We start from the raw sequence: 135,621 nt of genomic DNA, 5'->3' as shown, positions 1-135,621 counted from the left end.
CAGAATAAAAAGACAAACTACACAATGGGAGAACATATTTGACAATACGTCTGATAAGGGGTTAATAACCAAAATTTATAAAGAACTTGTAAATCTCAACACCAGGAAGACAAACAATACAATCAAAAAATGGGAAAAAGAAACGAAGTGAAATAAGTAAATCAGAAAAAAACAGGAACTGCATTATTCCATACGTAGCTGGGACATAAAAGTGAAACTAAGAGACATTGATAAGAGTGTGGTGGTTACGGGGGGAGGGGGGAAAAGGGAGAGGGAAAGGGGCACAAAGAAAACTAGATAGAAGGTGACAGAGGACAATCTGACTTTGGGTGATGGGTATGCAACATAATTGAACGACAAGATAACCTGGACTTGTTATCTTTGAATATATGTATCCTGATTTATTGATGTCACCCTATTAAAAAAATAAAATTATTTTTAAAAATTAAAAATAAAAGTACCATATGGCCTGAAAAAAAAAAAAGAAATGAATAGACACTTCTCCAAAGAGGACATACAGATGGCTAATAGGCATATGAAAAAATGCTCAACATCACTAATCATTAGAGAAATGCAAATTAAAACCACAATGAGATATCACCTCACACCAGCCAGAATGACGCTCATCAACAAAACAACACAGAATAAGTGCTGGCGAGGATGTGGAGGAAAGGGAACCCTCCTGCACTGCTGGTGGGAATGCAGACTGGTGCCGACACTGTGGAAAACAGTATGGAGATTCCTCAAAAAACTGAAAATCGAACTGCCTTTTGACCCAGCTATCCCACTTTTAGGAATATACCCCAAGAACACCATAGAACGGCTCCAAAAGGAGAAATGCACCCCCATGTTTGTGGCAGCATTGTTCACAGTAGCGAAGATCTGGAAACAGCCTAAGTGTCCGTCAGAGGACGAGTGGATTAAAAAGCTTTGGTACATATATACTATGGAATACTACTTAGCCATAAGAAATGATGACATTGGATCATTTACAATAACATGGATGGACCTTGATAACATTATATGGAATGAAATAAGTAAATCAGAAAAAACTAAGAACTATATGAATCCATACATAGATGGGACATAAAAATGAGACTCAGAGACATGAACAAGAATGTGATGGCACATGCAAAAAAATGAAACTCGACTACAGCCTGTCCCCGTGTACTAAAATTAATTCAAAATGGATCAAAGACCTAAATATAAGACCTGAAACAATAAAGTTCATTGCAGCACTGTTCACAGTGGCCAAGACATGGAAACAACCAAAAAGCCCTTCAATAGAAGACTGGATAAAGAAGATGTGGCACATATACACTATGGAATACTACTCAGCCATAAGAAATGATGACATCAGATCATTTACAGCAAAATGGTGGGATCTTGATAACATTATAAGGAGTGAAATAAGTAAATCAGAAAAAACCAAGAACTACATGATTCCATACATTGGTGGAACATAAAAATGAGACTAAGAGACATGGACAAGAGTGTGGTGGTTACCAAGGGTGGGGGGGGAGGGAGGACATGGGAGGGAGGGAGGGAGAGAGTTAGGGGGAGGGGGAGGGGCACAGAGAACTAGATAGAGGGTGACGGAGGACAATCTGACTTTGGGCGAGGGGTTTGCAACATAATTTGATGACAAAATAACCTAGACATGTTTTCTTTGAATATATGTACCCTGATTTATTAATGTCATCCCATTACCATTAATAAAAATTTATTAAAAAAAAAAAAGAATGTGATGGCAATGGGGGTGGGAGGGTAAGGGGTGGGGGGATGGGGAGAGGAAGGAGAGAGGGTGTGGGGGAGGGGAGGGGCACAAAGAAAACCAAATAGAAGGGGACAGAAGACAATTTGACTTTGGGGGAGGGGTATACAGCACAATCAAATGTCAAAATAATCTGGAAATGTTTTCTCTCAACATAAGTACCCTGATTTATCAATGTCACTGCATTAAATTTAATAATAAAAAATTTTAAAAAAGCATCTGAGTCTTCTATTCATTCTCAAATTCTAATAACTGCTGCAAACTGGCAGCCTAGACTAATTACACTGAGCTATGGGCTGTGAAAAGCCTCCATCTCAACCCCAGACAGGTAGCAGATTTAGTTTACCGGGGCGGGGAAGGCTCTGCTGTCCTCAGCCTCCCTGCTCCCGCCCTTTGCAGCTGCCGCCTGTGGGGGGTCCATCCCAGCCGCCCCATTGGAAACAAGATTCACTGGCAGAAGCATTTCCCTGACCTTCCTTCTTTTGTTTGTCCTGCCTTTTATCAAAAAATCCTGGAATCTTTGCTTTAAGGGCTGTGGCAAAAGCAAGACCTTGCATGTATGAAGTCCCAACATTGGCGCATATTCTGATATAGTCCTCTACATTTCCCTCCTTGCTGTGAGGCCGAAGTACAGCCTGACAAGCCAAATTAGCATTCTCATATGCTAACTTTTTGACTAAACCCTTTCCTACTTCTTTGTCTACTACTATCAGCCATAAAACAAATTCTTGAAATGGCTTATCAGCACCTTGCCTAATTTTGCTGAATTCCTCCGTTTTTGCCCCTATATCTCGGGCCTGATCCAAAGCTCACTGGAGCGAGGATCTCCAAGGGTCTAAGACAAAGAACTTGGGAGCAGCCCCATCAGAGGGCTGCGGAGCCACAAAGTTTAAAATGGCCACGGCTGTGATATTCTCATCTCCCGAGTTATTCTCCGACTCCAAGTTCTTCTCATATTTACATTCCTCTATTTCTGGCTCACCCTGATACTGTTCTGACAATGATTCGTCCTCATATGGAAACATTTCTACAAAAAGTTCCCTTATTTTTTATTCTATTCTAACTGTGCCATAATATTTTACTCCTGAATTATACTATTATACTTTCCCCCCAAACTCTATTTTTTAGCTTTACTTCTCAAATGTTTTATTTACTTTGCATGCACACCTTTGGGGAGAGTTTTGTTGCCTTCATTTCTTTTGTTTTCCCTTTCTCAAGCCCCACGTTGGGCACCAACTGCCGTGACCCACACGATGAGTCTATTCCAGGGTCTTGTGAGGGAAATGGTACGAAATTGAATGAAAAATAGACAGAGACTTAAAGACATATACAGGATGGGTTCGGGAGGATGCCATAGCTCCTTGCCAACAGTCAGTCCTGTCCTGGCTGAGCCGCAAAAATATAGCTGCCCCCCGAAAGACATCCTTCTTTATTCTCTGGGCAAGGTGGGCCATTAGCAATTCAATGATGTTTACAAGGCAACCCAAGAAAACCACCAGGTGCAGAAACCCCCCCACCATCTTAACTTTAAACAAGGAAGCAACTAGCTTCCAGTCCTTCCAGGGAACAAGAGTGGGCAGGACGAGTACTGAAGCACAGCCCTTTGTAACTTAATCAGGCAGGTGAGGTGGGAGGTTGGGCAGACTGTCAGCTTACAGTCAACACCCAGCACCTCTGTCTCCAAAATCCAGACTGCAAAATACCCTGTTTATTTTTCGGTCCTCAACACTCCCTCTCCCCCTTCTCTCTTTCTCTCTTTCCTTCTTTCCCTCTTGCAGCCAGTGGCTCCGTTGGTTTGAGTTGAGGGGAGCTTGGTTGATTTGAGGCCCCAGATGGAGGTAGCCAGATGGATACTTGTTAGAGTGCATGTGGGAGTCTGTCTATCTCCTTTCCTCTCACTTAAAAAAAAGATAATCAAAAAGCAAGGTAAAGACTGGGAGAAATAGTCACAATGAATATATCCTGAAAGGATGTATATCCACATTATATAAAGAACCAAAATAACACAAAAACACTGCCAATATTTTTTTGAATGGGCAAAATGTTTGAATAGTCACTTCACACAGAAGAGAATTTTTATGTGGTCAATAAATATGAGAAAAGAGACTCAATTTTATTAGTTATGTGAGAAGTAAAATGTAAAACCAAAATGAATTACTAATATGTACCCACCATCCACTAAAATACATGTTCCACATGAGCAAGGATCTTTGTTTTGTTCACTAATAAATAGCAGTTACCTGGAGTGGCACCTGGCACATATTGGCTCAATAAATATTTGACAAATGAATGACCACTTGATTGAATAATGAATGAATGAATGAACGAATGAATGAATGGTTTGTGAGTGTGTGAATCAGTGCATTCTCTCTGAAGGGACAGTGTGACCCCATCTATTCAGATGTAAATAAATGCACATTCCCATCTTTCAAAAAGTTCCACTTCTTAGGCATATTTCCCATGGATATTCTTGAAGTGTACCTTAGTCACATGTATGTGGATGTTCATGTCATGATTATTCATAACGGATTTGAAAACAAGAACAGTGCTAGTGGAGGTGGTGAGTCCATTGTGGTGCATCTTTACGATGGACGAATATGCAATAGATAAAAAAAGATTTTCACAATGATATAATTTTGAAGTATTCATGATGTGAAAGGCTCTAGTCTCATATAAAAACAATTTACTCAGTCCTTAGAATTCAGTGAAATAGATACAGTTGAATTAACTGCCATGTAACTGATAAGGACACTGAGGCACAAATATGTTTCTTTTTTATGTCTTTTTGTTTTTTTACATGTTTCTTAACATATCCAAAATCACAAGGCCAGTAAGTGACAGAGCTGGAGTGTGAACAGAAGGTGCTACTCCAAAGTTCAGGCTCTCAAACTCTCCAGTGTGCTGGGCTTATTTCCTTGGAGTGTCCTCTGTGCAGCCCTGCTGGGCAGTGGTCTGAGAGGCACGGCCTCCCTCCCTGCTTCTTAAACCATCCTGATGTCTGTGCCCCTTTGCATCTTTCTTCTCTGCTATTTTAGAATTGAGCAGGAAAGCCCTAGCCTCTCAGTACTCAATATTATGGACTCAATCCTAACATTAAAGTGACCAATCGTCCTTCTTTATTTTTTTTTTTTTGTATTTTTCTGAAGCTGAAAACGGGGAGAGACAGTCAGACAGACTCCCGCATGCGCCCGACCGGGATCCACCCGGCACGCCCACCAGGGGCAACGCTCTGCCCACCAGGGGGGATGCTCTGCCCCTCTGGGGCGTCGCTCTGCCGCGACCAGAGCCACTCTAGTGCCTGGGGCAGAGGCCAAGGAGCCATCCCCAGCGCCCGGGCCATCTTTGCTCCAATGGAGCCTCGGCTGCGGGAGGGGAAGAGAGAGACAGAGAGGAAGGAGGGGGGGTGGAGAAGCAAATGGGCGCTTCTCCTATGTGCCCTGGCCGGGAATCGAACCCGGGTCCCCCACACGCCAGGCCAACGCTCTACCGCTGGGCCAACCAGCCAGGGCCCCAATCGTCCTTCTTTAAGGAGGACAGTCCTTCTGTAAGTTCCGTCCTCCCTCAAAAAGTGTCCTCCTTCATATACTCCTTTTTGATATTGGAAGACTAATCTTTAAATATTCATATTCGATCGATGCAGAGTCAATCCATTGCGTGTGATGTGATGTATTTGTATCTAAATGAGTACTTTTTCTTACAATTATTATTAAAAATTAATAGGCATGTAAGCACAATTACAATATAAAATAATACAAATGTTTTTATTATGCATTTATCATATTATAGTATATTATTGTTGCAATGAATAAAATGTTTCTTTTATTTACAATATTGTTTTCTTCAACTTATTTTTGTCCTCCTTTTCACTGAAAAAAATTGGTTACCTTACTAATATGGACTTTCGATGTCAAAATAAACACATTTTCCTCCCAGGAGCCCTGGAAAGAAGAGGTATTGGGGATTTTAGGTTAACTTTTCCACAACTCCTGTGGTTTTCTGTCCATGTCATCGAAGATGGGACCTCTCCATCCCTTTCAAGCTAATGGTAATCTTGGAATCCTTTCAGCTTTTTTATTTATTTATTTACACATTTCTTTTTTTTTAATTTTTTTTTTATTTATTCATTTTTAGAGAGGAGAGAGACAGAGGAGAGAGAGACAGAGAGAGAGAAGGGGGGAGGAGCTGGAAGCATCAACTCCCATATGTGCGTTGACCAGGCAAGCCCAGGGTTTCGAACCGGCGACCTCAGCATTTCCAGGTCGACGCTTTATCCACTGCGCCACCACAGGTCCCTTTCAGCTTTTTAGACAGTAAAGTTCTTTGCTGTCTGTTGTTGTTGTCTGTTCTTTTCTGTTTTCATTTTCTCAAGATATTTTTTATGGGTTTTGGATCTTTCTTTTCCAATGCAGTTATAGATTTTAGAGCAAATACAGGTACATCTGTTCTTTTTTTAAATTCTTATTAATTTAATGCGGTGACATTGATAAATCAGGGTACATATGTTCAGAGAAAACATCTCCAGATTATTTTGACATTTGATTATGTTGCATACCCCTCACCCAAAGTCAAATTGTCTTCTGTCACCTTCTGTCTGGTTTTCTTTGTGCCCCTCCCCTCCCCCACCCCCTCTCTCTCCTTCCTCGCCCCCTCCCCACCCCCATTACCATCACATTCTTGTCCATGTGGTGCATCTGTTCTTGTGCGTGGCTATACATTTATTTCAGTGTATATTGTGTCAGGTCTAGAAACCCTTGGCAAGGAAAGGAAGCTTTGGTCTTTAGTCCACCACAACTGACATAAATTTAGAAGTGATATCAAAAAAAGAACTTAGAAATTATGAGGATTATAATGTCAAGAGTTGAACATGTCATTCTACTACATTTAGAAAGAAGCCTAAAAAAGAAAACTTTTTCTTCATACATTAGAAAGTTCCAGCCTGACCAGGCAGTGGTGCACTGGATAGAGCATCAGTCTGGGATACTGAGGACTCAGGTCCCTAAGGTCTCTGGCTTGAGTGTGGGCTCACCAGCTTGAGCACAGGGTTGCCAGCTTGAGTGTACGATCACAGACATGACACCATGATGCCTGGCTTGAGCCCAAGGTCAGTGGCTTGAGCAAGGGGTCACTGACTCAGCTGGAGCCCCGTGTTCAAGGCACATATGAGAAGCAATTAATGAACAACTAAGATGACACAACAAAGAATTGATGCTTCTCATCTCTCTCTCTCTCCTTCCTGTATATCTGTCCTGTCTGTTCCCTCACTTCCTCACTCTCTCCCTAAAAAAAAGAAAGCTCCACTGGAAGAATCAAAGCCAATTCCTAACAGGCAAAGTCAAGAGCAACCTCAGGACTTTAACTTCTTCCATGTCCTCACATCTGAAGACAGCCATCCGTCAGCATTTCCACCACTGTTCTTTTCTTACGTTATGCAAGGTTAAAAACCCTCCAATTCTTGGCTTGACCTATGGTGGAACAGTGGGTAAAGTGTTGACCTGGAACAATGAGGTCACCAGTTCAAAACCCTGGGCTTGCTGGTCAAGAAACATATGGGAGTTGATGCTTCCTGTCCCTCCTCCCTTCTCTCTCGCTCTTTCTCTCTCTCTCTCTCTATACTATTTCTAAAAATAAATAAAATAATTTTTTAATTAAAAATTTTTTTTAATTATACAATTCTACTGTGCAAGTGGCACACCCAAGGGCATAAGGCAAAGAGTAAGAAAAATGAGTCTCATCCTGCAGAAGAGGTAATTTCTGAAATGAATGTCATGGTTCATGGAGAGGGCCGGCTGTATGGAGGATGTCAGTGCATTTCTGTGTCTTGTGTGTCACATAATACATAGAGAGCAGACTCCTCTTTTTTATTATTATTATTATTATTATTATTATTATTATTATTATATAAGAGGCAGGGAGGCCAAGTCAGTCTCCTGCATGTGCCCCAACTGGGATCCACTCAGTAAGCCCACTACGAGGCGATGCTCTGCCCATATGTGCTATTGTTCTGTTTCCTTTTTTTTTTTTTTTTTTTCTGAAGCTGGAAACGGGGAGAGACAGTCAGACTCCCACATGCGTCCGACCGGGATCCACCCGGCACGCCCACCAGGGGCGATGCTCTGCCCACCAGGGGGCGATGCTCTGCCCCTCCGGGGAGTCACTCTGCTGCAACCAGAGCCACTCTAGCGCCTGGGGCAGAGGCCAAGGAGCCATCCCCAGCGCCCGGGCCATCTTTGCTCCAATGGAGCCCTGGCTGCGGGAGGGGAAGAGAGAGACAGAGAGGAAGGAGGGGTGAGGGTGGAGAAGCAAATGGGCGCTTCTCCTATGTGCCCTGGCCGGGAATCGAACCTGGGTCCCCCGCACGCCAGGCCGATGCGCTACCGCTAAGCCAACCGGCCAGGGCCTGTTCTGTTTCTTGGCAACTGAGCCATTAGTGCCTGAGGTGAAGGCCATGGAACCATCCTCAGCGTCTGGGGCCAACTAACTCCAATTGAGCCATGACTGCAGGAGGGGAGAGAGAGAGAAGGGGGAAAGGTGGAGAAGCAGATAGATGCTTCTCCTGTATGCCCTGACCAGGAATTGAACCTGGGACTTCCACATGCTGGGCCAATGCTCTACCACTGAGCCAACTGGCCAGGGTGACCAGAGGCAGATTTAATGGCAGGCACACTGGGCACTCACCCTGGGCCCCAACTTCTAAAGGGTCCTGCTAAACCCAAACTTTACACTTTTTTCTAATGACACCAAGTTTGGTTGCATGTGTGCAATTTTAACATTAATAGTACATAATATTTTTTATTTATTTTATTTATTTATTTTTTTGTATTTTGTTTCTGAAGTGTGAAGTGGGGAGGCAGAAAGACAGACTCCCATATGTGCCTGACTAGGATCCACCCAGGGGGTAATGCTCTGCCCATCTAGGGCATTGCTCCATTGCAACCACAGCCATTCTAGCACCTGAGGCAGTGTGTTCTAGTGCTTGAAGCAGAGGCCATGGAGCCATCCTCAGCACCTGGGCCAACCCCACTCCAATGGAGCCTTGGCTGTGTAAGGAGAAGAGTGAGATAGAGAGAAAGGAGAAGAGAAGGGGTGGAGAAGCATATGGGCGCTTCTCCTGTGTGCCCTGGCCGGGAATTGAACCTGGGACTTCAACAAGCCTGGTCAATGCTATACCACTAAGACAACTGGCTAGGGCCTATTTTTTATTTATTTAAAAATATGGTTAACATGTACTTTTATTTTCCTTGTCTCTCTCTTTTTTAAGGGGCCCAATATTTTCTTCTGCATCCGGTCCCTCAACTGACCTTAATCTGCTTCTAGGGTGACTGCTCCTCTTATGAATGTAGGAACTCCAGTGCTGGCCAATCACATGTGCAATCCCTTCATGAACATTAGGCAGAATGGATCTAACTATTTATATTAACAAAAATCAATACAAGTGACACCCTTTTTATCAAGTTAGTGCACTCAGGGATAAAAGCAGAAATAAAGAGCGGTAGAAAGGCGACTACAAAGAGTTTATTTTTAGGTTTTGACTATAAAGGAAAAACATCTCCAAATGAATAGTTGAAAAGAAATTTGGCCCTGGCCAGTTTGCTCAGTGTATATAGAGCATTAGCCTGGTATATGAACGTCCTGGGTTCAATTCTTGGTCACGCACACCAGAGAAGCAACCATCTCTCTCCCCGCTCTCTCCCTCCTCTCTCTCTTCCACTCCTGCAGCCATTGGCTCGATTGGTTTGAGCAATCCCCAGACAGGGATTGCTGAGTGATCCCAGTCTGGGCACATGCAGGAGTCTCTCCCACTATCTTTCCTCCTTTCACTTAAAAGAAAAGAAAAGAAAAAAATTTGTCATCTTGAATAAAAATTTTGTTTAGAAGTGACTTTTTTGAAAGAGACAATTGCCTGACCTGTGGTGGCACAGTGGATAAAGCGTCGACCTGGAAATGCTGAGGTGCCGGTTCGAAACCTGGGCTTGCCTGGTCAAGGCACATATGGGAGTTGATGCTTCCAGCTCCTCCCCACCTTCTCTCTCTCCTCTCTCTCCCTCTCTGTCTTTCTCTCTCCTCTCTAAAAATGAATTTTAAAAAAAAATTTAAAAAAAGAAAAAAGAAAGAGACAATTGTGGCCCTGGCCAGTTGGCCCATGTAAAGACCAAGAAAAGATCAGAATGTTTAAAATAACAGGATATAGGCAAGGCACTAACAGAACAGGGAACTTAAGTGTACAGGCAGGTCCTGTCCCTGACTGTTAGGAATGCCATGACCAAGGTTGTTCAAGATACTGACTCACTGACCACACAATAACAGTATACGTGTTTAGACTTGCAGAATTTTGAAAAATTCCATTCCATATTTGGGTTGTTATGCTACATAATTATGAATTAGCCAATAGCTAACCACTACATTTGCTTCTATGAACTGCTTGCTTGCTGAGCTTATAAAAAGACTTAGCTGTAAGCGCTAGGTGCGATTCCCATTGCAGCTCCTTGTGAGTACGGTGTCTCTGGACATCAGGGAATTCGCCCCTGCACAGGTTAAACTGGCCAATAAAGAAACATCTATACTCCTGAAAGTCTCCGACGTTTGTTCTTGTACCCGGTGGATGTTACAGCCCAGAGGATAGAATATCAGCCTGGTGTGCGAAAGGCCCAAGTTCCACCCCCAGTCAGGTCACGCTAGAGAAGCAACCATCTGCTTCTCTTCCCCTCCCTCTCGCCCTTCTCTCCCATTTCTTCTCTCATAGCCAGTAGTTCAGTTGATTTGAGCATTGGCCCCAGATGTGGGTCACTGGGGGGATCCCAGTTGGGTGCATTCGGGAGTCTATCTCTCTATCTCCCTTTATATCACATAAAAAAAAAAAAACTAAACTAGCCTGACCAGGCGATGGCACAGTGGATAGAGCGTCAAACTGGGAGCCAGGTTCAAAACTTCAAGGTTGCTGGCTTGAATGCAGGCTCATCTAGTTTGAGCGCAGGCTCACCAGCTTGAGTGTGGGGTCGCTGGCTTGAGTGTGGGATCATAGACATGACCCCATGGTCACTGGTTTGAGCTCAAAGGTCGCTGGCTTAAAGTCCAAGGTCGCTGGCTTGAGCAAAGGGTCACTCACTCTGCTGTATGGAGCCCCCCAGTCAAGGCACATGTGAGAAAGCAATCAATGAACAACTAAGGTGCTGCAACAAAGAATTGATGTTTCTCATCTCTCTTCTTTCCTGTCTGTCTGTCCCTATCTGTTCCTCACTCTCTGACTCTATCTCTGTCTGTCAAAAGAAGCAAACTAGAAAAGGACAATTGCAAACTAGTAATAGAAGATATTTCTTTTGTAAATATGTAAATATGGTTTTACTATTATAAAAAATGATTTACTATTTTCTTGAGAAGTTATTAACCCTCATATTGTTCAAAACATTTAGTCTGAAATGTCATATCAGGCAGGGTTTTCTTAGAGACAAAATACTACAGTCTGAGTTTAAATCTCTACTCTAGTTTCCAGGAAACATGGAATAATTACATTATGGGACCACAATTACCCTCCTACCTGAAACAACTATAAAACCTACAAAATATATGAAACCATTTTCAAACATTGGACATCAGCTAGCAAGGGGCAGTGGTCCCTGAGAGAGAAGAAACACACAAGATGCAACCATGCTTAGCCTAACTTATAGCCCAGAGCAAGTTTCCAAGCTGCATGTGAGGTGTGCAAACTCGGACGGAACCTGGTGGTTTTCCTGAGTTGAGGAAATCAAGGAGCTGGTAATCTGGGGAGGTTCAGGCAGCTAGAGTTCACAGGGAAGATTGCAGGAGGGCAAAGAATTGCACAGAGAGAACTCCCGAGTTCTTCAGAAATGGTCCTCAAGTCCATGGCTATATTGGTCAGCTTGTGGGTGTGAGGAAACAATCTGAAATCAAAGAAATAATCACCAAAGGAGAATAGGGAACAAACCTGGGGCTCATACAGCACTAATGCTTGTCCCTGTAACCGTCATCAGAGTGAAATTCTCAAGTACACTTGACATCAGGTAGGACACTCAGAAGGGCACTGCCTCGGTATCAGGGCAAAAGAAGGCTGGCAGCTGCTCTGGTCTTCCCCAGTAAAGCTTAGACACCACCCTCAGAAGGATCGCAGTGTTCCTGAGAAACCTAACTATATTTTAGTAAGCACAGAAAGATTTATTAGAATATACAAATATTCTGTAGCCTTAAGCTAAAACTGCAATGTTTGGCATCTAAAAAAAGTTGCCCAGCCTGTCAATAAGCATAAAGTAAAACTCATAATGAAGAAAAAGAATAATCTATACAAACAAACTTTTAAACTCCACACATGATTGAATTCATAACAAGAACAATAAAAGAGATGCAACTTGTTATAGTGACGGACTTCTACTCAGCGATAGCCACATGATTAGCCAAGGTTAGCTTTCTGCCATGATCACCCATTAAAATTCTTTGTGAATGACCCATGCAAACCTCCATTTTTGCCTTTTAAAAACCTCTGACTTTGGCCTGACCAGGCGGTGGCGCAGTGGATGGAGCGTCAAACTGGGATGCAGAGGACCCAGGTTCGAGACCCCGAGGTCGCCGGCTTGAGCGCAGGCTCATCTGGTTTGAGCAAAAGCTCACCAGCTTGAGCCCAAGGTCACTGGCTCAAGCAAGGGGTTACTCAGTCTGCTGAAGGCCCGCGGTCAAGGCACATATGAGAAAGCAATCAATGAACAATTAAGGTGTTGCAATGTGAAATGAAAAACTAATGATTGATGCTTCTCATCTCTCCGTTCCTGTCTGTCTGTCCCTGTCTATCCCTCTCTCTGTCTCTGTAAAAAAAATAAATAAAATAAAAATAAAAACCTCTGACTTTGGCTCCCTAACAGGACACTACCCAAATCTGCATTTTTAGATTTGCAATTCTTTGATCCCAAAAAAATGCTTTTCTTTTTTCTTTCCTAAAGAAGCTCACAGGACATATCCAGGAATTAGTGATGAGAATGCTCAGAATTTGCTTCACGTGATCTACTTTGCTCCATTTCCACCTGGAAACCACTGAAACTTTGCCAGAAAGCTTCACAAGGTCATTTCCATGAATAAACAGAGGGCTGCAAGGTAAGACTCAGAGGGACCAGTTGTGGCTGGCCTCTCTTAGCAGCCTCTAGGGGGCAGGTGTCTGTTGAGCCAGGGAAGTTGACTGTGGGCAGTGAAGCTTCTTGTGGGGTCTAATTGTCCTTTTTTCTGAGCATCAGGCTCTAGGACCTTCGGACCCACACACAGAGCAGAATTTTGTTTTGTTTTGTTTTTTAAGTGAGAAGAGGGGAGATAGAGAGACAGACCCCCACATCTCCCACATGCACCCCAACTGGGACCCACCCAACAACTCCTGTCTGGGGCTGATGCTTGGACCAACCAAACTATCCTCAGTGCCTGAGGCCAACACTTGAACCAATCGAGCCACTAGCAGCAGGACAGGAAGAGGGAGAGAAGGAGAAGAGAGAAGGGGGAGAGAGAAGGGAAGAAAAGCAGATGGTCATTTCTCTGTGTGCCCTGACTGGGAATCAAACCCAGGATATCCTCATGCCAGGCTGATGATCTATCCACTGAGCTGACTGCCCAAGGCCCAGAGCAGAGTTTATGGTCTAATAACTTATGGAACTAGAACTTATACAATGACGGGGGAAGATGGGAAAGTAAAGTCCAGACTGAGAAGAATAAGGAGCAGAGGAGGGTTCTGGTCCGTGGAAGGCTGTTGCCTTTGCACCTGATAATGGGCTGGGGGTTGCTTGTGGGTCAGCAGGGCAGGAGGAAAAAGAGATGGTGGCAAAGCACAGGAGAGCAAGGACAAGGTAGACCCCCTAGCACATCTGTATCTGCCGCTCATTGCAACTAACCACCACCTGCAGAAAATAAGGGCTGCTGCTTCTCTTTCATCTGCCAGAGCTTGCACAGGTAGCTCGTGGCCAACTCGAACATGAAACTGTGAAGGAAATGTAGTTCCAGCTTAGACCAGTCTACACCATACAAAACCAGCCCTGCCCCACTCCTTGGCAAATTGGTATCCTATCCACCCCATTCAGCCATATTTAACTTCTAATAGCAAAATAGCACTTCCATCTAACATGCCTCAACTGTTCCTGATACGACCCAAAACACCCTAAAGCTCCCTCCCAAAGAAAAAGTAAAGTTCCATATTCCCCAGATATACCTTTGGGGAATACTTAACCCTTTTCTAGCTGAGTCAAACTTTCCTTTTAATACCCTGAGATACATGCTTAATTATTATTAATACATTTTATACTTCCTATCAATAGTAGGGAAAAAAATAAAAGAGTTGATATTATATAACATATACAAATAAATTCATATCAAATTAAAGAAAAATACTTATAACTACTACAGGTCTCATTTCTGTGGCTGGTTACATGGTTGTAGGTATTATGTATGACTTCCTTCTTCTACTACCCATTCTTCTTTGGACATCATGGCTTTTTACCTGGGGCAGTGGCCCCGGTCTTTATTCTTGCAGGGTCAACACCGTTAGCAGCCCTGCTAACACTGTTTTGTTCTAGCAGCCCCAAGGTGTCTAGAGTATGCCGAGTATTGTCAGTACTCCAATACAAGCAATAGAGAAGCTGGTTCCTCATGCAACTGCCCCCCCAGCTTGTGAAAGTTTGGAATGCCAGATGTGCTGTCCAATTCCTGCAGTCCCCAGGGAGAAGCTGGGTGCTGCTGGGTTCCTGCCCAATTCTATGACACTTCACCAGGGTTAGCAGTATGGCAAGAGCAGGGGTCCCCAAACTTTTTACACAGAGGGCCAGTTCACTGTCCCTCAGACCATTGGAGGGCCGGATTATAAAAAAAAAAACTATGAACAAATCCCTATGCACACTGCACATATCTTATTTTAAAGTAAAAAAAAAAAAAAAAAAAAAGACGGGAACAAATACAATATTTAAAATAAAGAACAAGTAAATTTAAATCAACAAACTGACCAGTGTTTCAATGGGAACTATGAGCCTGCTTTTGGCTAATGAGATGGTCAATGTCCGGTTCCATATTTGTCACTGCTAGCCGTAACAAGTGATATGACGCGCTTCCGGAGCCGTGCCGCGTGCATCCTGCATCACCGGAAGTAGTACTGTACGTGAGCGACGCCCTGCTTTGCAGTGCCGCCACATACAGTACTCCAGGAGCTCCTCTCACTGACCACCAATGAAACAGGTGCCCCTTCCGGAAGTGCGGCGGGGGCCGGATAAATGGCCTCAGGGGGCCGCATGCGGCCCGCAGGCCGTAGTTTGGGGACCCCTGGGCAAGAGTGTGTTTGCACTTTTCTTTCTAGATTTGATGAGGCTAGATTCACATTCACTAGTTTCTGGATTTTTTACAAAGGTTAGTGGATTCACGCATTACTGTGAATCTGTGTGTCCACTGGGAGGAAGGAAGTTCATGGTTTCCTTTTATGGTGTGTTGCTTTCACTCCCTCTTGTGGTCAGTTTTGACAGATTGTGAACTTAAGGAAATGACCCATTTCTTCTAAGTTATCAAGTTTGTGGGCACGGAGTTGTTCATAATATTTCTTTATTATCCTTTCAATGTCCGTGGCATCAAAGCAATGGCCCCTCTTTTAACTTGAACAATAGCAATTTCTGTCTTCTCCCTTCTCAGGGGGCACTGGCTATGGGTTTATCAATTCTATTAAACCTTCCAAAAAATCAACTTTGTTTTCATTGCTTTTCTCTGCTGATTTCCTGTTTACAATTCTTTTTATTTGTTTTCATTTCTATTTTTACTTTTCTGAGGCTTACTTTATACTTAATTCCTATTACTGATCTCTATATTTCCTTACATGAAGCTGCTCTTGTTTTTTTGTTTGTTTGTTTTTTGTTTTTCTTATTTATTTATTCATTTTACAGAGGAGAGAGAGCGAAAGGGGGGAGGAGCAGGAAGCATCAACTCCCTGAAGCTGCTCTTGAACACAATTTTTCTCTCTTTTAAATCCAAACCGCCCAGGTAGCTCTAAGTGGTCACAGCCAAGAGAGCTTTTCTGTGCTTGTGCCCTTTCCCCTTCTCTGTGCTGATCATCATGAGGACCAGCCTGCCTCTTTGTATTATTTTCTTTCATTTCTTACCTGCAATATGCACAAAGGAAGGAAAGTCTGAGAACGGGCTTGGAAAATTATGCTTTTTATTTAGAACATGCAGAAGAGAAGAGATTCTGCCTTGGCCCACACCAATCAGCTCACTCTATTTCATGTCGGCTACATGGTACCATTCAATATGATGTTAGCATATTTTGGCCAATTCAGTTGTTTCAGAGTATGGAGAATAGCAGATCCATTTTGCAGTGAAACTCAGGAAATTCTCCTTTAATTGAGGTTGGATGTTCCTGGCTCTTGAGAGAACGGAACGATGAAGAGAGGAAAGGTCAGAGAAGAGACTCCCAGAAAGAGGATGCCGAGGAAAGGAGGTGAATGATGTCCCGGATGAGGGGCAACGGCACAGAACATCCCAGGAGCAGACGGAAGCTCTGCTCTTCTTCACACAGGAATGAAGCAGAGCTGGAAAGGAGGCGGCAAAGAAGCAAACCCTCTCAAAACTGGGGTGATGGAGATGTCCTTTGGGTCGACCACAGATTTCAAGGTAAAGTTCTGTAAAATGGCAGTCAGGAATAGAAACAGCTCCATGTGGGCCAGGCTCTCTCCGGCACAGATCCGTTTTCCTGAAAATAACACACACACACAGAGTAAACACTCTTTGAACACTGATTGGCTGGACGCCAGAACGAGAACGTGCAGTAATTATTTGATTAATGGTTGAATGGATGGATGGAAAGCAGAATGGTTTGATAAAGAGATAGAAAAAGGGTGGACCTACATCCTATCCACCTAACATCTTACCCTAACAAGTATTCTTCTTCCAGCAAATAGTTATTGAGGATCACCACTATGCCAAGTATTTCATTAAGTGTTCTCACGTTCTAACTTCTCTCTCAAGTTTCCATCAATCTCTTTCTAGAAACACACATACATTGGTTGTACTTTCTGTTCCTCATCTGATGTTTCATGATCTTTCATCCCATTCTTCACAGCCTCTGCCTTGGTTCTGATTATACCTACTCTTCATCAATCTCCAACACACCCTGACGTTTCAAGTTTTATACCACACCATTATTTTTGGCTGGAAGGAAGGCACTTCTCTTATATTTTCAGTACCAAGTCCAGATTTAATTTCTGAATCTGGTAGAACTGAGTCAGTTCTCCAAAGCAGTGACCTGGCCTAACAATGAGGATGTGCCACGAGGAGGGAAAGTGCATGGGCGTTGGGAGTGGTGCCTCTGGTCGTGGACAAAGAGCAATTCTATCAGTCCCACTACGTGTGTTCCAGCTGATCCCACAAGATGCCCTGTCTTTGAAGTACTGAAAAAAAATATTTTTGTATTACCTGCTGAGAAAGCCATGAAGTAGTCACTCTTCTTAAAGTTGCCTCTCTCATCCAGGAAGTGGCCGGGGTCAAACTTCTCCGGGTTGGGGAATTCTTTGTCATCATGCAGCACGGAAGTCAGAGATGGTATTACAGTCGTGCCCTGGGAAGCACAGAGGTAAACTGAGTTATAAAGAAGTCATGGGGCTGGAAGAAAGGTGCAAGTCATTTAGTCCAATTTTAGGATGTATAGATGAGGAGGAATGTTAGGTCCAAAGAAGAGGAGGGACAGTTTAGCCCAGTGATTGACAATCTTTTGAGCTTGGTGTGTCAAAATTTGCCAAAAAAACGAGCATAACTCGTGTGGTGTGTCACTTCAAGAAAAAAACCCATAATTTTGCAATATTTATAGTTTAAATAACAAAAATGTATAATTGTAATATATAACTATTTAATAAACCAAAAACTATTATAATTATTTAACTTACCTGCTTAGTGACTTCTTTGTTCATCTGTCAGTCAGTTTCTTTTGTTGGTCTAGATATTATTTAACTTCTGTGGGGTGCCGTGAACTAAGATAAGTGAGAGGAGGGGGAATTCTTTAACTAACCTGCCTATTAGTGACTTTATTGTTGCTAAATTTCATTGGCTAAATCTTCAATTGAAGGTTGGTATTTTGTACACTACAAGCCCAAGCAAGCGCTACTAACTTCATCTGTCAATCTGTTTCTTTTGTTGGTTTTGATATTATTTAACGCTGAGAATAAGGTCTCACAAAAGTATGTAGAAGGAAAAATTGTGAGTAAAGCCATTGCTATATTTTTCAGGGTGCTAAAAGCGTCTGGTAATTGGTTCCAGGCACTCTAAATTTCCTGTTCATAGTGGCACTCCTCTTGATTCTCCAAGCGGCACCTTTCCAGATTCTCAAGCTTTGACCTCAAGTAAACAAACACCTGAGTCCAGATGCTGTCTTGAAATTCTGCAAGTTGCATCTTTTTCTTTTATAAATTTTTATTAATTTTAATAGGGTGACATCAATAAACCAGCGTACATATGTTCAAAGAAAACATGTCCAGGTTATCTTGTCATTCAATTATGTTGCATACCCATCACCCAAAGTCAGATTGTCCTCCATTACCTTCTATCTAGTTTTCTTTGTGCTTCCCCTCTCCTTCCCTCCCCCCCCGTAACCACCACACTCTTGTCCATGTCTCTTAGTCTCATTTTTATGTTCCACCTATGTATGAAATCATGCAGTTCTTGTTTTTTTCTGATTTACTTATTTCACTCCGTATAATGTTATCAATATCCACCCATTTTGTTGTAAATGATCCCATGTCATCATTTCTTATGGTTGAGTAGTATTCCATAGTGTATATGTGCCACATCTTCTTTATCCAGCCGTCTATTGAAGGGCTTTTTGGTTTTTTCCATGTCTTGGCCACTGTGAACAATGCTGCAATGAACATGGGGCTACATGTGTCTTTACATATCAATGTTTCTGAGTTTTGGGGGTATATATCCAGTAGAGGGATTGCTGGGTCATAAGGTAGTTCTATTTTCAGTTTTTTAAGGAACTACCATACTTTCTTCCATAATGGTTGTACTACTTTACATTCCCACCAACAGTGAATGAGGGTTCCTTTTTCTCCACAGCCTCTCCAACATTTGCTATTACCTGTCTTGTTAATAATAGCTGATCTAACAGGTGTGAGGTGGTATCTCATTGTAGTTTTGATTTGCATTTCTCTAATAACTAATGAAGATAAGCATCTTTTCATATATCTGTTGGCCATTTGTATTTCTTCCTGGGAGAAGTGTCTGTTCATGTCCTCTTCCCATTTTTTTTTTTTTCTGAAGTTGGAAACGGGGAGGCAGTCAGACAGACTCCCACATGAGCCCAACCGGGATCCACCCGGCATGCCCACCAAGGGGCGATGCTCTGCCCATCTGGGGCATTGCTCTGTTGCAACCAGAGCCATTCTAGCACCTGAGGCAGAGGCCATAGAGCCACCCCCAGTGCCTGGGCCACCTTTGCTCCAGTGGAGCCCTGGCTGCGGGAGGGGAAGAGAGAGACAGAGAGGAAGGAGAGGGAGAGGGGTGGAGAAGCAGATGGGTGCTTCTCATGTGTGCCCTGGCTGGGAATCGAACCTGAGACTCCTGCACGCCAGGCCGACGCTCTACCACTGAGCCAACTGGCCAGGGCCCTCTTCCCATTTTTCTATTGGATTGTTTGTTTGTTGTTGAATTTTATGAGTTCTTTGTATATTTTGAATATTAGGCTCTTATCTGAGCTGTTGTTTGAAAATATCATTTCCCATTTAGTTGGCTGTCTGTTTATTTTGTTGTCAGTTTCTCCTCCTGAGCAAAAACTTCTTAGTCTGATGTAGTCCCATTCATTTATCTTTGCCTTCACTTCCTTTGCCTTTGGAGTCAAATTCATAAAATGCTCTTTAAAACCAAGGTCCATGAGTTTAGAACCTATGTCTTCTTCTATGTACTTTATTGTTTCAGGTCTTATATTTAGATCTTTGATCCATTTTGAATTAATTTTAGTACAAGGGGACAAACTGTAGTCGAGTTTCATTCTTTTGCATGTGGCTTTCCAGTTTTCCCAGCACCATTTGTTGAAGAGGCTTTCTTTGCAAGTTGCATCTTATGTAAATTAAGATGGCTGACACTATTTCTAATGGCGGGAAATGGCACCCATAACACAGGCCCTCGCCTCTCCCAGCCTCCCCCCTCACTTATCTCAGTAATGATGGTCAATTAGAAATCCACGACACCCCAGAACAGTAGATTGGATGATGGTTGCTGTGGTTATGTGGTTGCTGGTAATGGCGATCACAGGGCCCCCAGAGATGCGTCCCCATGGCATTCCGCTGCTCCCTGCTCCACTGGCCGGAAGTGAGGTCAAAGATCCCCTAAAGGCCTAACCAGAAGTCCCAGAACTAGACGCTCTGTGCCAGAGTTCTGTTGTTTTGGCCTACAGCACAGAGTGTCTACACTACAGCAAATGTTTTATCCTTGGCTCCTGCACCTGGCCGTGCAGGAGCCGAGGATGGAACGTCCTTCTCAGCATGTGACCCCATACTTCTCTGGTATGCGGCCGCATGCAGCCACGTGTCGTCGAAAATGGCTACATGTGTCAGTGCTGACACGTGTGTCATAGGTTCACCATCACGGGTTTAGCCCGAGAGAACAAGCAGTAAACAATGATCAGTTTAAGATCAGTGGCAGTGATGTTGCCAAAGTGAATTCCAATAACATTTGAAGTACTGAGTACATGAGTCCTAGGGTGCCAGACCTTCTGAATCCATTCTGCTGATCGCCATGTTTGGACACTGGTATATGTCCCCACCACCCATTTTATTTTATCACTTCAATCTTTCCTCATTTCATATGTAGATTATGATTTTAAAAAGAAGTCTCTGTTGGAGCTTGAAATGTCTGAATTTATCTGTTGCTAGAGCTTTTCTAAATAGACAGCTGATCTAGTTAAAAATAATCTCTTCTGTGATAATAACAATAAGTATCAGGTTAATGTTTCTGTTTCTGTCTCTCTCCTTTTCTTCTCTCTTTAAAATCAATAAATTAAAATTTTTTAAATAAACAATAAATATAGTAACAAATATTAGTGTTACCACTGTCATGTAGATTGTCTTAATTTAAAAACATAGAAACAAAGAACAAACTGATAGATGCCAGAGAAGAGAAGGGTGGAAGGAGGGATAAGAAAGATGAAGAGCGCCTGACCAGGCGGTGGCGCAGTGGATAGAGTGTCAGACCGGGATGCAGAGGACCCAGGTCACCAGCTTGGATGGGCTCATCTGGTTTGAGCAAAGCTCACCAGTTTGAGCCCAAGGTCGCGGGCTTGAGCAAGGGGTCACTCGGTCTGCTGTAGGCCCGCGGTCAAGGCACATATGAGAAAGCAATCAATGAACAACTAAGGTGTCTCAACAAAAAACTGATCATTGATGCTTCTCATCTCTCTCTGTTCCTGCCTGTCTGTTCCTATCTATCCCTCTCTCTGACTCTCTCTCTGTCTCTATAAAAAATAATAATAATAAAAAAAAAGATGAAGAGCAATATAATCAATAATAGTGTGATGGCTTTGCATTGTGACAGATGGTTACTAGACTTGGTGTGCTGAGCACATCACATGATTAATAAATGTTGAATAGTCACAGGGATGTAAAGTACAGCATGGGGAAAATAGTCAATAATATTGTAGTAACTATATATGGTGCCAGGGGAGTACTGGAAATATTGGGGGGCCACTTTGTAAAATATATGACTATGTAACTACTATGCTATGTTCCTGAAACTAATACAAAATAGTATAGAATGTAAACTATAATTGAAAAATAAAATTTTAAAAAATGTTGGATCACAATGTTATGTCCTGAAACTAATATAACTATCTGCCAACTATAATAAAAATTTCTTCTTAATAAATAAATAAATAAAATATAGGGTAGAGTTCATTACAGATTAATCCTATTTGACAAACCCAGAAAGAATGTTAAAATTAGAAAAAAAAATCATCACTTTGCAACTATTCAGTTAAGTTATATCAATTAATGCTAAAACTGTTGGGTAAATAATTGGGAAGTATGATATTCACAGAGTCCTAAAGTACATGCAGTAGGTTTTTAATAATTAAATGTAAAAATCAAAACCTCTGCTATGGAGAGTTCTGGCAGATGCCACTTGATTAGGTGAAGAACATAATGTAGCCAATAATGGGATTAGTAACTTTCTGTGCCCCACCTCCCCAATAAATTTCAGTGGAACATATAAAACACTCATGTTGGTCTCTTGCCAAAACTGTAACTGGAATCTAATCTCTAGAAAACAACCACACAAAACCAGCCTGGGGAATATTTTACATGACTATTGGCCTGGATCTTCACAAAAATAAAGGTACTGAAAGAAAAGAACAGAGAAAAGGGAATAGATAACAGAGACTAAAGGGGAAAGATAACCAAAATATATGCTTGTTGCTTGCTTTGATCCTTAATTGCAAAGAAAGAAAAATTATAAAAGATATTTTAGCCATGGCTGGATAGCTCAGTTGGTTAGAGCATTGTCCCAAAGCACAGAGGTTGCCAGTTCTATCCCCGATCAGGACACATACAGGAACAGATTGATGTTCCTGTCTCTCTCTACCTACTTCCCTCTCTCAGTAAAATTAAAAAAAAAATTAAATAAAAGATATTCTAGGAAAATTGGGGAAATTTAAATATAGGCTGTACGTTAGATAATGTTTTAGCAGTGATAACTCTTAAGTGCGAATGCTATTTTCCATATACAAAAATCAATGTTACTGGGAAAAATGCATTGAAATGTTGAGGTGTTGATGGGTAAATAGATAAATATAAAAGTAAATAGAATACAAGTTTATATATTATTTATATATGCATATGTTTTTAGATTTAAAATGTTTTTATGCAAATGTGGGGGGAAATTCCACCCTCTTAATTTATCATATAAAAGGTCTGTAACTCTAGTTTTAAAATTATTCCCTTGTATATTTTTAAACAAATAATATATAAAATATTTTCTTTAAGATACAAAAAGAAATGCAAAAGCCAGTATGTTTTCATCAAGTATTGCTCAAATGTCTGGATATTCATAAAGATATAAAGGAAGCATGACCATTATTTCACAACATAAGTAAAAATATACCAGAATGGATCAGTGATATAAATGTATTCGCTAAAAGTATAAAATAAGTTTTAAAAATAAATAAAGGTATTAATGTCACCTCATTAAAATTAATTAAAAATTAACAGCAAAAAATAAAATAAAATAGATAAAGGTAAATCTTTGAGACCCTGTTGTGGCAAATATTCTTTAGAAAGGACCAAATATATATATATATATATATATATATATATATATATATATATATATATATATATGTATGTATCACAAATCAATCTTACATTTTTGCAAAGTGTTCTATTGATAGTCTTAGACATTGACAAATAATAAGCCATGCACTGATTTCAAAGATATGAATGGCTAAGTGACCACAAGAAGAAGAAGGGAAGACAATCAAAATATGCCTGGCCTGATAGGGCAGTGGGGCAGAGGATAGAGTGTCAACCTGGGACACTGAGCGCAGGGTCATCCGGCTTGACATGGGCTCATCAGCTTGAATGTGGGGTCACTAGCTTGAGCGTAGAATCATAGGCATGACCCCATGGTCACTGGCTTGAAGCCCAAGGTCACTGGCTTGAGCAAGGGATCACTTGCTCTGCTGTAGCCCCAGGTCAAGGCACATATGAGAAAGCAATCAATGAACAACTAAGGTGGCACAACTATGAATTGATGCTTCTCATCTCTCTCCCTTCCTGTCCGTCTGTCTCTCTCACTCTGTCTCTCTCTCTCTAAAAAATAAATAAATAAATAAACCCACATTAGGGTACATTTTCTATCTATTTTTATGAGGTCAGCATTGCCTTGATATCAGAAATATGACAATAAAATATTAAAAAAGAAAAATTGTAGACCAAAATTTTTTTTTATTTAAATACAGACGTTCTTAACAAAATTTACCACATTAAATCCAGCTGTGTATGTATACCTAAAATGTGTACTTTGCCTGACCAGGCAGTAGCGCAGTGGATAGAGCGTTGGACTGGGATGCAGAGGACCCAGGTTTGAGACACCGAGGTTGCCAGCTTGAGCGCAGGCTCATCTGATTTGAGCAAAAAGCTCACCAGCTTGGACCCGGGGTTGCTGGCTCCAGCAAGGGGTTACTCAATCTGCTGAAGGCCCGTGGTCAAGGCACATATGAGAAAGCAATCAATGAACAACTAAGGTGTTGCAACGCGCAATAAAAAACTAATGATTGATGCTTCTCATCTCTCTCCGTTCCTGTCTGTTTGTCCCTGTCTATCCCTCTCTCTGACTCATTCTCTGTCTCTGTAAAAAATAAAAAATAAATTTTAAAAATTAAATGTGTACTTTGAGTGGAAAAAGTGAGGTCAATATACAACCATACCAATAGATGCAGAAAGTTGATATGAAAATATTACATACACATTCATGACAACAAATCATAAAAAATAAGAGGGTAAACTTCTTAATCTATAAAGAACATCTACCAAAATGTACATACAACATTATTCTCAATAGTCAGATGTTAAACCTCCACTTTCTTGAAAATCAGAAATAAAGGTAGAATGAAACAAGAATATTAACCCAACCCTGGCCAGATGGCTCAATAAACAGAGTGTGGTCCCTTCACGTCATAGTGAGGGGTTTGATACCTGGTCAGGAGACGTAGAAAAAGCAATCAATGAGTGCAGAATTAAATAGAAAAACTAAATGGAATATCAAGTTGATTCCTCTGTCTCTCTCTCTCTCTCTATTCTTCTTCTCAGAAAAAAAAAAAAGAATATTAACCCAGATAGCACGATAATGTATGTAGAAGTTGAAGATTAATCTATAAATTATCAGCAATGATTTTTAAATTTTGCAAGGTTGTAACATATAAAGTCATCAAAAAAATAAAATCAATTATGTTTACATGTATCAGATTTTAAAAATGAAAAAGGCATTTAAAAATGTATAATAACAAGAGTAGTATTAAGTAGCTATGAAAAAGCACACAAAATATTTGCAAGCCGCCTGACCAGGCCGTGGCGCAGTGGATAGAGCGTCGAACTGGGATACAGAGGACCCAGGTTCGATACCCCAAGGTCGCCAGCTTGAGCGCGGGCTCATCTGGTTAGAGCAAAAAGCCCACCAGCTTGAACCCAAGGTCACTGGCTCCAGCAAGGGGTTACTCTGTCTGCTGAAGGCCCGCGGTCAACGCACATATGAGAAAGCAATCAATGAACAACTAAGGTGTCACAATGTGCAACGAAAAACTAATGATTGATGCTTTTCATCTCTCTCCGTTCCTGTCTGTCTGTCCCTGTCTATCCCTCTCTCTGACTCACTCTCTGTCTCTGTAAAAAAATAAACAAATTTAAAAAATTTAAAAAAAATAGGGACAGACAGACAGAAAGGGAGAGAGATAAGCATCAATTCTTCGTTGCAGCTCCTTAGTCTCTTTAGTTATTCATTGACTGCTTTCTCATATGTGCCTTAACCAGGAGGCTCCAGCTGAGCCAGTGACCCCTTGCTCAAGCCAGAGACCATGGGCTCAAGCCACCCACCTTGGGCTTCAATCCACTGACCTTGGGCTTCAAGCCAGCGACCATGGGGTCATGTCTATGATCCCACGCTCAAGCCGGATGAGCCCACGCTCAAGCCAGCAACCTCGGAGTTTCGAACCTGAATCCTCTGCATCCCAATCCAACACTCTATCCACTGTGTCACCACCTGGTCAGGCTAAAAAAATTTATTAAGAAAATTAAAGAACGCCTCTTCCCTCACACCAACTGGGAGCGTAATTGAAAGAGTCCAAGTGTCATGAGGTTAAGACTTTCAAAATTGATCTAATGTCACCCTGATAAAAATCCCAGCAGATTGTTTGGTAAATTGACAAACTAATACTAACATCAGTTTGGAAATATAAGCAGCTTATACTAGCTAAACAATATCAAAGAAGCAGAACAAATTGGAAGACCTACACTGCCAGATGTCAAAATCTGTTATAAAGGTTTATAGTCTAAACTAGAAACAACACAGACTCCTTCATGCTACCACATGTATCATTTTTGCACTTCTCTCATCTTGTGTTGGTAGAGAATGAAAACCATGTGGTATAACTGGGAACTTCAAGACCACTGAGGTCAGTATGAGGGAAATACACCTTACCTTGGGAATAACGTAGTTTCTGAATTTAACGTCATGGGTCACCGCGTGGGGCAGGCTATTGGGGAGGAGGTCAATGTATCTCTGGATCTCATGCACCATGGCATTCGTGTAGGGCATGCGGCTCCTGTCCTGCATGCAAGGGATCCGGTCTTTGCCAATCACATGATCAATCTCTTCCTGGGCTTTAGCTAATAAAACACAAGTAAAATTGATGGAAAATAAGAAAAATACCTACCACATTTACATACTGATTCAGGGATACATGAAGCAATATGAAGGTGTCTCAACATCATTATCAACGTCAATTATAGCCTGACCAGGTAGTGGTGCAGTGGATAGAGCATCGGCCTGGGATGCAGAGGACCCAGGTTTAAAACCCAGAGGTCACTGGCTTGAGTGTGGGCTCATCCAGCTTAAGCACAGGGTCACCAACTTGAGTGTGGGACCATAGACATGATCTCATGGTCGCTGGCTTGAGCCCAAAGGTTGCTGGCTTGAGTAAGGGATCACTCACTCTGCTGGAGTCCCATGGTGAAGGCACATATGAGAAAGCAATCAATGAACAACTAAAGTGTTACAACGAGGAATTGATGCTTCTTATCTCTCCCTTCCTGTCTGTCTGTTCCTGTCTGTCTGTCTCTCTCTCTCACTAAAACAAATAGAAATCAATTATATGTCAGGAAATACATCTAGATGTAGAGAAATAACTGCCATAATAGATATACATAACTCTGCTACAAGCTAGGCTTAAGATACATCAATCCATACCTGTATATCAGCATACCTAATAATAAAGAAATGATAAAATGTTTCTTTTTTATTATTATTAAGTGAGAGGCAGGGCAGGAGAGACAGACTCTTGCATGTGCCCCAAATGAGATCCAACCTGCAAGCCCCTACCAGGCAATCCTCTGCCAAGCTGGGCCACAGCTGTTGCTCAGCAATAGAGCTATTTTAGTGCCTGAGGCTAAGGCCATGGAGCCATCCTCAGAGCCCAGGGCCAACTTTGCTTGAACCATTTGAGCCATAGCTGTGAGAGGGGAAGAGCAAGAGAAAGAAAGAGAGATGGGAAGGGTGGAGAAGCAGATGGTTGCTTCTCCTGTGTACCCTGACCAGGAATCAAACCCAGGACTTCCACAAGCTGGGCTGATGCTCTACCACGGAGCCAACTGGCCAGGGAAGAAATGATGAAATGTTTCAAAATACAAACAGAGCATAAGTCAAGAAATTAGTTTTTGTAAAAAGAGAAAAATAGAAAACCAAATATTAATTTTATATCAAAATAATATGTGGATTGAAAAAGTAAATTATAATGTATGTTTTGTGCATTTATGTGTTGTTTGTTTGTGTGTGTGCAATTTGCAATGGCATTCTCTTCATCCTCCAACTTGCCAATGTGACTAATTTGAATATGCTAGCAGTTTCTTCTGAAATATATGTTCTATTTCTAAATAATGATTCTCTCCTATTTCTCACTTACCCATTTTCACACAATATCTGATTTCCTGGTATGGAAAGTGAGAATTTATTTCTCTATCTCCACCTCATATAAAACACACACACAATTCTTCTATTATGTTTTCCCCAATATAGTTAGACCACATTTTAACATCATTCTGACTACATAAACAATCCTTCCTGGCAAGACAACTATGATTATGTTTCATTTTTGGTACTTTCTTGGACTTTACTATGATTCTTTAATTTAATTCATAATTTTCTATATCTTGATTTGAGTTATTTCTAAATACAGGTACTAAGGTAGATGTTTTCAAATAATCGACCACTTCTTTTTTGTTCTGGGTGTCTACACCTGCTTTATCCACCTAATCATTCTGAAGTGGGTATTTTCTAGGTCTGGTATGTAGCAACCTCCCTGATGAGCCGTTCTGTTTCCTTGAACCCATGACTCCTTCTGACATGACATCAGACATTTGGATGAAAAAGGAAAAAGAGAGAGTAAAGATTTTGTCAAATGTACATGGTTAAGAATACAGTATACTCTTTTTATTAACACACAATTTTATAGTTTCTGTTGAGAATTTTAATGGTGTTCTGAATCCTAATCCTTACACATGATACAATGTAGCTCCCTGGAAGTTTTTGTCATTTTTATTTTACTTATTGTTATTCTTTTATTAAGTGAGAGTCAGGGAGGCAGAATAACAGACTCCTACAATGCACCCTGATGAGGATCCACCCAGCAAGCCATCTACAGGGCAATTCTCTGCCTATCTGGGGCCACTGCTCTGTTGCTTGGCAACAAAACTATTTTAGCACCTAAAAAGAAGCCATGGAGCCTGACCAGGCAGTGGCACAGTGGATAGAGCGTCGGACTGGGATGCCGAGGACCCAGGTTCAAGACCCCAAGGTCACCAGCTTGAGCGTGAGCTCATCTGGTTTGAGCAAAGCTCACCAGCTTGAACCCAAGGTCGCTGTCTTGAGCAAGGAGTTACTTGGTCCGCTGAAGGCCCGCGGTCAAGGCACATATGAGAAAGCAATCAATGAACAACTAGGTGTCGCAATGCGCGACAAAAAACTAATAATTGATGCTTCTCATCTCTCCATTCCTGTCTGTCTGTCCCTATCTATCCCTCTCTCTGACTCTATAAAAAAAAAAAAAAAAAAGCCATGGAGCCATCCTCAGCACCCCGGGCCAACTTGCTCAAAACTTTTGAGCCATGGTTGTGGAAAAGGAAGAGAGAGATTGAAAGAAAGAGAGAGAGAGGGAGGGAGAGAGGGAGGGAGAGAGAGAGAGAGAGAGAGAGAGAGAGAGAGAGAGAAGAGGGAGGAGTGGGGAAGCAGATGGTCGCTTCTCCTGTGTGCCCTGACCAGAAATTGAACCTGGGACTTCCACATACTGGTCCAATGCTCTACTGCTGAGCCAACCGGCCAGGGAATGATTTTCTTTTTAATCCTAGTATTCTGAAATTCCATGGCCCTGTGTCTTGAGGTGGATGTTTTTTGTTTTTTGTTTTGTGTGTGTGTGTGTGTGTGTGTGTGTGTGTGTGTGTGTGTGTTTTTAGGTGGATGTTTTTTACTTCATCAACTTTGTTATACATGTCAAGAGAATTTTCTATCTATCTGGCAAACTACAGAGGTTTTTCCTCCTGACTCATTTACTCTCTGGAGTTTTTATTTAGTTTTGTTTTGTTTTTGTCTATGTTTTTAAAGTTGGCTGCTGAATTTCAGGAAGCAGGATGGAGAAAGAAGTTAAGAGTCTCTAAATTCAAGAAACAGATTCTTCCCTAACCTTTTCAGCCCTATACCTCACTCTCGCCCAGTCACTGCCCAGTGTCCCTGAGTGTAGGGCCACTTTGCTTTCACTTCTTAGTAGAGTAAACCCCCTTTATCGTATTGGGAAGAATTAGTTACCTGATAAAAGGAGAGTTGTCAAAGGGACCTGGGCAGGGAAAGCTACCTCCTTTTTCAGCCTGTTTTTACCTCTACATTTTTTTGAAACCTGGTACTTCCAAATACCAAAACGTATAGGGATATAAAGACACAAAAAGCTTTTCCTGCCCTGGCCGGTTGGCTCAGCGGAAGAGCGTCGGCCTAGCATGCGGAGGACCCGGGTTCGAATCCCGGCCAGGGCACATAGGAGAAGCGCCCATTTGCTTCTCCACCCCTCCGCCGCGCCTTCCTCTCTGTCTCTCTCTTCCCCTCCCGCAGCCAAGGCTCCATTGGAGCAAAGATGGCCCGGGCGCTGGGGATGGTTCTGTGGCCTCTGCCCCAGGCGCTAGAGTGGCTCTGGTCGCAACATGGCGACACCCAGGAGGGTCGCAACATGGCGACGCCCAGGATGGGCAGAGCATCGCCCCCTGGTGGGCAGAGCGTCGCCCCCTGGTGGGCGTGCCGGGTGGATCCCGGTCGGGCGCATGCGGGAGTCTGTCTGTCTGTCTCTCCCTGTTTCCAGCTTCAGAAAAAAAAAAAAAAAAAAAAAAAGCTTTTCCTCGTCCTATAACTTCCTTTTCTGACATTGAGGTTACAATTTGATCCTCAATCCTGAGTTTATTATCTCCCCTCAACATGCTCTCTGTTTTCAGAAATTTGTTGAAGATTTGTTGACAGTTTCCTGACCTCCTTTTAGTCAGCTTTAAAGGACTAATTCTCATTTGAATGAGGTTATAATCATTTTAGTGACATTTTGACACAGGACAAAATAATGCATGTTTCTGTTTAAAACGTTATTTATTTATTTGAGAGAGATCAGTTTGTTGTTCCATTTATTTATGCATTCATTGGGTGATTCTTATGTGTGTCCTGACCGGGGATCTAACCTGCAACCTTGGCATATTGAGAGGATGCTCTAAACAACTGAGCTATCCAGCCAGGCAATAATGTGTATTTCTAAACTGCTATGCATAATTGTGCCTCTTTATAGGTAAATTTATGGCTCTAGCTGGTTTGCTCAGTGGTAGGGCATTGACCTGGCATGTGGATATCCTGGGTTTGATTGCCGGTCAGGGCACACAGAAAAGGCAACCATCTGCTCTTCTCCCCTACCTCCCTTTTCCTCCTGTAGCCATGGCTCAATTAGTCTGAGCAAGTTGGCTTCTGACGCTGAGGATGGCTCTGTGGCCTCCATCTCAGGCACTAAAAAAAGAGGCTTGGTTGCTGAGCAACAGAGCAACAGCCCCAAGTGGGCAAAGTATCACCCCCTAGTGGGCTTTCCAGGTGAATCCTAGTCAGGCGCATGCTCAGGTCTGTGACTCTGCTTCTCCTCTTCTCACTAAAATAAATAAAAAGGAAGGAAGGAAGGAAGGAAGGAAGGAAGGAAGGAAGGAAGGAAGGAAGGAAGGAAGGAAGGAAGGAAGAAAAGTACATTTCTAACATAAAGTGCTTTGTAAAAGATTATATTATTGACCCCTTCACCCCAAACTCTTATTTTGGTAATCAACCCTTTCTGGAAACAGACTTCTGAAATAACAAAATCCCTTTATGCAATCTCTTAAACCTGAAGAGTAATACGTTTCTTGTGAATCTAAATATTTAGAACACTTTCTAGATTGTGGAAATTATCTCAGACAGCCTCACTAAATCTCTAGGATTTTAACTTACGCTTTAGGAAGGAGAGTTTCCGTTAGAACACTGCATTTCAGAATGAGGAGAGGTCTGTGCAAGAATATACCTACTGTTCAAATTGAGTAGCCTTTTTATAATAAAACCAATTTGTATTCCCAGGCCACACTTGCCAGCTGTGCCTACCACAAATAACCTCCTGAAATCCAGGCATAGGTTCACTGCTTTCACTGCTGCCCACAAGTGTTGCCCTTCCCCTCAGTCATCAGCCTGTGTTTTATAAAGATGTCCCATTATTTCCCCTTTTCTAAACTTGGAAAAATTAGGCAGGTCAAACAGAAATTTTAATAACGACACTTCTCTAAGAGAAACAAGATGGAATGCGCTTGCTGTGTCTTTCCAACCTTGTTTCTGAAGCCCAGCCTGCCCAGCACATGGGGCATACCTAAGACCTCTGGGTGCTTCAGCAGGAGCAGGAGGCCATATCTCAGGGTGGTGCTTGTTGTAAGCCCAGCCTGCCCAGCACATGGGGCATACCTAAGACCTCTGGGTGCTTCAGCAGGAGCAGGAGGCCATATCTCAGGGTGGTGCTTGTTGTAAGCCCAGCCTGCCCAGCACATGGGGCATACCTAAGACCTCTGGGTGCTTCAGCAGGAGCAGGAGGCCATATCTCAGGGTGGTACTTGTTGTAAGCCCAGCCTGCCCGGCACATGGGGCATACCTAAGACCTCTGGGTGCTTCAGCAGGAGCAGGAGGCCATATCTCAGGGTGGTGCTGGTTGTCTCTGTCCCAGCTCCAAAGAAATCACCTACAGTGACTGCCAAGTTTTCAAAAGTAAACTCCATCTGTGGATTGTGTTTTTCCTAGGAAGAGTTTGATAAAATTATTTCACAAATCAATTTTCCAGAATTAGAGTTAATCCAAAATAACACATATTGTTATACAGTTAAGCCAACATATAAATTACAAGGTGCAATTTTAGAAAATCAGCAACGGCGTGGTATGTCAAGAGACTATAAATTAGTTGACGCAAGCACCATTTTCTACTGCCTTATCCTTCTTTTGCAGTTAGGTGAGCCAGGCAGGTAGTTTTTACCTGTGAGATATAAGCAGACACCTTTGATGTCACTCTTTCTATTTCCTCTGTCTTACTCAAAAAAAAAAGACTTGGCTTGGGGGAGTAAACACACAATAGGGGGGGTGTACAGAGATGTGTTGTAGAAATTGGGAACCTAAAACTTATACAATTATGTTCACCAGTATCACCCCAATAAAATTAAATTTTAAAAAAAGAAAGACATGAAGGAAGAGGCAGACGTCATCTTGGGGCGAGAGGATTGAATCATGAAGTGAGACCTGGCTCCTAAGGATGGGTGAAGAAAAATGGAAAGTATTTGACTCTTGGATGTTTCAGGGCTTCTGTATTATCCTTCCACTGACACATCGCGAGACTTCGTTTATGTGAGGTAAATAAACCCAGTATACGGTAAAGCCACTGTTGACAGATTTTATTTGTAGACAAAGATAATCTTAATTACTAGAAAGAATTAAAGTTGTGAAAGGCTTTTATACTAAAAACTAAAACCATTGCTCAACAAAATGAGTAAGTACATGAAACACCATCCCACATACTAGTATTGGAAGATTAACTGTTGGTAAAGATGGTAACATGCCTTGAGGCAAAATAAAATCTCAGCGCAACCCCATCCAAATTCCAAAGGAAAAGCCCACCCTCTAAATTCTTATAGAAATACCGGGAAACAACTCAGCTTCCCAATCTGAAAACTTATTACAAAGCTACCGTAATCAAAACAAACTCCTAACAAAAAGATAGAAAGCAAGACCAATGGAACAGAATTGAAATCTAGATATAAACCAAAACACCTTTGACCAATTTATTTTCAACAAGGGTGCCAAGACTATTTCATCCATTAGAAGAGTCTCTCACCAAATGGTGCTGGACAACTGGATAATAACTCGGAAACGGACGAAGTTGGACCCCTGCTTCACTCCAAATGCAAAATATAACTCAAAATAGATGAAAAATAAAAATGGAGAGCTAAACCTATAAAACTTTTAGAAGAAAGCATGGGGCAAATTTTCACAAATTCAGGCTTGGCAATGAATTCTTAGTTTTGAAACCAAAGAAACAAAAGAAAAAATATATAAATCAGACTATCAAAATAGAAATATTTGTGCATCAAAGGACATAACCAAAGAATGTCAAACAATAACCTACAGGGTGGGAGAAAATATTTGCCCTTCACATATCTATAAAGGTTTAATATCCAAAACACATAAACAACTCTCACAGCTCAACAACAAAGACAAGCAACTCAATTTTTAAAAGGCAAAGGAATTGAGCCTGACCAGGTGGTGGTGCAGTGGAGAGAGCATCAGACTGAGATGCAGAGGACCCAGATTTGAAATTCCGATGTTGCCAGCTTGAGTGTGGGGTAGCTGGTTTGAGCATGGGATCATAGACATGACCCCATGGTTGCTGGCTTGAAGCCCAAGGTCACTGGTTTGTGCAAGGAAGGGGTCACTCGCTCTGCTGTAGCGCCCAGTCAGGGCACATATGAGAAAGCAATCAATGAACAACTAAGGAGCCGCAACAAAGAATTGATGTTTCTCATTTCCCTCCTTTTCTGTCTGTTTGTCCCCATCTGGCTCTCTCTCTTTCTCTGTCACAAAAAAAAGAAAGAAGAAAGAAAGAAAGAAAGAAAGAAAGAAAGAAAGAAAGAAAGAAAGAAAGAAAGAAAGAAAGAAAAGAGGCAAAGGACTTGAATGACATTTCTTCAAAGAAGATATATAAATGAGCTAAAGCACATGAAAATAAGTCCACTGACCAGGTAGTGGCGGTGGATAGAGAGTTGACCTAGGATGCTGGAACCCAGGTTCGAAACCCCAAGGTCACTGGCTTACTCCAAGGCCGCTGGCTTAAGTAAGGGTTACTGGCTCAGCTGGAGCACCCTGGTCAAGGCATATATGAGAAAGCAGTCAAAGAACAGCTAAGGTGCCACAACTATGAGTTGATGCATCTCATCTCTCTCCCTTCCTGTCTGTCTGTCCCCCTGCCCCCAGCCCGACTCTCTCTCTTGCTTGCTCGCTAAAATAAAAAAAAATTTGTCCACCGTCATTGATCATCAAGGAAGTGCAAATTGAAACCACGAGATACCACTTCATATCAACTAGAGTAGCTGTAATAATTACAAAAACACAAAATAAGTATTGGCAACTATGTGGGAAAATAGGAATCCTCATACACTGGTGGAGGAAAGGTAAATGCTGCAGTCACTGTGGAGAAGTTTGGCTGTTCCTCAAATGTTAGTATAAACTTGTCTCCTAGGAATGTGCCCAACAAAAGTGAAAACATATCCATAAAGAAATTTGTACACAGCCTGAACAGGCGATGGCACAGTGGATAGAGCTTCGGACTGGGATGCGGAAGGACCCAGGTTCCAGACTCCGAGGTCGCCAGCTTGAGCGCAGGCTCATCTGGTGTGAGCAAAACGCTCACCAGCTTGGACCCAAGGTCGCGAGCAAGGGGTTACTCGGTCTGCTGAAGGCCCACGGTCAAGGCACATATGAGAAAACAATCAATGAACAACTAAGGTGTTGCAACGAAAAACTGATGATTGATGCTTCTCATCTCTTTCTATCTGTCTGTCCCTATCTATCCCTCTCTCTGACTCTCCCTCTGTCTCTGAAATAAAATAAATAATAATAATAAAAAGAAACTTGTACACAAATGTTTATAGCATCATTATTTGTAAGGGCCAAAGGTAGACACAACAGAGATGTGCACCAATAGAAAATTCAGCCATAAAAAGGTAACAAAGCACCAATACATACCACAACTTGATAAACCTCCCAAACATTCTGCTAGGTAAGAGAAGCCAGAAACAGAAAGTCACAATGCTGTGAGTTCTTTTTATATGACATTAGCAGGCAAATCCACAGAGACATAAAGCAGATTACAGGTTAAACATGATGAAGTGAAAGGAACGGGAAGTAATCATTTAATGGATTTGGTACATTTTTGCAGAGTGATGGAAAAGGTTTGAAGTTAAAGAAGGCTAGTGGTTGCACAATATTGTGAATGTCCTAAATACCGCTAAATTGCATACTTTAAAATGGTTAATTTTATAGCATGTTAATTGTACCTCAATTCTTAAAATGACGTTACTTTATGAGTTAATCTACAAATTTAATGCAATTCCTACCAACATCCCCCTGGTTTCTTTGCAGAACCTGACAAGTTTATCCCAAAATTCATGTGGAAACTCAAGCAACCTAGAACAGCCAAAACCATCTTGAAAACCAGCAACAGTGTTGGCGGTCTCACACTTCTCGATTAAAACTTACTAAAAAGCTAGAAATTAAAACTACCACTGTAAAAAAAAATAGAAGACTGGATAAAGAAAATGTGGCACATATACACCATGGTATACTATTCAGCTATAAGAAATGATGACATCGGATCACTTACAACAAAATGGTGGGATCTTGATAACATTATACGGAGTGAAATAAGTAAATCAGAAAAAAACAAGAACTGCAGGATTCCACACATTGGTGGGACATAAAAATTAGACTAAGAGATATGGACAAGAGTGTGGTGGATATGGGGGGGGGGGGCAGGGGGAGGGAAGGAGGGAGAGGGGGAGGGGGAGGGGGAGGGGCACAAAGAAAACTAGATAGAAGGTGACAGAGGACAATCTGACTTTGGGTGATGGGTATGCAACAGAATTGAATGACAAGATAACCTGGACATGTTTTCTTTGAATATATGTACCCTGATTTATTGATGTCATCCCATTAAAATTAATAAAAATTTATTTTTTTAAAAAAACAAAAAACTACCAGATGGTATATTACTAGCATAAGGGCCAATTATTGAAATAGAATTGAGATTGAACAAATAAAGCCTCATATTTTCAGTTAAATGATTTTTGATGAGGGTGCCCAGGCAATTCACGTGGAGAAAATAGTCTTTTCAACAAATGATGTAGGACTCATGCTTACTGACCCCAACTCTATGCCTATGCCAATTCATTTTATTTTACACTTAATTAAGGCTTCTCCTTCAATTCACCCATATCTCATCACAACCTCTGCACTTTTATATGTACCATTCACCAGCAGTGGGATTCAAATAATTTAACAACTGGTTTTCTGCCCTAAATGACCATTTTAAGTATAAAAAAGAATATACCAAGAGGTAGTTTATTATTTCATGCATTTAATACTTAAATAAGAATAATAAAAGAGGTACACAAAACCAAATTACAAGAGTTTTAAAATATTAATGAAAAAATATTAAATAATACCTGCCAAGCAATACAACTTGTTATTTAAGATATTTCTATATTGTTTCTTGATCAAGGAACACCAATCCACTCATAATATCTTGGGGGAATTTGGGGTGTAGCAAAGCTGAAATGACAGCTTGTCACTCCCTGGTTGTTCGGCACTTTTTCTCTTTACGCTATATGATTGTTTAACTGAAGTAACAATCGTGAGGGAATTAAAATTTGTATTTCATCAAAGGTATAATAAGTTTTATGAAATGGATAAATAAGTATTACAAGCATAGTTCCACAAATCCTTTTCACCTATGGACGGAATGAACATTTACTACAGGGGCTTAGAACACGCTGTTGCACAGATGAACGATAAAAAAGAGGAAGAAATGTAAATTTGTGATTTTCACATTGGGCAGCTGCCCAGGCATCCACCTTAGAAAGAACCCTAATTACAAGTGCCATTTTAACAAATAGTTTGCTGACCTCAACAACAAATTAGGTATCGGTTCTGCCAAACTGGTGGGAACCGGCTGAATCCCAACACTGCCATTTCCACTGTAAATTCCCTCCCTTGTCCTTCACTGTAAATATATTAAAATTTATTTTTAACCTCGGGACACTCAGAAAGCCCACCTAGGTTAAACCATTCTTTTTCATTCTCTTATACATTGTGTCCAATGATCACATCTACCTTCACATTATGGCAAACTATTTTGTATTTTCTAATTTGTTCATAATTGTTTCCATTTCACCTGAGGCATAATTCTGTTCCTCCTCAGGTCAATTATTAGTACCTAAAAAACAGGGTTAATGTAGTCCACTTATTTAATAACTTACTTTCTATTTAACAGTTTAACATTATGTCTCTCATGATGCTTAGTATAGATTCACGCACACTACATGTCCTTAAAATGCTTGTCAGAATTACTTGCCTGGCTATTGAAATATCTCTGGTAAATGCAAAAGATATTCAATGAACCATAAAATGCAAAAGCGAGCAAAAACTGAGCTCTTCTTAACATTTTACCTGCTCCATTTTGATCAGGAAATAATCAATAAAGTCCCGAGGATTGTTAATGTCCAAGGATGCTTGATGTTCCCTTGCTTTCTCTTCAACTAACTTCCTTAAAAAAGCAATATTGTTTATTAACTTGTTATGACTTCCTGGAAAATAGTCAAGGAGCGCAGGGAAATAATTGTAGAGCTAGAAGAGAAAACAATAGTTTATTAGAATTAAAAAAACATTTGGCCCTGACTAGTTTGCTCAGAAAGGGAGGGATGGAGAAGCGCCCATCTGCTTCTCCATCCCTCCCCTTCTTGCTTCTCTCTCTCTCTCTCTCTCTCTCCCCCTCTCCTGCAGCCATGGTTTGATTAGAGCGAGTTATCCCCAGGCACTGAGGATGGCTCTATGGTCTCTCCTCAGACGCTAAAATATGACTCCAGTTGCAACGGAGCTCAGTGGCCTGGCATCTGGAAGTCCTGGGTTCGATTCCTAGTCTGGGCACACAGGAGAATTGCCCATCTGCTTCTTCACCCCTCTTCCTTCTCTCTCTCTCTCTCTCTCTCTCATCCTCCCATAGCCATGGCCCAATTCTTTAAGCAAGTTGGCCCCGGGCACTGAGGATGGCTCCATGGCCATGCTTCAGGTGCTGAAATGACTCTGTGGAGCAATAGAACAGCAACCCCAGATGGACTTCGCCCCCTAGTAGGCTTGCCAGGTGGATCCTGGTCGACGCGCATGCAGAAGTCTGTTTCTCTGCCTCCCCGCCTCTCGCTTAATAAAAAAAAATTTTTAATTTAATAAAGATATATACTATATGCTAAGCCCTGGTTAGAAACTGTATTGTAAGTATTAATGAAATATGATCTTTGTCTTGAGGGGAATTTTTATTTTATAAATATGTAATTTTCTACACTGATATGTGTATCTGAGTGAGAAAATTCTAACCAGGGGATCAAAGATGATAATTATTGCCTATACGCATATACCATGTTTATAGTATAAAAACATCTGCATGTCAATTCTCTCGTTTTTTTACATAAATTCTTCCTTACATTCTTGAACTATAGGATGGTATGAAATATTATGATTCACATTCTGTAGATGACAACAGAGATGAAGGGAGTTTGGGCAACCTGATATAGCAGACCCTGGCCGGTTGGCTCAGTGGTAGAGCGTCGGCCTCGCGTGCGGAAGTCCCTGGTTCGATCCCTGGCCAGGGCACACAGGGAAGCGCCCATCTGCTTCTCCACCCCTGCCCCTCTCCTTCCTCTCTGTCTCTCTGTTCCCCTCCCGCAGCCGAGGCTCCATTGGAGCAAAGATGGCCCGGGCGCTGCTGATGGCTCCTTGGCCTCTGCCCCAGGCACTAGAGTGGCTCTGGTCACAACAGAGCAACGCCCCGGAGGGGCAGAGCATCGCCCCCTGGTGGGCAGAGCATCGCCCCCTGGTGGGCATGCCGGGTGGATCCCGGTCGGGCGCATGCGGGAGTCTGTCTGTCTCCCGTTTCTAGTTTCAGAAAAATACAAATAATAATAATAATAATAATAATAATAATTACCTTGTCAGTAAGGATGCCAGCTGAAGCATCCAATATTTCTAAACTAGTTAGTGCTCCCTAGCAGCATCTGTGGTCCCAAATATTCTCTCTTCTTGAAGGAGTTATTGTCTTCCTTCCTAAATGCATATATTTCTGCCAAGTAATGTACTGAAGAAGTCACTAAGTGGTGATGAGATAACAAGACTTGTGGGTAATGAAAGCCTTTTAAGAAGAACCCAGAAGTCCATTTAATGCTATAGGCATGTTTGGGGGAAGTTATCAAAGTACTATGGGAAGAGCATCAGCCTGGCATGTGGAAGTCCCAGGTTTGATTCTTGGTCAGGGCACACAGGAGAAGCGCCCATCTGCTTCTCCATCCCTCCCCTTCTTGCTTCTCTCTCTCTCTCTCTCTCCCTCTCTCCTGCAGCCATGGTTTGATTAGAGCGAGTTATCCCCAGGCACTGAGGATGGCTCTATGGTCTCTCTTCAGACGCTAAAATATGACTCCAGTTGCAACGGAGCAAGAGCCCCCGATGGGCAGAGCATCGTCTCCTAGCGGTCTTGCCTGGTGGATCCCAGGCAGGGGACATGCGGGAGTCTGTCTCTGCCTCCCCTCCACTCACAAAAAAAATTTAAGAATTTTTTTAAAAAGTAGTATGGGATATTGGGCTTTGAAATTTAGTTAAAAAATAAACAAACAACCAGACAGGATCAATGGGATTGAATTCTAGTTCTCTATTTTGGGCAGGTCTTTTCTAGTCTATCATTAAGGAGTTTGGTCAAATTTCCCAAATGAGTACTTTACAATGCTAAGATCTGGGAAGGGGCCTGACCTGTGGTGGCGCAGTGGATAAAGCGTCGACCTGGAAATGCTGAGGTCGCCGGTTCAAAACCCTGGGCTTGCCTGGTCAAGGCACATATGGGAGTTGATGCTTCCAGCTCCTCCCCCCTTCTAGCTCTCTGTCCTCTTTCTCCCTCTCTGTCGCTCTCTTTCCCTCTCTCTCTCCTCTCTAAAAATGAAGACCTGGGAAGGACTGTGGTGTTCAACCATTCACTTCACAGCTTGATACAAACAGAGATTTGGGCTTCTTGAAGAAAAGAACATAAAGGATTCCTCAGGAAGAAACAATCTTGGCCTCACCTGCATCCACAAAGAGCTCAAAATCTTGATGTTTTCATTAAAATTTTCAATTATGTTTAGAAATTCCTGATCTTTATAATCATAACGATTCTCGAAAAAAGTGGTGCAGATCACATTGAAGGGAGCATAGCCCAGGATAGTGGTGGGATCACAGGGTGACGCTAAAGAGGCAGAAATAATTTTGAAACACCATTAAAATACACATATGAAACACTGTTTACGAAATAACAGGTAAAGGTCATTTTAGAAACTTGAAAGCAATATTGTACCTACAAATTTCCTAACAGTAAAATATTCAACATGCATAAAATCAATATATAACTTTCACCTTAACTTGATATATACTATTTCAACCTAGCTAGTTAAATAACAGTTTTCTAAAAAAAAATACTTAATTCACCTCCACTGCCTTTATTTGTACCTTTTCCAAACAAAATGCTTATTAATTTAGAGGAAAACAGAAAGGAAAATAACATTTAAAGAAGCCATTTTTGTATCATATCATAATTAAAGTTATCAGGGCTGAATATTATTTGTCAGCAGTCTATAGAAAATTAAGTGCTGATATAGCAAAAAAATTGGGATCTCAAAATGTTTTCTGTATCATGAATAATTGAAAGAATCATGTATAGAAGCAATAGAGGGGAAGCTAAAGAGAGGGTGACTGTGGGTGAATCCAAGTATTTGAAGAAATAAGTGTAAAAAAGCAAGAAGCATCCATGTTGTATGACAAGAAAAACTAATCCAACTAAACAATTATAAAATAGACTTTTTATCTAATATTTGTATAATAAATACAAATAAAATGGAGAAAAAATTTTATTTCAAATATAAATACCAAGTAAGTGAAACAAAAAAAGGTACACTGATAAATGGGATTATTTTAATCTTTTATTTCAATGTTTAAAAAATATTCCCTCCTGGAGGATCCAAAAGGTTATACTCACCTCCCCACCTAGAACCAAACTGGAATTACAACTAAAATATAGAGCAATCAAACTGAATGACCAACTGAAAACTAACTGAAGAGGTCTTATAACCAAAGATTTACAGATGAAGCCACATTGAGACCGGTAGAAAGGGAGGAGACGCAGAAGGGCTGGCCCAGCTCCAACAGGCTGCAGCTGAGGTTCTGGAGGGATATCTCAGCTGCAGGGGGTTCTGCCTGAGAGTGCGTGGTCTCAACCCCAAACCAAGCTCCCCAGCCCAGAGCACAAGAACCTGGAAGAGGCACCCACATAACATCTGGCCGTGAAAATCAGTGAGTATTCTGTCTGCCAAGGAGAAATGAGAGTCTGCTAGAGACAACAATGCCCTCTTAAGGGACCAATACGCAAAATATCATTTACAACCATTCCCCCTGGGTTCTGGTGGAGGGTGGGTGGAGCGGACTGTGGTCATGTGATGAGAGGCTGGGGTTTGTGGCTCTGGGGAGAGAGCTGAAGGAACAGCCTCCAGGATCCCTGGACTGAGTTCCTCTCCCACACTGCAGACGCCATCTTTCTTGCTTGGAGCGCTCCCCTCCATGTGGCATTAGCATGAGGGCAAGCAATAGATCCACCGTCTGGACTCCCTGTTACCCCGCCCTGCAGAGCTTGTGCTCTGATGAGGAGTCAGCTGCTTGGGCTTGGTGTAGAGATCTGGCCAGACTCAGAGTGTTAATGACTGAGTTGTATGGTCTCGGGCTGGGGGCTACCCCCACTTTCCCATGAACATGGTGGGTGCCTCCCCCTCCGGAGAGATTTCCTAACCCGACTCCCTTGGCTCCCAGTGGCCCAACCCATCCAACTCTTGGTGCCTTCACCCTCACAAGGTCTGGGTAGAATCTAGGTTGAGTCTCACAGTCAGACAGCCTGAGAGACAGCCACATACATGAACAGGCCAATAACAATCAGAGTTCAACCGCAACAGGAGCACCCACATAACCTACACAAGGGGCATTCCTGGAGCACAAATGTAATAAATACCTTATGTGATGTACCCACAGCCAACATCACACTCAATGGGCAAAAACTACAGGTGTCCTGTTCAGATCATGAACAAGACAGGACTGTCTGCCATCACCACTCTTATTCAACACAGTACTAGAAGTCCTAGTCACAGCAATCGGACAACAAGAAATAAAAGGCATCCAAATTGGAAGGAAAAAGTAAAACTGTCAGTGTTTGCAGATGGCATGACACTGTATGTAGAGAACCCCAAAGATTTCACTAAATAACTACTAGAACTGATAAATAAATTTAGTGATGTAGCATGATAAAAAATAAATATCGCCCCGGCAGGTTGGCTCAGTGGTAGAGCGTCAGCCTGGTATGCAGAAGTCCCAGGTTTGATTCCCAGCCAGGACACACAGGAGAAGCGCCCATCTGCTTCTCCACCCCTCCCCCTCTCCTTCCTCTCTGTCTCTCTCTTCTCCTCCCACAGCCAAGGCTCCATTGGAGCAAAGTTGGCCCAGGCGCTGAGGATGGCTCCGTGGCCTCTGCCTCAGGCACTAGAATGGCTCTGGTTGCAACAGAGCATCGCCCCCTGGAGGGCATGCCGGTGGATCCCAGTCGGGCACATGCGGAGTCTGACTGCCTCCCTGTTTCCAACTTCAGAAAAATACAAAAAATACCGGGCCTGACCAGGCAGTGGTACAGTGGATAGAGCGTCGGACTGGGATGCGAAAGGACCCAGGTTCGAGACCCTGAGGTCGCCAGCTTGAGCACGGGCTCATCTGGTGTGAGCAAAAGGCTCACCAGCTTGAACCCAAGGTCGCTGACTCGAGCAAGGGGTTACTCGGTCTGCTGAAGGCCCATGATCAAGGCACATATGAGGAAGCAATCAATGAACAACTAAGGCAGCGGTTCTCAACCTGTGGGTCGCGACCCCGGCAGGGGTCAAACGACCAAAACACAGGGGTCGCCTAAATATGTATTTTCCGATGGCTTTAGGTGACCCCTGTGTTTTGGTCATTTGACCCCCGCCGGGGTTGCGACCCAGAGGTTGAGAACCGCTGAACTAAGGTATTGCAACAAAAAACTGATGATCGATGCTTCTCATCTCTCTCCGTTCCTGTCTGTCTGTCCCTGTCTATCTCTAGCTCTGACTCTCGCTCTGTCTCTGAAATAAATAAATTAAAATTTAAATAAATAAATAAATAAATATCAAGAAATCAGTTGCATTTTTATACCCCAATAATGAACTACCAGAAAAGGAAACTAAGAAAGCAATCCCACTTACAATTGAATAAAAATATTAAAATACCTAGCAATATATTTAACCAAGAATATGAAAGGCCTGTACTTCAAAAATTATAGGACACTAGCCTGACTCTGGTGGCGCAGTGGATAAAGCATCAACCTGGAATGCTGAGGTTGCCAGTTCGAAACCCTGGGCTTGCCTGGTCAAGGCACATATGGGAGTTGATACTTCCTGCTCCTCCCCTTCCTGTCTTTCTCTCTCTCTCTCTCTCTCTCTCTCTCTCTTTCTCTCTCTCTTTCTCTCTACTCTCTCTCTAAAAATGAAATAATAAAAAGAAAATTAAAAAAAAAAGAAAATTATAGGACACTAAAGAAAGAAACTGAAGAAGATACAAATAAGTGAAAGCATATACTGTGTTCATGGGTAGGAAGGATTAACATCATTAAAATGTTCCTACTAACCAAGTAAATTATAAATTCAACACAATTTCTATCAAGATACCAATGGTGTATTTATCAGAACTAGGACAAATATTTCAAAAATTTCTATGGAACCAGGAAGACCCCAAATAGTCACAGCAATCTTGAGAAAGAAGAACAAAGTTGGAAAAATCACACTACCTGATACCAAACTCTATTATAAGGCCATAATAATCAGAACAGTGTGGGGCATAAAGGCAGATGTACAGGTCAGTAGGACAGAGCTCAGAAATAAACCCATGCCTTTATAGTCAATTAATATTTACAAAGGAAGCAAGGACATACAGTGGGGTAAAGATAGTCTCTTCAATATATAGTGTTGGGGCCAGACCAGGCAGTGGCACAGTGGATAGAGCATCAGATTGGGACCCAGGGTTTGAAACCCTGAGGTCACCGGCTTGAGAGTGGACTCACCAGCTTGAGCATGGGGTCGCTGGCTTGAGCTTGGGATCATAGACATGACCCCATGGTCTCTGGCTTGAGCCCAAACATCACTGGCTTAAAACCCAAAGTTGCTGTCTTGAGCCCAAAATCGCTGGCTTAAGCAAGGGGTCACTTGCTTTTCTGTAGCCCCCTCTACCTTCATTCAAGGCACATATGAGAAAGCAGTCAATGAACAACTACAGTGCCGCAATAAAGAATTGATGCTTCTCATCTCTCTCCCTTCCTGTCTGTCTGTCCCTATCTGTCCCTCTCTCTGTCTCTCTATCTCTGTCACAAATATATATATATATATATATATATATATATATAGAGAGAGAGAGAGAGAGAGAGAGAAAGAGAGAGAGAGAGGAAAATTGGACCAATATGTGAAAGAAATAAAAATAGACCACTTTCTTACACCATACACAAGTATAAACTCAAAATGACTCAAAGATTTAAATGTTAGACTGAAAAACCATAAAAATACTGGAAGAAAACATAGGCAAATCTCAGATATGTCCCATAGTAATATATATATTATATTGTATATATATAATATATATATATATATCTCCTTGGGCAAGGGAAAGAAAAGACAAAATAAAAAAATGAGACTACATCAAAGTAAAAAGTGTTTTCACAGCAAAGTAGCCCATTAACAAAATGAAAAGGCAACCCTCTAAGTGGGAGAACATATTTCCTAATGATACATCTGATAAGAGCTTAATATCCAAAATTTATAAAGAACTTATGAAACTCAACATCAAAAAAACAACCCACAAATGATTCAATTAAAAAATAGTCAAGTAACCTAAATAGACTTCTCCAAAGAGGACATACACATGGCCAATAGACATATAAAAAGATGCTCAACATCACTAATCATCAGAGAAATGCAAATTAAAACTACAATGAGATATCACCTCACACATATCAGAATAGCTATCATCAACAAATCAACCAACAAGTTGCTAGCGAGGTTGTGGAGAAAAGGGAACTTTCGTGCACTGTTGGTGGGAATACAGATTGGAAAGCAGTATGGAGTTAACTTAAAAAATAAAAAATGGAACTGCCTTATGAACCAGCAATTCCACTTCTGGGAATGTATCTGAAGAAATTTGAAGCACTCATTCAAAAGAATATTTGCACCAGCTCATAGACACAGACAACAGTATGGTGATTACAAGAGGGAAAGGGGGTTGGAGGAGGTAGAAGAGGGTAGAGGGAGGATACATGGTGATGGAAGGAGACTTGACTTAGGATAGTAAATACACAACATAATATACAATGATGTATTATAGAATTGTACACCTGAAACCTATATAAATTCAATAAAAAATTTTCTTCTCTAGGAAGTAAATGTCAATCATTTCAATCACCAGCAAAAATATAATTTATTGGGGAAAAGCTACCCTTATGTGAACTTCTCTGGCTAAATTGTTCTGTATAACCACCAACAAAGTGTTTTAATAAATTTTTTCTTAATTATTTTTTTTTAATTTATTTATTTAATTTTTTTTTTGGTATTTTTCTGAAGTTGGAAACGGGGAGGCAGTCAGACAGACTCCCGCATGTGCCCGACCGGGATCCACCCGGCATGCTCACCAGGGGGCAATGCTCTGCCCATCTGAGGCGTTGCTCTGCTGCAACCAGAGCCATTCTAGCACCTGAGGCAGAGGCCATAGAGCCATCCTCAGTGCCCAGGCCAACTTTGCTCCAATGGAGCCTTGGTTGCGGGAGAGGAAGAGAGAGTCAGAGAGGAAGGAGAGGGGGAGGGATGGAGAAGCAGATGGGTGCTTCTCCTGTGTGCCCTGGCCGGGAATTGAACCCAGGACTCCCGCACGCCAGGCCGATGCTCTAACACTGAGCCGACCGGCCAGGGATTAAATCAAGTTTATCAAATTTTGGCAAAGAAATTACATTAGAGGAAAAGTTTTCTTTTTTGGTAGGAATCTATTATATAAAATAAAGTTGTTGCAATCAAATAATCAATGAAAGATCATCATATGTAAAGGGATCCAAAATTCACATCTATAGATATAACTAACAATGAGTTGAACCTCTGGCTGGTTGGCTCAGTGGTAGAGTGTCAGACGGTATGTGACTGTCCCGGGTTCAATTCCCATTCCAGGAACACAGGAGAAGCGACCATCTGCTTCTCCTCTCCTCTCCCCCTTCCCTCTCTTCCCTTTTGCAGCCAGTAGCTCGATTGGTTCAAACATCAGCCTGGGGCACTGAGGATGCCTTGGTTGTGCCGAGCATTGGCACCAGACGGGGGTTGCTGGCTGGATCCCTGTCAGGGCACACGCGGGAGTCTGTCTCACTATCTCTCCTCCTCGCACTTAAAAAATAAAAAAGAATAAGTTGAATTTTAAGTATTATGCAAAATGACATTAGGAAGATAGTGGAATAGGATGTCCCAGCCCTTGTTCCCCCATAGCAACAGTAATTTAGCTATGATACATGAACTAACATTCCTTTATGAGAATTCCTAAATCCAGTTGAAGAGTTGCAATACCATAGTCTAACAAAAACTGAGAACAGTGACATTAAAACTGGTAACAAGAGCCTGACCAGGCGGTGGTGCAGTGGATAGAGCATCAGACTGGGATGTGGAGGACCCAGGTTCGAGACTCCAAGGTTGCCAGCTTGAGCATGGGCTCATCTGGTTTGAGCAAAGCTCACCAACTTAGACCCAAGGTCGCTGGCTTGAGCAAGGGGTTACTCGGTCTGCTGAAGGCCCACGGTCAAGGCACATATGAGAAAGCAATCAATGAACAACTAAGGTGTCGCAATGAAAAACTAATGATTGATGCTTCTCATTTCTCTCCATTCCTTTCTGTCTGTCCCTATCTATCCTTCTCTCTGACTTTCTCTGTCTCTGTAAAAAACAAAAAAAAACTGGTAACAAGAGCAATTTCACTTTTCTTGCATTAGCACCTCTCCCAAGGTGGCACAACCCATTTCCAGAAGACAATGACTCAGGTCATGACTACGCTATTACAGAAAAGAGAAGGAAGGAGCATGCATCCAAAGTAGCAGCTTTTCAGTGGGCTGCCTGAGAGACTAGTTTTTGTCTTAGCTCACTTGGAGTGCTGACAGAACTGACACAGTCTGGATGCCTGAGACCACTGAGAATAAAAGAGGAAGAGTAGTATCTTGCTGTAGCCAGCATGGCTTGGCACAGACTAAAGAAAGTAAACAACTTGAGGCTTTTCCTTCAATTAGAATGGAGAGAAGTGGAGCATGCAGCTGGTGTTTTGGCTTTTCGGAGGGCTACCGAAAAGACTTGTATCTTTCTCACCTGACTCATGACATTCTACGCACTAACAACAAACTCTCTGTAAAAGAGATAAAGAGGTCCTGACGAGTGGCTCAATGGATACAGTGTGGTTGGCCTGGCATGTGGACGTCCTGGGTTCATTTCCATTAAAATGTCCAAAGGACATTTTATTGCCCAAAGCCATTGATAAATTCAATACAGTCTTTCTCAAAATTCTAATGATGCCTTGGTGGGGTAGCTCAGTCGGTTAGATCATTGTCCCAATGCACAGAGGTTGCCAATTTGATCCCTGGTCAGAACATATACAGAAACAGATTCATGTTTCTGTTTCTCTTCCTCTCTTCTCTCTCTAAAATCAATCAATAAATTTTTTTAATTGTAATGCATTTTTTGCAAAAATATTAAAAACAAGCATAAAATTTGTATGAAACCACAGAAGATCCCAAATACCCAAAGGAATCCTAAGAAAGAAGAAAAAAGCTAAAGGCATTAAACTTCCTGATTTTAAATTACATTACAAAGCTAAGAAATGAAGATGATATTATACCAGCTTTAAAGCAAACAGACCAATGGAACAGAACTAAGAGCCTAGAAATAAGCACGCACATAAACTATCAATTAATGTTTGACAAGGGAGCCAAGAATACTCAATGGGGAAAAGACAGTCTTTTCAATGAATGGTGTTGGGAAATATTCACATGCACATAAATGAAACAGGAGCACTCACAAAAGTTAATTTGAAATAGGCTAAAGACTTAAATATAAGACCTGAAACCATAAGACTTTCAGAAAACAACTTGAGAAAAAGCTCCTCGCCATTGGTCCTGGCAATGATTTTTTGGATATGGCAACCAAAGCACGAACAGTATAAGCAAAAAAACAAAAACAAAAAAAACAAACAGAATTGCATCAAACTAAAAAGCTTTTCCACACAATAAAACAAGCTATCAACAATATAAAAAAGCAGGCCTGACCTGTGGTGGCGCAGTGGATAAAGCGGCGACCTGGAAATGCTGAGGTCGCCGGTTCGAAACCCTGGGCTTGCCTGGTCAAGGCACATATGGGAGTTGATGCTTCCAGCTCCTCCCCCCTATCTATCTCTTCTCTCTCTCTCTCTCTCTCTCTCTCTCTCTCTCTCTTTCTCTCTCTCCTCTCTAAAATGAATAAATAAAATAAAAATTAAAAAACAAACAAACAAAAAAAGCAACCTATTAAATGGGGGAAAATACTTGCAAAAATATCTGATAAGGGGTTCATGTCTAAACTGTAATCGGAACTCATAGAACTCAATAAAAAAAATACTATTAAAAATGAGCAGAGGAGGCCCTGGCCAGTTGGCTCAGTGGTAGAGCTTCGGCCTGGTATGCGGGAGTCCCGGGTTCGATTCCCGGCCAGGGCACACAGGAGAAGCACCCATCTGCTTCTCCACCCCTCCCCCTTTCCTTCCTCTCTGTCTCTCTCTTCCCCTCCCGCAATAGAGGCTCCATTAGAGCAAAGTTGGCCCGGGTGCTGAGGATGGCTCCATGGCCTCTGCTTCAGGCACTAGGATGGCTCTGGTTGCAACGGAGCAACACCCCAGATGGGCAGAGCATCACCCTCTGGTGGGCATGCTGGGTGGATCCCAGTCGGGCACATGCGGGAGTCTGTCTGACTGCCTCCCCATTTCCAACTTCAGAAAATAATAAAATAGAAGAAAAAAAATGAGCAGAGGAGCCTGACCAGGCTGTGGCGCTGTGGATAGAGCGTCGAACTGGGATGCGGAAGGACCCAGGTTCGAGACCCCAAGGTCACCAGCTTGAGCGTGGGCTCATCTGGTTTGAGCAAAGCTCACCAGCTTGGACCCAAGGTCGCTGGCTCGAGCAAGGGGTTACTCGGTCTGCTGAAGGCCCACGGTCAAGGCACATATGAGAAAGCAACCAATGAACAAGTAAGGTATCACAACGTGCAACGAAAAACTGATGATTGATGCTTCTCATCTCTCTCCGTTCCTGTCTGTCCCTGTCTATCCCTCTCTCTGACCCTCTCTCTCTGTCTCTGTAAATAAATAAATAAATAATTTTTTAAAAAAAAATTTTTTAAATGAGCAGAGGAACCAAATGGATATTCTTCAAAAAAAATCATACAAACAGCCAATAGGCACATGAAAAGGTGCTCAACATCATTAATCAGAAAAATGCAAATTCAAACCACAATGAGATATCACCTCACGCCTGCAGGGATGGTTATTATCAAAAAGTCAGAAGAGAAACCAGTTCACGCTGGAGCTCAGCGAGGGAGGCCTCTCAGACAGGCCCAGCCGCACGGCGCAACTCTGAGGAAAACCTACCACCAGACGCCGTCTGTCAGCCATGGTGAAGGGAGACCCCAACAAGCCGAGGGGCAAGATGTCCTCGTACGCCTTCTTCATGCAGACCTGCTGGGAGGAGCTCAAGAAGAAGCACCCGAACTCTTCCGTCAACTGCTCCGAGTTCTCCAAGAAGTGCTCGGAGAGATGGAAGACCATATCAGCAAAGGAGAAGTCCAAGTTCGAGGATATGGCCAAGAGCAACAAAGCATGCTATGAAAGGGAGATAAAGAACTACATGACTCCCAAAGGCGATGAGAAAGAAAAAAGATCCCAATGCTCCTAAAAGGCCTCCATCTGCCTTCTTCCTGTTTTGCTCTGAACATCGCCCAAAGATCAAAAGTGAACACCCTGGTTTGTCCATTGGGGATACTGCAAAAAAACCTGGGTGAAATGTGGTCTGAACAGTCAGCCAAAGATAAGCAACCATATGAGCAAGAAGCAGCGAAGCTAAAGGAGAAATATGAAAAGGATATTGCTGCATACCGTGCCAAGGGCAAGAGTGAAGTGGGAAAGAAGGGTCCTGGCAGGCCAACAGGCTCAAAGAAGAAGAACGGCCCTGGCCAGTTGGCTCAACGGTAGAGCGTCGGCCTGGCGTGCAGGAGTCCTGGGTTCGATTCCCGGCCAGGGCACACAGGAGAAGCACCCATCTGCTTCTCCACCCCTCTCCCTCTCCTTCCTCTCTGTCTCTCTCTTCCCCTCCCGCAGCCAAGGCTCCATTGGAGCAAAGATGGCCCGGGCGCTGAGGATGGCTCTGTGGCCTCTGCCTCAGGCGCTAGAGTGGCTCTGGATGCAACAGAGCGACGCCCCAGAGGGGCAGAACATCACCCCCTGGTAGGCATGCCGGGTGGATCCCGGTCGGGCGCATGCGGGAGTCTGTCTGACTGCCTCCCTGTTTCCAGCTTCGGAAAAATGAAAAAAAAAAAAAAAGAAGAAGAAGAAGAAGAATGAACCAGAAGATGAGGAGGAGGAAGAGGATGAAGATGAAGAATAAATGGCTGTCCTGTAATGTGTATGGAGTATGTTTGTATGCTCAGGCAATTGTTTGGCTAAGAATGTGAATTCAAGTGCAGCTCAATATTAGCTTCAGTATAAAAACTGTACAGATTTTTTGTATAGCTGATAAGGTTCTTTGTAGAGAAAATACTTTTTTAAAAATGCAGGTTGTAGCTTTCTGAGGGGCTACTGCATACAGTTAGATTTTAAGGCTTCTGATGTTAAATGTTTCTAAATATTTAATGGTTTCTTTAATTTCTTGACTTGTGTATGGTGGCAAAGCAGACTCGGAATTAGTTTCGTCTCAGTAGTAAATTATGGGTTATTTAGAATGTTGCATTTTGTTTTTTAAAAAGTTTTGTAATAAAATTATGTATATTAAAAAAAAAAAGTCAGAAGATAACAGTGTTGGCTAGGATGTGGAGAAAAGGGAGCTCTTGTACCCTGTTGGTAGAAATGTAAAATGGTAGAGCTGCTATGTAAAAAAGTATGAAGGCTCCTCAAAATATTAAAAATAGAACTGTCATATGATCCAGCCATTCTACTTCTAGGTATGTATCCAAAAGAAATGAAAACAGGTTATGAAAGAGATTTCTGCACTCTATGTATATTGCAGCATTATTTATAAGAGTCAAGATATGGAAACAACCTAAGTCTCCATCAACTTATTATGGATAAAGAAGGTGTTGTGTGTGTGTGTGTGTGTGTGTTATATCAAATACAACACAGATACACAATGAAATGTTATTCAGCTATAAAAAGGAAATCCTGCCCGACCAGGTGGTGGCACAGTGGATAGAGCGTCGGACTGGGATGCGGAGGACCCAGGTTTGAGACCCCGAGGTTGCCAGCTCGAGGGCGGGCTCATCTGGTTTGAGCAAAAGCTCACCAGCTTGGACCCAAGGTCGCTGGCTCAACAAGGGGTTACTCGGTCTGCTGAAGGCCCGTGGTCAAGGCACATGTGAGAAAGCAATCAATGAACAGCTAACGTGTCCCAACGCGCAACGAAAAACTAAATGATTGATGCTTCTCATCTCTCCGTTCCTGTCTGTCTGTCCCTGTCTATTCCTCTCTGTGACTCTCTGTCTCTGTAAAGAAAATAAATAAATAAATAGAGAAAAAAGTTTTTTAAAAAAAAGGAAATCCTGCCATTTATAACAACATGGATGAATCTTGGGGGCATTATGATAAGTGAAGTAAGTCAGAAGAAAGAGACAAACACTGTATGACATCACTCATGTGAGATATCGAATAAAAAACTTGTAGAAGCAGAGAGTAGAAGGGTGGCTACTAGGGTGGTGGGTGGGTAAATGGGGAGATGTTGGCCGAAGAGTACAAACTTCTAATTAGAAGATGAATAAGTTCTGCGACCTAATGCACAGCATTGTTATTATAGATAACAAACTGTATTATATACTTGGAAGCTCCTAAGAGAGTAGATCTTAAATATTCTTTAAAGAAATGTTAATTGTGTAACCTGATGGAGGTGTTAGGAACTCTATGGTGGGAATTATATTGCAATACATGAGTATATCAAATCAACATATTGTACACCTTATACTTACACAGTGTTATATATCAATTATATCTCCAAAAAGCTGGGAATATTGAGTGTAGACCACACTTTTTCAGGTTTGTTTAAACCTGGATATGTAGGAGTAGTTATAGCTACAGTGCAAGGAAAATGCATGCTTCAGCAGAAAACTTTACCAGACTGTGATTCTGTGGGAGCTGTTTTGCAACTGCAAATTATTAATAACTGATAGCAATGCAAAATAATACTTGTCTCTAGACATACAAACTGTATTTTGTCCAATAGAGATTCAGTTGACTTTTCTAGCTAGTTTTGTCTTCACTTGAACATTCACATCAACATTCCTTTACTTTGAATAAATGTGTATTTAAAATTTTTTTTACTTATTGATTTTAGTGAGAGAGGAAGGGAGAAAAGATGAGGAAAAGACAGAAAGAGACAAGAACATCAATCTGTTCCTATATGTGCCCTGACTGGGGATCGAACCAGCAGCCTCTGCACTTCAGGATGATGCTCTAACCAACCGAGCTATCTGGCCAGGGCAAATTTATACTTTTTTACCTTTTTCCTTTAAACTGGTTGTAGGACCTTATTACAACTGGTTGTAACTGATAACCTCATCTATACATTAAATAATATCTTTAACTTGTGTTGATTTAAAAAAGAAGACATATAAACTGTCAGCAAGTATATAAAAAGATGCTCAACATTACTAATCATTAGAAAACACAAATCAAAAGCATCATTAACATCTGTTAGGATGGCCATTACTAGGAAGGAAGGAACAAAAAAAGGGGGAGAGGGAAGGAGGGAGGAGGGAGGGAGGGAGGGAGGGAGGAAAGAAAGAAAGGAGGAAGGGAGAGATAAAAAGAGAAGGGGAAGGGAGGAAGGGAAGAAGGAAAGAAAGAAAAAAGAAACAAAATAAGTATTAGTGAGGTGTGGAGAAATTGAACCTTTGTACATGGTTGAATGTAAAATAGTGTAGCTACTATGAAAAGTAGTATGAAAGTTCCTCCCCAAAAGTAGAAGTGAAATTACCACATGACCCAGCAATCCCACTTCTGAGCATTTATCCAAAGGAACTGAAATCAGGGTCTCAAAAAGATATTTGCATTCTCATATTTATTGTAGCATTACTCACAATAGCCAAAAGGTGAAAAAAAAAACCCTAAATGTTCATCAATAATAAATGGGTAAAGAAAATGTGATAAATACATACACTAGAACATCATTCCGACATAAAAAAAAGAAGGAAATCTTGTTATATGCTACAACATGAATGAACCTTGAGGATATTATGCTAAGTGAAATAAACTGATCATAGGACAAATATTGCATGATCCCACTTATATGAAGTATCTAAAGTAGCCACACTCATGGAAAAAGAAAGTAGACGCTGGTTGCCAGAGTGTGGGGAGAGGAACGTAGTCACAGCCCAATGCGTAGAGTTTTAGTTTACAAGATGAAGAGTTGTAGAGATGTGCTGTACAACAGTGCAATTATCATTAGCAATACTGTAATGTGCACTTAATAATTTAAGAGAGTAGAGCTTGCCTTGGCCAGATAGCTCGGTTGGTTAGAGCGTCATCCAGAAGCATAAAGGTTGCTGGTTCAATCCCTGGTCAGGGCACATACAGGAACAGATTCATAAACATGACCCCATGGTTGCTGGCTTGAGCCCAAGGTTGCTGGCTTGAGCAAGGCTTGGCTTAAGCAAGTTGTCACTGGCTTGGCTGGGTGTACACACAACAAGCATGGATAAACAAACCCTTTCTGGACTCTCTGCTTCAAACCGTCTCTCCTCCACATGAAAGCTGACACCACTACCCCTATGAAAGATTTGGCTGTCCCTGAAAACTTTCCAAGGCTGTCGTTGAGAAGACACCAGTCTGTTAAGGTCAGAGTTACAGTATACAGAATCACGCACCATTGGTTTTTCTCAACTCCTTCACAAGGTAGTAGGCTTCCTCTTGAACACGTTTCTCAATGCTCTTCCTCCCCATTCCCAGGTTCCGCAGGGTCATGAGGGAGAAGCGCCGGATCTCCTTCCATCTCTCCCCGTTGCTAAAAAGGATTCCTACAAGGAGGGGAAACAGAAACTGGCAGGGAGGTCCTAGATCAGGAGGATGAAGGTGACACTTGGCAGCCACATGGGTGGGCCACACTCTGCTGAATAGATCTTCAAATTCCTCTGCTCCAGCCTCCTCACCCCTATTACCAGTGCTGAATGTGCACACCTACCACATCCTTTGTTCACTTTTTCAGCCACTGCGAAATATCCTCTTGCAGAAAACTCTTCTCTTCGATCGATCAGGGCTTCCTTCACAGCTTCATAGCCATGCAGCACCACAGTGGGCTTTGTGCCCAGATACACAGTGAACACCGGGCCATAGACTTTTGAAAGCTGGGAAATGCAAAGGAGATTAAAATATTAGCCAAAGCTCTATTTGACAATATATTGTGCCTGATTCAGAATAATACTCTCGTCCTGTTTTTATATTTTTATTCTGACACAGCCTAAAGTATTTCCAAAATTAATACATAAATATGAGGGTGATTGTTAATAGCTGCCACTTTTGTGCCCGGCAGTGGTCTGGGTAATTTACACACGCGTTACAACTAATCCTCAAAGCAACATCAACAGCAGGTTCATTTGCCCCAATTACAAATAAAGAAAGTGATGTTAGAGAATTTCAAGTTATTTTCAGCATCTGCTACCTACTTTGTAGAAGATCAAATTTTGAACCACTTTGCATTTGACCTCTGATCCTTAAGCAATGTATCAACCCCCGATGATCATCATAGGACCAATACCTAGCTGACTTCTTCAAGATCACTTGTAGAGCTCTTGCCATCAGAATTCTTATTCAAAAGCCCTGTAATGAATACTAGCAATCTATCCTTTAAAAAATCACCCCAGATGGCCCTGGCCGGTTGGCTCAGTGGTAGAGCATCGGCCTGGCGTGCAGGAGTCCCGGGTTTGATTCCCAGCCAGGGCACACAGGAGAAGTGCCCATCTGCTTCTCTACCCCTCCCCCTCTCCTTCCTCTCTGTCTCTCTTCCCCTCCCGCAGCCAAGGCTCCATTGGAGCAAAGTTGGCCCAGGCACTGAGAATGGCTCTATGGCCTCTGCCTCAGGCACTAGAATGGCTCTGGATGCAACAGAGCAACACCCCAGATGGGCAGAGCATCACCCCCTGGTGGGCATGCCAGGTGGATCCCAGTCGGGCGCATGTGGGAGTCTGTCTGACTGCCTCCCTATTTCCAACTTCAGAAAAATACAAAAAAAAAAATCACCCCAGATGATTCCAGTGCTCAGCCCAGTTTGTGATATGCTGGTATTACTAACAGGAAGGAGCGTGAGCACCCAGAGGCAAAGCAGGGGCATGCAGCCTCTCGTGGACCAACAGTTCCTTCCACCTGCAGCAGTCCTGGCCACAGACAGCACAGAGCTGCTATCCAAGGCCAAAGGATCCTGTTACTGACAGGCTGGCCCTGACAACTTCTTTCTCCCATTCACTTACACTGTTTCTAATCCCTGAGTCTTTTCCTTGATATCAGGCATGATTTGCTTCCTCAGGGAAGCAAATAGTTTTCATGGCTATTCTGAACAAAACATACAGTTTATATAAGAGATGATTTCTTTTAAAAATTAAATTTTTGAGGGTGACATTGACTATTAAAATTATATAAGTTTCGCCTGACCAGGTGGTGGCACAGTGGATAGAGCATCGGACTGGGAAGCAGAAGACCCAGGTTCGAGACCCCGAGGTTGCCAGCTTGAGCGCAGGCTCATCTGGTTTGAGCAAAAGCTCTCCAGCTTGGACCCAAGGTCGCTGGCTCGAGCAAGGGGTTACTCGGTCTGCTGAAGGCCCACGGTCAAGGCACATATGAGAAAGCAATCAATGAACAACTAAGGTGTTGCAATGAAAAACTGATGATTGATGCTTCTCATCTCTCTTCGTTCTGTCTATCCCTCTCTCTGACTCTCTCTTTGTCCCTGTAAAAAAAAAAAAAAAAATTTTTTTTAAATTTATATAAGTTTCAAGTGTGCAATTCTATAAGATATCATTTATATATTGCATTGGGTGTCCACCACCCAAAGTCAAGTCTTCTGATGACTTCTTTATGTTTTTTAAAAATATTTAGAGAGTTTATTCAAATGGAAGAAGCTTAAATCAGACAGATCTGAAAATATTAGAAATCTATAGACAATAGAAAGTGAAGATAAAATAGCCAATTCTTTATGAATATTTCCAGCTAAGGATTTATACAAATACATACTTACCATTTTCATTTATACATACATGACATGATGATTCTGGCAAAATGAGCCCAGAGATACTAAAAATACTCTCAAATCTTAAATATGGTATGCAATAAGTGTTTAAAATTAATTTTTTTTTAATAAATTTTTATTAATGGTAATGGGATGACATTAATAAATCAGGGTACATATATTCAAAGAAAACATGTCTAGGTTATTTTGTCATTAAATTATGTTGCGTACCCCTCGCCCAAAGTCAGATTGTCCTCCGCCACCCTCTATCTAGTTCTCTGTGCCCCTCCCCCTCCCCCTAACTCTCTCCCTCCCTCCCTCCCATGTCCTCCCTCCCCCCACCCCTGGTAACCACCACACTCTTGTCCATGTCTCTTAGTCTCATTTTTTATGTTCCACCAATGTATGGAATCATGTAGTTCTTGTTTTTTTCTGATTTACTTATTTCACTCCTTATAATGTTATCAAGATCCCACCATTTTGCTGTAAATGATCTGATGTCATCATTTCTTATGGCTGAGTAGTATTCCATAGTGTATATGTGCCACATCTTCTTTATCCAGTCTTCTATTGAAGGGCTTTTTGGTTGTTTCCATGTCTTGGCCACTGTGAACAGTGCTGCAATGAACATGGGGCTACATGTGTCTTCACGTATCAATGTTTCTGAGGTTTTGGGGTATATACCCAGTAGAGGGATTGCTGGGTCATAAGGTAGTTCTATTTGCAGTTTTTTGAGGAACCACCATACTTTCCTCCATAATGGTTGTACTACTTTACAGTCCCACCAACAGTGAATGAGGGTTCCTTTTTCTCCACAGCCTCTCCAACATTTGCTATTACCCGTCTTGTTGATAATAGCTAATCTAACAGGGGTGAGGTGGTATCTCATTGTAGTTTTGATTTGCATTTCTCTAATAACTAATGAAGCTGAGCATCTTTTCATATATCTGTTGGCCATTTGTATCTCTTCCTGGGAGAAGTGTCTGTTCATGTCCTCTTCCCATTTTTTTATGGGATTGTTTGTTTGTTTGTTGTTGAGTTTTATGAGTTCTTTGTAAATTTTGGATATTAGGCCCTTATCTGAGCTGTTGTTTGTAAATATCATTTCCCATTTAGTTGGCTGTCTGTTTATAAAATTAATTTTTTTAGAGAGAAAAACATTGACTTGCTCTTCCACCCATTTATACATCTATTGGTTGCTTTTGTATGCGCCCTGACTGAGAATTGAATGCACTACCTTGGCACGTTGGGACCTTGCTCTAACCAACTGAGCCACTGGGCGAGAGCCTAGAATAAGTTGTCTTTTATTAATTGAAAGGGAAAGATGTTTTATTTCATTTTTTTGTTATTTTTACTTCTTAGAAATTAGTGATTGATTTTACAGAGAGAAGAAGGGAGGGTGAAAGACACATCAACCTGTTCTTATATGTATCCTGACTGGTGATCAAACCCCACAACCTTTGGATATGGGGAGGATGTTCTAACCAACTTAGCATCCTGCCAGGGCCTGGAGTAATTTCTAAGAACATTCTACATGAATGGAAACCCCTGAATTAATTCCATAATTTTATCATGCCAGAATCATGGTTTTAATATCTTTAAATTGATATTGGTATCATACTAATTGGTTTATTAATAATTAAGGCATTTTGTATACACGGTGCCTAAATGTGGACAAAAACTATTAGTTGTTTAAACTTACAAAGTCTTTTTTCTTTCTTTTTTTTTTTTTTTTTTTTTTTGAGAGAGAGGCACACACACACACAGAGGGACAGACAGGGACAGAAAGACAGGAAGGAAAAGAGATAAGAAACATAAATTCGGCCCTGGCCGGTTGGCTCAGTGGTAGAGCGTCGGCCTAGCGTGCGGAGGACCCGGGTTCGATTCCCAGCCAGGGCACACAGGAGAAGCGCCCATTTGCTTCTCCACCCCTCCGCCACACTTTCTTCTCTGTCTCTCTCTTCCCCTCCCGCAGCCAAGGCTCCAGTGGAGCAAAGATGGCCTGGGCGCGCTGGGGATGGCTCTGTGGCCTCTGCCTCAGGCGCTAGAGTGGCTCTGGTCGCAACATGGCGACGCCCAGGATGGGCAGAGCATCGCCCCCTGGTGGGCAGAGCATCGCCCCTGGTGGGTGTGCTGGGTGGATCCCGGTCGGGCGCATGCGGGAGTCTGTCTGACTGTCTCTCCCTGTTTCCAGCTTCAGAAAAATGAAAAAAAAAAAAAAAGAAACATAAATTCTTCATTTCGGCACCTTAGTTGTTCATTGATTGCTTTCTCCTATGTGCCTTGACCGGGGGCTCCAGCTGAGCCAGTGACCCCTTGCTCAAGCTAGCGACCGTGTGCTCAAGCCAGTGACCTTAGGCTTCAAGCCAGCAAACTTTTGGCTCAAGTCAGCGACCATGGAGTCATGTCTATGATCTCACACTCAAGCTGGATGAGCCTGCACTCAAGCCAGCATCGTTGGGGTTACGAACCTGAATCTTCAGCATCCCAGGCCAATGGTCTGTCCACTGCACCACTTCCTGGTCAGGCAGCATAACATATATTCTTATGCAGAATTGCATTAAGGTCCAGTAGTTCTTAAACAGTTATACCAAATAACCATATAAATCCCAATGCATTTTTTTATTATTACATGGAAAGCAGGGAGGCAGAGAGACAAATGCCCACTAACACCCCAACAGGGATCCACATACCAAGTGCTCTATGGAGCAATTCTCTGCCCATCTGGGGCTTGCTCCATTGCTCAGCAACTGAGCTGTTTTAGCACTTGAGGAGGTCATGGATCCACAGAGTCTGGAGTCAACTTGCTCAGGCCATTCGAGACATGGCTGCAGGAGTGGAAGAGAGAGAGAGAGAAAGAGGAGGAGGAGGAGGAAGGGGTGGAGAAGCAGATAGTTGCTTCTCCTATATGCCCTGACCATGAATAGAACCCGGGACTTCTACACACTGGGCCAACTCTCTACCACTGAGCCAACTAGCCACAGCCACGTAAACAGTCTTTAAGACTTTATTCATTTTAGAGAAGAAAGAGAGTGGGGGAAGGAGCAGGAAGCATCAACTCCCATATGCCTTGACTGGGCAAGCCCAGGGTTTCAAACCAGAGACCTCAGCATTCCAGGTTGACACTTTATCCACAGGTCAGGCTCACGTGAACAATCCTTATAGCACACTTTCACCTCATTGAACTTGAAGCTGCTCCTTTCGGATATTTTTCCTCTTCAATATAAAGTAGATTGTTAGGCATTTTAGTATCTTCATTATATGGATTTTAAAAAAGGTTTTGATTTCTTTCACAGTTCACAGTTTTTTGATGAGACATTTTTTGGAAGTCAAATAGTTCAGGGATGTTTTGAATCACCAAATGTTCTTTAATAGGTGAAGTTTGTCAATGCAACTGTAACAAATAAGCATCGACATCCTTAGCCATATTATCAATATATCCTGAAACCAATGTAAGATGGTTTTCTTCCCACAATCCCAAATGGGAATATTGACATCATTTACGATTTCTGTTTGAGATGATAGTTCTGACCTCCACCTTTTTATGACTGTCTGAAGCCAGTTTAAACCAGCTATAATAAAGTCTTCAGACTGGCTTTTAAGCAATGACTTTGCTAGGGACAACAAATCTACACGGTGGCCAAGCGAGATGCCTTGTATTTCTTCCTGTAAACTATTGGTGAGTACAAGAAGGCAACCCTCCACCACCCCAAGGTCTTCTATCATCAAATAAACTACAAATTCACTTCTATTTCCAGAAAGTTAAAGCCACATTCAATCTCAGATTCTTGGTGAACAAAACCTGTGCCTTGTTTCATGCTCTCAGAAACTTCAGGGAAAGAAACCCCACCATTTCGATGATGGGCTTTCTGTCTGTCAAGAACCAGAATCAGCCTGACCAGGCGGTGGCGCAGTGGATAGAGCATTGGACTGGGATGTGGAAGACCCAGGTTCGAGACCCCGATGTCACCAGCTTGAGCACGAGCTCATCTGGGTTGAGCAAAAAAAGCTCACCAGCTCGGACCTAAGGTCCCTGAGCAAGGGGTCACTCGGTCTGCTGAAGGCCCACGGTCAAGGCACATATGAGAAAGCAATCAATGAACAACTAAGAAGAACTGCAACAAGAAACTGATGATTGATGCTTCTCATCTCTCTCCATTCCTGTCTGTCTGTCCCTATCGATCCCTCTCTCTGACTCTCTCTCTGTCCCTGTAAATTAATTAATTAATTAATTAATTTAAAAAAAAAAAGAACCAGAATCACTGGAGTTAAGCAAATATGTCCGACTCTCATGGTGTAATTTTTCAGGCAGGTGGACTGCACAAGCCATTTTATTCTCTTTACTTGCCGTGTCACAGCCCCGACTTCTAGGGGGCTGTTTCTTTCTGTAACAAGGCTTTGGAAAAGGAGATGACCTTTCTGTGGTACAGCACCTTACATAGTTTATCTGAGCTGTTCACAGCTTGTCTTACTATTCTATTTATGTAAGTAGTCAGCTGTTTGGCAGATTTCTTAACCTCCTTCATGTTCTTATTAGTGAAATTAAAGATCCTTTTTCTGGGAAGATCAATGGAATGATCCTCAATATTACTACAAAAGTTTCATTTTTTATCATTTTAGGTTTTAAATGTCATAATCTCTTGAATAGCAGCACTCAGCCTAGCCCTGTTGCTGATGAACGGCTCCTGGAAGCCAGAGAGTTCCTTGGCTTCGGGGTAAACCCCACTCAGGGCCATTCAAATGTGACTGTCTGCAATTTATTATTATTATTTTTATTATTATTTATTGATTTTAGCCAAAGAGGAAGGGAAAGAGAGAGAGAGAAAGACAGGAATATTAATCCATTCCTGTACATGCCCTGACCTGGTTTGAAACCAGCAATTTCTGCACTTCAGGCTGATGCTCTAACCAACAGAGCTATCTGGGCAGGGCTTATATTTTATCTTTATTTTTTTCAAGAGAGAGAAAGAGAAACATCAACTCAAGGTTGTCTCATTTTAGTTGTTTATTAATTACTTCTCATAGGTGCATTGACTGTCACACTGGTAACTCTAGAAATCTAAAGGAAAAAATATATTATGGATGTTTTTAAAAACCTTTGCAAATGCACTGATAAAATAATTTATAATCGTTTGAAACACGGCTGGGTCCTGGTATATTTCTATCCTCCCAATCAGGCTCCCTATTATCCCATGCACATTTCACATACTGACCCCCGCACCATTCGCAACCCTAAACCCTCCTTTCTCAGGGTGGAGACAGCAGAGGCTGTCTGTAAACACATGTCAAGCATGGGGTCACTTTTTCATTCTGACCTGACCCTGTTCTTGAGCTGGAAAATTTAGTGCAGTGACAGACTCATCTGAAACATGCACCTGGTCAGAGAGGGACCCCAGAGGCCGCTGCTGTGCCCAGTGCCCCCGCCTCCCTTCCGGCCTCACAGGAACGCCGGAGCCTCAGTGACCTAGAACACACTGTTTGAAACTACAGTGAAGATTCCGCAAGGTAAACCTGGTTAGGACATTCACCAGACTGGCCTGCTTTTCTGTGCATCACACACTTGCAGGAGGGGTGTGAGGCTTCAGCCTGCACCCTTTCTGACCACCTGTCTGCCTCTTGGTTCTGAGGGTGAAGAGACCTGAGTTGTGCTGCGGGAGCCCGTGCACAGTGGCAGCTGCAGGCTCTCCTCCAGCCGGGAGGTGGGGGAACACTCTGTTGTTTGGGACTACAAACCGACAGGGTTTTTACAGTTTAGATTTTTGGAGGACAGAGGTGTGGGGAACTGGCAGTAAACTGACAATCTGCCCAACCCCCCACCTCACTTACTTAGTGAAGTTGCGAAAGACCATTTTTTCCCACGCTTCCATGTTAGCTGTGGTGCTGGATTGTTTGTACTCGTCCTATCCTCCATGTCCCTCAGGAAGACTGGAGGCAGTTTTCTCTTTATCCTTTGTTTTGTGAAGTTAAGATGTTATGTATGGTGGGGATCTTTTGCACTTGGGAGAATTCTAAGGTTGCCTTGGAAATGTGACTTTGCTTTAATGATCTCTTTGATTATGCTAATGACCTCATTTTGCCCTATAAATAAAGCTTTTTTGCAAGCTATCTTCTGCATTGTAAAGAGTCCTCTTGAGCCCATTCTTTTCTCTCTTTAAACCTATTTTCTTAATTCCATGCCATTCCCACTCAGGACCTAAAATTACTAGCTGTGCTGGTTTGCAGCAAGTAGGTTTGCTTGGACAGGGACCCTAAGGAAGGAAAAACTAAACTAAAGGCAGGTGATGGAACTCCCCAGGTGCACACAGTAAATAAAAATTTTGAGTAGAGTTTTGGGGGAGAGTATAATTGGGAGTAATAAATTATAGAACAGTTAGGGTCAAAAGTAAGGAACCTTTTTCTTTTTGTACAAATGTTTTTATTTGAGGAGAAGCTGTTTATTTAGAGTGAGCTAGAAATAGAGGGATGTAAATTGGAGAAGACCTTGGAGTCTGAGGATGACTCGGGAAATAATGAGTGTGTCGTGGCTATGGCCGCCTTAACCTTTGCGCCTCCGCCACCCTCTGCTCTTTCTTACGCTTATCAGGTTGCTCCCAGGGTTTTTGTTTCAGAACTTTGGAGATTCCCCTCCAACAAGCTTTAGATCAGGCTTGAGATATAGGGAATTACATCAGAATATGCACTGATATTGGGCCTTTATACATGCAAGGTCTGGTTATTGCCACAGCATTTCAGGGAGGCCTCCAGGACAATACTTTGATAAACGGCAAAACAAACAAAGGAAGGAAGGTCGGGGAAGCACTTCTGCCTGTGGATCTTGTTTCCAATGTGGGGTAGAACATTTTGCTAGAAACTGCCCTACTCTCCCTGGATATCAGTTTCAGCCTCTCCTTCAAGGGCAGCCAGCTCCAAAAGCTCCGGACCTCTGCTCACTCTGCAGGAGAGGAAAACATTGGGTGAATAAATGTAAATCTAAGTATACTGACCAAGGGCAGGTGATTCAGAGAAGTGAACAACGGAGCCTTCCCTGGCCCCGTCAAGTTAGTTTGCCACTCAGTTAAAATTGAGGTAGAGAAGGCCCTGGCCAGTTGGCTCAGTGGTAGAGCGTCGGCCTGGCGTGCAGAAGTCCCGGGTTTGATTCCCGGCCAGGGCACACAGGAGAAGCGCCCATCTGCTTCTCTACCCCTCCCCCTCTCCTTCCTCTCTGTCTCTCTCTTCCCCTCCTGCAGCGAGGCTTCATTGGAGCAAAGATGGCCCGGGCGCTGGGGATGGCTCCTTGGCCTCTGCCCCAGGTGCTAGAGTGGCTCTGGTCGCAACAGAGCGACACCCCGGAAGGGCAGAGCATCGCCCCCTGGTGAGCAGAGTGTCGCCCCCTGGTGGGCGTGCCAGGTGGATCCCGGTCGGGCGCATGCGGGAGTCTGTCTGACTGTCTCTCCCCATTTCCAGCTTCAGAAAAAAAATTAAAAAATTAAAAAAAATTGAGGTAGAGAAATCTCAACATAGTCGACCTGAACTGCCAATTGCAGCTGCTATTGGAATTCTTTTTTTTCTTTTTGTATTTTTCCGAACCTGGAAACAGGGAGGCAGTCAGACAGACTCCCACATGCGCCTGACCGGGATCCACCCGGCATGCCCACCAGGGGGCAATGCTCTGCCCATCTTGGGGCATCGCTCAGCTGCAATCAGAGCCATTCTAGCACCTGAGGCAGAGGCCACAGAGCCATCCTCAGCGCCCAGGGAAACTTTGCTCCAGTAGAGCCCCTGCTGCGGGAGGGGAAGAGAGAGACAGAGAGGAAGAATAGGGGGAGGGGTGGAGAAGCAGATGGGTGCTTCTCCTGTGTGCCCTGGCTGGGAATCGAACCCGGGACTCCTGCACACCAGGCCAACGTTCTACCACTGAGCCAACCAGCCAGGGCAGAATTTAAGAATAAATAGGAGACTCAGGAAAGGTATAGCTTTTCCTATTATTGTCTGATTTTCTTTAATGTTTTAGCTATAATCCTCTGAACCAGTGGTCCCCAACCCCCAGGCCGCAGACTGGTACCAGTCAGTAGGCCATTTGGTACCGGTCTGCAGAGAAAGAATAAATAACTTACATTATTTCTGTCTTATTTATATTTATATTTAAGTCTGAACGATGTTTTATTTTTTTTAAATGACCAGATTCCCTCTGTTATATCCATCTAAAACTCACTCTTGACGCTTGTCTCGGTCATGTGATACATTTATCCATCCCACCCTAAAGGCTGGTCTGTGAAAATATTTTCTGACATTAAACTGGTCCATGGCCCAAAAAAGGTTGGGGACTACTGCTCTGAACTATCATTTTGTTTCTCTCCTATTCTTTTCCTGGAAATTTGGGCAAGGGACTCATGGTGGATTTAATTACAAAATATCCCAGCAGCTGCCAAGTAAATTTTACTTGGGAAAATTTTTTTTTTTTTTCATTTTTCTGAAGCTGGAAACAGGGAGAGACAGTCAGACAGACTCCCGCATGCGCCTGACCGGGATCCACCCAGCATGCCCACCATGGGGCGACGCTCTGCCCACCAGGGGGCGATGCTCTGCCCATCCTGGGCGTCGCCATGTTGCGACCAGAGCCACTCTAGCACCTGAGGCAGAGGCCACAGAGCCATCCCCAGCACCCGGGCCATCTTTGCTCCAATGGAGCCTTGGCTGCGGGAGGGGAAGGGAGAGACAGAGAGGAAAGCGTGGAGGAGGGGTGGAGAAGCAAATGGGCGCTTCTCCTGTGTGCCCTGGCCGGGAATTGAACCCGGGTCCTCTGCACGCTAGGCCGACGCTCTACCGCTGAGCCAACCGGCCAGGGCGGGAAAATTTTTATTTGGATCCATCTTTAGTCCCTCTGTCAAAAATGCCCTGACCGAGATCAGGCTGGCATCATTCTAATCTGGTTGTGCTCTGAAATCCCAGTTTTCTCTCTGGTTTGTCTGATTCTTGTTTCTGTTTAGTCTTTGTTTAATGTTGTCTAAAATGTGTCTGTTTTTAAGGCCTGAATTAAGTTCTTGCATACAAAAATTGGAAATGCCAGTTCTAATATTGAAAAAATAAAATGGTTTCATCCCTACATTTTTTGCTTTAAAATTGGAACTTGTAAGGAGCGCTCATTTAAATTTAAACAGAATGGAATGTGGATCCTAAAGACTTGCTAATTTGGTTGATGCTTTATAAGGAGTATTCAACTCAGGTATTAGGATTAATCAAAGTTATGTGTTATACTTGTATTTCTGTCTTGTAAATTGTCTTGTTTATGTGTAAAGACGCTCTCAGGTCTGTGAAACAAAGGAACTAAGCAAAATTAAGCAGGGCCCTGATAAGTCATTTCAAGAATTTGTCTCAAGCTGCTTCAGGCAGTTAGCTGCTTGTCAGGTCACACCCTGCAAAAGGGTGCCCGAGGAAATCAGGGATTTGGCTCCATGGATGCTGCCTATTGGATTCAAAAAATAGGTCAGGAGCACCCTGAAATGGACTTAACAGTAAGCAACATTTTTTTTTCTTTCTTGGCTCACTCATGAAGCAGTCACCAAGCTGTGAAGCTTAGGGCAAAGTAAATTTCCCTAATAAACAGTAAATAAAGCTCTAAGTTTTTTTTACAATGGAAGGAAAATGAAGGTCATACTGGATTTTTTCAGCCTTATGTGCTCTCTAGATTGCCTGTTAATCAATTGGGTTGAAATGTTTTGAAAAATATGGAAGTGTTACTTGGAAAAGCATTTACTATATTTTGTCAGACTTTTGGTATTAACCTGAGGACAGGTATTTCCTTATAATCCTCAGGGTCAAGGAATTGTAAAGCGTGCCCAGCAAATGTTTAAAGGTCAATTATAAAAAATTTAAAAAAGGGGAGTCACTGTGATAAGATGCCAAGAAACTACAAAACTTAGCATTAGCAATGCCTTTTTAAAGAGAAAAAGTCAGGCCTCTTACCCCCTCCATTCTGTGGAGAAAGGAAAGAGAAGATTGCAGGAGGAAGGGCTTGCAAGGGCAACTGGGTCAGCTAAGTCATAATTTAACTACAGAGCAAAGAAGATAGAACTTATCTGAAAATCCCTTCCTCTTCTCTTTCCTTAAAAGACTTTAGAAAAGAATGTTTCTGTATCTTAATTAAGAATTACTACACTCTGACTCACTCTCCTGTCCTAAAGTCATGAGAGTGACATATACCTCTAGACAAAGGAATCACAAGCCCCTCCTTACCCACCCCAACCGGTACATGATTTTGTCTATAAAAGCAGGCTCAGAACTGTATTGGGGCCTACATGATTTGGGATTGTGCTCCATCTACCTAACCAGCTAATAAACTCCTCTTCTGAAATTTTCCTGTAACTTGGGTGTTTTTGTGGAACTCACTAGTCACTTTACAATATCATGCCCTGGAACTCCTGCAAATCTTATTATTTTTTTAATTTATTTTTATTTTTTTACAGAGACAGAGAGTGAGTCAGAGAGAGGGATAGACAGGGACAGACAGACAGGAAGGAAGAGAGATGAGAAGCATCAATCATTAATTTTTTGTTATGCGTTGCAACACCTTAGTTGTTCATCGATTGCTTTCTCATATGTGCCTTGACCGCGGGCCTTCAGCAAACCGAGTAACCCCTTGCTGGAGCCAGGGACCTTGGGTTCAAGCTGGTGGGCTTTTGCTCAAACCAGATGAGCCTGCACTCAAGCTGGCAACCTCGGGGTCTCAAACCTGGGTCCTCTGCATCCCAGTCCAACAGTCTATCCACTGCGCCACTGCCTGGTCAGACTGCAAATCTTCTTTATCATGCTTTTTACTTTAAAATTTTTTGAATGCTGATGTACAAGGCCATTTAGTGGCCAAGAGATTCTGGAATCCAACAAGGAAAGCCTTCCCTTAAGTGCGATGGAGGGATTCGCTCACAAGAATCTGGCAAGGACCAGACCTTGTTCTCTTATGGGGCCAAGGATATGTGTGTGTTTTCCCTCAGTCTGCTGAGGTTCCTTGGTGAGTTCTGAACATTTGGTGAGACACCATGAGCAAAGATGAGAGACTCACTTCACAAGACCAACTATATAAGGCTTATTTTACTCTGCTCTCATCCCTTTCTCTGTCAAACCTGTTCCATCTATTAAATCCTCTTAGTGGAATTCTGAGGTCACCGGTTCAAAACCCTGGGTTTACCTGGTCAAGGCACATATGGGAGTTGATGCTTCCTGCTCCTCCCCCCTTTCTCTCTCTCTCAATCTCAATCTCTCTCTCTCTCTCTCTCCTCTAAAATGAATAAATAAATAAAAAATTCTCTTAGTATACTCCAAACCTCTTTCTCCTGCAAATTCCTACCCTCTTTCATTTGATCCAGCTGATCATTCTGTCTTTCTGTCTTTTTCCAATCAGCTCCAGATATGCGGAAAAAGTTTATATAGGCAGAGGAGGATCCTCAAACCCCTCAAGGAGATCTCCTGAGTGTGGCTTTTAAGGTCTATAATGACTGAGAGGAACAGGAAAAGGCAGACAGACTCAAAGAGATCAAGCAAAATACCAGTTCTTGGCATATGCCCTTAAAGACTCCAATGCCCCTAAGGCAGTGGTACCCAACCTTTTTTGGGCCACGGACCGGTTTAATGTCAGAAAATATTTTCACAGACCGGCCTTTAAGGTGGGACGGATAAATGTATCACGTGACTGAGACAAGCATCAAGAGTGAGTCTTAGATAGATGTAACAGAGGGAATCTGGTCATTTTTTAAAAAATAAAACATTGGGCCCTGGCCGGTTGGCTGAGTGGTAGAGCATCGGCCTGGTGTGTGGGGGACCCAGGTTCGATTCCTGGCAAGGGCACATAGGAGAAGCACCCATTTGCTTCTCCACCCCCCCTCCTTCCTCTCTGTCTCTCTCTTCCCCTCCCACAGCCAAGGTTCCATTGGAGCAAAGATGGCCCGGGTGCTGGGGATGGCTCTGTGGCCTCTGCCCCAGGCACTAGAGTGGCTCTGGTCGCGGCACAGCGACGCCCCAGAGGGGCAGAGCATCGCCCCCTGGTGGGCAGGGTGTCGCCCCTGGTGGGCGTGCTGGGTGGATCCCGGTCGGGTGCATGCGGGAGTCTGTCTGACTGTCTCTCCCCATTTCCAGCTTCAGAAAAATAAAAAAATAAAAAAAATTAAAAAAAAACACTGTTCAGACTTAAATATAAATAAAATGGAAATAATGTAAGTTATTTATTCTTTCTCTGCGGACCAGTACCAAGTGGCCCACAGACCGGTACCAGTCCTTGGCCTGGGGGTTGGGGACCACTGCCCTAAGGGACCTCACAAGACTCCATCATGGCCCTGCTTCAAGAGTGGAAAGGAAGGTCATTGGGTTAAAGCCTGCCTGGCTTCTCAGTCCCTGCCAGGAGCATGCTCTTGCTGTGGGAAAAAGGGACTCTAGAAGATAGGCTTCCCCCTTGCTCCTCCAAGGGAGGGTTCAGTCTCTTCCAGCCCTACCCCAGCCACCTCTGACCTAACCTTGCCCAGCCTGCTGGGACTTGCCACTGAAGACTGAATGTTCCCAGGGCTGTCAGCCCCATCTCACATCACCATGGACGAGCCTAGGGTAATCATCCAAGTAGCAAATAAGCCGATTTTATTTCTTATAGACACAATGGCTACTTACTCTGCCTTGCCTGAATATCCAAGTTCTGCTCATCCTTCAAAGACCTCTGTTGTGGGTGTTGATGGTCTTGTTTTCTTCCCCGTTTGCCTTGTCTAATACATAGTGTCTCCTTTACACACTCTTTTCTCCTCCTGCCTCAATGCCCCATGCCTATTTTAGGCTGTGACACACTCTCCAAATTCAGAGCCTCTCTCTCTCCTTTTTGCCCACTTCTGTTACAAATTTAACTCTACCAGCATAGTGAATCCCAAGGTTCTCTTCACACCACCTCATGGCTGCAAAACTCCAGGAAAAGGCCTCCTGGTTTCACCTCTCCAGGTTAAAGAAAACAGAAGCTCCATCTCCATACATGCTGCAGATGACCCTTCCAGTCTACCTGAATCATTGCCAGAGTCCAGAATTGACATTAAGCTTGAGACAAAAGCTTAATGTGCTAGAAGCAGTGGTCTTTAGGACTTAGATGCTAGCTGCAGAGTGTGGAAATGTGACAACAGTTCCAGTGCCATGTAGACTTTTCCTGAAAGTGTGTGACTCCTGCTTCTTGGGACAGTTCTCAGACAGAAGTGGGGTTGGGTTGCATTTACAGGTAATGTGAAGTGGTGATAGTGTCAACATGGACTTGGTGAAATTGCATTAACATATTAAGGACACTCAGAGCTGCAAAGACTCCACTATAGATCCTGCTGTATTGACTAAGATTTGCTTGATAATCTAAAAGGCTTTTATCCCTTCATTGTATTAAGACACTTGTTTTGGTATCTGTTAGCATTGACTATATTAATTTTGTATTTATTTTATATTTTTCCAGTCTGCCTCCAAATGGGAACATGGGAAATCAGATGAATATAAATCACAGCACACGAATTGAAGTTAAAAAATAGAAAAGTGGCCCAGGCCGGTTGGCTCAGTGGTAGAGCATCGGCCTGGCGTGCCGGAGTCCCGGGTTCGATTCCCGGCCAGTGCACACAGGAGAGGCACCAGTTTGCTTCTCCACCCCTCCCCCTCTCCTTCCTCTCTGTCTCTCTCTTCCCCTCCTGCAGCCACAGCCGAGGCTCCACTGGAGCAAAGTTTGCCCGGGCGCTGAGGATGGCTCCATGGCCTCTGCCTCAGGCGCTGGAATGGCTCTGATTGTGGCAGAACGACGCCCCAGAGGGGCAGAGCATCGCCCCCTGGTGGGCATGCCAGGTGGATCCCGGTTGGGTGCATGCAGGAGTCTGTCTGACTGCCTCCCCATTTCCAACCTCAGAAAAATACAAAAAAAAAAATAGAAAACAGGAGTATGTTGGGAACCATAAGCCGACAGGGTCTTTGCGGTTTAGATTTTTGGGGGACAGAGGTGTGGGAAACTGGCAGTAAACTGACAATCTGCCCAACCCCCCACCTCACTTGCTTAGTGAAGTTGCTAGAGACCATGTTTCTCCACGCTTCCATGTTACCTGTGGTGCTGGATTGTTTGTACTCGTCCTATCCTCCACGTCCCTCAGAAAGACTGGAGGCAGTTTTCTTTTTATCCTTTGTTTTGTGAAGTTAAGATGTTATGTATGGTGGGGATTTTCTGCACTTGGGAGAATTCTAAGGTTACCTTGGAAGTGTGACTTTGCTTTAGTGATCTCTTTGATTATGCTAATGACCTCGTTTTGCCTTATAAAAAAAGCAGGTAGGGGGTTGGAGACTTGCTTTTTTTTTCCTTGTATTATTATTGAGATATTTTTCATACAAACAACTGTAAATCTAAGCCCCCCCCATATATTATATATAACATATAACTGTGTCCACAATACATTATTGAATAAAAAGAATGGATTATCAAATTGATTTATGGTACCATTTAGGTAAAATTGTATACATATGTGTGTGTGTGTGTGTGTGTGTGTGTGTGTGTGAGATAGGCAAAGAAGGGGTATGGAAATGTATGGCAAACTGGTTATAATGGTAATTAATTACAAAGCATAGGGATGTGGAATTTAATTTTCTGCCGTGATTATTTTGGCTTTTATCTCAACCAAAAAATAGTGTATAATAAAATATAATATTTACAAAATGCTATATGTTTTTGCAAATATGTATCTTAAAATAAATTAATCTTATTATATTGGTTTCACGTCACCTTTTAGGATAAGAGATCCCTATTTGAGTTTAGAATAACTGGTTCAATTTCCATGATTTGGTGTCATTATTTTGAAAACGTAATACAATTTTTGTTTTGCTTGTATAGCTCACACACACACACAGTTTTCTTATCTTCATGTTCTTTTTTTTTTCTTTTAATTTATTTATTAAATTTAATGCAGTGACATTGATAAATCAGGGTACATATGTTGAAAGAAAACATCTCTAGATTATTTTGACATTTGATTGTGCTGTGTACCCCTCCCCCAAAGTTAAATTGTCTTCTGTCACCCTCTATCTGGTTTTCTTGTGCCCCTCCCCTCCCCCCACCCCTCTCTCCTTCTTCGCCCCATCCCCCCTCTCCCCACCCCCCACCCCTGTTGCCATCACATTCTTGTTCATGTCTCTGAGTCTCATTTTTATATCCCTTCTATGTATGGATTCATCTAGTTCTTAGTTTTTTTCTGATTTACTTATTTCATTCTGTATAATGTTATCAAGGTCCATCCATGAGACTTGCTTTTTTGCAAGCTATCTTCTGCATTGCAAAGAGTCCTCCTGAGCCCATTCATTTCTCCCTTTAAGCTTATTTTCTTAATTCCACACCATTCCCACTCAGGACCTGGAATTACGAGCCACGCTGGTTCACTGCGCTTTGTCCTGAGCCTGGTGGCGATGACTGGAGGCGAGTGTGGGAGGCAGTGGGGGCCTCAACTTGGCCTTCCAGATAGCACTTTGAAAGGGGGACAGCAAAGCCGCTGGTCCAAAATGGGACAGCTTCGGGACGCCATGCCTGGGCCACATGCTCAACGACTTCTTGTATGAAATCTCTAATCAAACACACATTCCTTACCATTTACCTTCAGCTAAAAACCATAGCAAATGATAGGGAAACAAGAAAGGACAGCAGCTCTCCCAGGCTTTGCTACTTTACTGCTCTGATGCCGCATGCAGAGACCTAATGCACCGCACTCATAACATGCATTTATTTCACTACTCTATTCTTGTCGATGAAACACCAAAAATAGTACTTCACGGGCAATATTTGCTTTATAATGATGTATTTTAATAATTTTATTTTAACATATGCTGATTTCCTTAAATATATTTTGTTTAGAAGTCGATGTTAATTTACTTACCTTGGGCAAACTGCTGGAGGAACAAAAACCATACTTACCTTGCTGAAGGATTTGCTGATGTTCTTCACATCTAACTGGAGTATATTTCCAATAATGGGGAGCGGAGTGGGGCCCGGGGGCAGGTTCTGTTCCCCAGAGCTCCGTCTCCACAGTGAGAGGAGAAGGAAACAGGAGACAAAGAGCACCAGGAGCACAGCGAGGACCATTGTGCCCGTCTCTTCTTACTGAATCCACTAGGAGCTGAAAAGCCTATCTATCGCTAGACCACTCTGCTGCTCAGCATCTATGTGCCCCTTTGACTCATAGGCTCAGTGAGATCTATTTACGTTCTCTTTCTCCAAGAGACTTTGATCGCTTCTGCTCACCATTTCAGTGCCCCACTCAGGACCTTTGGTTTATTGGACTTGGAGTAGAGCCAAGCTACTGCTATTTATTTTGAAATACCACACGTGGTTGACTAACAGTGAAATAAATGTGGTGTATTTTTTGTTGTTGTTTGCTTATTCAATTTTATTTACTTTTCTGTTTGTTTTTGAGTAAGATAGGTGTGAAACCAGTATACACGGCCACCATCACAGTCACCTGGCCCATGCAGGTTCGCATTGGATTCAGACAGATAGTAATGAAACAATGGAGCCAAGAACTGGTGGGCCATTACCTTTAATCCTAGCTTGCACCCAGTGGGCAAGTAAAAACACACACTGAGCTCCAAAACCCACTCATTCAATGCTCACAAGGCTACTGATTTATTTGAGTTTTCCTAAAATCAAAGGTTTCTAGCTCACCAGATTTATTCATCTCTGTTCTCCATCTCCTTCCTTCTCCCTGCACAAACTCTGCACAAACTGGCCTCTCACTCAGCACTCCACCATCTTGGCTGCTTCTCCTGGCCTCCTCCACGTGGCCTTTTTCTGCTCTCCTCTCTAATGCTAACCTCAGGAACCGAGAGAGAGCAAGCTCCCGGTCTACCCCACTTTGTAGTGCAGAAATCAAAACCTTTAATCCAATATACAAAATAGGGACATCTCTAATACAAAGTCACTTATCTGAGGCATGATGGGACTGTACCACCCCACATCAAAAAGGGTGGGAAAGGCTTAATCCTAAAACCAAGCCCCAGGCTACAAGGATCCTTCCTGCCCACAGCCCACCCCCAACACACATTAATATCACCTGGGTGACAGCTTCCATGTAGGCAGCGCCATCTTTAACAAAGTGAGCATAATATATTTTACCTGCTCAACAATAGAGAAACAGACAGGAATATCAAACTGCTCCTGTTTGTGCCCTGACCAGGAAATTGACCTGGAAACTTCTGCACTCTGGGATGACACTCCAACCAACAAAGCTATCCAGCCAGGGTTTAATTTTTATTGATTTTTAGAGAGACAGAGAGAGGGGCGGGGGAAGGGAAACATTTGTTGTTCCACTCAGTCATGCATTTTTGGTTGCTTCCTGTGTGTGTGCCCTGACCAGGGATCAAACCCGCAACCTTGTTGTTTCGGGGAGACACTCTGAACAAACTGAGCTAAAAGACCAGGGTGTAAATGTTTGATTTTTTTAAAAATTGCTTGACATTCTGGATTCTCCGATTAATGGCCAGTTGAGAATTTATTACTTTGGGGGAATTTTTTATATATAAAAAATGTTAATCCTTTAATGGTTTATCAAACACTAGTATACATTGTCCTTGAAAATGAAAGCCTTTTGAAATATTTAGTGTACCGCCCTGGCTGGCTAGCTCAGTTGGTCAGAGCATTGTCCCAAAGCGCAGATGTTCCTCTCTCTCCTGTTCTTTACTTTCCTCTTTCCCAAATCAATAAAATAAACATTAGGAAAAGAAGAAGAAATATTTCAGTGTACCGTACTAATATCATAGCTAGGTAAATATAACCTATGGAACATAATTTATTAATCTTGAACATCCAAACGGCACCAACTAATTAGCAAAGTAAATTTACACACATTTTAACATCAAGCTCCACCCCCCCCCATACACACACACACAAAAAAAAAAAACTGAAAAAAGAAATTATTGATTTTTAGTTTTCAAATGGGGAAAGGAAAACTCAGAACAGGACACCCATCCAGTGTCACACAACTCAGAAGTCACAAAACTGAAATTGGAAATTATATATATTTTCTAATGCCTGATGTATAGTGCCCTATGGCTGTCTCAAGAACAATTCTAAGAAAATAAAAACAAACCCCCAAAACATTGGTTTCGGGGTGTGCACCCCACCGCGAGTTCATAAAATAACAGACTTCACGTTAAATAGAAGCCCCTGTTCGATCCAAGGATAAAAAGAGCCTAGATTCTCAAGAGAAGAACTGAAAGATGGAGATTCTCCCCCTCTCCATCTCCGTCACTGCAGAGGTGAGGCGTGCACAGGAAGTGAGGGGGAACCCAGGCCAGAGAATTTAGGGGAAGGCTTGAAAAACCAGTCACCTCTCAGTCACCACCAGACACAGCTGCTTCTGTTGCTTTATTGGCCTGTCATTGTCAGAAATAATGGAATGATGATGCACAAGGGAGAGAAATTTTATTTTATTTTTAATTTTATTTTATTGATTCTTAGAGCGGGGAGAGACAAAGAGAGAGAGAAAGGAGCACAAACTCATAGTTGCTTCATTTTAGTTCACTGATTTCTTCTACGTGCCTTGACCAGGCAGCCTAGGGTTTCAAACCAGTGACCTCAGTGTTCCAGATAGATGCTCTGTCCACTGTGCAACCACAGGTCAGGTTTTTTTATTTTACTTTTTAAATATAAATATATTTTAAATTTAAGAATACTCGATATACAATCTCATGTCATTTATATTAGTTTCAGGTGTACATTCAATGTATTTTTTGATTAGTTTCATTTAGAAAACCAGGAACTTGTCCTGAAAAAATTGTCCCTTGTGCCCTATAAGTCTGTGATCTTCTGGGATGCTCTGCTGGAGGTCAGGTCGGTCAAATCTAATAAGGCGACACCTTCATGAAGTACTGGGGTGGAGGACTAGGCTGCAGCTTGGACTTGTAGCCCCATATCCAGTGGGAGAAGAGATGTGACCTGGGCATCTCATCCTGGTCAGACGGGAGTCTGGTTATCCTGCTCCCCAAAGCCCAGTCCAACTAACTTCATAGCTGCTCCCAGGAGACTGACCCCAGGTCACTCATAGCAGGCAATTGCTTTCTCAGGACTTGAGTCAGACCAAGCCCGCCTCAGCTGGGCTGGCCTGGTGGCTTCTCTAAAACCTGGAAGTCCCAGGGTTGATGCTGCTCTGTGCCCTGCCCGGGGGGGGAGTGCCCGCAGCTGTGTGCTCGAGAGCACTGGCCACCAATCCCTTGGTGTCTCTCCTTGGCAGCAGGGACAAATGAGACATGGTTCCCAGGGCTGCCCAGACCAGAGTTGAAGGCTGGCACGTCCCCTGTCTGGGCCGCTGGGGCTGAGGCAAATGGGACTTAAAAGGAGCTCAAAGGCCCTGGCCGGTTGGCTCAGCGGTAGAGCGTCAACCTGGCGTGCGGGGGACCCGGGTTCGATTTCAGGCCAGGTCACATAGGAGAAGCGCCCATTTGCTTCTCCACCCCCACCTCCTCCTTCCTCTCTGTCTCTCTCTTCCCCTCCTGCAGCCAAGGCTCCATTGGAGCAAGGATGGCCCGGGCGCTGGGGATGGCTCCTTGGCCTCTGCCCCAGGCGCTAGAGTGGCTCTGGTCGTGGAAGAGCGACGCCCCAAAGGGGCAGAGCATCACCCCCTGGTGGGCGTGGTGGATCCCAGTCGGGCGCATGCGAGAGTCTGTCTGACTGTCTCTCCCGGTTTCCAGCTTCAGAAAAAAAAAAAGGAACTCAAAGAACTGTCATGCAGTTCTGCTGCCACAAGTTTCCAGTGGGAGGAAAGGGAGGTGAGAAAGGGCATACATACTCAACGGCACCCTGCAGCATCCTCTTAGGCCCCACACAGGTAGGTTTGGGAACTGAGGTTTTAGGTTACAGTGATTGGGGTTTGTCCAGAGAGCATGGGAAGAGTCAGAGGGTAGTGTGAGAAATAGGACTCTGCTACAGGGGTGGGGAGCCTCCCTTCCTCCCAGGCTCAGGGCAAGGGCTTGGCTCACCCCATGACCTAGAACCCATAACCCAGCCCCCTCATCCAGTCAGATACAAAGTGGCTCAGGCTGGGAGTGTGGCAGCGAAAGCAAGCCTAGAGCTGAGCCCCAGGCAGAGGGCCCAGGAGGAGTCCACAGACCCACAACTGAAGTCAGGATTCTGATGGGGAAATTCTCACACATTTGCAAAATGCAGCTATTGTTGTTTCAAGCACTGTCTACCTGAACAGATGCTTTTGATTTTCCACACGGGTCCACAGGATCCTGAACCCAAGCGGACACGTGTCCACATACAATACAGCCACACCCTCTCTTGATACATTTGAAGTCAGGTGTGTCTGTAACTCCAGCTAAGGGCCCAGATCTGCAGGTTCTGCCTCAACAAGAGAAGCTCCTTCTAAGTTTGGCCTTCTGGATTTATGAACCGGTTTCAGCCATGGCGTGAGTACTTATGCAATCCTAACACATTCACTAAACAGACAAAAGACTTTCCACTAGGCTAAAAGTTTCAGAAAGTTTTATATTTGTTGGGAAAACAGCTGTGTGAGCCTTGTTTGCTTGTACTTGGCCTGATTAGTGCGTGAGCATGAGTCAGTGCCACGTCTGTATAGTCTGTGTAAGGCTAGGGGTGCTGCCCTCAGGGAAGATGGTGGATTGCGAATGCCTGCCCACCACTGCGAGGGGCAATTTTGCTGTTTCTTTCCCTGAGCCCATGAGAAGTGGTTTTCCTCTGCCTGTTTGCTCCTCCACCATTGTGAGACTGTTAAACAGAATGGCCCAATGCAATTTCTCTACCATCTGCCTGAGTCCAATGTGAACCTGTCTGGCCTCATCCACCAGCATTAAATCTGGTGTAGTGGGCAGGAATTGTATTAAATTGGTATGGAGCCACCAACAACCTTGAGGGGTGGCATAGAGGAGTGGCTGTACCCTGTGGCTCCTTTTGGGAGCTGAGGGCTGGGTGTTTTTTACACCTATCTGAGAAGAAACTGAACGCTCTGTGCGAGAGGTCACCTGGTTTTCAGACCCCCAGGGTGAGCTGCAGACCGAGTGCCAACAGCAGCAGCAGGAACTGCAACAGTTGCTGGAGAAGGAAACCGACAGGGTTCGAGAGCTGCAGTGTGAGAGGCAGGCTGAGCACCAGTGACGTCTGGAATGGAAACAATCACTGGAGAAGGAGTTACAGGTGAGTGAGCTCCAGTTTGCCCTAGAATCTGAACTTTGGTGCGATAGTTGTTAGAGGAACAACTGCAGGATCTAGAGCTTGAGCTTTAGCTTCAGGCCAAGAGCCGGCAGCCGCAGGAACTAAAGTAGGTGCTGAAAAAGGAGCTGCATCCCAGCAGGTGGAGTGGCCGTGAGTCAGAAGTTGTAGTCGTTTCTGACTCCTCTGAGGAGGAGGTTTGGGATGAAACTGCTGCCTGCAGACTCAGAGCCTGGCCGGTCGTTACCCAGAAGGTAAAAACCCAGCACTCAAGAGTGTCTCAGCTGCAGGCACAACCCCTTCCGCAGGTAGTTGAGCACCATGTGGTGTCTGCCCTAATGCAGGTAGAGCTGCTGGAGTTGGGGGCTCAATTCAGGCAGAAACCCACTGAGCCCCTGGCAGACTGGCTACTGACATTGTGGGACATAGGGATGAATGGCATCATGCTCTCCAGAACAGAGATGGAGAAATTGGCTGCCATTACCATGCACTCCTCCTCGAGGCAGTGTCTTTAGAACTGCCATGACTGCCCTGGCCGGTTGGCTCAGCGGTAGAGCGTCAGCCTAGCGTGCGGAGGACCCGGGTTCGATTCCCGGCCAGGGCACACAGGAGAAGCGCCCATTTGCTTCTCCACCCCTCCGCCGCGCTTTCCTCTCTGTCTCTCTCTTCCCCTCCTGCAGCCAAGGCTCCATTGGAGCAAAGATGGCCCGGGCGCTGGGGATGGCTCTGTGGCCTCTACCTCAGGCGCTAAAGTGGCTCTGGTCGCAACATGGCGACGCCCCAGAGGGGCAGAGCATCGCCCCCTGGTGGGCAGAGCGTCGCCCCATGGTGGGTGTGCAGGGTGGATCCCGGTCGGGTGCATGCGGGAGTCTGTCTGACTGTCTCTCCCTGTTTGCAGCTTCAGAAAAATGAAAAAAAAAAAAAAAAAAAAAAAAGAACTGCCATGACAGCCAAGGAAACCACGCCTTATTAGAATGGGTGATGGTTGCCATTCGTACAGTCTGGCAGAATGTTCGAGACTTGCCAGGAGCAGTGAGTCAGTGGCAGTCTTATGCGGAGCTACAGCAAGTCCTCCAGGAACTGGGTATGAAGAATGTGTTCAACCTGAGGTCCCGTGGGCCAGATGAGGAAGTGTTTATGGTAGAGATGAGGGCTCTTATTCTCTGTGGTGCCCTGTCAGCCCTTTTTGGGTCACTAGTGGCTATCTTGGGCCCCTATGTGGGCATCCCATCAGTGCATAGCCCTCCCTCCCCCCCACAATTAACAAGAGAAATTGGCCTGTTAAGGTTACCTGAACACAGATGTGGGTAGATTTGATTGCAGCCGAGGGAGATAGGGAGAAATTAGATGGCAAGTCAAATAAAGTTATTTTGGAGCTTTGGCGGCAGTTTAAACCATAACAGAGTTTCCAGCTGCTGAGATGAATGGCCCCAGCAGCTACCAATAAAATGATTGGTGTGCAGGTGGCACAGTTACAAGATTATATAATGGAGCAACTGAGGGAGAGGAAGACCCCCAACACCCATTATTCTAATTTGAACAGGGGGAAAGCCTAGGAACCAGTCCAATGGGGATGGGTGGGGGACTGGAGAGCCCATGTGAAATTGGCAATCCACTGATCCACTTCTAATGTGCAGCAGGTGTTGGCATTAGAAGATAATAGGTGTGCCTGCAGCAGCTAAGAGAGCTGTCAAGGTAGCATAGGCCTTGAATGTGTTTGATCCTGCCAGGCCCTGTGAGCTGGATGTTCATGTAACCTCTGAGGGGTTTGGAAGGGGTTTGTGGCAACAGACAGTGCTTATGGCAACGTATTGGGTTTTGGTCCCAACTGTGAAAAGGCACTGAAGTCCCTTACTCATTAGTGGAGAAACAGTTGGCAGCTGTGTATGCTGCCCTCCTGGCCACTGAGAGTATTACAACCACAACTCCAGTTATGGTCAAGACAACATACCCTGTTGCAGGATGGGTGAGACTGGGCAACCAAACCATGTAGTGGTATGGCCCAAACCTCCACCCTGGCCAAGTGAGGTTCATACTTGCAACAACACTGTGCTCTTAGCACCAGCCCCTTGAGGCCAGAACTGCAGGAAGTCTTGGGTCCAGCCACTATATGGCCTTAGAGTCCAGTGCAGCTGGGGATCAGGAGGCAGATCCTAAAGTCAGTCCCTACCAGAAGGGGCAGCTGCCCATCCCTGAGGATGCCTGGTATACTGATGGTTCTGCCAGTGGCCAACCTGCCACGTGAATGGCCATAGCCTACCATCTGGTCACTGGGACTATTTGGACGGACACAGGCACAGGCCAAAGCAGCCAATGGGTAGAAAAAGCTGTATGACTACTTGCCTGTAATGAACTTTCATCTCTGTGATTTGCACCAACAACTGAGCTATCATTGACTGACCCTTTGGATTACTACTTGGCACATTAACCAGTGGATCTATGGGCTAGGCCATGTGGCAGAACTTATGGGAAATAGGACACTTTCTTCAATGGACACAACCCTGGACTATACAGGCCCCCCCACATACCATGGGGTAGGGGGCTAGAGATAGGCCTCCAGTTATCACCGTGGGCAGAGTGCTCAGGGAGACATTGTAAAGAGCACCTTTGTAATTAATGTATAACTTGTGCTGTTGCTATGGTCTGTTTACGTAATGTACCTCACGCCTCACACAGGGACCATCGTGGAAGATACCTGTCATGTAGATTGGGAGGTGAGCAACCCTAAAGGGGTGGACTGTTGGGGAAACAGCTGTGTTAAGCTTGCTAGTTTATACTTTGCCTGATTAGTGCATGAGCACGTGGCAGTGCCACACGTGTATAGTCTCTGTAAGGCTGTGGGTGGTTGCTCTCAGGGTGGATTGTGAATTGAGATTGCCTGCCCACCACTGAGGCGTAATTTTGCTGGTCGTTTGCCTGAGGCCATTAGAGCCAGTTTTTCCTGCCTGTTTGCTCATCTGCTGTTGCAAGACTCTATTAAGCGGGAACGGCCCAATGACTCCTGGGTCTGCAGCTCCTCTACCATCGGCCCAAATCCAATGTGAACCTGCCCGGCCTCAACTACCAGCATTACATTATTACAGTGTCCAATCCAGTATTGTTTCAATCAAATCAGGAAATAAAATGTCCAGAATTTATTTCTTTAAGATTCAGAACTCCTGGCCAAAAAAAAAAAAAGCCCTTTGATCTTCATCCCTTTAATCTAAATTCATTTGCATTTTAATGAACAATGTCTTCTATTGGCATAATACATTTTTTTAGTTGACTTTATTGGGCAGGAAGGGAGATTTTTAGACAGAACCACAAGTATGGGTCCTGTGGAGGATGGAAGATAGGAACTTTTACTGAACGGACCCACAGTACAAACCAGCAAAACGTGCAGATGTGATCAAGGGACATACAGTGGTCATGAGGATCCAGATGTTGAAGTGATATACACTGGTAGAACACTAATAGTAATGATTGTACACATATTCTGTAAACGTACCATCATATTTATTCTTTGATTACTGCAGTTATTTCTAAGCTCTTTTAGCAATAAATGTCAAGACTCCAGTTACAAAATGTTTTATTCCTCATGTTTACAGGATTCTGACAATTAGCAGAAAGTTTTCACATCCATCATATCCCTTCTGCTGCTCCTAATTATCTTCGCCTAAAGTAAAATTATTCCCATTTTAAGAATGAGGAAATCTGGGCCTTGGAAATGTAATATTCAGACTAAGGACAGTGTCTGCAGGTGGTAGAGTTGAGGCTGGACCTTGTATCCCCTTTGTCTTGTACGCTTCTCTGCAAGCAAACATTCAGCTCAAGCAAGCTCTGATATTTACTGAATGTGTGCTATGATTCAGTATTCTGTGATCCACTTTAATCAGTTATTCCTTTTTTTTTTTTTTTTTTTTGAGAAAGTGAGAAGCATGAATTCGTTGCCCACTTAGCTGTGTATTTTATTCTCATGGTGACTGGCAACTTGAGCCAGTGACCTCGGTTCCAAACCAGTGAGCACTGCATTTGGGTCAACATTCTATCCACTGTGCACTGAAAGGTGAGGCATAAGCAGTGATTTTTAAAAATGTTTTATTTATTGTCTGACTAGTGATGGCATAGTGGATAAAGCATCGACCTTGATTGCTGCTGGCATTGCCAGTTCAAAACCCTGGTCTTGTCAGTTCAAGGCACATAAAGAAGCAACTATGAGTTGATGCTTCTCACTCCCCTCCCATTCTCAACCTCTCTAAAATCAGTAAATAAAATCTTGAAGTTTTTGAAAAACAATTTATTTGATTTTACAGAGGTTGGGGGTGGGGGGAGGAAGAAGTATCAGCTCATAGTTGTTTCCCTTTAGTTGTTCATTGATTGCTTATGTGCCTTGGCCAGGGAAGCCCAGGGATTCAAATCAGTTCCAGGTTGACCTTTTATTTATTTATTTATTTATTTATTTATTTATTTATTTATTTATTTATTTATTTTTTGGACAGAGTTGGAGACAGGAACAGATAAGGACAGACTGGGAGAGAAGCATGAATTCTTCGTTGTAGCACCTTAGTTGTTCATTGATTGCTTTCACATATGTGCCTTGACTAGGGGCTACAGCAGAGCAAGTCACCCCTAACTCAAGCCATCGACTTTTGGGTTCAAGCCAGTGACCATGGTGGTCATGTGAGGACTTCCACATGCTGGGCCAAAGCTCTACCACTGAGCCAACATGCCAGAGCTTCAATCACTTCTAATTAGTCCGACCTGTGGTGGCAGATAAAATGCCAACCTGGAATGCTGTCACCAGTTTGAAACCCTGTGCTTGCCCTCAAGGCACATACAAATTTATGCTTCCCGTTCCTCGCCTCCACCTTTCCCTAAAAATCAATAAACTCTTTATTAAAAATATAAAACCACAAAGGAATATAAAGTTCTAGGTTTCCCTTTGCTTTTCTTTTTGAAGAGGGGAGGCAGACTCTGGTATGTGCCCTGCCGGGGATACACCCAGCAAGCCCACTGGGGGGGCCCACTAGGGCGCGATGTTCTGTGAATCTGAGACTGCTGCTCCCACCCAGCCATCCCAGCGCCCGGGGCCAAATTGCTCATACCAGCCATGGCTGCAAGAGGGAAAGAGAAAAAAAGAAGGGAAAGGGGGGAGAAGCAGACAGCTGCTTGTGAAAACTGGTTATGAAAACCGGGACTTCCACATGCGGGGCTGATGCTCTACCTCTGAGAAACTGGCCAGGGTCTTCTCTTTGCTTTTCATGCTATCTATAATGCATCCAGGTGTTTTCCCTCATCTTTTCTGTCCAGTACATACTTGATAAATGAATCCACAGTGAGGTCTTTCACTTTTCCTATAATTGTTAGGAAATGGAGTATTCAGTGTTTACCTGGTTCTTTCTTTGGAACGTTATTCCTCCTTCATGTCCCAAACATGTTCTTTATTTATTGACATTTACAGGAGGTGAAGTCTCAACGCACAGTTCCTTCACTTTAGTTGTTCATTGTTTGCTTGTATGTGGCCTGCCTGGGCAAGCCCAGTGTCGAACTGGTGACATCAGCATTCCAGACACTATCCACTGTGCTGCCACAGGCCAGGTGACTGAGCATGCTCTTACTTGGTGAGCAAAACAGATTAAATGAGAGGCTGGAAAAGATTAAACAACAGTACACAAATGTTGCTGAAATATCGAGTGAAATGAGATCATAGAGCTAACTGGAAACCTAAGAAAGAACAATTCCAATAGATTAACAAAGGATGAAAATCTGACTGGAATGGGTTCCAGAAAAAAAATAGAAGAAGAGAAACACAGACGTGAATACAGACTTTTGAAGGAGTTTGCTATAAAAGAAAGAAATGAGGTATTTCTGTTGGATCTAGCTAGAACAGCTCTGTCCACAGCAACGGGAAAGATACGTGGTCAGATACGCTGGCGGGCTTACAGAGACGCAGTGGTAGTAACCGTCAAGTCCTTTCTGATCTCATCGTGTTAGTACCAACAAGGAGCAAGGCAGAAAGGGAGGTGGTGTCACAGATGTGAGGACAGAGCTGAACCTACTGTTACATGCTCATTTGGGAGAATGTGAGAGGAAAGACTTAAAGAAAAATTTAAAACCACTAAGCAACCAGCCAAGGTTCCGATGACTATTCAAGTAACTATGATTGGTAAACATTTCCAGTTAAAACATACACACACCTGCTATGCAGTCTATTCTTTTCTTTGAATGTTCTCTCAAACTGGTTTTTCCTCTGGATTCCAGTTCCATTAACCCGAGGCTGAGATAATCTGATCTACATTTAAATACACATGGTGGCAAGAATAATATTTTTCCAAGAAAGAAAATCCTACACAGAAATGTATGGTTCAGGGAGCATTCGGTTCTCTTCTTCATAGCCCTCTATTATATACTGGATTTAAACTGTTATCATTTTATGTTCCTCTATCATGAATTTTGCAGTATTTATATTCTTAGGTCTTGTTTTTTCTAGTAGTTTTTAATGCCTCCTTGCCACGCTCACCCCCATTGTAAAATTTAAGGGTCTCATCTTTCTTGTTCTGTACTGGTTTTGCATGACATATTGCTACTTCCGATTTCTGGTCTCTTGTTAAGACCCTACAGTAGGCCCTGGCCGGTTGGCTCAGCGGTAGAGCGTCAGCCTGGTGTGCGGGGGACCCGGGTTCGATTCCCAGCCAGGGCACATAGGAGAAGCACCCATTTGCTTCTCCACCCCCATCCCTCCTTCCTCTCTGTCTCTCTCTTCCACTCCCGCAGCCAAGACTCCATTAGAGCAAAGATGGCCCGGTCGCTGGGGATGGCTCCTTGGCCTCTGCCCCAGGCGCTAGAGTGGCTCTGGTCGCGGCAGAGCGACGCCCCCTGGTGGGCGTGCCAGGTGGACCCCAGAGGGGCGCATGCGAGAGTCTGTCTGTCTCTCCCCGTTTCCAGCTTCAGAAAAATAAAAAAGGAAAAGGAAAAAAAAAGACCCTACAGTATATTGCAGAGCCTTCTCTGCATTAACCCACCGAATATTCAGTTGGAATATTTATATGACATATGTATAATCTTAATAAATAAAACCAAGTCAGGTAAATAATGAATAGCGTCTGACCAGGCGGTGGCGCAGTGGACAGAGCATCGAATTGGGACATAGATGTACCAGCATTTAAACCCTGAGGTCACCAGCTTGAACATGGGCACATCTGATTTGAGCAAGGCTCACCTGCTTGAGACCAAGGTCACTGGCTTGAGCAAGGGCTCACTGGTCTGCTGTGGCCCCCCGGTCAAGGCACATATTAGAAGTCAACCAATAAACAACTAAGAAGCTGCAATAAAGAACTGATGTTTCTCATCTCTCTCCCTTCCTGTGTCCATATCTGTCCCTCTCTCTGACTCTCTCTGTCACAAAGGAAAAAAAAAAAAAGAATAGCAATGCCTGTCAAGACTTTAGCTATTGGCCCTGGCCCGTTGGCTCAGTGGTAAAGCGTCGGCCTGGCGTCCAAAGTCCCGGGTTCGATTCCTGGCCAGGGCACACAGGAGAAGCACCCATCTGCTTCTCCACCCCCCTCTCCTTCCTCTCTGTCTCTCTCTTCCCCTCCTGCAGCCGAGGTTCCATTGGAGCAAAGATGGCCCGGGCGCTGGGGATGGCTCCTTGGCCTCTGCCCCAGGCGCTAGAGTGGCTCTGGTCGGGGCAGAGCGTCGCCCCCTGGTGGGCATGCCGGGTGGATCCCGGTCGGGTGCATGCGGGAGTCTGACTGTCTCTCCCCGTTTCTAGCTTCACAAAAATACAAAAAAAAAAAAGACTTTAGCTATTATTTCATTTGAGCCATTCTCTCTAGGAAAAAGAAAAATTAATAAGATTATCTTATAATCTTCATTTATTTGGTAAACCATTTTATACAAATAGAACCTAAAATCAAACAATTTCTTATTTAAACAGAAAGCACAACCCCAATCTTTCCCCCATTAAAAGCCTACTCCATAAATGAAGTACCAAAACCCACACACTGTCCTGCTAATGAAGGGAAATGAGGGGGGGAAAGACATTCAACTTCCACAGGAAGACTGTATAAATCTGGCAGTGGTTAAGTACACATCAGGATGTACCCAGAAATACTACTGAGTATGAAAAATTAACTGTAAATTTAAACTCAACACTTCTTTGTTCTTAATAAGGCTCATAAACTAATAATTATATTGCAATGTTACATTTTGTGAAGTGATATAATCAAAAAGTAAAGTGAACAATCTGGATGTTAACACCAGAATAAGTAAATCTAAATGTAAACAAGAATCATTAAAAGATATTCTTTATCTCCAATTTAAAACAAGCAGTCAGGACTGGAATCTTCAGAGTTTTCTAGTATCTTGAAAATCCCCATCTTCTCTTTAATTGGTCCTGATGCAGTCATTTGATCTAAGAGAAAAATATTAAAACAATTAGTTACTTTTTAAGTGTTAAGAACCTAAACAGGAGTATTTAGAAAGATGTCCAATATGTTACGAGATGTGACTCAGCTACCCACAGAAACATGGGCCTTTTATTCCTTAGTCACTAACAGGTAATAGTACAGAAGCAATAGAATTTACTATTCTTTTTTTTTTTTTTTTTTTTTTTAGTTTTATTAATTTTTAGAGCGGAGGGAGAGTGAGAGAGAGAGAGAGAGAGAGAGAGAGAGAGAGAGAGAAGGGGGAGGGAGGAGCAGGAAGCATCAACTCCCATATGTGCCTTGACCAGGCAAGCCCAGGGTTTTGAACCGGCGACCTCAGCATTCCAGGTTGACGCTTTATCCACTGCGCCACCACAGGTCAGGCCAGAATTTACTATTCTCTTACCACAGCTGGAACTGGCCTCCAGAGTACACACAAACAAAAATAGTTTGCCAATTAAAATTCTTCTAAAGTTAAAATACACAATACAGAGAAATAAACAATATCCATTTGAACTGTGTTCTCAGAACTGTATTTTTTTAAAAAGCGCAATCAGGCCCTGGCCAGTTAGCTCAGTGGTAGAGCGTCAGCCTGGCATGAAGAAGTCCCGGGTTCGATTCCTGGCCAGGGCACACAGGAAAAGCGCCCATCTGCTTCTCCACCCCTCCCCCTCTCCTTCCTCTCTGTCTCTCTCTTCCCCTCCTGCAGCCAAGGCTCCACTGGAGCAAAGTTTGCCCGGGCACTGAGGATGGCTCTATGGCCTCTGCCTCAGGCGCTAAAATGGCTCTGGTTGCAATGGAGCATCACCCCCTGGTGGGTATGCCAGGTGGATCCCAGTTGGGCGCATGCGGGAGTCTGTCTGACTGCCTCCCCGTTTCCAACTTCAGAAAAATACAAAAGAAAATAAAAAATAAAAAGTGCAATTATAGTTAGGGTCAAAATGACATTCCCATTGCCAATGTGATCTTTTATATTTCTGTCCATCTCTACTGGTTTGATTCTATGTCATCACCCTGATTTCTTGGAAGGCCGAACCATCTTTGTAAGTGTTCCATGGCCATTTCTCCTCCCCAGCTAACTAACTGCCTGCTCATGTTGTCCATTTGTCAGGTTCAGTTTTATTTACATATGAAAAACACTTTCTATTTGTTATGCGTTACAAATGTTTGTGGTTTGTCCCTTATCTGTTTATTGAATTACTCTTTTCTTTTTGACAGAGAGAGAGAATCAGAGACAGGGAAAACAGGGGAAAGACAGGAGGAAGGGATAGAGATGAGAAGCATCAATTCTTTGTTGCGACACCTTAGTTGTTCATTGATTGCTTTCTCATATGTGCATGACTGGGGGCTAGAGCAGACCAAGTGACCACTTGCTCAGGCCAGCAACCTCGGAGTTTCTAACCCGGGTCCTCCACATCCCAGTTCAACAATCTACCCACTGTGCCACTGCCTTGTCAGACTGTTTATTGTATTACTTTTATAGAAGGCTTTAAATTATTGGAATAAAAGCTATCAATTTATTTTAGTCTGTGAGTTACCTTAGTAAAGATATCTTCTCCTAAAATGAAGTCATACATATACTTTTCTATCTTTCAAGTAAAACGTTCTGGCCTGACCAGGTGGTGGCAAAGTGAATAGAATATCAAATTGGGACGCTGAGAACCCAGGTTCAAAATTCCAAGGTCACTGGCTCAGCTGGTGCCCCAGTCAAGGCACGTTTGAGACAGCAATCAATGAACAACTAAAGTGCCACAACTACTACAGATTGATTCTTCTCATCTCTCTCCTGCTCAAAAAAAAAAAAAAAAGTAAAAAGTTTTGCTTTCAGACGCTGGCCAGATGGCATAATGGATAGACTGACGTTCATGGCAAGCTGAGGTCACAGATTTGAACCTGGATTAGGGTACATGCAAGAAGCAACCAATGAGTGTACAACTAAATGGAACTACTAAGTAGAACAAGCTGATGCTTCTCATTCTCTCCTCTCCCTCTCTTCAATCAGCAGTCCAGGTAGACGCTTTATCCACTATGCCACCACAGGCCAGGCCCCTAGGCTGATTTTTATAAACTGTCCCCGCATTACACACTAAATAAGAAACACTTCCACTCTTCTAAGTTGAAAATGCTATTTCTGTCATTTTTTAATTTTCCAAAGGAGTGTGGTTGAGTTTCTAGATTTCCCATACCACCAATTAATTTAACGTATGCTAATTCTCCATTTTTATGACTTTTTAATTAAGTCTTACTTAATACCTGGTATGTTCTATTTTGTTCTCTTCAGAATTTTCTTGGCTTTTATTCCTTTATTCTTTCATAAAAAGTTTAAGACAGCCTGTCCATAGTTCTTTAAAAAGCCATATTGGATTTTTTTTTTTTTAATTTTTTTTTTTTATTTATTCACTTTAGAAAGGAGAGAGAGAGAAGAGAGAGAGAGAGACAGAGAGAGAGAAGGGGGAGGAGCAGGAAGCATCAACTCCCATATGTGCCTTGATCAGGCAAGCCCAGGGTTTCGAACCAGCAACCTCAGCATTTCCAGGTCGACGCTTTATCCACTGCGCCACCACAGGTCAGGCCATATTGGATTTTAATGAGAAAATCAAAACAAGAAAAATTGACTTATTTTTTAATATTTAACATTCATTTCCATGAATTTGGTTAAATATGTACGTTTATTCAGCCATTCTGTTCATATTCTTCTATACGGCCTTAAAGAAATTGTGATATTTCATTCTACTCATGTTAGTTTTGTAGCTATTTTAAGATCTTATTTTCTAAACCATTATTGTGGACACACATAATATTAATTTCTATTCTAAGCAACCTTCTTAAAATTCTATTCTAAAAACTTCTATATTTTCTCAGACTTTCTACAAATAATTAAACCATCTGACAATATAAGCAATTTGAACTTTCTATTCTTATTCCTCCAATCTATTTTTGATAGCATTAGTTAAGAGATTTTGTGTATACTATACAATACTATGAGTTGTTGCCCTTGAATGTTAATTTTGGTAGTAATTTCATAGATGAATGCATTTTATTAGGGAAAGAACATTCTTATCTATGCCTGTTTCAAACACTGAGGGTGATTATGATGTTGTATTAAGTGGGTTTTCAGTATTATTCTTTTATTCAGCTAATGTGAATTATAATTTTGAAATGTTACATTATCCTTTTATAACTTATATTCCTCTAATTTTTATTTCATAATATATTTAAGGTTTTCCCATAATGGTATTTCTTTCTCATGTATTTTCATGAACTATCTGAATATTAAAATGCATATAAAAATAAAAACAGATTTTAAAAATATTACTGTTGAAAATATGCCTCATTACCTAATATAAATATACAAATAAAATGAAAATAAACATAAAACTCAAATGTAAGAGTTTAAACTATACCTCTTTGTGTGTGAGTGTGTGTATGTGTGTGTGTGTGACAGAGACAGAGAGAGGGACAGACAGGAAGAGAGAGAGATGAGAAGCTTCAGTTCTTTGTTGCAGCAAATGAGTTGTTCATTGACTGTTTTCTCATATGTGCCTTGACCATGGGACTCCAGCAGTGCGAGTGACCCCTTGTTCACGGCCGCAACCTTGAGCTCAAGCTGGTGAGCTTTGCTCAAACCAGATAAGCCGCATTCAAGTCAGCAACCTCGGGATTTCCACCCTGTGTTCTCTGCATCCCAGTCTGATGCTCTATGCACTGCGCCACCACCTGGTCAGGATAAACTACTACCTCTTAAAGAAAACATGGCCTTGGATTCAGCAAAGATTACATTAAGACAATACCAAAATCAAGAGATTACATAGAAAAAAGGTAAACAAGAAGTACATTCAAATTAAAAACTTTTGCCCTTGAAAAGGCACTTATTAATAAAGTACAAAGATGAAGCCACAGACTGGTAAAAAATAGTTACAAAACATATCTGATTAAAGGACTTACTCTAGAATATGTAAATAATTTTTTCTACTCATAATAAGACAAACACAATCTCAAAAAGAGATATTTAAAACTAAAGATATCATGAAACTACACAAGTTTGCTGATGAATGTTTCACAATTATTTCTACTACCTTGCCCCTAAGGGCTCTGGGTAATAGATTTTGCCTGTTTCCACGGTCTCAAATATTCCTATCAACAACAAATCAAGATACCAATATAATATTGCTGAACAAAGAGTTTGGAAAAGCTGGCCAGTAGCACATCATTATAGAGTATTTCTACCAAACAGATATAATCCAGATAAACAATCAAAAACACAGATACCAACAATACATTATAAAATGATTAGATGATGAGATTTAAATATTACATTTGTGAACACCACTATAGGGATCGTTATTCTAAAAATTGTAAAAAAAAAAAAAAAAAAGGCAATTTGTCCTGCCTCACATGAATAGATTGAGTAAACAAAGTGTTTTTTAAAGACTTCCTTTTTTTAAAAATTGTTTTTCAGGATAGATGAAGGGACAGAAAAAAGAGAAAGAGAAACATCTGTCGTTCCATTTATTTAGGCATACATTGGTTGATTCTTCTAAGTGCCCTGACGGGGGATTGAACCTATAACCTTGGTGGAAACAGAGCTGCCACGAAGGAAAAGTTCTGAATAAGTAATTCTAGACAATAAAGAAATGGTAAAAAAAATAATAATAATCAGTTTTCTAATCCTTAAGCAAGTCAAGTTTCAAAACAATCATCATCAGTGAATGCTAAAATCATCAGGTTAAACAGAAGGGTGATAGGAAACTATAGTAAGATCAGCCTGCTGGCCCTGGCCAGTACCACTGACAGTGGCAGCCAGGCCTGTGATGTCCTGGGTTCGATACCAGGTCAGGGCTCACAGGAGAAGAAACCATCTGCCTCTCCACTTCTCTCCCTTCTCCCTCCCATCTGCAGTCATGTCTCAGTTGTAAAGAGTTGGCACCAGGTACTGAGGATGGTTCTCTGGCCTCCTGCTAAGGAGCTAAAAATAGCTTGGTTGTAGAGCAGGGCATCACCCCATAGAGGGCTTGCCAGGTGGATCCTGGAGGTGGCATATGTGGGAGTCTTTCTGCTTCCCCTCCTCTCAATTAATAAAAAAGATCAACATGTATCTGCTGATCAATCTTAGCATACTAAAAATAAGAAACCAAGATATTACTTGCCTGCTCGTATGATTTAAAATACGAAAAGAAAGCAGTATTCCTAAGATACGAACCTGGATATAATTATGCCTATAGAGCTATTCACAGAAGCTATTTACTTACCACTTTATCAGAAAAGAAACACACTGAGAAACAAGTCAAAGGACAACAAAAGGGAATGGGAGGCAGAAATTAGTTATTTTTAGAATGTAGGTCACTTTATAGAACAAACAGTTTTCTGCAACAAATCAATGGCATTAAAAAAAGGGAGGAAAGTATTATTAAAAAAAGGGGGAACAGGCCCTGGTCGGTTGGCTCAGTGGTAGAGCATCAGCCTGGCGTGCGGGAGTCCCAGGTTTAATTCCTGGTCAGGGCACACAGGAGAAGCGCCCATCTGCTTCTTCACCCTTCCCCCTTTCCTTTCTCTCTCTATCTTCCCCTCCCGCAGCCAAGGCTTCATGGGAGCAAAGTTGGCCTGGGTGCTGAGGACAGCTCCATGGCCTCTGCCTCAGGTGCTAGACTGGCTCCTATAGCAAAGGAGCAAGGCCATAGATGGGCAGAGCATCGCCCCCTGGTGGGCATGCCTAGGGGATCCGGTTGGTCCGCATGCCGGAGTCTGATTGCCTCCCTGCTTCTAACTTCAGAAAAAAATACAAAAAAGGGGTGGGGGCGTGAGGAATATAATAAAATTTTGATTCTGATTCGAACTCTAAAAAGACTTAAGGCAACTGGCAAAATCTGGATATGGAATGGATATTAGTGCCAATTCTCTTAAATGTAATAATTACATAACGGCTATGTTTGAAAACATGTTCTTAGTAAAGGATGTATGAGAAAGATGGGTAAAAATGTCATCCTTTTAAGATTCTGACAATACAAAATAAAAATGAAAGAAGATTGGTTAAATGTTGTGTACTGCAGATGAGTAAACTATACTTATACTATTCTCTCTACTTACGTTTCCATGAAAATAAAAGGAGAGATATTTACCTATGAGATCACTTCGATCTAACAACAACTCTAGATCTTCGTCACTAATGACCTTCTCTCTGGATCCTTTTACTTCCCTACAATAGAAAGCAAAACATTCAGAACTCTATGGTAAATCAAAACCATGAATTATGTTTTCCTAAAATTAAAAAATAAAACACCTTACCTCTCATAATCTCTAGATTTTAACAACTCCAGTAATTCCTTAGGGTCTAAGAAGTTCTTAGATGGATTTAATCCAGATCGACCACCTTTGAAATGATCTAGAAAGTTTTCAAGAAATTCAAATTTTTAAAACCAAAATACAATACAAAGCCATTAGAATTGCTTACACTAAAAAGGACAGATAAAACCAAATGCTAGTATAGAAGAAAAGCAATTCTGAAATCCTCAAACTTTGCTGATAAGAGTATAAAATAAAATGGAATGTCTACACTAGGGAAAAGCTTGGTAGTTTCCTAAGTGAAACATATACCTATCCTAAGAACAGCTTATTGATAAGAGTCAAAATCTGGAAATAATTTAAACATAAATGAAGAGAATGGTCAACAAACTATTTATTTATTAAAAAACAAACAAAAACCACTGAACTTCTAATACACAGATAATTTCAAAACACTATGGTGAGAAAAAGTAGCTAGACTAAAAAGGATACAGACAAATGATGCAGGAGAAAACTTAACTGAACAATGGAAATGTTTGTGATTTTGGTCGAGAAGATTGCTACATTATATACATATGTCAAAATTCTTCACTGTACACTTAGAATCTGTATGTATTTTATTTACATTTATTCGTTTATTTATTTATTTATTTATGGTATTTTTCTGAAGTTGGAAACAGGGAGGCAGTCAGACAGACTCCCGCATGCGCCCGACAGGGATCCACCTGACATGCCTATCTGAGGCGTCGCTCTGTTGCATTCAGAGCCATTCTAGCGCCTGAGGCAGAGGCCACAGAGCCATCCTCAGCACCCGGGCAAACTTTGCTCCAATGGAGCCTTGGCTGCGGGAGGGGAAGAGAGAGACAGAGAGGAAGGAGAGAGGGAGGGGTGGAGAAGCAGATGGGCGCTTCTCCTATGTGCCCTAGCCGGGAATCGAACTCGGGACTCCCACATGCCAGACCAATGCTCTACCACTGAGCCAACCGGCCAGGGCTGTATGTATTTTATACCTCAATAAAGGACAATCTAATTATAAACTCCTTTCAAATTGTTTGATATTTTATTATCAAAAATACTGAAAATAGAACTTAGAAAAATAAAACCATAAGCTTTACTTAAACTATATTCAACAAACAAAATATATTTCTGTCAAATTCCTAAAGCAGAATAGGAAAAAATTTTCATTTTGCACTAATCTCATTAGGATATAGTTCTTTCTTCCTCCAATATATATTCTAATTACGATCTACTATATATGGTCTATCCTGTCAAATTAAAGTTGTCTAAAACCTAATCCAGCCTGACGAGGCGGTGGCCAGTGTATAGAGAACTGTACTGGGACAGGGAGAGCCAAGGTTCAAAAGCCTGAGGTAGGTCCTGGCCGGTTGGCTCAGTGGTAGAGCGTCGGCCTGGCGTGCGGAAGTCCCAGGTTCGATTCCAGCCAGGACACACAGGAGAGGCGCCCGTCTGCTTCTCCACCCCTCCCCCTCTCCTTTCTCTCTGTCTCTCTCTTCCCCTCCCGCAGCGAGGCTCCATTGGAGCAAAGATAGCCCGGGCGCTGGGGATGGCTCCTTGGCCTCTGCCCCAAGCGCTAGAGTGGCTCTGGTCGCAACAGAGCGACGCCCCGGAGGGGCAGAGCGTCGCCCCCTGGTGGGCGTGCTGGGTGGATCCTGGTCGGGCACATGCGGGAGTCTTTCTGACTGTCTCTTCCCGTTTCCAGCTTCAGAAAAAAAAAAAAAAAAAAAAAGCCTGAGGTCATGAGCTTGAGTGCAGGGTTGCTGTCTTGAGTGTCGCATCATAGACAAGCATGACCCCATGGTATCTAGCTTGAGCCCAAAGGTCAATGGCTTAAGCAAGGGGTCACTCGCTCTGGTATAGCCACCCAGTCAAGGCACATATGAGAAAGCAATCAATGAACAATGAACAACTAAGGAGCTGCAACAAGGAGCCACAAAAAAGAATTGATGCTTCCCATCTCTCTCCCTTCCTGTTTGTCCCTCTCCCTCTGTCACAAAAACAAAACAAACAAAACAAAAAAACTCCTAATCCATATTTCCCTCAAAATCAGGAACAGTGGAAAAAGTATAGCAGTTCGTGAAGGTTGTTTTATCGTAATGTTGATCAGATGTCATAGGAACATAACTATTGTTTATAGTAAATAGTCTACAGTAAAACTGGTTTACACACACACACACACACACACACACACGTTTCGCTTCAAACTGCAGAACCTATCAACATTAAGGACTTAATTTACTTGAAGTAGAAAAGTATAAAATAAATTGATATCAGTTTTCAACATGATGGTGTTCCATTTCTCTAGGCTTCAAAACAGATAATTTTATACTTTTTATTTTTAAAGATTTTAAAAAGTTTCATTTATTGATTTTTAGAGAGAGAAGAATGAGAGAAAGGGGGGAAGGAGTGGGCTTCTCATGTGCCTTTATCGGGCAAGTGAGGGGTTTTGAACCTGTGATCTCAGCATTCAAAATTAACACTTTATCCACTGAACTACCATAGGTCAGGTATTACACTGTTCTTAATGTAGCCAGACATCAAGTCATTATCCAAACACTGATATAAGTTTACAGTGAATGAACAAAAGGAAAACTTCAAGGAATTAAGAGAAAATGCCAACAATGCCTAACCCACTTGATTTTCCTTACTCCTCATAATCTCTTCTAGATTAAAAAATACTATATATTTTTTAAATATGTGATGAAAAGTGGACACTACAGAGTTAAAATATTTCTTGAACTAGTGGTTCAACTAAGTAAACTGATTTTCAAGTGCTACTTTAGTATACGTTTAACATTCTAGAACTTAATATATTGAAATTGTAAAAAAAAGGCTTTGAAGTTTTCTTATATCTTCACAGGAAAATTTCTTATCAAGAAAAGCATTTACATCATTTCACATCCCTGTGACATATTTCAGATAGGCACTATGAAATTTTATATCTGCAAATTTACCACTGCCAATTTAATAAATCCTGCACTAATCTAGCCTAGCCTAATTTCTTTTACAAAGAAATTAAAAGTAACAAAAATTCAGCTTGACCAGGCAGTGTCACAGTGGATAGTGTCAGCCTGGGATGCTGAGGACCCAGGTTTGAAACCAGAGGTTGCTGGATTGAGCATGGGGTCTCTGGTTCAGCTGGAGCTCCCCGGTCAAGGCACATATAAGAAAGCAAGTAATGAACCACTAAGGCACAGCAACTATGAAATGATGCTTCTCATCTCTCCCTTCCAGTCTGTCTCTCACTCTCACTAAAAAACAATGAAAAAAACAACAAAAAAGCACAATACACAACAGACAACCAAAGCAAAAAGTACTAGAACCTGATATTTACTTTTGTGGATGATCAACTTTTCAAGTTTTCTTTTAGCAGCTGCTCTTTCTACAATTTTCTGGTCAATAGTGTTTGCTGTAACAAGACGATAAACAACAACTGGCTTTGTCTGACCAATTCTATGACATCTATCCTGGGCCTGAAGATCAGACTGGGGGTTCTGAAAATAAAATGGAAAAATAACACTGAAGGTTACTTTAAGGTTGAAATGATCTAAACTTACACTATGTGTGGGATATGTGTGTGTGTGTGATCTAATCAAAAACTTTTTAAAATAGCATCCTAACTCAATTGAGACTTCTAGAGCGGCTTCACTGATAAAACAAGTTCAAACCTTACACACAGAATATAACTGAAAATTGTTTCTACTTAAAATGGATACCTTTTCAAAATAGATGAATGAAATTGCAAAGCATATAATGAAAGATTAAAAGTTCAGAATGTAATGATAATCAGCGCATTATACTTACAACTTACCCAATCACTATCATAAATGATAACTGTATCTGCCGCAGTCAAATTAATGCCCAGGCCACCAGCTCGTGTACTCACTAAGAAGATAAACACATCTGGATCTGTGTTGAAGCTGAGCATCTAAAAGCAAACAGGGTGTGAGCACAGGAATTAAGACTTCCCGCCTAGAACGTGGATGGGGTGCAGCAGTCTCATAACCGTGTGTTCACCAGGAAAGGAAGGCAGGTCAGGGGGAGGCCAGTTTACAGAGCCCAGCAATCTTCAACTGGGTGTGCGTTCTCTAGCAGTCACAGGACTTCTGACAGGACGTAAAGAAATACTGAAATCCCCAGAAGCCATAAAAGTTGAAAAAGGCCAATTTTCTGAAAAGAGAAAATTGCCAAAAACTTACCTCTCACAATACAAAAAATATCACATGCGTGCCTATGACCCAGGATGTGGCCAAAAAGTGGGGGCCCTGCAACACAGTATTGATCCGACCTTCAGAGGAGCTTGAGACAGCACTGCTCAGGCAGTCACCGCTGCTCCATGCCTACCTGATGACCCTCAGTAGAACCCTGAGCTTCCCTGGTGCACTTCACATGTGTTACTACAAACCAGCTGGGTAACTAAGTGTGCTTCTCTGACTCCACTGCAAACGCACATCTCGTTTCTCGACTTCACCTATGGAACTCATCTCTTTGCCAATTTTTATCTGTATTGTTTCACTGTCATAAACATAACCATGGGAAAGATAAGGAAGCTTGAACCAAAAAAAGAGATCATATTTTTTCTTCTTAAAATTTTATTTTTAACCTCTGAGGTCACCAGTTCAAAACCCTGGGTTTGCCAGTTCAAGGTACATATATGAGTTGATATGCCCTGCTTCTCCCCCTTTCTCTCTCTCTCCTCTTTCTCTAAAATAAATAAATAAATTTTAAAAAATGCCTGAGCCTGACCAGGCAGTGGCGTAGTGGATAGAGCTTTGGACTGGGATGCCGAGGACCCAGGTTTGAGACCCTGAGGTCGCCAGCTTGAGTGCGGGCTCATCTGGTTTGAGCAAAAGCTCACCAGCTTGGACCCAAGGTCGCTGGCTTGAGCAGGGGGTTACTTGGTCTGCTGAAGGCCCTCGGTCAAGGCACATATGAGGATGCAATCAATGAACAACTAAGGTGTTGCAATGCACAACAAAAAACTAATGATTAATGCTTTTCATCTCTCCATTCCTGTCTGCTTGTCCCTGTCTATCCCTCTGATTCTGTTTCTGTTTAAAAAAAAAAAGCCTGAGCCTGACCAGGCGGTTGCGCAGTGGATAGAACGTCAGACTGGGACACAGATGACCCAGGTTCAAGACCCCAAGATCGTCGTTTGAGCACGGGCTCATCGGATTTGAGCAAAGCTCACCAGCTTGAGCAAGAGGTCACTTGGTCCACTGTAATCCCCCGGTCAAGGCACATATGACAAAGCTATCAAAGAACTAAGGTGCCGCAACAAAGAATTGATGATTTTCATCTCCCTCCCTGTCTGTCCCTATCTGCCCCTCTGTCTCTGTCACAAAAAAACAAAAACAAAAAAAAGAATCACTCTGGAATGCTGACATTGCTGGTTCAGATCCCTGGGCATCCCCGGTCAAGGCACACACAAGAAGCAACTACTACTAAGGTTTGATGCTTCTGGCTCCTCCCCCCCCCTTTTTCTTTCTTTCTCTCCCCTCTCTATAAATCAATAAATAGCCTGACCTGTGGTGGCGCAGTGGATAAAGCGTCAACCTGGAAACACTGAGGTTGTAGGTTCGAAACCCTGGCTTGCCTGGTCAAGGCACATATGGGAGTTGATGCTTCCTGCTCCTCCCCCTTCTCTCTCTCTCTCTTTCTCTCTCTCTCTCTCTCTCCCTTCCTCTCTAAAATGAATAAATAAAAAATTAAAAAAAGAATAGTTTAAAAAAAAAATCAATAAATAAAACCTTAAGGAAAAAAAAAATAACATCAAAAGGGAACTTTAATGGAGATTAATATAATATTAGAAAATAGTATAAAAATACTAATAAAAAATATTTAGGCCATCCTCCCTAAAAAATTAAGCCTGACCAGGCCGTGGCACAGTGAATGATGTCACCCTGGGATGCTTAGGACTCAGGTTCGAAACCCCGAGGTTGTCAGCTTGAGCATGGGATCAGACATGACCCCATGGTCACTGGCTTGAGCAAGGGGTCGCTGGCTCAGCTGGATACTCCGGTCAAGGCAGATATGAGAAAGCAATGAATGGATGAATAACCAAAGTGTCACAACTACAAGTTCATGCTTCTCACCTCTCTTCCTTCCGCTGTCTTTGTCTCTACCTTTTTCTCTCTAGCAAACAAACAAACAACAAAAAATACCTAGGTGATTAAAAAACACCAAGTGGGCATGGCCTGTGGTGGCACAGTGGACAGTGTTAACCTGGACTGCTGAGGTCGCTGGTCAAAACTCTGGGCATGCCCAGTCAAGGCACATAATACAACCAACAAGCAGGCAAAGAACTAAAGTGAAGCAACTATCAATTAGTACTTCTCGATGCTCCCTTCTTCTCTCTCTGGAAACTCAATCAATAAAAACAACAAAAAACAAGTGGCTACCCAGGAAAGGTGGGTGATTCTGAGGTAGCAGAGGAAATTCTTCAAGCTGATGGGTAATGCTCTGTATCTTGATAGTTTGGGTCACACCCACACATATGTATTCATCAAAACTCAGCAAATATAAAACTTTATTCCCTTCAGGATATCTAAATATTATCCCGAAAGACAAAATATGCTAAAGTAATCAGAAAGAAGGGAGTAGCATCAATAATTTCTGAAATATACCAAGAGGACTGGATATTGATTGGATACAGTAATGGACTGATGCTGTGATTCTGTGTCACTGGTATGCGATAAAAAAGGAATAGTAAAGTTTTAATGACAGGTTCTAGGAGGATTTACAGATGATTACTATAAAATTCTTTCAACTGCTATTACTGAAATTTTCATAGTAAAATGTTGGAAGTGGAAGAAAGAGCCAAAATGAAGGGGGGGAAATCCTATTTTCTTAGTATGGTTATTAAACTGGTGTTTGCTAGGATATTAAGTCTGGTTGTGCCATAAGATAACACACAGAGACAGAGTCAGAGAGAGGGATAGATAGGGACAGAGAGAGATGAGAAGCATGATCAGTTTTTCGTTTTTGACACCTTAGTTCAGTGTTTTTAAACCAGTGTGCCGCGAGACATGGTCAGGTGTGCCATGGGGAAATTAAACATGGGTCCCCAAACTAAGGCCCGTGGAGGCTATTTACCTGGCCCGCCACCTCCATCCGAACATAAACATTCCCCTCACAATCCCTCCAGCTATCAGCAACAGGAAGAGTAGAGGCACAGGGAACGCTCACTGACCAATCACCTTCTAGGATTCATCCGGACCATTAGCGATGAACCAATAGTAGGCCGCCTCTCATCCACATCCAGGAAGGTCCTCGCTTGGGCTGCCGCACACTTGTCATTGTGTGGCGGCAGCAAGTAGTTGAAGCTGCTACTCCTCCCCAAGGTCCCAATTTCTAATCCTGTTCAGGACTGGAGGTAAATGTTGCCACCACTAGATGAAGCCTCAGCTTCAGCTGGTTATGTCTATCCTGATGGTGTATATAGATATTTGACCTTTTTCTTTTTAAAAGAGGCCCCCCCCAGAGGGTAATATACAATGCATCACAATGTTATCTAACTTTAAAGCTAAAGTTTGCTCATCTTCCTTTGGACAGTTTTTGGTTATCTGTTGCCAAGGAGTTCCCCATTCTGGCGAACAAAGCTATTTTGACATTGCTCCCATTTTCAACCACATATCTATGTGAGCTGAGCTTCTCAAGTTTGACTGCAATAAAAACTAAAAACAGAGAGAGACTGAGAACTGTTGAGGAAGAGCTTTGTGTGTGTCTTTCTACCATTCCTGCCAGGATATCCCTTTTGTGTTCATTGAAACAGGCCCAGGTTTCACACTAAGTGAGTATAAATACATTTAGAAACTATATTATTAACTATATGTATAATATGTACTAATGTGTTAGAGTGTCATTTTGTGTCATTTTGGTAGGTGGTGTGCGCCCCAGGATTTTGTAAATGTAAAAAATGTGCCCCGGCTCAAAAAAGGTTGAAAATCAATGCCTTAGTTGTTCATTGATTGCTTTCTCATATGTACTTTGACCACAGGCCTTCAGCAGATGGAGTAACCCCTTGCTCGAGCCAGCGACCTTGGGTCCAAGATGGTGAGCTTTTGCTCAAACCAGATGAGCCCGCGCTCAAGTTGGCGACCTCAGGGTCTCAAACTTGGGTCCTCTGCATCCCAGTCCGATGCTCTATCCACTGTGCCACCACCTGGTCAGGCAACACTATAAATTTTTAAACTGATTTTTTACAAAGATGGAGGAAGAAACACATCTATCTACTATTTCACCCAATTATGTAGTCATTGCTTGGTTCCTCTACGTGGCCCCACTGAGGAATGAGCCCAAACCTTGCCACATGGGGATCACACTTCCAACTGAGCAACCCGGCCAGGGCCAATATACTTTATAATTTGAAAGCATCTTACTAAATCAAATACTTACGTTTTTGGTCTTTTGTATCTCAATTTGACGGTATATTTTGAACATTACTTCAGAAATTAAGAGTTACAAAAAAGTATTTAGTATGTTTGAGGTAAGTAGTCTTACATTTTTCTCTCTCTTTGAATAAGACATGGATCCATCAAGTCTGCTAAAGTTGAAATTTCTGAAGTGGCAGTAATCCATCAAAATGTCCAACATTCTTGTCATTTGTGAAAAAATCAGCACCTGAAAATTAAATATATTTTAGTGTCTATACTGATTAATAAAATAACTGAATAATAAAAAAAATCTCAAAAGTACCACCTTGTGACCTCTGGTTTTTAGTTCTGGCAGCATTCGATCCAAAATTAAGAATTTCCCAGAATTTGTTACCAATTCTTCATCAATCTTAAAATGGGCAAAGAAAGAAAAAAGAAGAAAAATAATTATTATAGTTATTAATAATTTGACCTTGTCAAAATAAAAACCATGTGAGCAGTGTTATCTTATTTTTATCCAAAGATTAATTCCTCTAGGAAAGATATACTCTAGAATTTAAAACCCATGAATTCATAAAAACAAAATTCAGTTTAAGTATAACCTTAATCTGTCTTCTTCTTTCCCAAGGGCTTTGTAAAAGGTGAAACTTACTTGATACATGTTGAGGTTTATTATTTTTCCATTGATTTGAGAGAAAAAGAGAGAGGATGGGAGGGAGAGAGTGAGAGAGGGGAGAAGGGGAGAGAAAGAGAGGGAGAGGAGAATCAAATCACTGTTCCTCTTAGATGTGCACTCCTTGGTTACTTCTTGTATGTGCTCTACCAGGAATCAAACCCAAGACCTTAACGCCCTAAGATGACACTCTACATCTACTAAGCCAAGTGGACAGGGTGAAGGTCCTTTTTTTTTTTTTAAACAGGGACAGAGAGAGTCAGAGAGAGGGACAGATAGGGACAAATAGAGAGAGAGATGAGACGCATCAATCATCAGTTTTTCGCTGCGACACCCCAGTTGTTCATCGACTGCCCTCCCAGATGTGCCCCGACCATGGGGCTACAGCAGACCGAGCAACCCTGGGTCCAAGCTGGTAAGCCCTGCTCAAACCAGACAAGCCAATGCTCAAGCTGGCGACCTCGGGGTCTCGAACCTGGGTCCTCTGCATCCCAGTCCGACGCTCAATCCACTGCGCCACCGCCTGGTCAGGCAGGTCTATTTTTTATAACCAAGTATAATTTTCAAGAAAATATGTATTCAAATCACTGCTAGAACTCTCAGTAGAAATGTAAGAGAACATTAGAGCTTATAAACAACCTGGTAGTGAAGATTAAGAAATTATTCACCATCTAGCGAATGTGAATTACTTTGTCAAAATATCTTAGTAGTGGTTCCCAAATATGGTCAATTTTGACCACTATTCCCAGGTTACTTGCCAGTGTCTGGTGGCATTTTAGGTTGTCACAGCTGAGGAAGGGAGATACTGTTGGCAACGAGTGGCTAGAGACTCGGGTGCTGCTAAATGGTCTACAGTCCATAGTATATCAACCCCTAAACAGATACACATGCCCAAAATACCAGGATTTCCAGGGATGAGAGATCCCAGTGTACACAGCTGTGAAACAGGGGTGTTGAGGATTACTTAGAACTGATTCCTTTTAATATTATGCTATTTTTTCATCAACAGCCCAAGAAAGCAATTTCATTTCATCTGAAAGTCCATAACTTAGTATCAACATTTTGGTTTTCTTCTAGGAATCTTTGTTGAGATGAAGATGAGCAGCCAGACTGGTTTTGACAAGCTGAATGCCAACTAAAAGCGATATTGAAAAGGCGGACGAGTAAAGGTGACTCTAGAATAGACAGCAAGTGAAAAAAGAGCAGATAGCAACTGTGTTACTGAAAAACTGTATTTCCCATTTTTCCAATATGGAAAATGATACCTCTCCCCTGACATAAAAAAGGCACAGCATCCAAACAGTGCATTATTAAATGATATTTACCTTAAATTCTTGTGTGCCTGGGTCTATAGGGTACTCAATCAAATACGGATGATTACAGCATTTACGAAGTAGCATCATTATATTTTGCAGCTTTAGATTCACTTCAGATTCTACAGGAATATTCACTTCCAAAGCAGCTCTAGAAAAACATAATCTATGAATACAAGAAATAGGAAATATATGAATTTAAGGAATACTTTATTTTTAAACTCACACCTTTCTCGGTCCACCTCTGGCTGCATCTGACTGATCAATTTTTCCAGTTCATTAGGGGAATCATCCACTTCACTGTAATTTATTAATTTCCTAGTTCGCCGTTTTGGTCGTCCAGTGGAACTTAGCTGAACTGTTTCTTTCTAAAAGAGAACAAATTTTTAAAATGTCTGTTTAAAAAACCATGACCTTAAAGTCTAAATATATATAAACTGGGGTATAATATTTCTATGTATAAAGTGTTTTAGAATAAAAAGAAAACATTTCGTCTTTCATCAAGTTTAGTAATTTCCAGAGGCACAATGACAAGGAGCTATAAACTGTAGCCAAATGGAAATGTCATATGAAATTTAACTTTTTTTTTTCCCCCTGAAGTTGGAACCGGGAAGGCAGTCAGACTCCCGCATGCACCCGACTGGGATCCACCCAGCATGCCCACCAGGGGGCGATGCTCTGCCCATCTGGGGCTTTGATCTGTTGCAACCAAAGCCATTCTAGTGCCTGAGGCAGAGGCCATAGAGCCATCCCCAGCGCCCCGGGGCCAACTTTGCTCCAATGGAGCCTTGGCTGCTGGAGGAGAAGAGAGAGACAGAGAGGAAGGAGAGGGGGAAAGGTGGAGAAGCAGATGGGCGCTTCTCCTGTGTGCCCTGGCCGGGAATCGAACCCGGGACTCCTGCACGCCAGGCTGACGCTCTACCACTGAAACAACTGGCCAGGGCTGAAATTTAATTTTTTTTTTTAATTTAACTATTTTAACACTGATTACAATACCTGAGAATTATAGTAAATGCCAGCATATCTTAGTGGAAAAATTAAGAACAGATAAAACTGTTTTGAACTTATATAAAGGGATTTAATAGCTTACAGCTTAAATAAGCCTCCACATAACTAAATTACAGAGTATTTCTTTGGATTGGTAAAGTACTGCAATGTAATTCCTCACAATAGAAAACATATACTATAAGTTTCTACTAGATAAAAAACCAGGCTCTACCTTTAATAATAATTAAAATGGAGAACAGGGTTAAACAGTTGTACAAGAGAAACGTGTCAATATATTTTGAGAAAAAAATAGTCATCTACATCTACTCAAAGAACTAGATATTTATGTAAAATTTAAATATTTAATATTCAATTATAAGACAATCACATTCCACTTCCATCTAATATGGTAAGTTACTAAAGTACTTTTGTGTGTAACAGAGAGGCAGAAAGAGGGACAGAGAGACAGACAGAAAGGGAGAGATGAGAAGCATCAATTCTTCATTGCGGCACCTTAGTTGTTCATTAATTGCTTTCTCATGTGCCTTGACCAGGGGGCTACAGCAGACCAAGTGACCCCTTGCTCAAGCCAGTGACCCTGGGTTCAAGCTGGCAACTTCTGGGTTTCAAACCTTGATCCTCCATATCTTAGTCCAATGCTCTATCCACTGCACCACCACCTGGTCAGGCTAAAGTATTTTCAAACAACATTCTATGAAATTTTTTGGCTGTCAATAACATCCTATACAGGCATTATGGTTTTGGCATTGGTCTACTTTGTAAGTCCTTAGTACACTATGTGCTTGTTCAAATCATATTATATTTTTATTTAGGACAACAGAAAACAGGGACAGACAGGAAGGGAGAGAGACGAGAAGCATCAACTTGTTGTGACATTCTAGTTGTTCATTGACTGCTTTCTCACATTTGCCTTCATGGAGCGCTGAAACCGAGCCAGTGACCCCTTGCTTAAGCCCAAGGTCTGGGTGTTTTGAAGCTGGGTCCTCAGCATCCCAGGCTGATGCTCTATTCACTGTGCCACCGCCTGGTCAAGCCACATTATAATTCTTTTTTCCTTATATATATATTTTTTATGATTTTAATTATTCATTTTAGAGGGAACAGAGAGAAAAAGAGAGAAGGGGGTTAAAGAAAAAAAAGTCAACTCCCATTATGTGCCTTGACCAGGCAATCCCAGGGTTTTGAATCCGCAACCTGAGCTTTCCAAGTCAATACTTTATCCACTGCACTATCACAGGCCAGGCCAAATCATAATTCTTAGTTAGTATCCCAGATGACTATAAAGTAATTAATGCATGAGCCATCCTTTAAACTTTAGGACCATAGGCCCTGGCTCAGTGGCAGAGCGTCGGCCTGGCATGCGGGAGTCCCGGGTTCGATTACCAGCCAGGGCACACAGGAAAAGCGCCCATCTGCTTCTCCACCCCTCCCCCTCTCCTTCCTCTCTGTCTCTATCTTCCCCTCCCGCAGCCAAGACTCCATTGGAGCAAAGATGGTCTGGGCGCTGGGGATGGCTCCATGGCCTCTGCCTCAGGCGCTAGAGTGGCTCTGGTAGCAACAGAGCAACGCCCCTGGTGGGCGTGCCGGGTGGATCCCAGTCCGGTGCATGCGGGAGTCTGTCTGACTGCCTCTCCATTTCCAGCTTCAGAAAAAATACAAAAAAATAAAAATTAAAAAAAATTTAAAAAATTTTAGGACCATAAACAGCATTACTGTCCTTACACCTTTTACCCCACTTAGAAATTCATCCTTGTTGTCTTTTGTCCCCCATTAAGTTTTGAAAACAGGTGATAAGCCTCAAGACTGAAATCAACCATGAAACTTTCTATGCCAACTATTACTTATAATACATTTCAAAGTCACACTCTACCTCACTGGATCCAAACATGTTTGCAATTGTACGGTTCACAATGGCTGTATAAAAGATCTCTTGTTTCTTTGAAAGTGGTGCATAAACGACAACTTCTCGCTTAGGAGGAACTTCAAGAGTAACATCAGATTTTAGTCTTCTTAGTAAGAAAGGCGTTAGAATCTAAAATTTAAATATGAAAGAACGAAAATATTGTACATTCATACTAACCACAGGTCACCTTTCCCCTTCTTTACTACCCTTCTCCTTTCTTCCTACAACAAAACCAAGTCTCAGAAAGAGCAACTAAATGTCTCCTTGAAATTTTCCCAGACTAGATCACCACATGACAAACTCAGCATTTATTCATAACATTTCAAAATTTATTAATTTTCTTAATCCCCTGAATATTTTTAAAAAGCTAAAATAAAGTGTTATTTGTACATCTTAGGGTAAACGTTAGAGTCCATAGCTATCAAAGTGAGGTTTTGGATGAACAGAAAACCAGTAAATCAACCAATCATGTCTTCCCAGAGATGTGGAAATGAAAACCTCCTAAAAATTCTAAAACGGCCCTGGCCAGTTGGCTCAGCGGTAGAGCGTTGGCCTAACGTGCGGAGGACCCGGGTTCGATTCTGGCCAGGGCACATAGGAGAAGTGCCCATTTGCTTCTCCACCCCTCCGCCGCGCCTTCCTCTCTGTCTCTCTCTTCCCCTCCCGCAGCCAAGGCTCCACTGGAGCAAAGATGGCCCGGGCGCTGGGGATGGCTCTGTGGCCTCTGCCTCAGGCGCTAGAGTGGCTCTGGTCACAACATGGCAACACCCAGGATGGGCAGAGCATCGCCCCTGGTGGGCGTGCCGGGTGGATCCCGGTCGGGCGCATGCGGGAGTCTGTCTGTCTCTCCCTGTTTCCAGCTTCAGAAAAAAAAAAAAAAAAAAAAAATCTAAAACTTCTGGTTTCAAATTATTCTTTCATTAGCCATGTGATGACAAGTGATTTCCACATTTATAAAACAACATGGAAGTAACAGATAATTAAACATTATTAAACTGCTTAGGTCCTTAAAAAATACCCTGGCAGTACAAAGCCAGGAAGAGAGACTTTACAAGAGAATGGAGAAAACATTAACAATAGGTCTTGTTTCATTTTTAAAAAATCTTTAGATCCATAAACAAATATACTTAAAGGAAATTACCCAGTAAAAAAGGGAAAAGATTTGGGAGGGTGAGTATTACCTAGGATATTACTTTTACTTCCCATTTCTATAGTGCTTCATATTGTTATAATATGTATAAACTTTAAAAAAATTGTGAGGATTTTGAATAAAACTGTCAAAACACAATTAAGAAGCTTTTCAGTCCCACCTCTGCAAATAACTAGGAGACCTTTGAAAATTATGGTTATTTGAGATACTTTAGATGGGTAGAGATTAAAGGAAACAGTAATTATGAATCATGGCAAACAACGCATAGAAATCATTCCATTTGTTTTTCTGGCTGAGAAACCTATCAATAACCAATAGGAGTCAAATGAATATACATGAAAAGGGAAAAATTTCAAAAACAGCACTTGAGTTCTGCTGTTAAGCCATGTAACCTCTGAGGGTATGAGAATTTATTAAATTTGGGAGGACCCTCATTTTCCAAAATCTACTACAAAGAGTTCAAAGGCTGATCTTTTCTAATTCTGAGTCAACAGTAAACAAAATAAGAAAAAAAGTTAAAACCTGGTGCAGCATATGCAATACGTTCTGTTCTCTTTCTTTAGCAATAATATCTTCAGCCGTTTCAGAAAGACTAGTGATATCAAACCAAGATTCAAAACTGTAAGAGAAATGACAAATTAAGCTATCACATAAATCAATTATATTAACATATTTTACATTTTTAATTTTATATCAATGTGAATATTAAAATGCAGACATTGTCTCTCTCTTTTTGAGAGGGAGGGAAAAAGAAGCATCAATTCACTGTTTAACTTAGTTGTGTCATTGATTGCTTCTCTTGTACGCCCTGACCAGGGCTTGAATCAGTGATACTGGGGGTGAAGCCAGCACTCGCTGGATGACCGAGTCTACCCACTCTGCCATGGGCCAAGGCATTCTTTTTCTTTCTTTCTTTTTTTGGGGGACAGAAGCAGGGAAGAGAGAAACAGAAACATTAAGCTGCTCCTGTATGTACCCTGCCTGGAGAATTGAACCTGACAACCTCTGTGCTTCACGACGAAGATCCAACAGACAGCTATCCAGCAAAGGCTTAATTTTTATTGATTTTTATAGAGATAGGGTGAGAAGAGGGAAGCAGGAAGGGAAGCGAGTTGTTCCATTCAGTCATACATTTTTTTGTTTGCTCCAGTTTGTGCCTTAACCGAAGATCAATCCGCAACCTTGTTGTTTCCAAATGACTTAACCCACTGAGCAAACCAGCCAGGGCCAGATAATTTCTTTTTTCACAGAGACAGAGAGAGTCAGAGAGTCAGAGAGTGGGACAGATAGGGACAGACAGACAGAAAGGGAGATGAGAAGCATCAATTCTTCTTCACGGCTCCTTAGTTGTTCACTAATTGCTTTCTCATGTGCCTTTACCTGGGGGCTACAGCAGAGTGAGTGACCCCTTGCTCAAGCCAGCAACCTCTGGGCTCAAGCCAGATGAGCCCAAGGCTCAAGCAGACACCTCAGGGTTTCAAACCTGGGTCAGTTGTATCCCAGTCTGATGCTCTACCCACTGTGCCAATGTCTAGTCAGGCCAGATATTTTCTTAAAGGAGACTTTCCCTTGTTTTAAATATTTACACACTTTGCACAGCAGTTATACACATTAATGTACATATATTTTTTTCTCTTTAATAAAGGCAGACTGCAGCCCTGGCCGGTTAGCTCTGGGATAGAACATTGGCCACACATATGGACATCCCGGGTTCAATGTCCGGTAAGGGCATAGAACAGAAGTGACCATCTGCCTTTCTCCTTTCCTTTTATCCTTTGTCTTCCTTTGCAGCCAGTGGCGCAACTGATTCAGATGTTGGCCCAGGGCACTGAGGATAGCTTGGCTGATTCACGAGTAAGCCCCAGCCTGACCAGGCAGTGGCAGATAAAGCATCGGACTGGGACACAGAGAACCCAGGTTTGAAACCCCAAAGTTGCCGTCTTGAGCACCGACTCATCTGGCTTGAGTCCAAAGGTCGCTGGCTTGAGCAGGCGATCACTTGCTCTGCTGTAGCTCCAGGTTCAAGGCACATATGAGAAAGCAATTAGTGAACAACTAAGGAGCCACAATGAAGAATTGATGCTTCTCATCTCTCGCCCTTTCTGTCTCTCCCTATCTGTCCCTCTCTCTGACTCTCTCTGTCTCTTGTCAAAAAAAAAGCATAAGCCCCAGACAGAGGTTGCTGTGTGGATCCTGGTCAGGGTACATGCAGGAGTCTGTCTCACTATTTCCCCTCCTCTAACTTAAATAAATAAATAAATAAATAAGAGTAAAATATACAATATATACCACAAAAAACTTGCACAAAAGCCATTATCTTAGTTCATAAAGAAATTAATTTTAACTATCATAGATTTTGAGGTCAGAGAAACACAGAGCTGAAATAATTGGCTTACCTACCTTTTCAAGTCATCAAATACATCTGGCAACAAATAGTTTAGCAATGACCAGAGTTCTGATAAATTGTTCTGCAAGGGAGTCCCAGTCAAAAGAAGTTTGTTATCAGCGTTGAATCGTTTTAACTCCCTGATTAGACGGCACTTCACGTTCTTAATCCTGTGTCCTTCATCTACTATTAAGTATTTCCAATAGCAATGCTGGAAAAGGAATTTAAAGAAAATATTTTAAATGGTGCCTCACAATTTTTCCTAAAAATAAAACCTCTCTATCAGAGATGTTCAAGTTTATCAAGTGGCGTTTCTATATCTATTGAAATGCTTATGTTTTCCTTTGATTTACTAAAGGTAATTTTTCTAAACTATTATATTCTTGTGTTCCTGAAATAGACCTTACTTGGCCTGGCCGTGAACTAATAATTAAAGTCTATGTCTGGCCTGTTGCGGTGCACTGGATAAGGCATTGACCTGGAATGCTGAGGTCGCTGGTTTGAACCCCTGGGCTTGCCTGGTCAAGACATATACAACAAGCAATCAATAAACAACTAAAGTAAAACAACTATGAATTGATAATTCTTGCTCCATCCCCCTCTTCTCTGTAAAATCAATAAGAAAAATAATAAAGTCTACTTGCTACTATGTATTTAAGTTTTTCTCACAAACATTCTTTTGTCAAAGTCTGCAGTTTCCCATTCTAAAACATTGACAATTTTTTTTTTCAGAGACAGAGAGAGAGTCAGATAGAGGGATAGATAGGGACAGACAGGAATGAAGATGAGAAGCATCAATCATCAGTTTTTCATTGCGAGACCTTAGTTGTTCATTGATTGCTTTCTCATATGTGCCTTGACGGTGGGCCTTCAGCAGACCGAGTAACCCCTTGCTTGAGCCAGCAACCTTGAGTCCAAGCTGGTGAGCTTTTTGCTCAAACCAGATGAGCCCACGCTCAAGCTGGCGACCTTGGGGTCTTGAACCTGGGTCCTCTACATCCCAGTCCCACACTCTATCCACTGCGCCACCGCCTGGTCAGGCAACACTGTCATCAAATTTTGATTAATGTTTTATTAGACAACTAAAAAGGAATTGAATGCTTTTATCGGTTCTACATACTCTGAAAAATCAAACTTCAGAATTTTCATTTTGAGGCCTATGCCTGAGATTGACACTCTGTAAAATGCTGATGTTCTTAAAAGTTTTGTTATGGTTTATTTAAGTTTCCTTTCTTCTGGGGTCAATTTTAATTTGTCCTTGCAGAAAGCCATCCATTTGTGGCAATTGTTTTAAACTTCTCATTTTTAATATATTTCTCTTTAATCTTGACCAGGTAAACTTAAAGTTTATCTATCTTATTGGGTAAAAATACAGAAATAGCAATATTTCTGAGAAATACAAACCTAACTGGCTAGACATATCATTAGATAACAGGATTGGCAAATTGGGGGAAGAGTATAAAATGGGGCATCTTTTTGTATTTTACTTTATACACTCATAGCAAAACACAACAATAGGTGTTTTATAACATTAATGCTTTAATAAAAATAACTCGAGAATTCTTTTTCTAGTAATATGGTAAGCCAGATAATACCTTACCAAAAGCCATCTACCTTAAAAACCCAAATAAAATATAAAACATCCTTTAAAAAGGCAAGAATTAAAAAAATGGAAATGACAAAGAATTAGAAAATAAATTAGTGAACTAGGAGCTCTGCACCCCCAATGCCATCAACCATTAACTCTTAAAATTAGAAATATAAGCTCAGTGAAAGAGAAATTTTTAAAATTCTAGCCATTAGCAAATAGAACTGCCAAGGAAGTTTACCTATTTCAATAAGGGATGGATAGGGAGAACAAAATAGAATGGTCTTGATATACTATTTACTTTAAAATACAAGTTTAAAAAAAGAATGAATGGTATACTATTCCATTTAAATTATACCTATATGTTAACATGTTATTTAATAAAGCAGAAACAATTCTCAGAATTACAAGTGCAGAATTTTAAGTCTTTGTATTCTGCTTTTTCTGCAAGCAGTATATACTTTTACTGTGAAAACCTTAACATAACTGCAATTAACACTCCAAAGTTCCATCGACACATAAGTGGAGAAAGCAAAAATAAAGCAGTAAAAAGCTTTATGTAAAATAGGTGGCAAAGTTAAAAAATAAAAAAAAGCAATACAACATATACAAATTGAATAGGCAATGAGAGATGGTCAAATTTCCATTTGTTGTTTCTTGGGCACTAATAATTAAGTAGCTACAGCATGAAGAAAAACGAGATGCAAATGATATGCTATAGATCCATTAAGTCTAAAAATAGTTGTCTTCATACAGCTTATTCTTATTTGATTAAAATTAAACCACATGTCAGAGACATCTGTAACAGATTAAAGTGCCAGAGGCTTTAATTTTTTTAGATTTTTAAAATTTATTTATTCCTTTTTAGAGAGAGAGAATGGGGGAAGGAGCAGGAGGCATCAACTCCCATATGTGCCTTGCTTGACCAAGCAAGCTCAGGGTTTCGAACCAGTGACCTCAGCATTCCAGTTTGATGCTTCATCAACTGCACCACCACAGGTCAGGCCCAATTTCTTTTTAGAGACTACAACCTTCATCTCAATCTTTCTGTTCAAATAAACCTTCAGTTTCTAAGATAAGGCGTATAATATAATCTGTTACTTCCATCAGACAAAAAACTATAAAGAAATGCTACTGGACAATGAGAAAATGTTATAAAATTGTGATTTATGGATTACAAAGAATCCAATGAAGACCATTCATTCTGGCCCTGGCTGGGTGCTTCAGTGGATAGTATTGTCCTAGTGCACCAAGGCTGTGGGTTTGATCCCTGGTCAAGGCATGCATGAGAAGCAATCAATGAGTGCACAAGTAAATGGAACAACTAAGTGGAACAACTTCATGCTTCACTCTCTATTCTCTCATATCAACAATAAATTTTTTAAAGACTATACCTGTAACGCATTTCGGTCTCTCATGGCTATTTCAAATGAAGTGATTACCACAGGATGAATCTGTAGTGTTCCTTTCCGTTTGTGAATATGCCTTACCAATTTTCGACGTTCCTGGCGGGTTCCATGGTACAACATAGTAGGAATCTAAGATTTTATATAGGTTTATGACAAAAATTTAGAAATATAAATATAAAAACTTGGAAATATAACAATCATTTCAGAGAAATAACAATCTTGGCTCTATTTTTCTGTCATAAAAGAAATCAATTCTAACAAATTGTTGAACTACTATGGAGAATTGAAAAGCTGTAAGAACAAATACAGTGTAAGGCAAGGTAGATGGCAAAGCTATTTTTGAAATGATTCTCATTAGGCAAAAGGATGTGACTATGACAACAGATACATATGAAAGAAAAACATCATAATAAGAATAAAGAGAATTAAAGAACAAATTCTACCTAGGTCTGTCTCAGGTGAACCAAATTACCCAACATACTGAAAAATTATCCAGAGATATCTTTGGCAACCTGTCTAAGGTTACTAATACCCATTCTTCTTTATAAACTTAAAGTAGGTATTGATGAGATTGAAAGGTATATCAAATAAGATGCAGTGTTTTCACAAAAATCAATAAAATTACAATGAGATCTATAATTTATAAACAATATAAAGATTTGAAATGATATATACTTAACAAAGGAACATGTCTTACTTCTGGTGTAAATCTTTGGAATTCAGCCATCCAGTTAGGAAGTGTAGACAACGGGCCACAGACAAGAAAAGGTCCAGGTACCCCTCTCTGAATCATCAATGCAATTGTAGCAATGCACTGAACCGTCTTTCCCAATCCCATTTCATCTGCTAAAATGCCATTAATTCCATTTTCCCAAAGCATCTGGACAAAATAATACACATTTTATTTGAATTATTTCTGATATAAGGAACCACTGGATCAGTAACTGTTTACTTTTTTAATTCAAAGATAATTATGAGACTGACATTGTTCACACTGTAGGAAGGCGGCTATCAAAGACGTAAGTGTTGGCAGCCTTCAAGATAACTTTCACTTTTAAAAATCTATCTGGGTAAATAAATCAGAATATGAGTACTTTCACATAAATAATTTACATATAATAGAAGGAACAAACAATTCAAGTTATTACATCATATTAATAGTTTACATAGAAATGAATCGAGGCCTAGCCGGTTGGCTCAGCAGTAGAGCATCGGCCGGCACGTGGATATCCCAGGTTTGATTCTAGGTCAGGGCACACAGGAGAAGCAATCATCTGCTTCTCCACCCTCCACCTCTCTTTTCTTTCACTCTCTCTCTTCCCCTCCCACAGCCAAGGCTCAACTGGAATAAAGTTGGCCCAGGCTCTGAAGATGGCTCTGTGGCCTCCACCTCAGGCACTAGAATGGCTCTGGTTGCAAAGGAGCAAAGCCCCCAGATGGGCAGATCATTGCCCCCTGGTGGGCATACCAGGTGGATCCCCGTAGGGCTCATGTGGGTGTCTATCTCTACCTACTTGATTCTCACTTCAAGGAAGAAAAAGAAAACCACCACACACACACACACACAAATAGAAAAAAAGAAACGCATCAACTTATTAAAATTGAGAATCCATTACCCTAAGCCATTCCATGCCTTCTACTTGGTACCAACGCATCACACCTCCTGTAAAGTGTTTTGGTTGCTGAAAGGGTACAGGCTGTCCATTGTATTTCCGAACAGGGTCAAAGAAGAATTTAGTATTCTGCCTAACCGTTTGCGACAACCTATCTTTAATTATACTATTCGAGTCTTTGTTTTTCTGAAGATCTTCTACACAGAGATTAGAAGAGCTTTCATCCTATAAAGAAAAAAGTTTAATTAGAAGTTTGATCTATAATGCTAGTACCCTCTACCTAAAATATGTCAATGCTAAATCAAAATGTACCCAGTGCTATAATCAGTAGGTATGTAGAAATAAACCTTCTGTTGAATAAAACCCTTAGACAGTTACCTTACTTCCCCACTTTCCCCACAAAATGCAAAGACATTAGGGAAACAACCACTTCTGAACCTTTACAGGTTCCTGCTACCTCAGGAATTTAATGAATTAAATAATTTCCTCTACCCACAGCAAATAAAATTAACAATGTCTTTTTGTGAAAGAGAAAAAAATTTCCTTTTAAGCAACAAAGAAACACTTCTAAATAATTATTTTCATTGTAGAATGGCAAAGTAAAGTTTAAAAATTCAATATATCATACTCAAAGATAGAAATTTATCTGTTTGTTACCTCAGTACCAACTTATGACCATTAATAGATTTTACTGGTTGGTGACCTCTACAACATATTTTAAGTATGTGAAAACAAGGATATAGCGATTTCATAAAAAAAGTCTTATAAAAAAGTGAATGGGTACTTTCCATAAGGCTATGAAACAGATTAACTGGTGAGAGAAGAAAGTATACTAGTGATTAAAATAAAAAGGGTAATTGTCAGGGAAGCAAATATAAAATCTATTTTAAATCTCTTACCTTAGTCTTTTTATTTTTTTTAGCCACAGACAAAATTTCCTAGGAAATTGAGAAAACAGACAAAATAACAATGTATGTGGTTCATTCATGTATTTTACAGATATTTACAGTTCTGATTTTATGCCAGGAAATAGGGATAAGGCTCTCAAGTTAATTAAAATAAGAGTCAAATCTGAAGACCTCAGGCAAAATCAAGCCTATAGTTGTCTTATAAAACTTTTAATTAGTTAGCAATACATTAAACTGGGCTATTTAGCCCTGGCCGGTTGGCTCAGTGGTAAGAGCATCGGCTTGGCGTGCGGAAGTCCCAGGTTCGATTCCTGGCCAGGGCACACAGGAGAGGCGCCCATCTGCTTCTCCACCTCTCCCCCTCGCCTTCCTCTCTGTCTCTCTCTTCACCTCCCGCAGCCGAGGCTCCATTGGAGCAAAAGATGGCCCAGGCGCTGGGGATGGCTCCATGGCCTCTGCCGCAGGCGCTAGAGTGGCTCTGGTCGCAACAGAGCAATGCCCCGGATGGGCAGAGCATCGCCCCCTGGTGGGCGTGCCGGGTGGATCCCGGTCAGGCGCATGCGGGGGGTCTGTCTGCCTCCCCATTTCCAGCTTCAGAAAAATACAAAAAAATTAAAAAATTAAAAAAAAAACAAAAAACTGGGCTATTTACACCTGAATTTTCCTTAAAAAAAAAAAAAGTCTTAATAGACTAGGCTAGGCGCAAATTTACAGAAGGCCAAAAATTCTCTAGTATAGAGGTTGGCAAACTATATTCTATGGGCTGGCAACCCATTTTTATAAATGAAGTTGTTTTTTTCTTTTTTTTTTTAAAGATTTTATTTATTTTAGAGAGGAAAGAGACGTGGGGGGAGGAGCAGGAAGCATCAACTCCCATACGTGCCTTGACCAGGCAAGCCTGGGATTTCAAACCAGCAACCCCTGAGTTTCAGGTCCATGCTTTATCCACTGCGCCACCACAGGTCTGTTTTTATAAAGTTTAATTAGAAGAAAGCCAGGCTCATTTGTTTACAGTATATCTAATCTACTATACCTGTTTTTGGGCTACAATGGCCAAATTCAGGGTTGAGTATTTACCCACAGACTACTTAAAGCCAAAAACTTTTACTATCTGGTCCTTGAGAGAAAACTTTTCCCAACTCTACTCTAAAATCAAGTTGTGGCTACTCCTGTTATAAGGATTCCCAAAAGTATTACAATTCAAACTCCAGCCCACTTTAGTTGTCTGTGGATAGACATCAGAATTTACAATGCTGAGCAAAAGGCAAAGAGAAATAAACATACAGAAATAAGTATTCTGATACTGAAATTCCCACTAGATGTTAAGACAGGCAATACCCGAGTGTCACCTGGTGACTAGGCAACAGCAGTCTTTATCTTTCTCTATGGGTTCATCTAATCCACTTACAACAAAGTTTGCCTTATAGCAGATATGTCACAAACATTGGAAGGACTAAATTAACAACTATGTGATGGGCTAAACTTCAATAAATCTCATAATAGTGTTTTCTAACTGCAGACTGTGTGAGCGGGGAGAGGTAAGGAGAAATATCCCTAAAGAAAAGAATTTTAAAATTTATACTTCATGAAGATCTAAAATGTTTGAATTTTTCAATTTCTACTAAAGGAAAAATTTTGTAGGTAATAAAATAAGAATATTTTAAATGTAACAATGTGATGCATTAATGCTTAAGGAACACTTAAGGTTTGTCATAATTGAAGATGCTCTTTAACTAATTTCTATTATGAGGTAACAAGTAAGAAAATTTTAAAAAGTATCTGGTTTTAGAAATGAGTATGTGGTTTAGTTCCCTAAAGGTCTTCAACAAGTAATAAGAACAAAGTTGTTAAGATTTGAGAAAGATATCATCTTCTTCCCTCAAACACTTAACAGGCTCACATGCCAACTATGTAGTAAACAAACACAATCCTTACAACTTTAATAAAATGTAAAGTTTACAGTAAGGTTTTACTCAGCATCGCATCTTATGTGCCCTTCCCCCTTTATTTTTACCTCTTTTGACATGACCTCTGAAATATTGTATGATTCATCTTCTCTTCCTCTTTTCTTTCTCACAACTATAAAAAAAAATTCATTCTTTTTGATAGCAATTAATGCAAAAATATAAACACATATTCTTCAAAACTAGAACAAGAAAATTTACCTGGATTCTCCTCACTTGCATCAATGGAACTTTTACCCTAAAGAACAAGGATTTAGAATATTAGTTTTCTAAGGACTGCATATTAAAAGAAACTGATAAAGAAATGTTTCTTGCAGTTGAACCACCTCCACGAATTTTCACTATCACATTTCATGTAACATTTTTCTGTACTTCCGTACTGTTACTTATTTATAACCATAGCCCTCTACATTTCCCCAAAGACTACTTTCCTCTTGTTGTTTTACAACAGAAATTTTTTTCTTCTTTTTATAAGAGTTTATATATTCATTTTAGAAAAGAGAAAGAAAGAGAGAAGGGGGGGAGGAGCAGGAAGCATCAACTCCGATATATGCCTTGACCGGGCAAGCCCAGCTGTTTTGAACTGGCAGCCTCAGCATTCCAGGTTGATGCTTTCTTGACCCACTGTGCCACCAGAGATCAGGTGAGAAATTTTCTACATTAAACATAGAAAACATTTTTATTTTTGAAATTACCACGTTATATCTTCTGTATTTTTATGAAGATATTCAACTGGTATGGTATACAAGGAATACTCATTTTCAGTAAAAAAATTGAAAGTAGAAATAAAAAATACTGACTAAAAAAAAAGTGAGAAGGGAGAGGAAGAGATGTTCAAACAGTTTAAAACCGAGAGTTGGAAAAGATCAGTAAGTAGACAACAGAAGTGAGAAATGAAAATGACAAAGATATAAAACAAATTAAATGGTATAAAAAATTAAAGAATTAGCCTGACCAGGAAGTGGTGCAGTGGATAGAGCGTCGGACTGGGATGTGGAAGACCCAGGTTGAAATCCTGCAGTCCCTAGCTTGAGCGTGGGTTCATATGATTTGAGCAAGGCTCACCAGCTTAAACCCAAGGTCACTGGCTCGAGCAAGGGGTTATTCGGTCTGCTGTAGCCCCACGGTCAAGGCACATATGAGAAAGTAAGCAATGAACAAACAACTAAGGTCCCACACAACAAAGAATTGATGCTTCTCATCTCTCTCCCTTCCTGTCTGTCCCTATCTATCTCTCTCTGCCTCTGTCACAAAAAATAAAAAATTAAAATTAAAGAATTAAAAATGAAATTACCAAAAGAGAATAGGAGATAGAGTAGGCAGATTAATGGTTTGTGCCTTTAATACAAAGTCAGGGAGGAAAAAAAAAACAAAAAAAAAAACCCTGGTATTAAAACTTAACTGGACAAAGTAAAGGATGAATTATATAAACAGGCTGAAGATTAGAATGGTTAAAACAGTGAAATTAAAAAGCTTATTTCTCAAATAACCAAAGTCCCTGAAATAAAAACTGAGTCACCTTAAGTCAGTTTTGAAAAGGTACATTTGTTGCAATATTATCAACTATGTATATATACCATCACCACAAACCACACTAAAATCAAATAATGTAACTTAAATACACCCTATTTTGCCTATTGGCATTCTAAAATATCCTAATCAAAGCAATTTAGTATAGCTCAGTGTTGGGTCTTACATGAATCATGGCATTATTATCATTATTAATTTTAAAGATTTTATTTATTGACTTGAGGGGGGAGCAAGATATATCAACTCATAGTTGCTTCACTGTAGTTCTTCATTGCTTTCATTGTTGCTTGTGTATGTGCCTTGATCAGGCAAGCCCAGAGATGCCATCTGGTGACCTTGGCGTTCCAGGTGAATGGTCTACCCACCGCACCACCAGAGGCCAGGCCTGGTATTATTATTTATTAGATATGTGACTTTCAACAAGTAACAATCAATTTTCACTCTTTATAGTCTATAAAGTCACTGGAAATAATGAACTGGTGAAGACTAAACCAAATACAAGTTTATTTAATTCATCCTTTACTTTGTCCAGTTAAGTCTCTAATAATATTTTCATCAACTGGTAAAATACACAACCCTGGTTTTTTTGTGTTGATATTTTACCCCCTTTAACATATATGTTGATTAACACTGAATTCAGGGCCATCAGCAGTGTACTCACTTGTGAAGGAATCTTTTCAAACATATGTATTTTCCCATTAGACACAACACAGCCTCCTTGTATTAAAAGAACCAGAAAGCACTTCAGCAGAACGTGGCTAATGGCCATTTTAAATAGCAAAATCAACAAAAATCAAAGCATTAAAATAGATCATGAAAAAGACACTTGTTTACAGTATGACAACTTAAATAAGACCACTACTTTGACTTCAACGGTAATGTGTACGTTGGCAGATCCAGATTTTTGGTTCTTCTGCACGTGCACATGAATGTGCTTAAAAACAGAAGTATTCATTTTGGGGTAACAGATATATTTTAGTCAGTATGCTAATTTTCAAATGAGGACAGACTATACTTTAACTCCTTGTATCAGCATCAATGTAAAATGGGGACTTCTCACTTTAGTTTGCTTTATTGGTGCATGAGCAAATGGCAGCACCATGTGTGTATAATCTAGGTAAGGCTGCAGGTGCCTGCCCCTCAGGGCTGCAGATTGTAAATTGCAGTTGGGCTGCTGCCTTTGGGAAGGGCCACTGTTTGTTATTGTTTGCCAGAGAAGGGGTCCCTCCCCCATCCCCTCACCTATTTTGCTTTTGAGGAGGGGGGGGAGGGGGGAAGGGGGGGGAGAGATACACCATTTGCCTTCTTGTTCATCCGCCATAGCAAGACTAATATAATAAATGGAATTGCCCACCATCCTCTGGCTCCAGTTTCCCTACCATCTGCACAAATTTAATGCGAATCTGCATAACCATAACCACCAGCTTTACAGGGACAATCACAGTACCTCTATCCAATAGCTGTTTTGAGAATTAAGAAAAAACTACCTGACACATAGGAAGTATTCAATAAATGTTACCTTTATTTAGCTTTTCTTTTTCTTTTTTTGTGTGGCAGAGACAGAGAGTCAGAGAGAGGGATAGATAGGGACAGACAGACAGAAAGGGAGAGAGATGAGAAACATCAATTCTTCGTTGCGGTTCCTTAGTTGTTCATTGATTGATTTCTCATATCGGCCTTGACCGGGGACTACAGCTGAGCCAGCGACCTTGGGCTCAAGCTGGTGAGCCTTGCTTAAACCAGATGAGCCTGCACTCAAGCTGGCAACCTCAGGCACTCAAACCTGCGTCCTCCACATCCGTCTGACACCTGTCCACAGCGCCACTGCCTGGTCAGGCTATTATTCATCTTTTCAATAGCACAACTGTTCTTTATATAGTTCCCATCATTATGGCATTAAACAGCCCCATGTTAAACATATCCTTTAAAAAGATCACATCTAGCCCTGGCCGGTTGGCTCAGCTGTAGAGCGTCGGCCTGGCGCGTGGGGGACCCGGGTTTGATTCCCGGCCAGGGCACACAGGAGAAGCGCCCATTTGCTTCTCCACCCCCTACCCCCCCCCTCCTTCCTCTCTGTCTCTCTCTTCCCCTCCCGCAGCCAAGGTTCCATTGGAGCAAAGATGGCCCGGCGCTGGGGATGGCTCCTTGGCCTCTGCCCCAGGCGCTAGAGTGGCTCTGGTCGCGGCAGAGCAATGCCCCCTGGTCGGCAGAGCGTAGCCCCTGGTGGGCGTGCCGGGTGGATCCCGGTCGGGCACATGCAGGAGTCTGTCTGACTGTCTCTCCCCATTTCCAGCTTCAGAAAAATACCAAAAAAAAAAAAAAAATCACATCTAAAATTCAGTTTATCCCTAAATGAGTACTCTTATCACCTGAAATGTTATTAAGAAATGATTATCTGCTCCAATTTTGGCCCACTGTTGAAGCTTTGCACCTACAAATTTAGATTACTGTTATGGCTATATGTTGACATAACAAGGCTAAACATAACAAAATCAACAGTTCAGATGCTATAGAAACATTTACCTGAAACCTATGTACTCTTATTTATCATTATCACCCCACTAAATTTAATTTTCTAAATAAAATTTTTAGAAAAAGGAAAAAAACGAAAATAAACTTGATTGACAAAAAGAAAAAAAGTAATCATTAAGGGCTTCAAAAGTACTAGCCACTTATAAAATACCTAGCAGTATAAAACATTTGCATATTTTTCATATATGAAATATAGTCATACTTTTTAGAGCTTTTCTTCCATATCTAAAATGCTGTTTTACATGTTCCTATGTAATTTGTAACAAAGACAAATTACCAGATAAAGGGTACAAAAGTATATATATGATCAATAAAGTTAAAAGAATACAAAAGAATTTCTTCAATATTTAAGTAACATATGCAATATACTCTAGCTTACTAGATATTACCGTAGTAACTTTGCAAGATTCCTTTTTCCGCTCTAATTTTTCTTTCTTCTTCTGTTCCTGTAAAATAATTTAAAAATATATGAAAAATGTTTTAAAAATGGAAGACCTTGCACTTTAAGACTTTATGGAACAACAGTCCCTGCCTTAAGCAACTAAAATCTAGATAAAATATACGGTCCGTTTTTGGAATAAAACAAAATACAAATTTATTACCGTCAATAAACTTTATTAAATAATATAATTGCCATTATTATTAATGATTTCTTGCCAGCGTGACGGCCATTTTTGTATATCCCATTTTTGAAAAATGTTTTATCTTTTGATGCAAAAAACTGAACCAGTGCTTGTTTGATATCTTCTTCATTTTTGAATTTTTTGCCGTTCAAAAAATTCTGGGCCCTGGCCGGTTGGCTCAGCGGTAGAGCGTCGGCCTAGCGTGCGGAGGACCCGGGTTCGATTCCCGGCCAGGGCACATAGGAGAAGTGCCCATTTGCTTCTCCACCCCTCCGCTGCGCCTTCCTCTCTGTCTCTCTCTTCCCCTCCCGCAGCCAAGGCTCCATTGGAGCAAAGATGGCCCGGGCGCTGGGGATGGCTCTGTGGCCTCTGCCCCAGGCGCTAGAGTGGCTCTGGTCACAACATGGCGACACCCAGGAGGGTCGCAACATGGCGACGCCCAGGATGGGCAGTGTCGCCCCCTGGTGGGCGTGCCGGGTGGATCCCGGTCGGGCGCATGCGGGAGTCTGTCTGACTGTCTCTCCCTATTTCCAGCTTCAGAAAAAAAATGCAAAAAAAAAAAAAAAAAAAAAAATTCTGTAAGGATAAAAACAAATGATAGTTGGAGGCTGCTAAGTCCAGGGAATATGGTGGATGTGACAGAATTTCCCAGCCTAGAAATTGCAATTTCCTTGCAATTTCTTGACAAGTCCCCAAAGCAGCATGTGGCCTGGCATTATCATGATGCAGTATGATGTTCTTCCTATTGAACATCGCTGGCCTTTTTTCTTGGACTGCTTTCTTTAAATTATCCAGTTGCTGACAATACTTCTCCGAATTGAGCTTTTCGTTCGGTTTTAAAAGCTCATAATGTATTGGTCCTCGAATGTCCCACCATATACACAACATTCTCTTATTCAGAGTCAAATTTGGTTAAAGGTGGAAGGGCTAGGTTTTCCGGGTTCACAATATGCCCTTTTCCCTTACGATGTTTTCGTAGGTAATCCACTTTTCATCTCCAGTTATCATCCAGTTCAAGAGGGCTCGATTTTGTTCTGAGCGAGCAGAGATGTGCATATGACTCGATCATCCAAATTCTTCTGATTTAATTCATGTGGCACCCATCCTGAATATTTCCACACTAATCCTATCTTCCGAATATGGTCCAAAATGGTTTGCTGATCTGAATTAAGCCTTTCTGCGATCTCCGATGTTGTCAGAAAAGGATCTTGCTCCAACATGGTCTTAACAACATCGTCCTTGATCAAAGATGGTTGCCCAGAACGTGGCTTATCAGAAAGGTTGAAATCACCTGTTTCGAATTTTTTGAACCATCTTCTTTCTGCATGTCCTATCAGAAACTGTACCATCACCAAACACTTTCAATAAATTTCTACATGCTTCTGTAGCATTTCTTCTTTGTTGAGATTTGTAAAAATTACAGTGGCGTAAATAAACTTTCAGTAGCCATGGGTACACTATCGCTTCACACACAAGACAAACGTGAATCAACTTTGTTTTAGTTAATTTGCTACGTCAGTATGTATACATTAGGTGATAAAAATAGAGGCACACATGTGCCAAATAAACATGTGCTTACGTGTCGAAACTTGTTGTGATAGAAAAGGACAGAACTTTCCAGTAGACCTGATATATTAAACAATGGTTTTCAGAAAACTACAGCAAAGGACAGTGAACAATAAAAGAGAAACAAATCAGGTGACTTTTCTGATTTCAGTTTACCAACTGAAGGCAATCTCCAAAATCAAATAATGGAGGGAGACCAGACAGAGCTCAACAATCTACCTTGAGTTGAGGAGACATACAGTGTAAAACTTAAGAGCAGCTAGCATACCCAGGGTAAAGATCATCAGTAGAGCCTTTGCTGAACACTGAAGAGTGTAAAAAAATTAAGGCCAGGAAAAGCCAATAGAAGCAGCAGCAAGAAGAATCCGTGTACTCACCAGGGATTAAAAGTAGTTTACATTCCTGTTAGCCAAAGTAAAAAAGCCTCAAGATTCAAGATTTGGTTTTTTGTGTGTGTTTCATTTTACCATACAAAGGTTTAGAAAAGGATTAAGACAAAGGGAGAAAAAACTTAGCAAATGTAGCAATAAAAAGAATAGAATAAGGTAAAGGGATAAGGACCTTGAGGGTACAGGAGGTGTCAAGTAACAACTTTAAAATTGTCAGGGAAGCCCTCATTGAGAAACATTTAAACCAAGACCTGAAAATGATAAAGTAATATCATTTCAATGCTGATATCTAGAAGAGGATTCCAGGCAGAAAACAGTGCAAAGGCCCAAAGGCAGGAAACAGAGCTGGAATGAGGTCTGAAAGCTAATGGGATTGAGAAAGGTAGCCAGATAGCAAGCAGCTAAACATTATTCAAGAACTGAATGGGTAAGGAAGTCTTGAAGTAAATTCTTTACCAGGTAAAAATATCTTTTGAAATAAAATCAAAGAATTTTCCAGACATAAAAAAGCTGAGGCCTGACCAGGCGGTGGCACAGTGGATAGAGCATCGGACTGGGATGCGGAAGGACCCGGGTTTGAGACCCCAAGGTTGCCATCTTGAGCGCGGGCTCATCTGGTTTGAACAAAAAAGCTCACCAGCTTGGACCCAAGGTTGCTGTCTCCAGCAAGGGGTTACTCGGTCTGCTGAAGGCCCACGGTCAAGGCACATATGAGAGAGCAATCAATGAACAACTGAGGTGTCACCACGAAAAACTGATGATTGATGCTTCCCACCTCTCTCTGTTCCTGTCTGTCTGTACCTATCTATCCCTCTCTCTCTGTTAAAAAATAAACAAATAAAAGCTGAGAGAACACATCACCAACAGAAAATGCAAATTAATCTATAATAACGGAAAATACATCAATGGCTATCTGGTAATGAAGATAAGAAGTGAGGAAGGGTCCTGGCTGGTTGGCTCACTGGCAGAATGTCAGACTGATGTGTAGAAGTCTCAGGTTTGATTTCCAGTCAGGGCACAAAGGAGAAGTGATCATCTACTTCTCCAGCCCTCCCCCTTCTCTCTCTCACTCTCCTGCAGCCATGGCTCAAATGGTTGAGCAAGATGGCCCTGGGCACTGAGGAAGGTTCCTTTGAGCCTCAGCCTCAGGCACTAAAAATAGCTCCTTAGCAAGCATGGCCCAAGATGGGCAGGCCATTGGTCCCAGAAGGGGGTTGCTGGGTGGATCCCAGTCAGGAAGCATGCAGGAGTCTAACTCCCCACCTCTGTCTTGGAAAAGAAGAAAAATAATTGAGAAAAAAAAATTAGGACAGAAGAGAGAAAATGAGGGATAGGATAAAATTAAAAAGGGGCAGGAATTCAGCCATAAAAAAAAGAATCAAACCTTGCCATTTGTGACAACATAGATGGACCTTGACAGCATTATGCTAAGTGAAATAAGTCAGAGAAAGACAAATACCATAAGATCTCACTTATGTGTGGGCTTTTAAAAAGCAAGCAAGAAAACAACAAACTATAAGCTCATAGACACAAAGAACGGATTGATTGGTAGTTGAGGGGAAGAGGGAAATAAGTAATGATATAAATTTTCAATTCTAAAGTAAGTCATTAATAAGTATTGAGTCATGCTGTACACCTGAAACTAATATCAAATACACCACAAAGGGAGGGAAGACAGGAAGAATTTTTCAGAGTAGATTGTTATCTTGATTGTGGCTTCATGGGTATATATATACATGTTGAAACTTAGAAAACCGTACATTTTAAATATGTACAATTGTGTATGTCATCTATTTCTCAATAAAGCAATAACAACAACAAAGACTGAGTAACATCTAATTCACAATTTCCAGCATCCAAAGAAACCTCATTGGACAGGATCAGTCAGTCAACAGGTGAATAGGAAATAAATGGTAGTATATAGTCATACAATGGAATGCTTCTTGGGAATAAAAAAAATGATCTACTTGGTAAACACAATGTAAGTGAATCTCAAAAATACGCTGAGCCAAATAAATAAGCAAGACACAAAAGATGTTTAACATGACTCCATTTATATGATATTCTAGAAGGAATAGTGACAGAAAACAGCAAGCAATCAATGGTTGCCGGCAGCCAGACATGGGAATTACTAAAGATAACTTTTGGAAATGACAGAAATGTTTTTCTGCTTTTAAAATTTTATTTATTGATTTTAGAGGAAGGAGTAAGGGAAGAAGGAGGCGGGAGAGAAAGAGAGAACGGGAGAGGAAGAAAAACACGGACTTGTTGTTCTACCCATTCATGCATTATAGTTGGCCTGTTGTAACAAACTAAGCTATCCAACCAGAGCAATGGAAATGTTCTTTGCCTTGATTATGTGGATGGTCACACAACCCTAAATACTGGTCAAAAACCATCAAACTATAAATTTAAAACATATGTGCAATTTATTATATGTAATTTCTATCTCAACTTCTTTTCTAGAAAGCTGGTTTTAAAAAATTTAAGATATTACTATAATCAATCACATATACATACCTCTAATTGTTGCTGTTCCATTTTAGTCAATAAAAATTTAGAATAGATGTTGCTTTTTTCAAGCAAATGTTGAAGTCTACGGTACCGAATATCCATGGACTCTCTATCCCAAGACAGGCGAGCCTATCCAAAAAGAAAACTTCCATAACTATTAAAAGTTTTTCTAACAAACATTGTTTTTTTCCATAAGGTATATAACAAAACCAACTAAACAAATGCTCTTTAGGTTTAATTATTTCATGTAATTAACAACAAAGAGATATTTGACAGTATTAACCTGATTTACTAAAAACATTTTGTTTTCCAAACCAAAAACCAGAATAGCTGAAAAACTGATTCTTGGGTTCAACAGGCATTCTGGTAATAAGAAGCTCGGACGCTAAAATATTGAAATTTCAGGCCGCACATATGCTTCCTAGCATCTACTAAATTGAGAGTCCCTTTTAAAAATATTTGAAATTAAAGTTAGAAAGTAAGTATGTAACTCAAGTTAGAGTTAAGTTTTTAAACAACCAAATGAAAAGAAAATTCTCATTTATCAGTTCTATTCAAAATAACATTAGAATAAAAAAAAAATGTTGGCCCTGGCCACTTGGCTCAGCAGTAGAGCGTCGCCTGGTGAAGTCCTAGGTTCAATTTCAGGCCAAGGCACATTGAAAAAGTGACCATCTGCTCCTCTGCCCCACCCCCTCTTCTCTCTCTAGTCCCCTCCTGTAGCCAAGGTTCAAATGGTTTGAGGAAGTGGGCCCCAGGCGCTGAGGGTGGCTCCATGGCCTTGGCTCTGGCACTGAAATGGCTCAGTTGCCAAGCAATGGAGCAGCAGCACCAGATGGGCAGAGTACACCGCACTGTGTGGGGCTTGCCAGGTGGATCACAGTCGGGGTCGGAGCACGTGCAAGAGTCTGTCTCTCTGCCTCCCCATCTTTCATTTAAAAAATAAAATTAAAAATAAAAAAATGTCATTGGTGAGGGACTAGAACATCAGCTTTCAGAATCTTAAAACTGTATTACAGAAATATTTCAACGTGTTAAATCTATTAATGATTTCTCACAAGCCTTTTCCCTTTCTTCCTGAGGTACTGTGTTCCCCAGTTTTCTCTTATCTTTTAGCTGTCTTTTACTTTTTTTCACCTCTGTACAACAACCTCCAGTTACAAAGCTCTGCATTATTACTTTTACACACCATGAGTTATTTCTAAGGTCTTCAAATTGATAAAAGTTTAATATTTTACTTTATTCATTTTAGAGAGGAAGAGAAAGACAGAAACATTGATTTATTGTCCCACTTACTTATACAGCTATTGGTTGATTCTTGTATGTGCCCTGACCAGGGACTGAACCGCAACCTTCGTGTATCAGGTTGACAACTTAACCAACTGAGCTACCCCACCTGGCTGGGGTCAAAAGCTTAATATTTTAAAAGATCAATAGCAAAGGGCACAAGATAGAAAACATAAAAGCAACAAAGTGGCCCACAAACTTTTTCTGTACAGAGCCAAAGAGTAAATATTTAAATATTTGAGCATATGATTTGTATGGTAAATACTCAATTCTTCCTTTTTGCACAAAAGCAGTTACATGCAATACGTAAACAAATAAACATAATCGTCTTCAGATCAAACTATTTAATCAACAGGCACAGGCCAAATCCAATTAACAATTTCCCAACCTCATATAATCTAAATTCAAAGTAAAGCATTAAGAAGGCTGAGTAAAGCCAAGTATGTACAAACCCTACCATCAATTCCACTCCTAATAGAGTGAATTGAATATATGAGATCCACTGGGGCTAGCATAATCTAATTAACTTTAATTTAGTGGTTCAAGCTTGACCTTATAAATTAGGCACTACTGTATGTTGACTTTTCTATTTCCCAGATGCTGTTATCATCTCTCTAGTTTTTCTTTCAAAATAGATATATTTTCTGTTACAAAAGCAGTAACAGTAAGATAACTAAAGTAATACATGCACATTACAGAAAATATATTTTAAAAATCTCCTATATTACCCACGCAGTTAATCTGTTAATATCTTATCAAACTCTGGCGTGTGGTGGCATGGTGGATAAAGTGTAAACCTGGAATGCTGAGGTCACCGGTTCGAAACCCTGGGCTTGCCAGGTCAAGGAACATACAACAAGCAACCAATGAACAACTAAGTTGAAGTAACTATGAGTTGATACTTCTCATACCCTAACCTACTCTCCTCTCTCTGTAAAATCAATAAATAAAATCTTATCTATATCTATATCTTATCAAATTCTATTTTTAGTTATTTTAGGACACCTTTCTTTTAATATTACCAATATACTACTGCGATGATCACAGACAGTCAATGAATGAGGTAGATAATATAAATGGGAAGATGAAATTACTTAGGACTTTATAAAAATAAATTTTTAATTTTTAACTTTTAAACTTGTTTAAAATTTTAGCAAAAATATCCTGTGCTTAGGTAACATATTTGCTACTTTAGATCCTGTTCAAAATAAGCTAGAGTACACAAATTAAATCTTTAAGATGACATCATGAACAATTTGTAATTAATGTAATTAGAATACTGACAATGGTTAACCTTTAAACCCAGTCTTAAATATATCAAAATAATTTTGTAGTAAAATCTTATCATTACTCTTTCTTGACTTAACAACTGGATTATGTTATATAGTAAATTGTAGTTCCATCTTGAAAAGCACTGACTACCTGGTGTATCTTTACAACCAGAGTGAAAGTGTGCCAATAGAGACCCAGGGCATAAACTCCCCACAGTCTACCCCATTATCTCTCCCAACACCAACTCCAGATTTTGGGGGCAGGAGGAGAGTTACATTCAGTCTACACCATATAAACTATTTTCCTTTTACCTCTCTCCCAAGAAATCTTTGAACTCTTACCTTTCCCCTCCCCCACTCAGACACAGTAATGCTACCACTTTTAAAAGTATTCTAGACTAACAATGACTTCTTTCTAAAGGAAATGCAGGTGGAAAAGCCAAAGAAAGTAAATGTCGCACAAGAATGTCAAAGTCATTGTCCAGGCTCTTCCCAGACCTTAAAATCTCCTAAAAGAAAGTCAAGTAAATGCTTCTCATAACAATGTGCTCTTCCTCTATTAAGGACTTCTAAATATATGTTCAGAAAGACTGTATTCTCTGAAAAGGAATCTTTACTTTTATACATCGAGTTTTGCGGCCCCCAAAGACTTATAGGTAGTCTCACTCTTAGAATTTTCTCCAGAAACACCTAGGAAATAATTTATGAATGTCAAGTACAAAAATTAATTAAACTCTGCCTGACCTGTGGTGACGTAGTGTGGATACGTCCACCTGGAAAGCTGAGGTCACTAGTTCAAAACCCTGGGAAGCATGAACTTCTACCGAGTTGATGCTTCCCACTCCTTCCCACCCACCTTTCTCTCTCTCTCTCTCCTCTCTAAAATCAGTCAATAATATCTTTAAATTAGAAAAGAAATAACCAAAACCTTTCAAACTTACATATAAAGACAATGTAATAACAACAGACCACAGGTTTTAATAAATTATAGCCCTGTATTAGGACTAAAAAGAGCTGCATGCTTTATTAATAAAAGGACTAAAGTAGATTAAAAATTGCTATTACAATAGCATAATTACAAACAAAAAAAAGTAGCTACAGCACATTTATCCTTCAACAATAATCCTAAAAAATGTTCGGGCTAAGTGAAAAATGTTCAAACGCTTAAAATTTTCACTGAAAGCAGAAGTCGTTTTGATTCCTACTTTAATTACCTAATAACGCATGGTACTATAATTTGCCATCTTTCCCAATATGGAAATGTTTCTTCTTGCCAACTAATGCATTCTGGGAATGTCTTATTGTACCTCACATCTTCAAATGGTATTTCCTTCCCCAACATCCTTCATGGATTATAAAAATGAAGATATATTACACAAAAATAAAGGCCTTATCACTTTACAACCTTTTAAATTGATACTCTTTCAAACACTTGCCCCAAGATTCCTCCTTTAAAATCCACCTGTTAAGTGTGGATTTTAAAATATTCTTTTACCACACTTAAAATCTAAAAACAAAACAATTACTTATTGCCAGGTGCAGAAGCTCCAAAAACAAGTTAAGTGGAAAAAAAAAAGTTAAGTGATGTGCCCTCAAAAAGCAAAGTGAAAAAAGAGTCAAATTAGTAATGCCAATACTGTGTTCTAAGTACTATGGAAATTCAAAGAACGAGGAAAGGTGGTTCAAGGTAAACTCCCAATTCTACTAAAATTTATCAACATGTTACCTTAACTGATTATGGTCAACTACACTGCTCACAAAAATCAGGGGATATTCCATCACCTCCTATTCACTTTGAAATATCCCCTAATTTTTATGAGCAGTATATAAGATGATCAATAATAGCAGAACCTGCATGACTGGCATGGAAGTATAGCATGGCGGCTAAAAGGTGTCAATTTCGGCACCGCATTGCCTACATCACAATCTTGCTTCTGCCATTTACTTAGCTGTGGGGGGACCTAGGCAACCTCTAAGTGCTGGTTTCCCTATCTGTAAAATGAGGGAAAAACAGAACCTAGCTCCTAGACTACTTTAACAGAAGTAGTAGTTTATACTCGTAATGGAAACTAGCATGGTTAAAGTAGTAAGTTCAATAACAGTATCTACTTTATTGACTAGCTGAGGATGCACTACACACATGTGCAGTGTTCAGAACAGTGTCTCACAACGAATGCTCCAGTTGTTAACAGCACTAACAAAAATCGCTGATATAAAATAAGAGCCAACTGATTGGTTACTTGTCTTTAGCATGCATTCTTTCCCAATATCAGTAGTTTTGTAATTAAATGGAATTAATTCAAAACCAATGTATTGTTTCTTAGAGGGGTATAGGGTTAAGGACAAGAAATCTGGACACAAGACCACAGTTCAAATTGGAGTTCATTAGCGTGTGACCCATAACTACCTCAGTTTTTGCTTACGTGATTAGAGGTATCAAAAGTACATATTATAATATTGGGAAGGCTAAATGAATTATTACAAGAAAATCACTTAGCCCTGGTGGGTTAGCTCAGTTGGCTGGAGCATCATCCTGATATGCCACGATGCGGGTTCAATCCCCGGTCAGGGCACATACAGGAATCAACCAATGAGTGCATAAATAAGTGGAACAACAAATTGATGTTTCTCTCTCTAAAATTAAAAAAAAATAGTAAAAAGATGGTAAAAAGAAAATCACTCAGTAGGCAGTAGGTAAGAGCTGGTGGCTAGATATTCTTTTCCATTTAAAATTAAAGAGCAGGCTGGAAGTTTATCGGAGTGAAATGTATTACAGAATTGAATTCTCGAGTTAAAAACTTCTTTCAGTAAAGTACATGAAAACCATAGCACACATTTTTGCAAAAAGAATCTTACGAGAAAAAAAAAAAAAAAGAACCCTACTTAACAGTAGCCCGAGAACTCAAAAAGCAACTAGATCACCTTGGTGGGAAACAGCACTAAAATACTTCACTATCAGCTTAGGAAGAATATTAATGGCTAACCAAACAACTTGAACTGCTCGCTTAAAAGAGAGCTGAGGCCGAAAGCGGCTCGTAGAGCATCATTCAAAGCACGTGCAGGTTTCTCAGGGCGCATCTGGAAACACGCAAGGACACGGCAAAGCCCGTTTTCAACCCGAGGACAAGCGGGCTAGGAAACGGAAGGACACAACCGCACCCCGAGGAAAAGGCCGGCTGGAAAACGGAAAAACACAACCCGCACCCCGAGGAAAAGCCCGGCTGGGAAACGAAAGAACACAACCCGCACCCCGAGGAAAAGCCCGGCTGGGAAACGGAAGGACACAACCCGCACCCCGAGGACAAGCCGGGCTGGGAAACGGAAGGACACAACCCGCACCCCGAGGACAAGCGGGCTGGGAAACGGAAGGACACAACCCGCACCCCGAGGACAAGCCCGGCTGGGAAACGGAAGGACACAACCCGCACCCCGAGGAAAAGGCCGGCTGGAAAACGGAAAAACACAACCCGCACCCCGAGGAAAAGGCCGGCTGGAAAACGGAAAAACACAACCCGCACCCCGAGGACAAGCCCGGCTGGGAAACGGAAGGACACAACCCGCACCCCGAGGACAAGCCCGGCTGGGAAACGGAAGGACACAACCCACACCCCGAGGAAAAGCCCGGCTGGGAAACGGAAGGACACAACCCGCACCCCGAGGACAAGCCGGGCTGGGAAACGGAAGGACACAACCCGCACCCCGAGGACAAGCGGGCTGGGAAACGGAAGGACACAACCCGCACCCCGAGGAAAAGCCCGGCTGGGAAACGGAAGGACACAACCCGCACCCCGAGGACAAGCCGGGCTGGGAAACGGAAGGACACAACCCGCACCCCGAGGACAAGCCCGGCTGGGAAACGGAAGGACACAACCCACACCCCGAGGAAAAGCCCGGCTGGGAAACGGAAGGACACAACCCGCACCCCGAGGACAAGCCCGGCTGGGAAACGGAAGGACACAACCCACACCCCGAGGAAAAGCCCGGCTGGGAAACGGAAGGACACAACCCGCACCCCGAGGACAAGCCGGGCTGGGAAACGGAAGGACACAACCCGCACCCCGAGGACAAGTGGGCTGGGAAACGGAAGGACACAACCCGCACCCCGAGGACAAGCCCGGCTGGGAAACGGAAGGACACAACCCGCACCCCGAGGAAAAGCCCGGCTGGGAAACGGAAGGACACAACCCGCACCCCGAGGACAAGCGGGCTGGGAAACGGAAGGACACAACCCGCACCCCGAGGACAAGCCCGGCTGGGAAACGGAAGGACACAACCCGCACCCCGAGGACAAGCCGGGCTGGGAAACGGAAGGACACAACCCGCACCCCGAGGAAAAGGCCGGCTGGGAAACGGAAGGACACAACCCGCACCCCGAGGAAAAGCCCGGCTGGGAAACGGAAGGACACAACCCGCACCCCGAGGACAAGCCGGGCTGGGAAACGGAAGGACACAACCCGCACCCCGAGGACAAGCCGGGCTGGGAAACGGAAGGACACAACCCGCACCCCGAGGACAAGCCCGGCTGGGAAACGGAAGGACACAACCCACACCCCGAGGAAAAGCCCGGCTGGGAAACGGAAGGACACAACCCGCACCCCGAGGACAAGCCCGGCTGGGAAACGGAAGGACACAACCCACACCCCGAGGAAAAGCCCGGCTGGGAAACGGAAGGACACAACCCGCACCCCGAGGACAAGCCGGGCTGGGAAACGGAAGGACACAACCCGCACCCCGAGGACAAGCCCGGCTGGGAAACGGAAGGACACAACCCGCACCCCGAGGACAAGCGGGCTGGGAAACGGAAGGACACAACCCGCACCCCGAGGACAAGCCCGGCTGGGAAACGGAAGGACACAACCCGCACCCCGAGGACAAGCCCGGCTGGGAAACGGAAGGACACAACCCGCACCCCGAGGACAAGCGGGCTGGGAAACGGAAGGACACAACCCGCACCCCGAGGACAAGCCCGGCTGGGAAACGGAAGGACACAACCCGCACCCCGAGGACAAGCCCGGCTGGGAAACGGAAGGACACAACCCGCACCCCGAGGACAAGCGGGCTGGGAAACGGAAGGACAACCCGCACCCCGAGGACAAGCGGGCTGGGAAACGGAAGGACACAACCCGCACCCCGAGGACAAGCGGGCTGGGAAACGGAAGGACAACCCGCACCCCGAGGACAAGCGGGCTGGGAAACGGAAGGACAACCCGCACCCCGAGGAAGCACCGGGCCGGCGCAGCCCCGGCTCCGCGGACGAGGAGCGGCCGCCCCAATTACCTTCTCCAGCATCTTGCGCTCCCTCTCCAGCCCCGCCGCCTCCAGCTGCTCCTCCTCCTCCAGCATGGCCGGGGTGATCACGGCCGGCTCCGGCTCCCGCTCCCGCTCCTCCGCCCGAGCGGGAGCCGGCGACCCTAAGAGGGGACAAGGCTTCCGAGTTGCAGTTCAGAAAGTGACCAGTTCGTCAGCTCCCACCTGGAAACCTCTCTCCCTCCCGGATGCCTTGGAGGCGGACTGAACGCTCCCGGGGCCGCCAGCGCCACCTCAGAAGGGAGACCCCCAGGTCCACACGGTAACCTAGCCAGCTGCCTGCCCGGACCCCAGCGCGCTCGCCGGGGCGCTGGGGCAAACGCGGCTCCCCGGGGACACCCTCCTGTACCGGGCCAGTCGGGGCAGTCCCGGGCCCCCCACAGCTCCTCACCCCGCTTTCCCCCTGCCTCTGCCCGGGGTCAGCTCTTCCCCACGCTGCGGCCCCCTCTGCCCGGGACGCCGCCGCCGAGCGAAGTTCTGCTCACTCACCGGCGCTGCTCGCGGGCTGCTGCGCGGGCATAGCTGCACACACACACCGGAACGGAGACCCCTCCTCTCAGAACCTGCAACGTCGCGCACTCTCTCCTCACCGACGCTCCAAGTCCCAGTCTTCCACAAACTCCGGCCAAAGAAAAACGCGCGCTTCTCTTTCGCGGGAAAACGCTGTAACCTCGCGATATTTCGTGCTCCTCCGCCCTGACTCCGCCCCCGTCCCCAGCGGCGCGAGATTTGGTGCAGAAAATCCACCTGGGGGGTGGTTAGTGTTTAGTGGGACCTGTTTGGGGGAAACTGTGGCCTGCTGAAGAAGTCAGCATTTAACCAGCTCTGTGATACTGGGCGAGCCAGGTACAGTTTGCAAGGCACCTTCACGCACTGCTTGATGTGATTAAATTCCGCCAAGCGATGATCCTTTTGGTCGTAAACATGTATCCACTAGGTGAGGATGTCAGGAACAAAATATTTACAAGCTCGCCCTTCATCTGCAGTGCAGTTCACGTTTTGAGTGAAAATTTCCTGAAATAACCAGAAAAGGGCTCTTTTGTGGGAGGAATGGGAGAGAAAAATAGTGAATTAGGTTATGGTAGAGTTCAAGAAAGTTCCAGGATAAAGAGGAACTGAATGCAATGATAAACCAAACGTTGTGACCAGTAGAAAAGATTCAGGAATTCAGGCCAATAATTAACAGTGGGACGCTATTGCAAAGCGTCGGACTTTTCTGTTGGGGTTTTTTGGGGTTTTTTTTTTTACCTTAAATCTCTTTCTTGTCTGCAGTCCCTTTCAACAAGTTCCTGTGTTTCCTCCCGCCCCTTACCTTTATAGTATGACCACCATGTAACCCTTTTCCTCCATTTCTGACTCCAACAGCTTTAATAACTGCATTTGTAAAAAATTTTACAATGCGCATCTATCATAACCATCCTCAGCAACTTTCATAAAACTCCGAGATTAGCAGATTATTTTTATTCCTACATTGTGAAAACAAAAAATAACTGATGCTCAGAGAAAAATTGACTTGCCCAGAGCCTGCAGTCACTTTGTGATAAAACAGGAGTGAGCCCTGGCCAGAAAGCTCTGTTCGTTAAAGCTTCAGCCTGAGGCACAGAGGTTGCTGCTTGGTCAGGGCACACACAGGAACACAATGTTCCTGTCTCTCTGTCCTCCTCTCTGGCTAAATCAATAAATAAATTAAAAAAAAAAAAAAGACAGGAGCTAAATTCAGGTCTTCTGATGCCTAGTTCAGTATTTTTGTTGTTAAATTTATTGGGATGACACTGGTTAATAAAATTATGTTTTAAGTGTACAATTCTATATCATCTGTATATTGCATTGAGTGCTCACTATCCAAAGTCAAATCTCTTTCCCCTAGTTCAGTTTTAAGATAAAATGTAGCCTCAATGAATACACTTAAATCCCAGCCCCTTCCAATCAAAGACAATATGTATCAGTCTCACTCTAAATAA

At 42.1% G+C, this 135,621-nt stretch overlaps 2 protein-coding genes, 1 non-coding gene and 2 pseudogenes across 3 annotated transcripts; 2 read left to right on the top strand and 3 right to left on the bottom strand.

Annotated features, from left to right (window-relative positions):
* Positions 1-15,923: 15,923 nt before the first annotated feature.
* On the bottom strand, positions 15,924-72,686 carry LOC136310722 (cytochrome P450 2C18-like). The gene is made up of 9 exons (XM_066239586.1): positions 72,400-72,686; positions 54,450-54,612; positions 54,136-54,285; positions 39,967-40,127; positions 37,316-37,492; positions 31,701-31,842; positions 25,958-26,145; positions 17,198-17,339; positions 15,924-16,475 (listed from the first exon to the last, which is right to left on the bottom strand). Exons 1-9 carry the CDS (start codon positions 72,565-72,567, stop codon positions 16,294-16,296), a joined length of 1,473 nt encoding a protein of 490 aa, XP_066095683.1. The 5' UTR covers positions 72,568-72,686; the 3' UTR covers positions 15,924-16,293.
* TRNAA-CGC (transfer RNA alanine (anticodon CGC)) lies at positions 38,437-38,512 on the top strand. The gene has a single exon. It is a non-coding gene; the product is annotated as a tRNA-Ala (tRNA).
* On the top strand, positions 49,598-51,052 carry LOC136310724 (high mobility group protein B2-like; annotated as a pseudogene).
* On the bottom strand, positions 59,872-61,120 carry LOC136310723 (KATNB1-like protein 1; annotated as a pseudogene).
* Positions 72,687-81,253: 8,567 nt separating the features above from the next.
* HELLS (helicase, lymphoid specific) lies at positions 81,254-134,443 on the bottom strand. Its single transcript, XM_066239569.1, has 22 exons — positions 134,150-134,443; positions 133,631-133,764; positions 125,802-125,924; positions 121,093-121,149; positions 116,843-116,879; positions 116,692-116,756; positions 114,669-114,707; positions 113,773-113,994; positions 112,854-113,036; positions 112,142-112,285; positions 109,174-109,370; positions 107,296-107,392; positions 105,591-105,752; positions 102,941-103,080; positions 102,725-102,863; positions 101,052-101,135; positions 100,854-100,973; positions 96,163-96,279; positions 95,686-95,845; positions 92,337-92,433; positions 92,171-92,247; positions 81,254-86,041 (listed from the first exon to the last, which is right to left on the bottom strand). The coding sequence occupies exons 1-22, from the start codon at positions 134,178-134,180 to the stop codon at positions 85,947-85,949; spliced, it is 2,520 nt and encodes an 839-aa protein (XP_066095666.1). The 5' UTR covers positions 134,181-134,443; the 3' UTR covers positions 81,254-85,946.
* Positions 134,444-135,621: the final 1,178 nt, after the last annotated feature.

This window comes from Saccopteryx bilineata, chromosome 7 (assembly GCF_036850765.1).
Source record: "Saccopteryx bilineata isolate mSacBil1 chromosome 7, mSacBil1_pri_phased_curated, whole genome shotgun sequence".
NCBI classification, from domain to species: Eukaryota; Metazoa; Chordata; class Mammalia; order Chiroptera; family Emballonuridae; genus Saccopteryx; species Saccopteryx bilineata.
The sequence above is the reverse complement of the archived record's forward strand: the minus strand, read 5'-3'. Positions and strand labels throughout refer to the sequence as shown.

What these genes read in the sequence shown, in the direction of transcription:
- LOC136310722 (XM_066239586.1), bottom strand. Translation starts at nt 72,567, where the DNA reads ATGGTCCTCGCTGTGCTCCTGGTGCTCTTTGTCTCCTGTTTCCTTCTC. An exon ending in GGAGTTGAGAAAAACCAATG is followed by an intron (nt 40,128 to 54,135) that starts GTGCGTGATTCT and finishes CTGCCTCTTTAG; the next exon opens with CGTCACCCTGTGATCCCACC. An exon ending in TCCTGATCAAAATGGAGCAG is followed by an intron (nt 31,843 to 37,315) that starts GTAAAATGTTAA and finishes AACTCTTCCTAG; the next exon opens with GAAAAACACAATCCACAGAT.
- HELLS (XM_066239569.1), bottom strand. Translation starts at nt 134,180, where the DNA reads ATGCCCGCGCAGCAGCCCGCGAGCAGCGCCG. An exon ending in CAGGCACACAAGAATTTAAG is followed by an intron (nt 101,136 to 102,724) that starts GTAAATATCATT and finishes GCCCATTTTAAG; the next exon opens with ATTGATGAAGAATTGGTAAC. An exon ending in AGATCGAAGTGATCTCATAG is followed by an intron (nt 86,042 to 92,170) that starts GTAAATATCTCT and finishes TTTTTCTCTTAG; the next exon opens with ATCAAATGACTGCATCAGGA.